Source organism: Cornus florida, unplaced genomic scaffold (genome assembly GCF_030987335.1).
Source record: "Cornus florida cultivar Cherokee Brave unplaced genomic scaffold, ASM3098733v1 CherokeeBrave_3.0.0_Hap2_Chr05, whole genome shotgun sequence".
Classification (NCBI taxonomy): Eukaryota; Viridiplantae; Streptophyta; class Magnoliopsida; order Cornales; family Cornaceae; genus Cornus; species Cornus florida.
Genome location: NW_026775575.1, coordinates 110,563,020 through 110,689,464, shown reverse-complemented (window position 1 = coordinate 110,689,464; position 126,445 = coordinate 110,563,020). Strand labels below are relative to the sequence as shown.

The window sequence follows — 126,445 nt, the reverse complement described above, 5'->3', positions numbered from 1 at the left end:
TAACCGTTTTTTTAACAAAGATACCCCTTAGATTTAATAAAGTTAACAAAGACACCCCAATGGTCGTGAATTGACATTATTGTCCTTTGACACATTCAATTACCAATTTACCCAATACAACTATTTTTTATTGACTAAAATACCCTATAAACTATACTCATACTAGTTCACACCCTCCACCACCATTTCACAGCCCTACCATAGCCGCCACTACCTCTACCACCATGGTGCTCGAAATAAAGCTATCAAGTATCACAAAATACAAAATAGAAAGTGCAAAGATCAACTCCTAATCTCTCTATATAATATACAAACATATATGTGTATTTATAACTCGTAATCCATCTTCTTTACAAAATTCACTTCCCCCAAATTCCTATAATCTATCTTCTTCCTACGTGTATATAAATTGTGATTAATCAAACCACCACTACCATCATTGTTCTTCTCGTCGGAATAATGGAGCCTCGGCATCGGGTCGTTGTCGGGAATTTCTTTAGCCGTCAACGTTGTCTAGTATGATGGTCACCCTAGTTGAAGCTTCCACTGGTCGTCGACGTTGTCAGGAATCACGGTTGGATCACAAGCGATAGTGGTGGTTGTGGATGAGACATAGTGGCGGCGGCTGTGGTTACTGGGGAGAGGCGACGGCTGTTGTTAGCGTTGGAGATACGGCGGCTGTTGTTGGCGTCGAAGAGACGATGGCTGTTGAGAAGGGCAGCGACGGCTGTGGTTGAGAAGGGTAGCGACGGTTGTTGTTGATCATGAAGCGGTGACGACGGCTGTTGTTGAGAACGACGATGACGGTTATTATTAATCATAAAGCGGCGACGGTGGCGGATCAAGACGCAAAGGCGACGGTGGCGACGACGGTGGATCAAGACGCAGAGGAGATGACGAATCAAGATGGTGACGGTGGCGGATCTCGATGGGCGGTGGCGGATCTGGATGAAGGAAGCTTTGAGATTGGTTATATGTATATATATATTTATATATGAGATGTATATATATTTATACATATGATGGTACTGATGTAATAGTGAATGTATATATGGGCAAATTTGACTTTTCATGAGTTATGATATTTTACCATAAAAATAATTAAACATTGAAGGGCAATTTCGTCTTTTCAAATATTTTAAGGGCCTGTTTGGATAACAGGGGATATCTTTGTTCAAAAAATGACTAAGTTGTACATGGCTGTCAATATGGCAAATGTCAGGGGATGTCGTTGTAATTAACCCTTAATTTTGTTAAGGACAAGGCTTGCCTCGGGCGAGTAGGACCGAGTTGGTCCAATCAAAAATGCATAAATAATCTCAATTATAAAATCTTAAAAATGATAAATAAATAAATTAGTGATACAAACTAAATTTATTTTCAAAAAAAATTATTATTCTTATTTATTATTTTTTTTTTTAATTTTATAATTACAAACTATGTATGTATTTGTAATTGGACTACATTAGAGACCAATAGGATGAGTTACTCATCGGTGAGTAGGCAAGACTTGTCCATTATCAAATGTTAATGAGAGGTAGATTGGTCCAATACACGAAGGGCATGTTTGGTGTGGTGGAATGAATTGGAATTGAATGAGAATGGAGGTGGGAATAGAATGAGAATGGAATGGAACGACAATAATGATTCTTATTCCACCGTTTGGTTGTAAACATGGAATGTGTAAAAATGAAATCTTATTCTCATTCCTATGTTTTGTAAGAAAGTTGGAATAGAATGAATTTATATTATTTCTTTAAATTACATTTTATTATTAGTAAAAAAAAATTAATTTGCAGAAATAAAAGGAAAAGAGATAATAGAGAGAGAAAAATAAACCAGATAGAGAGAGGGGGAACAAACAGCATATAGATACATATTATATATATATATATATATATATATATATATATAATTTTATATAGTGTGTGTATGCGTGAATTATCTCTTTAAATTATTTTATTACTTTATTAATTCTTAGTGGGAATGGAATGGTCATTTCACCTCTCAAGAAGTGGAATGGGCATTCCCTATGAATGGCCATTCCACTTTTAATGTTACACACCAAACAAGAGAATGGAAACAAATGCATTCCATTCCACCTTCATTTGATTCCATTCACTCACACCAAACATAGCCTAAGTTGTAAAGTTAAAAAGGTACACTAAATAGTTAAATGGTAAATTGGTCAATTTCTCAAATGATATGGCATATGGTTTTAGGAGTGTTTTTGTCCACATTTTCAAACTTCAAAAGTGTCAATTGAATTGAAATTTTTTTTTTTTTTAAATTATACAAAATTAGGGAAGTGATAAATATGAAAATCAGAGAGGTTGACTGAATTTATTAAAAAAAAAAAAAATTATACAAAATTAGTGATAAATAAGGAAATTAAATAGGGTAGGTGACTGAATTTATCCCAAAGGAAAATGATATTATTGACTACTTTAATACCCCGCCTTAAAATCGACTGAGATAAAATATGACGTGGTTTTCAACTTAAATATGTATTATTACTACTCTTATTTATTTCCATAAAATAAGTCTCTCTCTCCTTTCATATTTTTCTGTTTTTCATTACACCTTTCCTTTCCTTTCCTTTTTCGTTTTCCATTTGTGGTTGAATCAATTATTTTTTTCATTTTCACATCAAGTTTCATGGTGCTCAAATATAAAAATTTGATTTGTACAAAATTTACAACAAAAATTACAATGTTTTTTAACAATTTTTCAATACTTTGCAATTTTTTTTTTTTTTTTATTCCTCACCTTTTTTTTTTTTTTTTTTGTTTATGGGGTCAAATAAATCATTAGAACAATTAATAAATGCCTATAAAATAATTGATGTATATTAATAATCAAAGAGATAGTATGTTATTTCAAGAGTTCTAAAGAGATGCAATACAATGTATATATATAATAGATATAAAATTTGATATATATGGTGATTAAAACTTTAATTACAAAAATATATATATATATATATATATTAAATTAAGATGAAATCTAAAAAAGACTACAACTTTCTAAATACGTAATTACGTTATATTTTAACATGGGTCTCATAATATTTAACACATAAATAGCTACATAAACTCAATGAAGTAGTAGGTTTTTATTTGTCGGGCTAAATAGCAGAACTCTATTACAAAAAAAAAATTTATTGTCTCTTATTTTTTTTTATCACTTTCCTGATTTTGTAATTACATATATCAAGAAAGTGATAAATAAGAATAATATATATATATATTTTTAATAAATTGTGCATATGTGATTCGACCATCAACGTTAGTAGGGATGGGCAAGTCTTGTCCACTACATATTATTTGTACATTTATGATTGGATCACATCAACGATTAGTAAGAATGATTTACTCATTAGTGATTAGTCAAGTCTTCTCATATTTTTTTTATTGAGATAGATTAATTATGAATAGTACAATAAATAAATAAAAGTAAAATAGGAAACACTTGCAACACGTGCTTCAAAGCGCGTGAATTTGAAAATCACTCTTATCTTTTTGTGCTGTTTTGCTCAACGAAGGTCGTTAGGTTTTCCTTAGCTTTATAGTCCTTCCTCCATAAATTTGTTAGGTGAAACAATTACCCTATCTTACTCACTGGCATAGTTGGAAAGGATGATCTTGTGGTGGGTCCCATTTTGTAAGGTGATAGGAGGAGTAATTAGTGTTTGATTTTTAAAACATTTTTTAGTGTCATGATCAAGTACCAAAACTGCAATAACAATTAGTTTAAGAAAAAGACTAGGTCATTGGAGCCAAACCGAATTCTTCCGCCGAAGGTAAGGAATTGATATTTATTATTGAAAATTGTTTTATTAAATTATATATGTATATATCTATTGATCGGTCCATGAAATTGCATCGTGATATTCATATTTATAATTGAAAATTATTTTTATTAATGCATTATCATAAATTGTTTATGTTGGTGATAAAGAATCAATTTTTTATCGATATATAAATTAATTGAAAGAGGTATGGACTATTTTGTTAATTGATATTTGCTTTGTTTTATATGGTAGGCCTATCATCTAATAGCAGTTACTTTGGGTTAGGGGTGACTCGATCCCAGCTTGATTTTTTACGAGTTTGTGCAATTATTTTTACAATTAGGATTTGACTTAGGTTAAAAAATATAAACCCGAATTTAATTAGGTTTGAGTTTAGATTAAAGTGTTATAAATCCAAGCCAATCCGAACCTAAATTTTAATATTATTTTCATATATCTTTTTAAGTTAAAATGCATTATATATAATATTTAAATTATGATTACCTTTTTCTTTTCAATTTCTTTTGTTAAATCTCAACTTATTGTATGTTAACATTTAGGAGAAATAATTTTCTAAAAATTTGTTTGCAATTTATTAAAAATCTACAAAACGTCTTTAAGCTTTTTCTTGTTTAAGAGTAATTTATTTTAAAACTAATTCAAGATCATATTAAATTTTTGGTGTAAGGATTAGCTATATGAGTAACCCGAATTAACTCGAAATTTTTACCCGGAATCCAAACCTAGGTTGCAAGCTCGAATTTAAAAGTAGAATGATAGGTTGGGCTTAGGTTGAGTAGTTAAGGCCGACGACATGGTTAGGTTTGGGTTTAACATTTCATATGGGTAGGTTGGGCTCAAATTATACCTCAAATCCGCCTAAGTTACAGGCCTACTTTGGGTAGTTATTGATTAATGGCATTAGGACATCCTCCAAATAACCTTCTTAAAATATATTTTGTGCATGATATCCTGAATTATCATATTTTGTTGCAAAATGTCCCAATGCTTAGATTATATTTTATTAAATAACTACAATATTATTTCTTATTGAATTACACTTAATATATTTTTCTTAGTAAAATAAATTATGAAAAAAAAATCATATTATATTGATAACATATTCTCCATTAAATTTACATAAAATTACCTTTAATTTTAAAATTAACTATTTAAATAAAAATCTTAAGTATAAAATTTTAAAACAATTTAAATAATTTCTTATTTTATCGTGAATATATTGACTGAAAAAAATGCATTTTTTAGTTAAGTAATTTATTAAATTTTCATAAATATATTGTATGAAAGAGAAAATATTTTTTTATGCTAAAAATGTTTAAACAGACCATAATAAGATTTATTATAAATAGCAAAGTTGTAATAATAAGTTAATCATATTAGAAGGTGGTAATTACAAATCTTTTTTTTTTCTTCATTTTTATGATAAATTGATACTAATAATAAAACTAAGGTAAATGGTATAATTAATATTTAAATAAGAGAAAATATAATAAAAATACTTTAATAAGAATGACAAATTTTATAAGAAAGGGTAAAATAGTATTTTGTGTTAGACTTGTCCTTAATTAGAACAAATTAATAGTTCAGGGAGGTTATTTGCAAAAGAGTAATAGTTCGGTTTTTTTTTTTCACTTTACCATATTATTTATTTTGACTTAATTAGTTTGATCACATAAATTATAGGGCCTTGGTGTTTTGATAAAACTAATATATATATTGTGTGTGTGTGTATATATTTATTTATAAATACATTACTTTTGTCATATAAAGTTTTATGTGATTAAACAGAAAAATAATTAAGAAGTCAAAGTAAATGATCAATTAATAAGTAACTGGATTGATGACTTTACTTATTGTGGCTAATTAAGCGTAGAGGGATCACGTCATAAAATTGACTTTGTGGTTTAACCGTTCTCTATTTGGAGTGCACCTATTCTTATACAGTACTAGAGGTGATTTTGATTAACGGGCTAATTAAATTGGGTCATGTGGTTTGCTTAAATCAATTATTACTCTATTAGAGTCACATGGTGAATGAGCCTAATAGAGCTTCACTTCTGGCCAAGTTTGAATAATAGGCTAATGAGAAGTGAAAAAAACCAGTATAGATGAGAGAGTGCAATGGGCACTCTGAGAGAGTGTAGATTACCACACCCTTGGGTCTCCTATATGTGTGTGTGTTATGCATATTTCTCTTATTAGGCTTTTCTTACGTACTCTCTTAAGAGTTCCCACAAGCCATAGCCTATGGAGTTCAAGGAAGAGGTCATAGAGGTGATTCTATAAAGGCAAGGAGAGGAAGAAGATGAAGTAATGAAAAGAGAAAGCTTAAAGAAAATCAAAGGTGGTCTGCAAAAATGGGTTTGGGTTTATACCACATCCCAAGAGGTATATGGGTTTTGAATTTCTACAATTCATCTCATACATGTTATTTATTTTTATTTTTTTATGTTTTAATGGTCAGATGAGTTTTAAGCAAGAGATTACTGAAATAAACAATACTATACAAGCCAAGTTTACTCTTCCACAAGACAATGAGTCCCGCAGTTCCTTGTGAGAATCAATTTTTTAAAAAAAATTTAGTTCAAACAAATTTGATTATCTTTCTTTCATGTTACTCCTTGATTAGGTCAAGTAGAGTAAACAAAGAACATGAATTGACAAAAAAAAAAAATGTATTATTGTTATAAACCAATTTCTCCAATAAAGAGGGAGCTGGAAGGCTGTGACAAACCACAATTATATAATGTTTTTAATTAACTGCAAAGTTTGTATTGATTCTGCAATTAACCATGTGCCTTCTGAAATCTTTGAGTTATTTCATTGTTTTGAATAAAACAAAAGTCCCATTGCTGAATAATGGTTTTGAGTAATTTTTTGTGAGTTCAGTTGGCCTTCTATTTGAGTTCAAATGGGCTTGTCCTTTTCTTTTTCTTTTTTTTTTTTTTAATAGTTAAAATAACAATAATAATAATAATACTCAAAACCATTATTGAGCTGGGGGCTTTGTAAGAGAGTGCGGACGATCAAAGTTAATACAGAATGAAATAATTATAAATAATTTTGGAATATTAAAAATTAAAAGAGAGATTGTGCATAATAGAATGGAATGAAAAAAATATATATATCTTTATTTGACGACCAATTCATTTTTAAAAAATAAAAAATAAACAAGATAATGTGTGCGTGTGTGTATATATATATATTAATTGCGTGTTCACAATACTCAAATTCTACTCATTTAAATAAAGGAGTTCATAGTCAAGGTCTGGTCTGAATCATTTACTCTGAATACATCTGGATTAAGAGAGTTGGATTGAAAGGAAGAGAAAGAAGGGTTGGTTTATGTTTAATTTTAAAATGAGGAGGTAAGTGAAAGGAATAATAGGAGGGTTTCATAACTTCTAAAATAATAATTTTACTATTCTTTTATATGTGACGTGATTTAGATTGTGACTTAATAATATCTTGTCTTCATTTGAAGTGAAATATATGGCAATTAAGTTTCTCTAAAGCATTATGAGAATTATTTGTCAATAAAAAAGTAAATAAAGTTGATTTTGAAAGAATGATGAGAAAGAAAATAGCCATACCTGTTCATGCATGTTTTTTTGACCCACAAAATAATTTATATTGTATCACTCCATTCACATAATTAAATATTTATTTATTTTCAATAGCATCCCTTCATTTCCCAATCTTAATCAAATACAATGACGAATTAGTGCCTCTACTTTTTCTTTTTCTTTTTTTGTCCTCTTCGTACGTTTTACCATAGAAAATATTACTAGTAATTTTTAATAATGTAGAAAAATACGAGTTGAGTATTTAATTTTTTTATTAATTAAAAATTTACTGTTGTATAACTTAATCTTGTTGCAACATACCATCTGCATTTATAACCCAACACAAGCTAGCTGTCCATGTCCGTAGAATTCATTATAAAACAATGGGGGACAAGTTATTCATGGAAACCATACATGCCATTAACTTTTATTGCATGCCCTCTTCATTTGAAACACCAAGCGAGTGAATAGGACCCACTCAGTGGTTCTTGGTAGGCACCTTCTTTTTGGCCCGCCCGCAAATCTGTGGTCCCACGTAAACCAACCTTTGGGAAACCTCCTCGTGACCATAGTTAGACTTTTTAGCTTGTATCTTCCTCATCGTTTTTATTTTAGGAATCACATAAATTAATCTGCATACACGAGAGGCCTAAATGCCTGATGAATAATACTATAAGGCAAAATGTTAAAAAATAATAATAATTCTCGAACTATCATAGTTTTGCAATTTAAGAAATTTTTTTTTTTGATGAAAATATCGGTATTATTTCAGTCTAATATGTTTGTCATTGTTTTGAATATTTAAAAAGGAGAGAGCCATTTTTTTTTTTCTTTTTTCTTTTTTTAACACTAATTTTAAGTCTTTGGACATTAATGATTGGAATGGCAAATAAAATCGATCGGTACTTAAAACTCCCCACACAAAATAAATAATTTATTTACATTTCTTACTTATAATTTTGATTAACAAAGTATTTGATAAAAATCACTATATTTAAACACGTATCTACTAAGTTTTGAGACTTTAAACTCACCCGTAATTATTGACAACATAAACTTAGTTCTTTTTTATTTTTTCTAAAATTATTTTAATTTTTTTTGGTATTTCATGGAGTTTTTTTATTTTTTCTTTTCTTTTTTTTAGTGGTAAAACAAACACTCACACCCTTTTTGTCCACGAATCCCTACCCTCCTTTCTTAGAATGAGTTGATTACTCTGCTAAGCCAAATGCACTTGGTTAGTTTGATTTTGTTATAAGTAAAGAAGTTCGGCATAGGAAACAAAGTGAACTCCGAATAGGAATTCAAGGTTGTGGGTTTTTATTCTTCTTTTTCTATAGTTTTTATGGGTTGGGATTACCGCAAAGAAGTAGTGTTAATGATCCATATTTATCATTTGATGAATTTAAGGTCTCATAATTTTGAAAAAATGAACTTGATCAAAATGTTGACGTGGATATGAAAAAACATTTTTTTTTTTTACATAGAGGTACTATTTTTATGCACATGGGTATCACTTTTTTTGTACGTAGGTACCACTTTTTGTACAATACATGTACTATTTTTTTTTTTTGCAGCACAAAAAGTGATACCTGTGTACCTAAAGTTGATACTTTTTGACAAATGAACTGTATTATTCTCTATCCATATTAGTATTTTGGTCAATTTTATTTTTTTGAAATTATGAGACTTTGACTCTATTAAATAATAAATACGGGTCATTAACACCATTTATATGTAATAATCCCTTTGAAAAATTGGATTGCCATCGTCCAGTTTTGGGATTCATTTTTGGGTTTTGTGATTATATATATATATATACACATGTATTTGTGTATATATATATATTTTTGGTCGGTATTTGTAATTTCCATGGGTGCAATTTTATCTTGAATTAGGTAATTGTTTATTTGTTAACTTTGGCTGCTTTGTGTGTTTTAAAAGTAAAGTTTTTAATATATAAAAAGATCTTAATATGGGAAAGAGATAAAATTAACAAAAGTTATGATTATGGAATCCAAACCCTTTGAGACACTCTTTTGATTAAATCTTTAATTAATTAAGACTATAAGTTATAATTTTTTTTACCATGAATGAGTGATTTTTTTCTCGTAAATAAGAACTTCGTTTTATTAAATCATTAAATAATTAAAATTAGAAGTTACAATATTTTTACCATGAAGGAATGAATGACCTATTTCTCATGAATAAGAATCCTACTTTACATAATTCACTTAAAGTTTTTTATAAATGTATATTGATTTTGTATTTTCTTATTAAAGTTAAATTTGAAAGAGATACCTAACAATCCGGGGCAGGGTCAGGATTTTAATTCAGAGGGGCCGCAATGTAAAAAAAAAATATATAATTTAAATAAAAATAATAATTTTTAAAAATTACATACTGTATACATTATTCTTAAGTGCAAAAAGAAGAATGTTAAAAAGAAGGGGGCCAAATAAAATTAATAAGAAGAAGAAGAAGAAAATTGAGAAATTTGAAAGGAAAAAAAATCAGAGTTTGAGTAAAGAAGGAATTTTTATTTTTATTTATTATTTAAGGAAATCAAATAAGTATTAAGAGCAAAAGAAAAAGGAAAGAAAAATTTATTAGACAATTTTAGAAATTTAAAATTTTAGGGGGGCATTATATAAAATTTTTCTTATAAATGTACAAATTAAAATAAAAATTATTATATTTTATAGTTGGCGGGGCAGACCAGGAGGGGCATGTGCCCCCTCCGGGGCCTCCAGGCACATTGGCTCCGCCCTTGCTAACAATAACTTAAATATATAGAGCGTGCTGAAGAGGATACTATATATACAACTATATATAGTAAAAAACATTAGTAGAGAAAAACAAATTATATATATATATATATATATATACACACACACATATACATATACATATACTTGTATATACAGTAAAAATCATTAGTAGAAAAAAGCAAATTAAGGCAGAGAGAGAAATGTATGGTAATTGTTCGTTTTTTCTTTTTATTTCCAATTGACAATTTCTTTAGTTTGCTAAAATAAGAAACATAAATGTATAAAAGACACAATGTGTGGGATTGAGTTGAGCCTTCCATAATATGTATTAAAATAGAGGATAGTAATGTCTTTTTAATTTTCGACCACATTAGAGTTAAAATAAAATGTCAAATTTTAATTGCTCTTTGGTATTTTGATTCATATTATGGGTTGCTGGAATTGGGGACATGCCTTGCTAATACAAATGTATTTGATTTTCCTTTTTGTTTTTTTAAGGTAAGTTTTTTATGAAATAATATTTAGAAGTGAATTTTTTTTTTTTGTTAATGACAATTTAATATCACGGACTAATATATATATATATACATACATATACATATATATTTGATAATTTAGGAGTTTTATTGTAATATCAAGGAAGTTTTTGCAAAAACTTAATAGTTTATATTTTTTTTTTGCACCCTTCAAAATATTGGAGCATTACAATTTGGTGAGTCTGAGGGGGCATAATGTTCATAAAAGTCACAACATAAATTCTATTACATTTTAAGGAAAATATAACGGCACTGGACATTGCAAATCTTTTAAATAATTCAGTTCTTTTACCAAATTAATAGTTATGATTTATTATTATGATTTTCTAATCTAGAGACTACTAACTATTATAGCTTTATCGAGTGGCATTTCTATAATATTGGTCACTCTACCAAAACTATGATTTCTTGCACCTTCTTGGCGACGGCGACGAATAGATGCTCGTCTTAGATTGAAAATTATTATTTTACTTAGAATAAATAATATTATGCAATTCTTGTGAGAGAGCTGAAATGGTAGGGGAAACTATCATATGATACGCTATTATGTAGTGTCGTCTAATAAAAATTCTCAAATGAAAAAAAGTTGAATTCTAAGAATTTAGTAGAAAAAAAATTCATAAAAAATTAATAAGATCTTATAAATACATATATATGTACTGATACACTTCTTGCCCATGTTTTTCTCAAAGAAGTTTGTCTCGATCATAGTTTGGAATAACTAAGTGTGTGTATATATATATATATAATTAGTTTAAAGTTTGAACTAATATAATTTTCAATTTCAATTTTAAGATATGTATTCCATGCGGCCCGTAAAATAATGGAGTAATGAGACTATTTTTCTAGGGTAAAGACCTCCTTGATGGATTAGCAATGTATAACGGAATAAAATAGAAGATCCAAAAATGGCACTTTGTAATTGAATTGTGTGATTTTCAATTTATCAGCTTCTCTAAATCCCACTTGATTTTCGATTTATTTAATTTTTAGTTATCTAATAGTATATATTTGTATTAATAATTATGTTTATCCTTTTTCAAGGAAATCCAGCCAGTAAAAACAAAATTGAAAAAAAGAAGAAGGTTATTGGTAAGAAATTTTACCAAGAAAGTTTTTGCAATTTGTCCATTAACTATTGAAATATGTTGCAAAAAACCTTCTAAATGAGATGAGTTATAATATTTCCTATAGCTGAGGGAGACAAATTGCATGCAGGGGTAACTCGTAAAAATTTCTATGCTACAGAAACTCAAACGATAACCAATTAAAGAAAAAAAAAAACAGGAAAAATTATTTTTAAAAGAAGATTAGATAAAAAAAATAAAATTTCAAAATACTATAAAATAATTAAGAGAAGAGGTTTAAAACGAACCAGACTCAACTTCCGATAGAGAAACAAATAACTGCAAACAATCTCAATCACAATGCTGCATTTAAACGATAACGAAAGATTCCACAAATCCCAGATTTGTACTGAGAGAATCAGAGACTGGGTTGGAAACTGAGAACACTGACAAAGGTAATCCCAACTTCTTAGAGTTTGATTTTCACGTCTAAATCGTTATTTCTCCCTCGTTCGCGCATTGTTTTTTGAGTTTGATTTTTGGCTCAGGATTTAAATTTCTGAAAACTTTTGCATTGGAATGATAATTAGGGTTCTAGTTCGTGATAGGATTAGAATGTTTCTTGATTTTCCGGGCTAGAAAGTTTCGTGATTATATGAAGTTGAGAATTATCAATAGTGGGTTTTGTGTATAAGGCGATAAAGAATTGGTTTATGGAACTGGTTGTCTAGGGTTTTGAGATCATACTAGTAAAATTTGGGTGAAAATCAATTGTGGGGTTTTAATTTTGTGGATTGATTTGGAGGTGGGTTTTACAATTTTGGATTTAGCTCTGGGAAAGAACTTTTTGTCGTAAATGAAGGGGAATTTAGAAGGGAAAAGAAGAGAATGAAGGGAAAAGTCATGGGCTTAGAGGTACAATGATTGGAGTGTCATCTTGTATACGTACAGGGAGTTATGGATCACTGCAACCACAAGCACAGAATGGTGTGTTGCGGAGTCAGAATTCATTTGGTTCGCGCAAGTCTTCCAAGATGTTACTTTCTGGTTCGAGGGAAAAGGAAAGGTTTTTCTCATTCGTTTGCAGATATTTGTGTCGACGGAGAGTTGGAATGCTGATATTGGTTATCTTTGCTCTTTTGGCTTTTATGTCAGGGTTCTTCACAGTTAATAAAGGTTTGTTTCTCTGTCACTGGTTGATTCTTTTCTTCTTTCTTTCACGTTTCACAATTCCTTCTATGTAAGAGGCAATGTAATGTAACATCTAATCAGTTTTGAGGTGACTGATTAGTTTTGACTGGGAAGTTGCACATTTTTTTTTTGTCTTGAAACTTACATATTTCATCTATTACTTGGTATTCCTACAGGAAGAAAAGAAAATTCCTACACAGTTGGAGGTGTTTGAAACTTAAAAATAAATTTATCACTTTTGAAAACATAGTTGACACTTATAGAACACTCACTGACATGCACTGACATGCACTTAATATATCTTGTATGTATAACTTGAAAAAAAAAAATAATAATAATTGTGAGGAAAATCAAAGGGTTTATAAAATATATATATATATATATATATATATATATATATATTTGACCATATTAGAAACAGAAGCTGTAGAAAAGGCTTGTTAAAGGAGTGCACATGAGAATATGAGAGAGTTAGAGGAATTACATTGTGAACATATACATATGCATGTGCATATGCATATACATGTACAAATCTATGTAACTATATATACAAATACACACACACACACGCACACATGTATATCAGTCCTTGTTTTGAATTTCTCTGTACTACAAGGGTGAATATGAAATTATGATAATATATAATTTTTAAGTTGTCAATTTCATCTGGTCATATGGTAATATATTTAGTTTTCATGGAGTAATATTTATTTATCTATCCAGTAAGTCACAGAGTAATATTTATTGTATACATATTTGAAATACATATTCTATTGTCAGGGTCTTGTCATATCAATGTCCCGCTTTTTGTTGTCGTTTTGGTGTTTACATGTCGTGTCATGTTTGTATCTGTATCCTTGTCGATACTTAATACGTGAGAGCAAAAGGAGTCATCAAGTTATTTGTTATGAATTTCTCCATATGTAAGGGTGTTCATGATTAAAAAATTTATATGCTATAAATTTCATAATATCAAAAGTAGGTGTTATAAAGTAGTGTTGTCTTATATATAGTTTTTCATATGAAAAGTACATATATATATATATATATATATATATATATATAGCCGTTTTCTTCTGTCCATGTCACTCTTAAGATTTATTATTGTGTGCACTTTCCTCAGTATCCTGTGTAAGTGTCCATGGTTCTTAAGCTAGGATTAGCTGGTTGTTAGATTTTTAAACTTCCTGTTGCATGAGATTTTGCCTGATAAAACAATCTTTATCATTAACTTCTTGAGTTAATCTGTATTTTGCTGATCCATGGCAGACATATGTAGCCCGTGATTCATATACTTGTTTCAAAATGTCTATCGGAATTCCGGTTTCATTTTTTATTTTTTTAATTATTATGTGTTCTTATTTAACTATTTACGTATTAACAATTAATGTGTTTGATGGATTTTGGTAACTAGATGATGCTTTGGAAAGCACTAGTTCTAACCCTCGTCAGAGAATTTTAAACACGAGACAGTTTGGTAAGGTGTCATATTATCATATATGCTCTCTGTTCTTCAGACAGAAGGTGAACAGGACAATAATATTTTTTTTTTATACTGAACTCTCTGACAGCATGTGGTGAAAGTATTGGCATTTTTCCTCCTCCTGCTCCCCATGCTTCTGCTGCTAAAGTTATTGCAGGCCCTGGTGCTCTTTTGGGCCATCCATGCAAAAATTTTGTGTTTCCCCCTCCCCCTCCTAGTGATAGAAAACAGATCGGACCACGCCGTAAGTTTGTGTTTTTTATATTTATTTATAAATTGTTTCCATTTCTGGGCCACACTAATTGATCTACCAGTATTATTGTAATTATCAATAGTTATAAAATTCAAAAAACCTTGTCCATATATTTATTTTAATTTGAAAGATATGAAAACCTTTACTTTTAGTTAAAGTAACAATCATGCATGTGTAATGTTCATGCCGCTGCAGTCCTGTTGATTTTGCTCTTGCTTATTTTCCTCAGCATGCCCTGTATGTTACCTTCCTGTGGAGCAGGCTATAGCTAGCATGCCAAAATCCCCATCAGTGTCACCCATGCTTCGTCGTTTAACTTATTTCCATGAAAAAAATCCAATTAAAGATAAACCACATGGAGGGTCTGACTTTGGTGGGCATCCTTCTCTAGATCAGAGGAATGCTTCTTTTAATATAGAAGAGTCAATGACTGTGAACTGTGGGTAAGTTTCGTTTGTACAGTCTTTTGTTTCCTTAGGCTTAGGTACCTCTACAATGGCATACGATGATATTTCATTTTACTTTTTCGATGCATTGCAGTTCCTTGTGATTTATTGCTGGTGAATGTTCTTTTCTTTCAGATTTATCAAAGGATGTCGACCTGGCCACCATACTGGATTTGATATTGATGAAGCTGAGCTTAGAGAATTGCAGCAGTTCCATGAGGTCATTGTTGCATCAGCCATATTTGGTAATGTTAAGCAATAAGATATCTTCAAACTTTCACAACACTTCTTCTTTAATGATATGTGATAATAATTGAACCCCAAGCCTATCCAACTATCCTTTACTTTTAGATACTATGTTAATGCTTCTATCATTGTGCCACTATGGTTTGAAATTGTTCTTTAATGAATGTGGTTTCCTTTTTCTAATCAATATATTTTTCAGGAAATTATGATATAATACAGCAGCCTCAGAACATTAGTAAAACTGCAAGAAAAAATGTTCCCTTTTATATGTTTATTGATGAAAAGACAGAGGCAGATATGAAGAATTCTAGTGTCTTGGACAACAGCAAGAGGGTTGGATTGTGGAGGATTATTGTTGTCCGCAATACTCCTTACACTGATGCAAGACGCAATGGAAAGGTCGGTTCTTTATCTATCGATTTGCTTTTCCCTTCTGTTTCAGAATGTGCTTCAGGTGACTTGTGCTTGTTCAAAATTATACAGGTTTTTGATAGACTACTACTCTGTTTTACTTGCTTTTGGTGCAGAGGATATTATATTAAAATTACTATCTAAAAGGAGTAGAAGATGATAATAAGTTTGTAACTAAATCAGCAAAACAAAGGGCAAGTTGAAATTGGATGAGATCACATGTTCTTAATAACGGCTTCATGACTTAATGCATAGTCCGATGGAATGGAGTGTTGTGTGCTCTTGAAACCATAGGATCAATAATTTGTTGAGGGTGTTGGTGTTATTATTATGAATTTTATGATGGGTACTAGAGTCTGCATATGGCTAAATCATTGAACTGGTTTCCACATGGTCAGTGGTTGTGCCGGAGTTGTTTCAGGGAACTTGAAAGTTAATGGATTTTAACATGTGGTCAAAGATTACTGCAAAAAGCAAACCTACATGCATATATGACTTTTCATAGTTGGTGTAATTAACTATTTATTTTGTCTTTTTTCTTTTAAAAACTTTCCCTTGTTTGTATAACCAGTTTTTCTGCTTTTGGAGAAAGCATACTTTAATCAAAGAAATCTGAGTTGTAAAATGAATTAAAAATATGATTTATTCTTTAAGAAAATCTGATAGCTAACACATCTTGTTATAAATAGAACTGTCATATATATATTATACATGATTTTTATTTGAAGATTTTTTTAGCTTTTGAACACAAAGATACACAAGCCATGATGGTGAATATTCTCAATATTTTTTATTTCTTCTTTCTTGCTTCCTAAGCTTTTGAGTTCTGATGGCCATATCTTCCCCAGTAGGAAACAAGGAGGATTTTTCTCCACTGTTTACTCTAGTAACAGTAAATCTTCAATAATAGGAAACAACATCAATTAGAGGATTTTCCTCCATTGATTCCTCTATTAAATTTTATTTTATTTTATTTATTTATTTTTATTATTATTATTATTTTTCTCTTTCTCATTGGCAAGAAATACATGCACACACCCACTTTTGCCCCTATGGGGACTTAAACCCTCGACCTTCTACTACTGTAGAAGGTAAGGAAGTACCATCAGGCTGCAAGGCCCCTGGTCTATTAAATCTTCAATATATGTGGTAAAGAACATAAGAAACAACCAAGAATAAAGTAGAAAAGTCATGAAAGAAACAAGCGGACGACATTTATCTACCAATTTAAGGCTTCTTCATGCATAACTCAGCTTTGGTGTATAATGGACAGATTTATGGAAAAAGAAAAAAGAGTATAATGGTCAGATTTAATTTGCCAACCAGTGATAGGTTTTTGTTTTCTAAATCCTAGGATATTTATGAATACAATAAGTGGTATGATAGTAGTTTTTATTTATTTATTTTATCTAAATGAAAATTTTTAGGTCTCCTATTCAATTTTTGGCCTGAATTTGTGCCTAAAATTCTGTTTTTCTCCTATGACAAAAATATGGGTTCTAACATATCATTAGCTCCTCTTTTCCGCTAAAAAGAAAGTAGAAAATACCAAGCTACCTATGTCATTTTCAAACATTCACGCCAAGCCTATTATTAAAAAGTTACTCAATTTTAAGTAGGAATTGTTATCGTTCAGAGAAATTTTTACTTTTTTTTTGGTTTTAGGGTTTCTTGAGGGTGAACAGAATCTATACATATAACATGGAAAATAAGAGTGATCCTGGGTGGACTGGCTAGTTCATGGAAGACGAGGTTGACTTACAACAATAGAGAGATTCACAGTCAAGACTCGAGAGCACTGGACTTCTCAAAGTGTTGTTAAAGTTAAACTTAGTATCTAGAGGAAAAGTTGGTCTTAAGAACTCTTAGGGTCTCAAATATGCAAGTGTCTTGGGCAATTCTCTTTTGTTGTTCTCTAGTTTTTATTTTTCAGGGACGGGTGCTTTAGTGACAAAAAAAAAAGTATTTGGCTTAATAGCGTGCTTTTAGCCAAAGCTAAAAATTTATGTTTTTTTTCCAAGCAGAGGCAAATGATATATAGAAAGAGTCTATATATAGAAAAGAATAATTATAAAGTGCTCACAAACTACATTGCCAAATACTGTGTGATTTTTCAGAGACCTCGCTCTTTTGACGATTTACATAAAAAAGTGCTTGTTATAAGTTAAACAATGCCAAGCAGACCCTACATATAACGTTGCTGATGCTGACATTGTGGCCCTACTGAATCATGATGCTTACCCCTTTATTCCAATGAGATGCCTGCATGCGTGCTGGAGTTCTCTAATTAAGACATGGTAGTGGGGGCACTGGTGTCATACGAGGTGAGTAATCAGATCCCTTGTGTATCAATGAAGCAGTCCTCTATTTAGTATAACAATAGAAAGGGAGCGTAGGAAGGATGAACGAAGCATCCCTAAGGAAGGGAAGGTATCATTCGCCCTTTTTGTTTGGTTGAGTAGAAGGACAGAGAAGGAGGTGACAGATTCCATATATTTTTTATTATTATACCCACATTATATAATTTGACAAAAATTAATGAAGGGTACAATGTCACTCATAATAGACAATATTTATCCTTGTCTTCTCACATCTCTTCAGTCCAATTTTGGAGGGATATAAAGTGGCGGGTTAGGAGGGACGCGTCATTTATCAAATTATCATCCTTCTCTTCCCTTCCATTTGACTCTTGCTTGTACCAAACAATGAGACTTGCTCCATCCATCCTCTCTTCCCTCCCTCCCTACCTTCTTTCCTAACAAATGCAGCATTAGGTGGGGCTGCATAGGCTATATGTGGTATGTTATATAGTTGCCTTGCTATGGACCTATGGAAGCATGTCATCCAAGACTTCAAGTGATTTTTCCTCTATTCCAGCCATGTCAAGATCCGTGTAGGCCTAAAGGAGGATTACCTTGACAAACCATAGACTTTATTCACCAAGCCAAGTGCTTGTACTGCCTACGATCCTAGTGGGTTGTAACATATCTGCATACCTTGGGTCGGGTTATGACGATGATCGTGCAGAGTTATGATATATCTGCGTATCTCGATTTGGTCAATGATTACAGCCGCTTGTCAAGTTATAGGTGCCTCTTGAGTCCTGCTCCCAACTAAGGTAGTGCATGAGGCACATCGGGACACTTTTTCCCCCCTTGAGTGAGGCTTCGTTTAAGGATGAGAGGTCCTAGCAGTAAGGCTTATGAGGTGAAGAGATCCTTTCCATCTATATTCTGGTGTCAAGACTTAAAAGAGAAGGTTCTTACAATAACAAATGCCTTCCAGAGGGTAGGAGCCCCATTGGAGTCACAAGTGCTAGTGGATAAGATATGGAGATCTAGCTGCAACCAGACCCACACAAAGAAGAAAATGAGGAACTGTTTGTAGTGTGAAATGGATTGGATGGCAGAAAGAGTGTGTAATCTAGTTGTACTGGAGGACAGTAGTGCCAAATTCTTCAAAAGAAGTTATATATGTGAAAATTAAACTGAGAAAGTAGTATCCTTACTGGACGCTAACCCTGAACTGAGGTATTAGATTGTAGTGGTGAATAACTAGGCCAGAACCTCGAATAATATTAGGAGTAGTCTTTACTTTGGGTTAGTGATAGTAGATAAGCTAATCAAGAGCTGTTTTCTACATATAGTAATCCCAGCGTTAATCATAAAGATGCTAAAGAGTAATTCTGTCGAAGTATTCATTAACTCAATCCTATGAATCATTAGCAATAAGTTGGGGTATTAATTCCACATAAGCTGGCACCTGTTAATAACACATGTTGATGCAAGTGCCACTGGCTGCCACTTATTGGCAAATATGTGACGAAGCAAGTCTTGCCACTTTGGTGCCATGTGCAGAGTGGGAATCATGTCCCTGCAATTTGAAGTTACTGCTGTGGCCTTAAATAGAGTGGAATGGAAACATGGGATTCATGTAGCCGACCCAAAGTAATTGGGAGAAGGCTTGGTGGTGGTTGTTTTTGTTAGTTGAAGTTACTGTTGTCTCCTATTTAGAATAAAGAATAATAAGAAAGTGAAATTGGGATGTTAAGCCATCAACTCAGCTTTCCTTTGTTTACTGTTAGATATGTTTTCTTTATGGTGCAAGTTTTTTTTGTTGTACGATATGGGCGGTGTTCCAGTGATCTAATTCGACTCTGGAACCCTCATTCATTTGTAAAATCTTTAAAAAAATCTAAATAAGGCATTAAGATTGTTAGATTTTGTATGACCCATGTTGACTTGTTTCAGGTTCCAAAGCTTCTACTACATCGTCTCTTTCCCAAAGTCCGTTATTCTATATGGATTGATGGAAAGCTTCAGCTTATCGTGGATCCATATCAAATTCTTGAGAGGTACATCATGCAATTTTTGTGTCAACTTTTCATGCACTTGATATGCTAAGAGAGGATGTTTTATACTAATCAGTTCTGCTTGTTACTGCTGCTGATGTGCTGAGAAGTGCATTGTGTGAGATCCTACACTTTCTTTATTGTGATATTTGTAGCTTGATTGATGGAGAATTCAGTGTGTCATCATAGTTTAAATGGCTATTGCTTTATCTAGTTAGTGTCTCACATTTGGATGAAAGGGTGTTATTTATTGCAACTATTAGAAATTTAACTATTTGGTGAGCAATCACTTTACTTGCTTTATCAATTGTTCCTGTTAGTAACATGTAAGTAGTGACATAGGGGGTGCATCTGAATTTTCTTACAACATTCGAATGTGTTGGCCTAAAGGTTTCCCAACCAAGAATATCTTATGACACAATCATTGTATTCTTAACTCTTATTCTGAGTTACTTGTAAAAGGTTGGTGCAACCCTGAAGAAGTCTAGGTGAGGTATTCACTGAGCAGCTTCAGAAGCTGCATAAGGTTTACTCTTTACCTTTAACAAAAGATTTGCAAGGGGGTTTGCTTTTCACCCGAAGAAAGGCAGTTGAGTGAAATCTCAAGAGGTCCTCTTGAGTTGTGGATGTAGGCACGAGGGGCCTGCCCTTCCCCCCCAAATCTAGGGTCCTTGATTGGGCAACAAAATGCATTACTAATTTGGGAGTTGCATGGTGAACTGTCATAGTGAGTTATTTTCCATGCTTAATTTTGCACTACGGCACAAAAACATTTTTTTATCCATTTGATATTGTGGTCATGAATCAGAGTTATAGTCCTGACTGAAATTTTACATATACCATCGTTTCATTGTATCCTATCTTGTAACATCAAAATGGCATTTGCGAAATTATTGGCTCTGTATGTGTTCCTGTTATTTTAGTGTCTGGATTATGAAGATTGTATACAATTGCGAATTTTATTATGGTCTAGTGCATGCTCCATAGCCACTTGAAAATTATGTAAAATGTGCCTTTCTTAGATGTTCTTCGGGTTCAATTTTGACATTTATGGTTTGTTCCGACTTCTGATCATTATTGTGCTTTTATTTTTTTTCTTTTGAATGTACGCAACTCAACAAGAAATTTCCTTATGTCCAAATACCACACTCTTTGCCAGTTCAAGTTTGTGTAAGAAGTGAAAATCATTTTCATTTTTAAGCATCTGCTGCAATTAATGCATCATGATACGCTCATGTGGTGCCTTAACTGTTTTGTTGTTTAGGTTCTTGTGGCGACAAAATGCTACCTTTGCTATTTCAAGACACTATAGACGCTTCGATGTTTTTGTAGAAGCTGAAGCAAATAAAGCTGCAGGGAAATATGACAATGCCTCCATTGATTACCAGATTGATTTTTACAAAAAGGAGGGTTTAACACCATATTCTGAGGCTAAGCTTCCTTTAACTAGTGGTAGGTCCATGATGTTTATGTATGTGTGCTTATGGTCGTTTTTCTATCTCATATGGATTTTTAGCTTATGAATGAGTTTCTGCAGATGTCCCTGAAGGGTGTGTGATTATAAGGGAGCACATTCCTATAACAAATCTGTTCACTTGTCTATGGTTCAATGAAGTCGATCGTTTTACTTCCAGGGATCAATTAAGCTTCTCCACTGTAAGGGATAGAATTATGGCAAAAGTTAACTGGAGCGTCAGTATGTTTATGGATTGTGAAAGGCGGAATTTTGTGATACAGGTACTAATATATATACACTTAATGTGGGATTGGAAAATCAGTTCAAAAGCATAATCTGTAAGTGATTTGTCCATTTTTAATCTGCACAATAATGCTATCAATATTATTTTGATTAAATAATTTATTCGTAATATTTTGGAATTCTGAAAGACATTTTTCACGAAAGGGCATTACATTCCCACATTTTCTGAGTAGAAGTTTTAAAAAATAGTGTATATCTATACTTTTCAGCATTTTGAATTTGCTATAACCCTAAATTGCAGAATGCAGTCCTTATAAAAGATCTTTTGTATTTGATTGGATGTATGATCTCTTGAAATAATTTGTTTAATACCAACTACTAGTCTAGGGTCACTTAAATTTAATCTTCATTTCCTGAGCGTAAAAGTCTGTAATATCTGAGTGAGTTGCTTTTCTTATTAACCTTTTGTTATTATTGTATTGTATTATTAACCTTTTGTATGATCTCTACTTCATTTTTGTATTATTGTAGAGGCATTTTTTAAGGCAGGTAGTAATTTTAGATAATAACATATATATGGGAAATTAACATTAAATAACGTATTTTTACCCAATTAAAAAGCTGTGCAACTCCAAGAGAGTTGGCTCTTTATTGTTTTTTGTTTAGGAAATTTTTACTCCTTTTTTCAGTAATCTAGTAGAATTTTGCAATAGGGGCAGTTATTTAAATACTAACAAACACATGGGATTGGAAAACCAGTTCAACAACAAAATTATAAAGGTTTCTTTTAGAGGTCATTTTCTTTTGGAAATACATATTGGAATTAATATTCGGCTTATAAGTGATCACACTTTTCACACGCACACACACATACAGCGAATCTGATAAATACACTGACCTATTCAACCTTTTGAAATGGCGGCTCTTGCATGAATTTTGGGTAGTAGGTCACTGTCTCATAATCGAACTCTAGAGGAATATTATCCTTAATGCTTGCTCCCTCATTTTCTTACTATTTGGGAGTTAAGTGGGCTAGTAAGGTGTACCTCACTCTCTTGCTCATATAAATATGCTCTTAGATCATTTATCATCTAAAGTTGGTCAAACAAAGAAGGTTTGTTTGGATGCTTTGGGGAAATTTAATTATCTATTTTCTCATCCATAGCCTTTAAGGTAAAATATTATTTAACCTAAAAAGCAGATAGTGTATACTTGAAATGGAGCTTTCACCTGAGATGATGTAAAAGCATTCATTTTTTTTTAATCAAAATTTGGCAGTTCATGCTCTTAACATTTTGTAATGAATTGGAAATACATTGCTATCAATGTCATATGAAACAAATGAATTAATTGGAAAACTGTGGGATGTCTTAAAACTGCATTTAGTGGATAGCACTTGCATGACTGAACTGTTGAAATTTGTTTTTGAACCTTGATTTTTACTAATAATAATTTATTTATTTTCTTTAAGCATCCTAGACACTGATATATTTGTTTTTAAGTACAGGCCTACCACATAATAATTGTTTTTTTTAAGCGTCATAGACAGTGATAAATTGGTTTTTACTTACAGGCATACCACAAAGGTCAGCGTCGCAAGGCTCCTCCAGTTCGTCCCATAATTCGTCCTCCAACAGCATTCATAAAGAAGAAACCCGCTAAACCCGCTAAACCCACTAAACCTGCTAAACGTGGAAGAGGAAGTAGAAAATCTGGTTCAAAGCATCATCGCAAAGTTGTTGCTGGTAATAGGGGCGACATTTCAATTTGATTCTTTTTGGGGAATATATAATATAGTTTTTCCCTTTTCATTCCGTTTCATGAGGAGATGGGATGATTCCGGCTGGTGTGTGGTTAAAAGAGAAAAATGGTTTCTAATTTTTGCTCTGAAATGGGCAAAATATATTTTCATTTTAGCTGTAAAATGGACAAAATATATTTTCATTTTAGTTGTAAATACCTTAACTCCAAATAATTTTGATTCAAGTTCTTGCCCATTTTCTTTTCACCCACACTTCCATTTCAGTAATGCTAGATTGGATTCATGTTACAGGCAATGTTGAAATTGTCAGTTTCAAGATTCTGACAAATTTGATCTCTTTGGTCATTTATCTTTCTGGAATTTCTTATTTAGTGATTGCTATTACACCATTGAAAGATTTGATTGAGATAGTAGGCATACATGATTCATTAACGAAGCCTGGCATATGGTAGGTTTATCATTTTGGTCCACCACTGCCAGTATGGCTTCAGAGCATTATTCTTGAATACAATCCCTATAGAAGAGTGTGTGTTTATGTTTGTAGAAATATATATATATATATATTAAATAAATGTTTTATTTTATGATGTTGTATTCCAATGAGGTCATTGTTTTTGGGTATGGAAAAGTAAGCTTTCGGGATCAGCTCTTGATTCAAACATCTGATTGATTTTCTGGGTTGCTTTTGTTTGCTATTGGGTTTCTTCTGTTCATTGTGGCATTTGTTAAGGACAGGGAATTTCTGATCTTCAAGCAAAGGGCGCTGTGCTTCTTCATGTTGCAGTGGTAATTTGGAGAGTTTAGTTTGAGAGGAAGCTTGATCATCTTGCCGGCTGAGGCAGGAGGCTGCTGGAGACATTGCATTGGGGCTTTCGTGGGGTTTTCTTTCTCGCATTCCCTATGATTAATCTCGGCGAGAATTGTGTTTCTTCTGTTATAGAAACAGACCTTAAAACAAGTTAACGACAGGTTGCATTCTGCCTGTCTTGCTGCTTAGCTATATTTTTGGATGCATTAAAGCAAACAGAACTAAAACAGCAATGAATTTGTGGGTTTTTGTCGACTGGTTCTTTTACTCCATTCTATAGAATTTCTATGCAAATGTTGAATGTCAGGACTCGGGGGATTGAAAAAAGTTTAAATCCTGGGTTCATGAGTTTGCTTGAAGACGCTCGCTATACGGAAAAGTATAGTCCATGCGACCAGAATATAGGGTCGAGATGGTTGCTTGAAATTTGATTAGATCATATGAGATATGAGCATAATTTCTCTTCATGTTCTAATACAAAATGTGCTCATGCAGTCATGTTGCCTTTGTACATTAGTCTTCTTGTAAACTCTATCTTCAAAAAAATAATGGAACACGCCGATTTTATTGTTAATTCTGGCTATTTTGTGTACCCTTTGAGTGAATTAGTTGAGTTCACGCACGCACATATTTCCTGAGATCTTTTTATGTTGTCTGTGCCTAGATTGCATTGGTATATTGTGTTAGTTTTGTTGGAAACGTGCAAGTTTTAAAAACTTTTCGAGGGATTTTGATTCATAGATCTTGATTCATCACATAGAAACAAGTTTTATATAAAAATAAAAATATGATGTATCATTCAATTAATGGATTGAATACATCAAAGGTCTGAGTAAACCTTTAAAACTTTCCTTTAAAGTGAATGCTCTCACTTATTGTAGATCCCTTAACAAGATGCCTTCTCCTTGGATCTCCATCTTCTTGGTAATTATTTTGCCTTTAGGAATCACTCATAAGCCTCCATGAATGACCTTGAAAACTAGGCTTGTGGGAGCCTCCATTAGATGAGAACATAAATCCTAATTTTCTAGAGAGAGAATATATATTTCTTTTTCCTTCTACTAAAAATTATTCCTAAAATATACATAGACCATGTATATTTATAGGCAACATAAAGATAAAAAAAAAGAAACAACTAATCATTCTCAATGTCTAATTCACATGTCTTAAATCTAATATGATTCCAATATCAAGTTGGGTTATGAGTGAGAATCCATTGGGCCTGTTATTTTATTGGCTACAAGGAATTAATAATTGGCCCGGTCCATGAACCCAATTCAATTAATTCATAAATTAATTTCTACTCCACTAAAAGAAATTAATTGAACCCCAATTAAATAGTAAATAACCTCGAAGTCAATATTGCACTTTGAACCCTCTATGCATAATTAGTTATCGGATAAATAAAGCCATCAATCCGACTACTTAATTAATATATTTATTTTGGTATCTTTGATTATTTCTGGCTCGATCACAATAAAATATTTGTTTGACAAAAATAATAATTTAAATAAATAAATATATAATAAATTATTTTGTCTAAAAACACACGAAGGCCTTCGAATTTACTTTGTGATCAACTATAATTAATACAAAATAAATATAAGTAGTAATGATGCAAATATTAAAAATATAACCCCCTAACTATTAATTACTCAACTACCTAAAGTGTCGGTCTAAGGATCCCGAAGAATCCGCCGAATAAATCAAAGTAATGCATACGATGGCTCTCGTAATATATCTCAATCTAACGCGGATCCAGTTCAAGTCTTAATTAATTATTAGTCCATCCATAATTACCGACTATGAACTATTTATAATTACTATTTATATTCATGTATTGATCGCCATCACATACATATATAAATATCTCTTGTAATCAAGTGGACACTATCAATTCTATAATGAATCAAAACATAATATATTGAATTCACCAATTTTATAAAGCATAAATATTTCAGAAACGTCAGGAATATATGTCACTCTAATCCAAATAGGAATTTGCTATAAATCCCAACAAGTTTAGTATTGTCTTTAGTTTTAATCTGGATGCACATGCAGCGACCGACCTTGTATGGTCGCATTTTATGTTTCTATCATCTAGCATTGCATACTACAACGAATGCATGCAAATTCAAATTTAATTAAAGTAATTTTCTGTGTGACATATAGAACTTCCTGATACATACATGTAATGCCAAACAACATATGTTACAATAATATTTATAATAAACCAATAATAAGCAAACAAGGTAACTGAATAGAATTCTCAGGCTGGGTATCAACTATCAAGTTCACAAAGCAAAGGATAAAGCATCTGCAAATTCATCATGAATGTAAGCAAAGACGACAACAAAACATCCGCAAACTCATAACAAAATGAAGAATATTTCATCTGAGATTCATTGGAACACCAAAGACGAACATTTTTAAAACCGTCTCTTTCACATCATGAAGACGAACCTAACAAGCAAATAAAAGCGTAAACATCGAGGCTTATCAGACAGAATCCATAACTAAATAAGTTCCTAGTCAAATAAACAGAATCCCAAGTCTTGTTCAGTCTCTTCCTTTGGTTCTTCCTGCAATATTTTAAAAACAAAAGATAATCAGAAATGTGAAACTAACTAGCAAGATTGCGATCCAAACACTTTGGCATTAGAATCTACCTTCTTCTCCTCGACGGCAGGTGCCGCAGCGGCAGGGGCGGCAGCAGCAGCACCACCCGAACCAACATTCATGATTAGATCATTAATGCTCTTCTTGTCCACAAGCTTAGCAAACAAACTCGGCCAGGACGACTCAACTTTCACATCGGCTGCTTCCACCATAATAGCAATCTTCTCAGCCTGATTAACACCAATCACAGAAAACCCCTATATAATCTCCAAAGTATAATAATTTCAACAGCAATTTGATATAAAAAAATAAAGTCCAGCAAAAGATGTACATATAAAAAGCATATTATTAAATTTGTAAGAAAGATTATTATGCCAAACTCTACAGAAAAGGTTCATATAATAAATTTACAATCTACACAAACAAAAAAATTAATAATAATAGAATTTCAACAGAGATTTGATAAAAGCAAAGCAAAAGATATTATATACCATGATGGGAATTCCATCGTCATGAGGGCCAAACAAGCTTAAGTGCAAGCAAGCTGTCCGGCAGACCTCGAATCAGATGAAAATTTTGATATTCTGTAATCACAAACAAACGTTTCATAACACTCCCGTTGGAATATGTCGAACCTACACTCCCAATGAGAGTGAACACTATTCACTATCCTATTAGAAGTAGATGATAAATTTGAAGATGAGGCAGACAAGCGGTTGCTGGAGTGTGAACGCCAGCTAGTTGAAGTTAACCCGGCATTTAGAATAATTGGTGTCTGTTGTGGCCTCGTATGCATTGCAGATGATGTGTCCAGCAGAAGCAACAATGTTAAAATCTTAATTTACATTTATTTGCTATTTTCCACTAGATTGGTAAACATGAGCTTAATATTTCATAACCTCTACAGTAGGTGTATCACTTTCCGAATAGAAGGATTCCAAATAAAGATTTTAACATTGTTCCTTCTGCTGGGCAAATCATCTGCAATGCACACGAGGCCACCGCAGACACCAATTATTCTAAATGCCGGGTTAACTTCACACTCCAGCAACTGCTTGTTTGCCTCATCTTCAAACTTATCATCATCTTCTAATAGGTTAGTGAATAGTGTTCACTTTCATTGGGAGTGTAGGTTCGACGTATACTAACGGGAGTGTTATGGAGAGACAGTTGTTTCCTCATGAAACGTTTGTTTGTGATTACAGAATACCAAAATTTAGATAGGGAGGTACATCTGATTATAGCCTTTACTGTTAGTATGCAGAAAATGTCTTCCGGAATATAATCGATGGAGAAATTATATCGGTCTTCATCTGAAACGTGAAACCCGCATCATCACTAGTAAATTTCTTTTAAACTAAAGATAGACATGACATCAAAATAAAATTTCCAAAACTGTAAAAGGAAAATCCCCAATATTATTTATTCAAGAGTTCAAGATGAAACTAAAGTCGCATCGCTGGTAAGTATCAAACTTAAAGAAAGTAAACTAAGCATAGACCTGAAAAAACACGTACAATTTACATATACAATTACCAAAACTGTAATATAAACCCAAAACCACATGAAGATAGAAAAACGAAAATATTCGCTTTGCCGCCTTTGCGTTCTTCGCCAATTAAGTAACAACAGTAGGGTTTAAGGGCGTTATTTATTTATAAGCGCGTTTGGGAAAGGACTTAGAGATGTCTTTATCTACAAGGCAATTAACTTCGAAACCCTAACTCACAGGAAATGAATGCAACCCTATGAATCAGCCCAAAACAAGGCGAGAAACTTACAACTGGGAGTGAAGACCTTGAGTGTACGGAAGCAGATATCATAGAGAGCCTCATTATCCAGAACCATACACTCATCAGCGCTCTCAACAAGCTGATGCACAGACAGAGTAGCATTGTACGGCTCCACCACCTTATCTGACACCTTCGGCGATGGAAACACCGAGAACGTCAACATCATCCGATCTGCATATTCCTCCCTTATCTTCGATATCAACAGCGTTCCCATCCCCGAGTCCGTAACTCTCCCAGTGAATGACACACCTGAAACCCTAAATCCCAAACAAATAGTCCGAAAATTAAATTCCAAAATAAACAATCTAACATCCTTTCAGATAAAAGAAATCACACACAAGCATGTATGTATATGTGTGTGTGTTTAGCCCTAGTGTGTGTATATATATACCTTGAAGGCAATCACAGTTTTCGGCTTCTTTGAGGACGACGTCGAGGACGGAGTCGATGAGCTTGGCACCTTCGGTGTAGTAGCCGTTGGCCCAGTTGTTGCCGGCACCGGACTGGCCAAAGACGAAGTTGTCGGGGCGGAAGATCTGCCCGTACGGTCCGGATCGGACGCTGTCCATGGTGCCGGGTTCGAGGCCCATGAGAACGGCCCGAGGGACGTATCGTCCACAACTGGCCTCGTTGTAGTTCACGTTCACTCTCTCCAGTTGGAGATCCAAGTCTCCCTGGTATCTTCCCGTATAATCGATCCCGTGCTCTGCGGACACCACCTCCCAGAACTTGGCCCCGATTTGGTTGCCGCATTGGACACCTTGGATGTGGAGTATCTCACGCATTTTCGATTGATTTGTAGAGAGAAAAACTAGAGAGTTGCAGAAGGGAGTAGAGATTCAAAAAAAAGGACGACGAAGAGAAGGTTACAGTGAAATGGGGGGAAATGAGATACGGAGTATTTATTATAGGGATTTTTACGTATAAATGTATTTACAGTATGTAGTTAAAGTACCATAGTTTCAAAAAAATATGTAATTGACCAAATTAATGACATGGACATGAATTTTTACTGTTCATTATATTTTGTTGTTCAAAATGACCCTTCACTTTTTGAACCAAATTACCCTACTGCCCCTGTTTCTTTTCAGGCACTAATACCCTTCACAGTTCACCATCTCTCTCCCGAGAACGAACAAACTAAACCACCACCGTCGACGTATAAACACCAAAAATAATAAGGTCTTTTTTAAGCTGCTCTGTTTTCTATTTCTTTCAAAAAAAATAACCTGAGGACACATCTCGGCCGCCTGTTCATTCCCATCATGGCGGTGATGGGAATGAACACCACCACCACACAGTCAACGATGATACAGAGCCTCACCTATTTCTTATCGGAGCACCCATCCATCGTCAACTTCCATTGGAGCCACTCCCAATCACGGGGCTCCACGTGGTCCTTCCTCTTCACTTCTATCTCCCTCCATATCATCCTTTCCCTCCTCCACCTCTTCCTCATCCTCCGCCGCACCCGACCCGTTCCCCTCGGACCCGTCCCGGCTCTCTACAGCCTCTCCATGGCCATCATCTCCGCCACAACCTTCGCCGACATCCTCCTCTCCGCCGCTGCCGAGATCCGCGGCACCCGGTGGTTTTGGCGCCTCTCCAAGACCTCTTTCCAATGGCTCCTCTGCTTCCCTCTCGGCACCTGCTCCTCAGGTCGGGTCTTCTTCTGGTCTTACATTTTCTACCTTTCCCGGTTCCTCCACACTTTCTGGACCCACTTCACCGTCCTCCGGCGACGGAAACTCTCCTTCTAATTCTTCAGTTAAGCAATTCAGATTTTCATGACCTTTCTCTGGCTCGAATTCTCTCAATCGTTTCAAATTCTGGCGATTCTGGTCACGAGCTCGGTCTATTCGGTGGTTTACGGGTACAGATTCTGGGTGGCGATTGGATTGCTGAACGGAGAGCTTACCGATGGTGGTGGAATTTAGTGATTGGGTATTGGAGTAAATCGGCTATGTTTGATGTGTATTTTTGCTGCTGCAATTAAGGTATATTTTGTGCCGGAAAAGAAATAAGGGGCAATAGGGTTATTTGATTCAAAAAGTGAAAAGGTCATTTTGGGTAACAAATTATTGTGAACAGTGAAAGTTCATGTCCACATCATTAATTGGGTCAACTACATTTTTTTGAAACTATGGTACTTTGACTACATAATACTGTAAATATAGCCCCATAAATACATTTATACGTAAAAATCCCTTTATTATATTAGATGGATGGGTAAAAATTGGGGTTAACGGTTTCCGTTAGCTATTCGATTTAGGGCTGATTTAACGGCAATAGTTCTAACGGGACGTTTTGTTTTAGGTCGGAAATTGAATTTTGAAATGAAAATTTGCTTAAGTGGTGTGCAGATGACCTAATATAACTGGGCGTGTGTACGTGTCAAATAATAGTTGGGAAACATTAATTTAGAAAAGTCAACAAATTTAAATATTTTGGGATTTTTTTATACAATTTTACGATTTTTTTTTTTGGATAGACAAGTAACACAACTTACGTAGGCCCGCAATTTTTACAAACTCTCTTAGGCTATGTTTGGTAGAAAAAAAGGGATCAATCTTTGGCGGTGAAGATGTCTTTCTCAACCATGAAGAATTCTACTCCAGTCATGCTTGGCTAAACGCTTTGCTAGGGTTGTGATGTAGCCTTAGCTTAACACTACTGGTTTGATTGTATTTATTTATTGGAGAACAATTATTATCATGCATGATTGTGTAATTTATTGGATTTTTAATTGACATTTCAATAAGAATCGGTTTTAACGTTTTAATTCAATTACAAATATTTTTCTATCTTGTCTTAAATTTTTGAATCTTGTGGTTGAACACAACTCATTCACTTCTTGCAGTTGTGAATGAGATGATTACACAATGATTTTTCTCTGAATATAATGTTAGAGATTTGATGGATTATGCCTAGAAAAGATAAACCATACTACACCCTAGAGTAAAGTAGTTAGGTAGATGGTTTATGCCAATCGAAGATAGTTCATGCTTAGCTTTAAATTATATTATCTTCTAACTGAATTAATATGTGTTTGTAGTCATGATTAATTCCCTATGCATGTTATATGTTATATCTCCAATAGATTGATACAATTGACAAGTGGTGTGATGTTAGTGGTGAAATCATTCCCCTAATTCTTTCTCTATTTTCTTCATCCTATTTAATTATTGTTCTCATTTTATTTTTTTACTTAGTTAATTTAGAATAAATCATCACAATTTGATTATCCTACTTTCAAGTTAATTTGAAATTTAATAAATCTGTTGACAAACTTAATTTATACAAGTTCATTGGGTACAACACTCTTACAAGTAAGTCATATCTACAAAAATTCGTGCACTTGCAACTGTTACATATAAATCTCACAACAAAGATTTATCTTCAACTTGAATTTAGGGTTTGAATAGGTACCGGTGGCGGACGAGGAAGAGTTTTTTGTAAGACTTTTTGTGAAATGTGAATAATGTAAATACATATTTGTGGGTATGGACCGCGCCTCATATAACGTCTAGCCGTTTGAGCACCGCGAAGCTCCGCTTAGGAACGGGACCCACTATCCTTTAAATGATTTTGGCCAATTATTAATTTTGTGTATATTACAGTAATTATATATATACAGTATTAAATTAAATTGTTTTTTTGGGACAGAGATTACGGATTTAAAATTTACTGTAAAAAACTTCTTTGCTGACTTTGTGATTATGAAGATCACGTGCAATAGACTAGACTTTTACGGTCACACAAATATTGCGCATTAATGACTTATCTTGTAATTTTGAAATCGAAATTCTAATTTTGTAATCTACTGTTGATCTCAGAGAAATAGAAAATGGGAGCATTCATTCAAAGTGTGATTTGTAAAAGATTTTAATTTCAAGTTTTGTGGGATGCCAAAGAGTTACATCACTCGGCTTGGCGTAATGGGTTTGAAAAGGAAACAACTAGCCACATGTGCATGGTCACTTCTTTTATGTAGCACATAAATCAGGTTTCAAGGACAAAAGTGAAACATTTTCATTCATGGCACACAATTGACTCATATAATCCCTTAAATTCCTAGGTTAACTATAATATTGTGCAACTTTTTTCATCTTAGGCTCTGGCTGTTTGAATAAAATATATATATATATATTTGGTTGCGATAAAATATTTATAAAGAAAAAAAAAATATTTATACTCAACAGAAATAACTTAAATCTTTAATTCTCAGTAAATTATTTTACACTCCCCACCACCCTATATACATGACCTATCTTTGTCAAACATTGAAGTCCGGAGTGATTAGAAGGGAAAGGCAAATAAAAAGTACTAAAAGTTGCTAAAATGAGTAATGTGTGTCCAAGAGGTCTGGGCATCAACTAAGAATTGCTCAATTATACCAAAAAAAAAAAATAATAATAAAATCACACACCACGAGGTCTCCTCCTGCATTCCCATCTTCATTGAGCAACTATTAATTAACTACCATAAAAGCAATAGTTTTCACAAGCTTCTATTGTTTTAATAAGCAAACCAACGTGATGAGACTAGAATGAAATCAGTTGATTGAGTAATAATGGATGCCTAATTTCAATGAGACCAACAGATGGCTATTAGATGCTGAATGTTACACATTTTAGTCCATTTACTTGCATATTTTATTCTCTTAACTGTAATTTATTTGTGATTTTACATTGTTTTATTATTTTTATTTATTTCAAAGCTTTAATTATAAAATCAATCAAGGCCAGTGATTTCGAGCTTTAACATATGACATTGGAACCGAGCAATGATAAAGATCCAAGTTTAATTAGACTTAAAAAAGAGTACAAGAGAAGCCACAAAGTTGATGAGAATGGAAAGAAAAAGAAAAGGAAGAATTCTTCTACAATTAGGAAACTTTCTCCAAAATTGGTAACTTGAACCCATTTTGATAATCTGTCTTTATCTCTTTCCTTGAGTGTTAAAATAGCTAAATTCTCACAATAATTGCAAGGAAATTGGAAGAGCTACAATTTTGTATTTCATAAGGATTTCATAAAATAGCTGTTTACCTTGTCAAAACTGGAATGGAAATATGTACGAATTTTGGAATCCTTGTTTGGCAGATTTTCCATATATGTCTTCTATGTGAAAAAAAGAATTTTTGGGCTGATCTTCTCTTATTTAAAAGGAGTTCTCTACATCATTAGAGCATGATATAAAGGAGCTTGAGGCTGAGATTAGAGTAGAAGCATTCAGAAGAAAGAATGGATCAAAACATAGCGGTGAAGATGTCTTCCTCAACCATGAAAAATTCCACTCCAGTCATGTTTGGCTAAACGCTTTGCTAGGGTTGTGATGTAACCCTAACTTAGCACCACTGGTTTGATTATATTTATTTATTGGAAAACAATTATAATCATGCATGATTGTATAATTTATAGGACTTTTAATTGACTTTCCAATAAGAATCGGTTTTAAAGTTTTAATTCAATTACAAATATTTTTCTATCTTGTCTTAAATATCTGAATCTTGTGATTGAACACAACTCATTCATTTCTTGTAGTTGTGAATGAGATGATTATACAATGATTTTTCTCTTAATATAATGTTAGAGATTTGATAGATTATGCCTAAAAAAGATAGACCATACTACACCCTAGAATAAAATAGTTAAGTAGATGGTTTATGCCAATCGAAGATAGTCTATACTTAGCTTTAAATTATATTATCTTCTAACTGAATCAATATGTGCTTGTAATCATGATTAATTTCCTATGCATATTATATGTTATATTTTCAATAAATTAATACAATTGATTGGTGGTGCAAAGTTAGTGGTGAAGTTATGCCTCTAGTGCTCTCTCTATTTTCTTCATCCTATTTAATTATTGTTCTCATTTTATTTTTCTACTTAGTTAATTTAGAATAAATCATCACAATTTGATTATCCTACTTTTAAGTTAATTTGGAATTTAATAAATCTGTTGACAAACTTAATTTACACAAGTCCATTGGGTACAACACTCTTACAAGTAAGCCATATCTATAAAGATTCGTGCACTTGCGAGTGGTACATATAAATCTCACAACAAGTTCTACAATTAATTTCAATTAGGATCTTAGTTTAGGATTTCATGTGTACCACTCATAAGAAGTTCATGTGTACCACTCACAAAAACTTCTTGTGAGATTTATGTGTACCACTCGTAAGTACACAAATCTTTATAGATATGGCTTACTTGTAAGAGTATATATATATATACGAATATATTTGTTAGTGAAGATAATGTAAGCTATATACAATATTTATCCTTAATACATTATTGTCAATGTAAAACAATATTGATCCTTAGTAAACAACTCAGATTGAAGAAAAGAATTGCTCCAAAAATCTTGATGCAAGATGAAAATTTAATCCATTTATTAAATTTGCAAAGACGTACATCTGTACTTTACATATTTGTTAGTATACTTTTTTCATTTTTTCAAATTAACAATTTGCAAAGACATATATGTGGCTCTTCTAGATTTGCCACTTTTCATTGTCGATGACTATATGATCTTTGACCACTGCCATTTTCAATCTTAATATATGTTTTTTCTTCAATTTTTTTCTTGCAAGACTTTGTTTGTCAAAAACAGGAAGAGATCGTTGATAGCTTCTTTCAATATGATATTGGCGCTTGAGACACAAGTACAACATATCAGTGGCAGGTCTCTTTACGAAAAATCAATGATGTCATCACCGTCCACTTCATCTTCTAACACTTCTATAATATACTAGTAAAAACGTATTGTGCTATTACGTAAGTAATAGTCAATATAAAAAAAATTATATTCAATATAAATATAAATATAAAGATAAATTTAATCATTATAAAAGATAAACTTAGAATTAAAAACGTAAATAATTACTATTATGTTTTGATTGTTTTATTGTCAGACAATAGTCTCATACCAAAAAAAAAAATTCATGTCTCACATGGAATTTAATTTAAGATTAAAACATTTTAGACTACAAATAAGTTAAATTTTTGATAAACAACTCGAGTTTAAGTCGTTAAAAATTTGGTTCATGTTCAATTAGTTGATTAGTGGACTGAGCCCAAATTAAAAAATATGTGTGTGAACCAATCTCAAATACTCCTCTACTTGATTATTTAATTTGTGAACATGTTGGTAAACGAGGTCTTTAATCATTGAGCTCGTAATTTTGTATGTGTGTGTAAAATTTATATATATATATATATATATATATATACACACACACACACACTCTGTATACTTGATTATTTAATTTGTGAACATGTTGGTAAATGAGGTCTTTAATCAATGAGCTCGTAATTTTGTATGTGTGTGTAAAATATATATATATATATATATATATATATATATATATATACACTCTGTATATGCGTAATTTCAGGCGCAATTCTTTAGTTTTAACTTATAAATCAAGTCTTTAACTAAAAAAAAAACTTAAAAATCAAGCCCAGCCAATCCAATCCAATCCATTTAAATAAAAGACCAGGCCGGACTTTATATTTTCAACTTAAAACTCAAGCCCATCCAGTCCAATCCATTTAAATATAAGACCAGCCATCTTTAAAAAACAAACAAAAAGTATGGGTAACTCGGAGAACCCTAGGACCATGTATATATTACACTGACCTTGAGGTTTCATCAACTGAACTCCCTTCTTAGTTTTTTATATTACAACGACCTCCCTAGCCAGAGCTCTTGGATGGATGGGATTAACAGTTCTATCAAAATTACTTTTCTACCTTTATTATATCTATATTATATTTTATTGCAAATACAATAAATTTTGAAAAGATAAAAAGGCCCAAAGTGTTTCTTTACACTCTTTCCTCTATCTAACCTTTTGCAAACCCATTTTTGGGACAAGAAGAGAGACCCATTTCAGTTTGAGAGAGGATGACGGTGGTGAAGCTACAGGTTGTGGTGGTGCCGTGGTGCAATCCTTGCCTTCGCTGTTGCTTCGCCGGAGTTTCCCTTCGTTGTTGCTTCGCCTGTAGTTCCTAAAATATTTGACCCTTTTTTATTTCTTTAACTTTTTAATTAATTTATTCATTTCAATGACTTAACTTTTGGTTTCAACTTTCATTTTCTTTGATTTTCCTATTCTGGCGACACCAAATTTCTTTCTATCCTTTTCACATTTGCATCATCAATTGCATTCTCTGAAATATACTTAGAGATAGAAATATTTGGATAGGGAGAGATAATGAGCAAGGATGGCTGAAGAGAATAGCTTCTCGGTGGTTGGGCGGGCGGGCGGTGCACTAAACTTATCGGCAATGACGTGGTGGTGTTGGTGACCCGATCCAGCGACGGTAATTGTGAACAACTTTGGGTCTTGGGTTGGCTTGATGGTAGATTTTTCAGGGATTAGTATGTTGGTGGTGATGGCGATGGAGGGATGACAGTGGTGTCTGGGTTGGGGCTGTGTCAACGTGGTGGTGCCTTGGACTTGTCTCCGTCAACCACACCACCATCATTAGGCAACCATGACGCCGGCAACAAAAACCTTTATTTATTTATTTTTTTTGGAAAAGGAAACAGAATTAAACATGAGAAAATTGAGAAAAAAAAAAAAAAAAAAACATTTTGGATTTGAATTTTGAGTTTTATTGTAGTATTTTAGGCATTTTAATTACTTTATTTACATGTCTCAAGGGTAGAATGGGAATTTACAAATTAAAAATACTGATATTGTTTGACAAACAAGAGGTAGGTTGAAACTTCAGAGGTCATTGTAATTATCCATGTATATTAATGTCTCAAGGGTAGAATGGAAATTTACAAATTAAAAATACTGATATTATTTGACAAACAAGAGGTAGGTTGAAACTTCAGAGGTCATTGTAATTATCCATATATATTAATATATATCCTTTGACCAATTTCTCTCTGTCTCTAACTCGGAACCCTAGCGCCATTTCTCATCTTTTCCATTCCCAACCAGATACACACACACACACACACACACACACACACATACACATACACGCCTCCTTCACTCCTCTGCAAAACCTCAGGCTCCTCTCTTTCTCTGTCGGTGGCGATTTGTTTCAGAAAAGTAGAGGTGATAATCATAAGAAGCAGGGCCTAATTGACTGCCGATTTCATCTGTGTTGGTAAGATGATGAAGGCGGCAGAAATTAAAAGAAGAAATTAGGAGCCATGCGAAGCCATGCCTAGAACGCCATACCTTACCCAACATCTTCTTGTTGAAATACTCTCCAAACTGCCGGTGAAGGCTCTGTTACGATTCAAATGCGTGTCAAAGCGATGGCGCTCTCTGATCTCTGATCCCCACTTCATCAAAGCCCACCTCAATCAATCACTCACCAACATCCAAACACAGCGGATACTAGTAGCCACTCCCTTCTTCCCTCTTCGTGTCTTTACGGTAAGCTTCGGGTCATCAGATAATGACGACATTGATGTTACAGTATCAAAGATTGATTTTTTATTTAAGAACATTATTAATCCTAATCCTAGGTGGGAAATCATTGGTTCCTGTCATGGGTTGATATGCACGGTGAACGAGTTTGGATTGATATGTGTATTCAATCCGTCGACGAGGGAGTCCAAGCAGATACGGGATTGCGGGGATGATGATGATCATCCCCGCGGTGGCGTGGTTGGATTTGTGTATGACCATTGTTCTGATGATTACAAACTGCTGAAAATGAGCCGCGGCAATGGCATGTATGCATATTCCCTGAGAAATTGTTCTTGTTGGAGAAAAGTTCATGACTTTACTAAGTATAGTGTTATATCGAAGGGGACGCAGCTGAATGGAGCCATTCATTGGGTTTGTTTGGAGGGTGGTTCAGACAAGCCGCCAGAGATTGCTGTTTTTCGTTTGGAGGATGAGAAACTTTGGACCATTCCTTTGCCTGCTGCGGCTTCCTTCACCAGATTTAATGATGCAGTGGGACTAGGGGTGTTTGATGGATGCCTTTGTATGGTAGCATGTGGTGGTGATAATGCATTCTGGGCTATGAAGGAATATGGGGTGAACCAATCTTGGGCTAAACTCGACATTAAACTTCCATATTATTTCCATATCTTACCGCCATTGACTACCTTGAGGAGGAGGAATGATGAAGAAGAAGCTATGTGTTTGATAAACTTCGACTTGTTAGTTTTATACAACACAAGTGAGGGAACTTCTAGGGACCTTGTCGTAGTTGACGATGCCCCGTTTGTTAATGTTAATGCAATCACCTATGTAGATACTCTCCTATCACCGCTCATGAACCATGGCATCCTAACATAGCAGTTATTTATGTGTCTCTGGAATGAATGAAAGTTTTTATCACCCATGATGGCATTTTACTCCTTCAAAGTGCATTCCTTTTTTTTTGGCTGTGTGTGTGGGGGGGTTCTAACCTGTTCCACCTCTTTTCCTTTACGGTGATATCAATTTTTACCACTTAAACCATTGCTCACTCTGTATCCTTTCTGCACAGTACCATTAGAACTTTAGCAAGAGTTTCTAGCATCTGCCCTTTTTACCGTGTTTGAAATGACAAAATTTCTCCCTCTGCGCGTAACAGCTAGAAATATAAACACCCCTAGTTTGAGGTTTTACCTTTTACACCAACCTCTGCAATCAAGTTTAAGGCATTCACACGTTCAATCCCAAGTACACTAACATACAACCCGGTGAAAACAGAACCATTAGTTTCAAATTTCCTAATCACATGGTCCAATCATGACGGTTGGCAACCTTATTTTAAAAAACTTAGATTTGGACCAAGATTGGCAACCTTATTTAAAAAAACTTAGATTTGGACCAAGATGTGCAGTATCACTGAACTTTGTAATTGACAAGAAGAAGTCAATAAACTTAATTACTGAAGAACTATAATGTACACCAAGCTTACTTGCCTAATTATGAACAATGTATGACCTCCATCATACTGTTGTTGATATTCTGCCCAATCCTCAACTACAGGTAATGCAGATGGTTTGACTTTATTTTCTTGGATAATAACTTCGCCATGACAAAATGCTGCAACTGGAGGAACTTCGAAATGCTGCATACCCCAAAATGTGATAGAATTTTTTTTTTCAAATCTTAAATTATCCATTTCTCTCAAAGGGCACTTGTTGCAAAATTCTTATATTTCTGAAATTTCTATTTTATAAGCTTTCTGTGCATATATTATTTACAATTTGTGAGATATGTTTTTTAATAATTTGGATGAATTAAGATTTAAATAAAATAGTAATAAGAACATTTTTGTGCAAACATTCATTTTTTTACCCCCATTCCAATAGTTGGAGGGATTTTTTGGTAAAAAATTAGATAAAGAGAGTTGATTAGAAAAGTCCCAAGGAGAGTTAATTGTACTTTGCCTTCTTAATTTGATTAACGTCCTCCTCAATTTGTGTAGTTGCATTTGTAGGGTTTGATTTTCAGCTAACCGACTACGTATATTTTTGTATGAGTTATATAACTATACATTGATTGCATCTGTGCATGTATTCTTACCATTTTTTCTTTCTTAAATATGTGTTACATGATTGAACTGATGGTAAATCTGTTTACGTGGACTGGTCCACAATCAAACTGCGATTTTTCATTAGTTTGTTTTCTTTTTTATATCTCTCCACGCACACATATACTAATAATATGCCTGCATATGCAATTTTGCTTTTATTCTTTTGCCTTGGTCTTTTAAAAAGTACCATGGGTGATTAAATGTTTTTCTTACTTTGTCTATGTAGGTAGATATACCCATAATATTTTGCACGAGTTTTGGTGATCTATGATTCACTATCCGTTGTATTAATATAATAAAAATTACACAAAGAATAAATTTGTCATAAAATTGTTTGAAAATTATATACTTCAACTTATATTTAAAATATAACTAATCTTATATTAATATGTCATAAGATAATTATTAATATATTACAAGATAATTAATTAAATATTTAACTCAATATTTAATTAAACAGATAAATTAAAATAATAAAATAATAATAATAAATAAAAAACTTGGACTGATATGAATATTATTAAATATTATATTCTTAAGGCAATTTAAGCCTTACATGTTGCTGACGGACTCTGTGTCCTTATCTCCCAGTATTGGACCAAGGCTAGTATAGGAATGTTTATACCAACGCTCTCTTTAAAAGCGCTGGTAAGTGCGAAATTTAGTGGGGAAAAAGTTGCCGCCCTAATATTATTTCACTTTTTTATTTCCTTAATTTACCATTTATTTCTATCTTTACCAATCTCACTCATCCGAGCCCTAGGTTTCTTTCAGCCTCCGCATTCGCCTCTATCTCTATTCTCGGTCTCAACTCTGAACTTCCTCCCCTCCCCCTCCTCTCTCTCTGCAACTCCCCAATCGCCTCTATCTCTATGTTCGTTCTCAACATCTCTATTCTCGTTCTTAATTCTGAACTTGCCCCCCCCCCCCCCCCCTCTCTCTCTCTGCAACTCCCGAATCGCCTCCATCTCTATTCTCGGTCTCAACTCTGTAGCCGATTCGAAGTTGGTCTGCGTTGCGAGTGAAGCTCTTCCACTTCTCCAACGAGTCACTGGTGAAATCGCCAGTCAGGTACATCTCTTGGTCTTGTCCTTCGCCCCTATCATCGTCATTAGGCCTGATCACGGTTCAGATCGGTTCGGTTTGGGGATAAAGATCAAGCCGAACCGGTCCCCACGGATTGGTAAAAATTGAAACGGAACCGATCCGTGAGGGCCTTCAATCCGAACCAAACCGATCCGTGAAGTAATGAAAATATCTTTCATCTGGTGGAATGAATTGCAATCCATCTTTTTCGCTTTAATGGTTGCCACATTTTAGTTGTGAATGTATAAGATTGCTAGTAATTCATTGAATTTTCTTGTGCTGAAATTGGGAAAATTTAAAATAAAAATTATATAGATTTATCTTTCTTTTATATAGTATCATGAATAATTCTATGTAATTCCGAATGAGTGTCGTCCTTAAATACGTAACAACTTTACTAAGCAGCTATAGGTTTTATATTTTTTTTCCCCATCAACTCTTGTATCTCTTTGTATATCTTTCCATCCTCCATCCTTCATTCAGGTACGTGACTCTCCTATATCAACCATTGCAGTCACCATCGTTTTCTTCTTCTTGATTGCTTCCCTTAACATTCAATTTTTTGTTTACCCAATTGTTTGTAGAATTAAAAGTTTTGTGTGTGTGTGTGTGTGTGTGTGTGTGTGTGAATGTGTATGTAAGTTCTGTTTCTTTGATTCTATATTGAATTCAAATAGTTCTGTGTAAATTAAAATTGTATTCCATTTTATTCTTTTTCAGTATTTCAGATCGGATTGATTTGACTGGAGTTGGTCATTTATTTAAAATTAACTTTGTTGACTGTGTATTTAGCCCTTTTACACGAATTTATGCCTTCCTGATTTTTATTTTTATGGTTATTTATTTATTTTTTGCGCGCGCGCGCCTATGTGGTTTGCCTGTGTACAGTGTATTATTGATAAAATGCCACAAAAGTTCCGCTGGACCAAGTCCACACCAATGTTTACCACGGGTCAACTGAGCCTTTTTTTTTTTTTTGGAGACATCAATGCAAAATAAAATGATTATTGATCGTCTGTTAATATAAAGATGGAGTTATATACATCTCTGTCTTTTAGTTTCTACTCTATAAATAGAAAATAATTATTTGTGTAGTCTAGTGACTCTAGTCGTTGCCTAGTTTGGCAATAAATGCTTGAACATCGTGACATTGGCGTGAGTTTGAGTCTTAGAGCAACCATTTTGTGAAATAGCAAAGTTGTGTCTTGTGTCCTTCCTCCTCAGGTGCCTGCTGTAACTCTGTTTCTTTGAGAGTTTATTTATTTATTTATTTTTGTTGTCATAATTCCTTTTAGAAACATAATATAAATTTTGGGTTGGGAGATGTTTTATATCATCTATGAATTATGAAACATCATAGAAATTTAAAGAACAAATTCAGAAAATTAAAATGGAACAGAAAAAAACCAAGTTAACAATCCATCAGGCTTGTTTCTTTGGTAATTTAATGAATGGTGTCAAGTTGTAGCTATTATTTTCCATAAACTAAGAACTTAGAAACCAATCAATATTATTCATGAATCATCCTGGATGTTGTCAATAACTGAAGCATTCTGTTCAAGTTATTCTAAGCCCATTGGCATAACAATACATGTACCTATTTGAATTCTTTTCTTTGCATTCACATTTCCTTTTGAAGGATTTTTGCTAGTCGCATTATTTTTAGATTTCTAGTACAGATCTTTACCATCTATTTCAGTTGAGCACCTCTCAGCAAGGAAATTGTCAGCCAAAAAATCGAGTATATGGTAATATAAAAGCCACTCATAAATAACCATGTATGAGCTCAGATTCCTCTACATTGATTGCTGTGATGGTCGGTAGTTTAGATAATTTGGAAAGAGCCACATTAAGAAGGCATCATTTCATATAGTCGTACAGTCCTCGTGATAGATAGATAAGATCTGCAAGTGTATCATAGTTCTTTTAGTGATGGGAAATTGGGCCAATGAAAATAGACTTACTTTCCCTTGTTTTGGTTTTGTTAAGGTTTTAATTGTGTTACTAATCCATGAAGTGTCTTGTCTATACGTTCAACTTGTTATTATGCTGCTTTATATAAATAAATGGTAAGAGTTTAGCTGAACAATAAATCCTTTTAATTTTGTTTAAATTTGTTTTACTTTCAACTTGTTCTTACTTCTGTAAGGGTTTCTTTTTTTAAATTATTTTATTTTCTTATATTTTATAAAGAAACGATACGATGGGAATATGCAAGAACTTGGTTCTGCATGGTTTAACAATGTTAAGATCATTTGGGGACAAAAGAAATTACCAGATGTACATGGTATTATAATGCGTATTAACTTAAATTTTTATTTATTTATTTTGTAATCGAATTAAACTTTGAAGAAAAGGAAGAATAGCCTGCGGAGGTAACCTTGATATATGTTCATTTATGATGTGAAGCTTTTACCCAAAAACTGACTCTCTTAGCAATGCTTTAAGTTAGTATTATTTGATGTGAGTCATGTAAGAGTATGATAATATGCAGGATTTTAGGCTATTCTAAATAACGTGTACTTTTCTTGAGGATGTTTTGTACACTTTTGGTTCTTTGGTGCAAGCAGCTTCTATTAATCTCAGTATATCTTTAGAATTGATTGCCTTTTCTCTAGAAAAAAGATATTTTTTTTACAAACTTTTTTGTTTCATTTGTACCTGCAGCTTCCTTTAATCTCAATATTCTACCGGTACCTGTGATAATGGGTGGGCTGCCAACACAGAACCCTTCTTCCGCCATAACCTTGTCAGTGTCGCAGAAGAACGAAGGATTAACCATGACAGCATCTGGGTCAAATTCAAAGCCAAAGAAGAAGATCTGTTGTGCTTGCCCTGACACCAAGAAGCTGAGGGATGAATGCGTAGTGGAACATGGCGAAGCTGCATGCTCAAAATGGATTGATGCTCACCTTAAATGCCTTCGTTCCGAAGGCTTCAATGTTTGAAATTGATGAAGATAACCAAATTGATAAAATGGAAGATGAAACTATTTTGTAGAACCTGTTTATTTCAGGATTATACATACACTAGATGATCTCTTTCTCGTTGAAAATTCACGAATAAATTATGGAAAGCTTCTGACTGTTGCACACGAATTATATTATATGTTCATTTACTTGTTTATGATTATACATGCACTAGATGAGATCTGTCTCATTGAAAGTTCAGGAATAAATTATGGAAAGCTTCTCTTGGCTCTTACAGGTGAATTATATTGTGGGACTGCTTTTTCAGACTGGACTATTTATCTCTTTCTTATATAAACAACCTGGCCAAATACATTAATGAGTTCAGATGAAAAACCTTCTATAAGTTTCAAGGGTAATTGCTGTATTATATCATTATCATCAGCAACAACAACAATCTGTGGATGTTTCTATATATATATATATATATGCTAGCTTTTGGTGATGGAATGAGCAGAGCGTGGCGTTGTTTCAAATCTTTATGAAACCGTAACGGAGTTCAGAAATTGCTTCCTGGCTACTGGGGGTTGATACTTATTTTGTATTTGATTGATTGCAAGGTTTAGTGAAAATTGTTATTCGCTATTTTTTTTTTTTTTTCCTCTTTTTGCAAGTATTATGATTCTGTATTCATTTGCAATAACTATAGTCATCTAATCAAAACCACTTCCATTATTTGCTGGTGTACCTGGTTTTAAAATTTGAATGAGGTGTGAAATGTGAAAGTACATAGCTATATATATGTGTGTGTGTAATATATGTAGGACACACATACACGGTCGACATTCATATTTCACCCAACAATCACCAGGACAAAGCATTAATACAGGGACGCACAAAGTTATTATTCACTACAATTTTACTTATATAACAGAGCCACACAAGTGAACTCTAATCACATTGCTTTTCAGTGCTCACTGACCGCATGTGCAATTCACACAAGAGCAGCTGGCACCACACTTGCATTTGCCATTGTGCTCGGCTGCTGGAAACTCCATCACCAGAGTCTTGACGTAGCTGCAAGAATAGAACTTCCATGATCATTGTCGTTGCTTATTAGGGCTGCTCTTGGTTATGGAGTCATAAATTTTGCGTACATTCTATTGTTGTGTGCTTTCTTTTGTCTGATATATTATTAAAGAGAACAATGAACACACAAGATTTTGGATGAAGTGGAGATGATTTTGGTCTTATTCCAAACCTCCCTAGTATGAGGTGGAGATGATTTTGGTTCATAATTTTTTTACATTTGTACTAGTCCCCAGTGAACACACAAAAGATTTTGGATTCTACGAGAAAATGATATTTGAACTTCACAAAATAACACTCACATTTCAATTACTTCTATAAAGGAAAAAAAAAAAATGATACAATTATCACTTGAAAACATTCATTTTGTTAAATTGTCCCAAAAAAATATTCTTATTAAAAAGAACAGGTTGAATTGTTGTTGTGTTAATATTTTACGGGCATGAATGATACGTTCCAAGATTGTTATACGTACAAAGGCACAAATGCCGCCATCCAAATGTTAAGCCACCTACTTAATGATAAAATATCAACACCAACAGTTCAGAAAATTTGCATGAATAGCATCAATTCTCTCTATTCACTTTATTCCTTCAATATTTATTTTTCATTTAAAAAAATATATATAGATTGTAAAATTCTTATTCCTTATTCGGATTATAAGGAGCAAACAAAAGTCTCCCTTGGGGATTGTACGGGCAATTGCTTCTCCGTATGGCCAACCGGCCCAACCTTGAAGTCAGCTTGACGAAAATAGCCATACGTTCCACATTTCCATCTTTTTATCTTCTATAAAGCAACTAAATCATGCTTATCAATCTTCATTTTCGCTCCATTTTCTTTTCTAGAAATGTCATAACCAAGACTTTGTTCCGTTACACAAATATAAGACCTTTATCAGCACACAGTTAATGTGACGACTCAACTTGAACGCTGCGGCAACAGAAAAAGACCTATAATAAAGCCAACCGGGAGAAGGAAGCGGGTTTGAGGTTCCATACTTCCAATTCCGAATCCAACTCACGGAAATGAATGAAAGAATTTTTTATTTCAACTGCACCCCAGGGAAATTAATGGCAGGCCAAGGCTCGATCTGGAAACTCCAAAAATAACTCAAGCCAATATAAAGCTCAGGTTCATGTATTGAAATCATTTCATTGGTTTGTTGGCAGCAAGTGCTTCAGCATTCCAAGCTGAGCTAAATCTAATTACAACCCACAATGAAAGAAATTACAAGTTACGTAACAAAGATGAAAATGTTGGATTTAATCAATCATCTCGAAGTCCAAGAGTAACAAATACACACACCATATCCGGCATATTTGTAACTACAAAATTCAGGTTGCGCTCTCAGTAGATGGAATAGTACGGACCAAAAGAAAAAGAAGAATAAAAAGAATACGTACATAAAGCAAATATGCAAAACTGTGGTCTGTATAAACCTTGAGGAGATGTGATCTGAAGTGCACTCCCACGTTAATATCGGACTATGTCCTGAAGGCAATCATAGAAATGAGCAATTTTGATCTTTTCTTTACCAGAGTAGATGGCTTCTGCTCCCCCACCTTCTTCTCCTTGGGCAGCCATTTCAACTACCATATAGAGCTTCTTGATTGGCATCTATAATAACACACCAAATGATAAGAGTGACAAACTGATCGCCTCTGTGTTTCACTAAACTAGCCGATGCACTTTTTATTAGTTGTAACGACTGTTCTTGGTTTTGCATTGCGAATAAAATGAATAATAAGGAAATGAAAAAGAAAAAAGAAAAAAATGACAAACAGGAATAGATGATTTTGAGGGGAGAGAGAGTAGGACTCATTTAAGCTTACATCATTCAGAGCCTCAGCAGCAGCATCAGTATCACCATCAGAGAAAACATTAATCTGTTGTAATACCTATAGGGGAAAAAGGACAAAAATCATGACTCGAGAAGAAGACATCAATCTATGGCATGTCATTTTCCATTTTATTAATTACTTACAGCAGAAAAAGAACATAAGACAAAGAAGTTACTATATTCGAGTAAATTAAATGGTCCTAAGAAAATAAAAATATCATCTGCCCCGGCAGGAAGTATCCTAAAATTCACCGTTCATCCCCACCAAAAAAATTAAACAAGTAAATAATATATAGGGCTAAAAATATTAAATAAAAAATAAAATAAATAAATAAAAACCCTCTTGTTTCCAAACCCCCCACCACCTCAATTATCGAACAACTCTCTGAACTAGCAAAAACTATCACGTTGCCCCCTTTCCGTGATGGAACCGTTAACTTGTTGCGAAATGACAATAATGCCCTTGATAGTATATTAATAATTTATTAAACTAAAATTATAGTGTGAGAAGGGCAATTTCGTCATTATGAATTACAAGGTTATTTTGGTTAGAAAATGATGCAACTGTCACACGTGATTTTCATGTGATACGATCCCATTAGTTTTAGACGGGAAACTGGGGAGGGGGTGATATGATAGATTTTTAGAACATCAAGGGGCAATTTGATAGTTTCTTTAGTTGAGGGGGTCAGTTGATAGTTTTTGAAAACAAGAAGGGGGTTTTATGATTTTAGCCTAATACATATTAGATAATAGCTGTGCTTCTTCAGAAGGGAAAACATAAAAATTCTTTACTTTTTCTTTTTTTGTCAATTGGCATACCCAAAAAGAATATGAAACACAAAGATAAGGGTAAAATTTCTCTACTTCATGCCCATCTTTAAATAGAACATTTAACATCAATTCTGAATAGAATGAAATGACAAAACAGGTTCATTAACATAACATTAAAAAAAGGCAGTCTAGGATGATTATTCCTCCTCCTTTTTTCATGAATTCTAGGATGATTATTTACCTTTCTAGCATCTTCTGTCTTTAATGTTGGAAACTGGGGAGGGGGTGATATGATAGATTTTTAGAACATCAAGGGGCAATTTGATAGTTTCTTTAGTTGAGGGGGTCAGTTGATAGTTTTTGAAAACAAGAGGGGGGTTTTATGATTTTAGCCCTAATACATATTAGATAATAGCTGTGCTTCTTCAGAAGGGAAAACATAAAAATTCTTTACTTTTTCTTTTTTTGTCAATTGGCATACCCAAAAAGAATATGAAACACAAAGATAAGGGTAAAATTTCTCTACTTCATGCCCATCTTTAAATAGAACATTTAACATCAATTCTGAATAGAATGAAATGACAAAACAGGTTCATTAACATAACATTAAAAAAAGGCAGTCTAGGATGATTATTCCTCCTCCTTTTTTCATGAATTCTAGGATGATTATTTACCTTTCTAGCATCTTCTGTCTTTAATGTTGGAACATGGTATGTGACAGAAAAGGAATCAGAAATGCCAACAGAATCCAAGAAAGCCACCTCACTTGTAGTCCCAATCACGAGAACATTTTTCCCCTGAAAAAGTTTTAGCAGTAAAACAAGAAAAGTAGAATCAGAGATATTTTCTAAAGAAGTCAATGCATGATATAAAGATGATCAACTAGCTGTACCAGCCTGAAACTAAGAATTCACATCATATAAAGATGATTTTACTATTATAAGATTACAGCACATCAAATGCACCTATCACTAAGTAGGAGTGAACTATAAATAGTCATTAAGATGACAATGATTCCCGCAAAAAAAGGAAAAAAATCATTGAAGGTAATTCTAAAAGTTTTTTTTTTTTCAAATCAGTTAATAAATGTAGAAAAAAATCAGATCAACACAGATTGGTACGAGGGCATGAGGTTTCAATTGGTGTTGGGAAGGCTGTATATATATTTAGTTCCCTTTAAGAGCTCCAAGTCCAAGGAATTAGATGGCACTTTTTAAAGCATCAAACTCATATCTGTCTTGATGATATATATATATATATATATTAGTTTTAACCATTAGGTACTGGTGATGACCATTTGTGTGTTGCTTTTTTTTTTTTTTTTTTTTTCTGAATTAAATTATCTTTACAAACAAAAAATAGATAGCACAAAGAACATCTTAAGTGGGTGTCGGTTTCTCTAGAATAGGCCAACAGCTGTCCCTTCTTTGCTTCTTTCACACGTGAAGGGTAACAATGTCAATGTTTTTCTGACTTTTTGTTTTTTTGGTTTGTAGGGGAGAACACAGAGATTCCACAGTCCCACAACTTTCTAAAACCCCTTCATAATGCAATTCCACAATATTAGCCAGACAGTGGAGCGAAATGGAGATGAATGAAATGTTACATGATACCATCTGATGCGAAACAGAGCGATCTAACATGATCAGTGACAAACACAACTTAACTAATTATTTAGCCAATGAAGAAAGACGATGAAGGAAAAACCTTGGGAGGAAGCCGTTTGAGGAGGACCAACAATGTCTGAGAAATCAAATTTGAAAAACGAGGTCCAATTGCAACATACTCCAGTAACCTGCACCAACAAACACAAGAAAAACCTATTATTAAGGAAAGCAAAATCTTTAAAATTAGCAGGAGTTACCTTTCAATGTCATCAAGGATGATGATGCTTAGTGGTGACTTGTAAGCATCCTCAAAAACCTTGACAATCTGAGCACATTTACTGCTTTCACTTAGCCCAATCATCGATTCAGATGATATCTGCACATGGTAGAAGAGCAAAAATTAGAAACATGAAAGAGAGAGAAGAGGAACTAACTTTCGACAAGAATAACTGCCACTTGGGCCACTTACTATCTTGACATAGGGAAAGTCACTGTCAATGCCAACAGTAGCTGCCATCGCGCTCTTACCACTGTCCAAGACAATTACAATTTAGGAGAACAATAGTTAACTGATGAAAAAGGAACAACGCATTCATATAACTGATATGAGAATGGTGAGATAAATTATAGGAGTTACTAGAAGTAATAGTGTTCATAATCAACGTATGAGGGAGAAATTAGGGGTGACGCCTAATAAAATAAGAGAAAGTAGACTTAGGCTTTACATGGACATGTCAGACACACAGCACTTGGACAAGGATAAGAGATATGTGTCCAACATATTTGGTTGGATCTGTACCTAAAAAACACGTCCAATAATTCTATCTTTTTAGATTATTGCTTCAAAACGAATTAAATGTCTATTTTGAACACTAAGTAACATAAAAGCGTTAATTTACTCTTGAATATATATATATATATATATATATGTATATATGTAAAATAATATGAATATTTAGCAGTGTCACTGTATTTATCTATTTAGGGAGACATACCTGCATCCGACTCATACTACCAATATAGGACATAGTGGTATGGACATGTAAAATATAGGCCCATAGATGGTAAGAAAAAGAAGATTTGCATGCATAGAATGTAAGAGAAAAAGAAACCGACCAAAAATAAGATAGGACGAAATTATTAGCTTTAAAGAATTAAATATAATAGGAGAAATGACTTGCAATAGAAAAGAATGAAAAAAGAGAACTCAAGTGGCCGACCTTATTCATAATGGGGATAAAGGCAAGGGTTACGATAGGTGGTGATTACAGTTAACAGATGAACACAAGAAAGCAAGACACTTACCTGCCACTTGGGCCTTCCAGAAGACATGTAACAAGTGGGCTTCCTTTGCTCACCCTTACTTGCTCTGCCAGTAACATAGTTCTTTTGTAGATGTGCTGATGTCGTCCACCACAATCCACCATGCCATTGAGTCTGCAAGTCATATTTAGTTGGTGGAAAGTGAATACACTTACAGAATAAGAAATTTGAGTTGCTTTGATGGAGAAAAGGTTGTTTGAGCTATATAATTGTACAAGCACAAATGCCGTTGATATACAGTCACAGCATGTCCAGTGTAGTTGTTTGACACAACGTGATTTGATAAAATATTTCACTACTTAAGCATTAAGTCGTGCATTATCAGTTTTAGTTTCTATTTCTTTTTAAAATATTTTGGTTTTTTAACAGGAATAAAGTGTTAACAAAAATTATATAAACTATGAACTATGAAATTATCCTAGTAACACTGAATAAGATTTTGTTGTAGTTACTCTCTTAATTTGAAAATTTTGGTATCTAACAAAGAATAAGCTGTTAAAAAATATATATAAGTGAAGCGCGAAATATTCTAAGTCGTAGAGACTAAGAATAAGACGTTTCCAACTATCACATCTGCTGTAAATCTTGGTCATGCTAACACATTATCAGTTATGTAAAACTTTTTAATTAGTTTAAGCAAGTAAAATATATTGAACAATGATATATTTCCATTGCCCTTTTTGTATATTTCAAGGGAGACATTGAGGTGGGTAGCTAAACGGCAAAAGGGTAAGGGCTTCAAGGCACATGCAGGTCACGACTGAAAACCAATTTTACGAGTCTAGCAATCTACAATTTTGAAGAGAAATATCCTCAACCACCACAAGAAATCATGTAATCCCCTAGGTCTATAGTCAATTAGGGGGGAAACCAATCTTGTTTGAAGTTTGAACAACAGAACATATTTTTAATATACATAAAGGGATATTAATAATGGCTAGCACATTAAAAAGAAAATATAATTTATCTCCTAAGAACCAGGTGCACTTGAATGTTGGAGTTTGCAGCTTTAGACCACTCTTGGTGCCTTAGTGTCAAATCTTTGGGCCACTTCTGATGCAAGGATGCCACACCCGAGCTACTCCAGACAACCTGACACTCAACGACTAACTAGCTTTGTGCTTTTATCTTAAAGAGAAGTACTCACACACACATTTCACAAAATTGACCACTACAGGGCTCGAACCCCTCACCTCCCCTTTAAGGGAGGAGAGGTTATACCATTGGGCTAATAGCCCATTGGTAACCTTCCACCTGCTTGTTACCAAGATGCCACAACATTCCATTGCAAGATACACCAGGACTAAAGAGACTTCACTAGGTGGTCTGTTGGCACACCTATGGCAAACTTAAATCCGTATCACAAGTGGCTTCTGGACTTGTAGGGCCAATTGGCAACCTTCTCCGACCTTGTGACAGGCTCTAGCTCCCACACGCCAGAATTTCTAAATAAGGGCCACTAGCGTAAATTGAATTAACCATTCTACTTCTCTCAAACAGTGACTACAGGTCTCACCTACTCTCTCAGAGCTCATCTAAAATTTTGACAATTATTTGGCTCGTTTTGAGAGATACTAAACTTTGAACACCCAACTCCCCAATTCAATCCCTCCTATTGGGTGCCATGCCATCACTTTAATACTGCACTACAATAGTCAGTGCCTTCATATCACAATACTCTAAGAATGCTAAAACTAACAAAAGTTTACGATATACTACTAAGAGTCACAACTCGCCCATAATTTGACAAGGCATGAGGTAAGACACTTCCCAAAAAAGGAGAAAAACTTAATTGAGCCAGTTGTAGTGACGACATGGTATCACCAGCTTATTAAATACTGCCATGTAGCGATAGGACCCACTAAAATAAAGCATTTTTATTTATGTGACGTGATACAATTGGTTGATGGCACAGATAACGAAGTATTAAAGGTGCAAGGAAGTTTTCTCCCAAAAAAGGGCATGAGGTAAGACATACAACTTACCAACCTGTATAAGTTAGACTATCCAAAAAGATGAAGTAGAATGCATGAACTGGTACCAGTTACAAGCTATACCAAAGCCCTTCTATACAGACAAAAGATTGTGCTATCATTCATTTTAGCAATAATATTTTCTTTGCACACGTTTTAAAGATATATAACAAATTCACCATACTTGATAACTATGTCTTACCTGCAGCGATCAAGATCATCTGTAGAAGCTCCGAATGCAGGAACAATTTCATGAAGGGCATTCAAAAAATCGTCCATTGTGACTCTTATACTCTCCTCATCAACTGGCTTAGTGAGGTCATCCATGTTTAATTGTCGGTTCAAAGCATACGATACTGCACTTTTTACAACACCTTCAAGCTCTGCTCCACTGTAATTCTTTGTCCGAGCAGCTGCAATAAAAAAATAATAATCATAATAATAATTCAACAGAATTCTGTTAATGAATTTTGTGAAACTGATCGTTTGAAATTCTTTACATCGCATACACCTTCAAATTAGGAAAGAAATTATAGAAAATGCAACTAATATACTCCTCTTGTTGAGCATCCCAACCATTGAATAGGTACATGCTGCACCACATTCAATCAATGCATAAAAAAATGGACAATAGGTTAATTTAACTTTCAAGATATCCATAACAAAGAAATTCTTAAACTAAATATTAAGCAGGAGCTCGTGTGCCAGTGTCATTCACCTGGGTTTAGGGAACAAGTAAGATGTAAATCTGACAGGTCTACAATTTCATGATAAAATCTATAGTTGGAATAGCAGCTGATACAACACGGTATCAAACAACAGATGTGATACGGAAAACATGTTCTGAAAAAAATTCCTTAGAAGTATGTAATAGAAACGACATGGTACCATAAAAATAGGTCAACTGCTTATTGCAAGTAATATGATTCTGAAGTTCACTATGGTAACTGCAATGATTTATCACACTAGGACATGATACATGGGTTTAAGTAATTGCTCATTTCATGTATGGATTAGGCACCAAAGCCTCTGATATATAGCATATCAAAAAATTAAAACAATCCTTGATTGATCATTTTCATTTTGATAAACAATTCTTGATGAATCAATCAATATTCTCTCCAAAATCCTATTTGAAGAAACATTGTTATATGCCAAGCAATCAATACTGACATCACTTAACAGGCTGGGTGCTTCGCGGCCAGACCCAAAAGCTTTAAGCAATTAGGTGAGGCTAACACCCAACCCATATAAATACCCATTTCACTTCTCAGTCGGATCCGATGTGGGATACTTCTAAGATTCTCCCCCACCCGAACTCACAACGCCCTCGTTGCGGGCCACCCTACCTACCCGGGTGGCACACCTGGACACCTTTGGGCCGGGTGCTCGGTATGACATAACGGGCAGGTGCTTCGCGGTCCGACCCAATAGCTTAAGCTATTAGATGGGGCTAACACCCAACCCATTTACTACCCATGTCACTTCCCATCAGGATCCGATGTGGGATACCTCTAACATTCATTTTGTATTGCCACAATGCATATGGCAAAATTCTGCTAGTATCAATGACAATATGACAAAGTTTTCCTATGTATTTGACACATAATTAAAGTCTTTGTCAACAATACAAGTATTAGATTATACTCTCTACCAAGACATGAGACAACAAGGATGTTGATATTTGGTTAACTCCTGAGACATCTTGGTTAGATAGGCCATACATGCAAGATGACTTGTGAGTCATCTGACGTTACACCAATACGTCCTTGCAGAACTGGCCTTTCAAACAAACCCCAGAACCTTTTCTTATTCTCCCTTTTGTTTTCTCATCATAGGCACATTCATTTCCTACACATCCGGGATTCTAAACCTGCACATTCACTTGCCACACATCCGAGATTTTAGAACTTTTTTACTTTCCTCCATAAAAATATCAATTCAGCATTAACATTTCTGGATTTTAAAGTTGAATTTCTTTCTTTAACCATAAAAGGTAATTTTTTTCAAGTGCTTGGTAGTTGATCGTGTATAAACATGGGTTTTGATGTTAGATTATTGAATCATCTATACTTGCAATAAATCAAGGTAAAAATATCTATATTATTGTAGTAGACTAGCCTCAGTGAATCTGTAAGCTATATGTGTTAAACTGTTTTTCCTGTGTGTTTTACAGATCCATTTATTTATTTATGTTAACAGAAAGAAATTTTACAGATCCATTTATTGTTCTTATTCTATCTAAACTTTCATATTCTTTAAGATTTTTTTGGCCTTGGATGCATTGTATGTAGTTTATCGTAGCATATTGCCAATAACACTCACAACCAAGTTGTTTTAGTGCCGGCCAAGTCAATGATCAATACCACGACTTCGACCTTGACCTACAATGACGGGTTTGTTTTCCAACAAAGTGCACCAAGCTCCTTAAGGCACCTATCTGTAAAATGGATCATCAGCTTAAATTCAAAGACCTGCTCCCATTCTAATGTCTTGTCAGTGACATTTTATTATGAAATAACCATCCAATAAATGTGAGAGAAACTATATACAGCTTAGAGATGCATCACAGATTAACTAAATTCAGCATATTTCTTGGAGGTGAAGTTTACCATTGTCAGTAGGGACAACAGAACAGACACAGAAATTGGTCTACGTAATTGCACAAAAGATAAATGTATCTGATATAGTTCCAGATCTGGATACAAGTTTGAGTTGCTTACTTGCTTTATTGCCAAATCTTGAGGTAAAGCTTAAGTTACAAATTACATATGATATATTTCAAACTATCCCTTCCATTAACATATAAATTTCCGTTTTTCCTTCCTATCTCTAATGCTCCGTTCGGTAGTAAGGAAAAAAATTGAATGGAAGGGAGAGAAGAAAGGATGTCTGAGACATCCCTAGGGAAGAGATTAAGCGTTTCCTTCTTTTTGTTCGGTTGGATGGAAGAGAATGGAAAAAACTGACAATTTAATTTCATCGGTAGGATAAAAGGAAAGATAAATTTTTAAGTTGTTTTTACCATAAACCATCCCTTACTTTATTTATGGGATTTATTAAAAATTTATGAAGAGTGATGTAGTAATTTAAAACTTCTATAATAGACTCACTTGTTTCTCTCCTATCTTCCGCCCATATTTGGGCGGATGAAAATTTGTAGAGGAAGGATGACTCATCCTTCCTATTATCCTTTCTTTCCTTATATCATCTCTACCAAACTAAGGAAATTTGTTCCCTCCTTCCTATTTTCCTTCCACCCCTCTTCTTTCCTTCCTACCGAACATAGCATAAAGTTCTGTTTTCCTTTCCCCTCTCTCACTGTCTATGTGGCGCACCAGGAGTTGTGATGGAGAGATTGGCATTGCCAATCACTGGGTTATGGAACATCATAGAGCAGGTTGACAATTCCCCAAAGCAAAAGCTGCATAGATACTGGATTACGAAACAGTTTGTAATTCAGATTTTCTTTGGATAGTATGAAAAGGTACAAATATGATTAAAACATACATAAAAGCCCACTCCCAAGAACATTTGATTTTGGACATTGAGGTGGGAATCTGGACCTAAGCTCACATCACTACTCTTTGCTTCTATGCACACTTCGCGAGCTACCTAAGCTCATTTGATTTGACCTTTTTCTTAGATTGAGAAAGCTCAAGCAAGAAAGGTTGCAGACAGAAAGAATGTTTCTGAATTCAGCACAATAATAAGGATGCCGAAGCAAAGCAAGTGTTGTCTCAGTCAATACGTAGCTCAAACCCTCTGAAGTGGGTGCGGTTATATCAAGGAAGTTAGGGGAGGGGGAGCTACACAGCGCTAGTGGGGAGGCAAAGGTTGGCATTTATAGCCTCAGAGATGAACAGATGAAGGGACTTGAACCTCAAGCACAAGACTCTCCAGAGGAAACCATTAACTGGATTATCAAGAGGGAAAGCCACAGAAACACCAACCAAAATCGTGGTACTTTGCATACGTACTACTACGTAAGACACAGACATCCACGGACAATTGAAAGTAATAAATCTTAGGTGTTTCAATTTGACATTGATTTGTAAATATTTTTCTCCCATTACATTAGAGACACAAAATAAAAGGGACATTGCCCTGTTCTGTTCCCGCTACAACAGGGTCCTGGGAAGGGAGAACTCAAGACAAACCTAACATTTTGTATGTCACAAAGTAGGTGCTGGGCTCTAACTCGCAGTGATGTTCAAGCCTTAAAAACCATTGAACCAGGCAACCCCCCCCCAAAAAAAAAAAAAAAAATGCATGTATTTATCACCTTTCCTACTACTAAAAAAAGCCCATCTCTAATCGATGTTTACAGAATAATAATGTCTGAACTAACAATGCTTGGGTGTAACATTCTACAATTTTTACAGAAAAATACCAGATTCCTTTACCCAGGGAATCATTCCAGGGATAATCTATTTCGGTAACAAAAATAACAAACTCACGGAAGGCATAACTCACATACCGAGCTCTTGCAAGTTCACATCTGGAGCAAGAAAAGAATTTTCTTTCATCTTATTTGTGTGAATTTCAAGAATTTGTAAACGACCATTCTCATCAGGAAGGCTTATCTCCACTTGGACTTCCAGGCGCCCAGGCCTAATAAACACACAATCAGAAACAAAATCAAATTCTTTAATTGGAACACTTCAGAAATTTCTACTTAAAGCGTCCCAGCAGCGAGCAACGCTACATCCAGCTAATGGTAGTAAAATAATTTTATGTGGCACAAGTGGTATGATATAAAAGTTACCTCAAAAGTGCTTCATCAAGCAAATCCTTCCTGTTGGTCATCCCGATAAGCAAAACATTATTCAGAGACTCGACACCATCTATCTAAATAGAAAGTGATTTCCAATCAGTTACCGCCATTTATAAAATATTATATATCCTATCGCACAACTTCAGATCATTAAACCAACCTTTGTAAGGAGCTGGTTAACAATGCTATCGTGAACTCCAGTTCCATCTCTAGTTGAACCTCTTGACTGCAAATGCAAGCCAAACATAATTTATAAAATCAAATAAACATTAATGAATGAATTGCCCACAGGTGGTCATTAAGAACAATAACGAATTATTATTTTTGATAAGAACAATAACAAATTATTGTAGTATATTGAACAACACAAAAGAGAATGCTAATGCATAACAAACACATACGTGCATGTATTAGTAAAGACAAGGTTATCCAAAACACTAATCAATTATAGCATCAAATTCTAGTCGCAAATTGAATGAATCAAGAATTTTTGTGGGGATTAATTTTCAAATTGAGCAATTAAAAGTTAAGAGTAGCTGTCAACAAACAAGAAGTTCTCAGAGTATAAAGGTTGTATAGTTTTTTTGACACTTATCAATGTCCAACAACTTCTCAAGGTAATATGTTACCTGGATTAGTAATATTATAACATAAAGCTATATTGGAGAATTCAATTTATTCTCTCTTGACTTCAATCTGAAACTCAAACCTTCCACTTGAAATAAAAAATAAATAAAAACTTACTTTCACAATCAAAAGTTAACTTCCAGCAAACAACTTTGCTTAAATCAACAGGAGAAGGGAAAGAGTAAAACAAGGCCACTTCATGATGCAATATGAAAAACTCATTCTCAGTGACAACTTAAAAATTATAATGGCCAATGCTTTCACAAACGACAATAGAAGTCCTACCTTACAGATTGCATCAATTTCATCAAAAATTATGACATGCAAGTCACTTTGATCTCCTGAAAAGAAGAAATGAAAGCATTATACACTGGAAGGATGGATCAGAAGCAAATTAGCGAGCACAACCATCTTACCCCGGGTTCTTTGGTCTTGTTCAGCATCAGCAAATAAATCTCTTACATTCTTCTCAGTTTCGCCAACAAATTTGCTCAACACTTCAGGGCCATTGACAATCTAGAGTTCTCAAAATCTTTAGTCAAACTATAGCAAGCATATGAGAACATTTAATGATATAAATTTAAATTAGCCAGAGAGTCGGGTATTAGCACATGTAGTCCCAAATATAATTCAAGATTGTTTAATGATCTTTCATACCATCAACTATAAAGTAGCATTAGCAAGCAGATGAGAAACAAGGACCCCACATACAAGAGAGGCAGGTGTGTTGTGGCATGGCAGAACAAGAAACTCTATACTACCTAGTTGCCAGTTAGCTATAACTCTGAGAACCCAAGTGAGTGGCGGGTTTTCACAACTTAGCTGTCACTCAAAAAAGACTATCCTCGTAATATAAGGAACCATTAACAGTAGGAAAATGGTGCTTGAGTACAAGCCAAAAACCCAGTTCATGAGGCTCCCGCCATTAAGGGGTCTAGGGAGGGTCAGATGTACGCAACCCTACCTCCAAATGTGGACAGGTTGTTTCCTTGTTCCAGGTCACAATGGAGCAACCTTCCGTTGCGCCAAGGCTCACACTCCAAAAACCCAATTTAGGTCACTGCTAGGTTTATCCAGTTCTGCTATACAATTATTGCCTCATTTTGTTGGTTCTCTCTTTCAAAATCATGTGAATTTTTGTTAGATTTGGGGTTTTCTTTGCTCAAAAACCGAATAGTATACTGAGCAAAAAAAATCCCCAAATCTATCAAAAACTTCAAATGATTTTGAAAGGAAGAACCAACAAAATGAGGCAATAATTGTATAGCAGAACTAGATAAACCTAGCAGTGACCTAAATTTGACAATTTCATAGGGTTTCAGAAACCAACACCTAAAAATTGCCCTCGAGCCATTTTGGTGCGTGATCAATCCTATCAAAGTATGGGAGCTACTTATCTTCTTTTCTAAAATTTTGGAAATCAAATCTGAAATTGATCAGACTTCAGATGGTCCGCATTTTCTAATTTGACATTTCTCAACATTTTCTTTTGTTTAGGGTTGTTTCCTTCTCCTTTCTTGTTTGTCTGTATTTAATGATGCCCAAAATTGGCTGATTGGTTTACATCAAAGCACCATCGCACCATGGTTCTTGACATTTTTGCTTGGTACACTGGTAAAAGCTTGGACTGCCAAGAGTGACAATGTGGGTTCCAATGCTGAGAGCAGCAACATTGTGCAATTAATGCCAAAGATTAGGTATGTTTCCCCTCCAATCATCCTTGATTCACAAGGACCACACTGGTATTGGCCTCTTTATCAAATCTCTATTCATATTCAGCAGGCCGTCGTCTAACAAAAAAAAAATTGATTCTTCCATCTATCAATCTGGTTAATAGCATTGATGATTCAATTCAAAATGGAACAGAAACTTATCTCTCTTATGATGATCAAATGCAGGCCTACCTGAACTTCTTCTTGCCATCACTTAAGAATTGCAAACAAAGGCGGAAATATATATATATATATATATATATATATGGCTGAGGAAGTGTTACGTAATAAAATGTCAAGAAGAAAATTGAAAGTTAGATGAATTTTATATAATCCAACCCAAGCTTCAACTGCCAAAGAGCAAGGTGGAAACAAATACAATAACAGTATGTTCTATGGCATAGAAGAAGCCAGGACACCTACGCACCACTAGGTCAATAAGTCATTGGATCCACACTCCTACAATTTTCAGAATGAAGACAAAAGGTGTGGGAAATTGTGGCTGAAGTGGATGCTAAAGGTATTACACTAGGATGGACTAAGATGGAAACCAACACCGTCTTATAAGACAGAAATTCGTCCCAACGAGGTCACCAAGGACTCCCGAGCTCACCTTTATCCTTCAGAATTGGTCCTAGTTAGAAGGGTCATGGCCTGTCTAAATGTTCCCAAGGCCTTTTGAAAATGATTAGCTCTAAAGTGTGCGAGCAGACAGTCTTGTAAAAGTGAGGACGTAAAAGCCAATTTATAGTATATTGATGAAGGCAAAAGGGTGCTCATGCTAAATAAAACTACTTATGAGATATTGCCACATGTCTTAAAGTAGAAATATAAAAAGAAGAGAAAGGAGAGAATTGCGTAAAGGCTTGAATGAGATAATCACTCATTCACAGCTATAGTATCTATAGATAAAAAGAGCATATGCTCATATTACAACAAAAGAAATTAAATTAAATCTAAATCAAATCACAACATATTTTATGGCATATTCTATAGCATAATCAAATCTCTGCCAATACGGGAAGTCATTCCATAAATCGTGGCTATCATATCTGCTAACACTCCCCCTCAAGTTGGTGTGTGGATATCTAAAACACCCAACTTGGACAATGCATTCTCAAACACGATCTTGCTAACACCCTTTGTAAGAATGTCTGCAAACTGCTGAGAGCTTGTGACAAATGGAGTGCAAATCTAACTAGGGAGGATTTTCCCTCAGATGAAGGGCCGATCAACAAATCAAAAATGTCTCTTCAAACTATAAACAATTAACAATGTCTCCTCAGACCATAAACAACCAATCACGTCTCCTCAAACCGTAAACAACCAATAATGTCTCCTCAGACCATTTCCCTTCATACACATGTTTAAAACATGTAGATGGAAAAATCAACAATGTCTCCTCAGACCATTCTCCTTCATACATATGTTTAAACAATGTAGATGAAAGAATCAACAATGTCTCCTCAGACCATAATAAGAAACAACTATGTCTCCTCGGATCATTTCTGAATAGGTGGTGCCAAATTCGCAACGCCTTCATTGAGGTCGGAACACCCTGCCAACCCGACACCTCCCGGATGGGTGATGTCACCTTAGACCATTCCCGAATGGGTGGCGCCAAACTCGCAATGCCCTCATTGCAATCGGACCACCCTGGCTCTGATACCAAGTAGAAATATAAAAAGAAGAGAAATGAGAGAATTGCGTAAAGGCTTGAATGAGATAATCACTCATTCACAGCTCTAGTATCTATAGATAAAAAGAGCACATGCTCATATTACAAGAAAAGAAATTAAATTAAATCTAAATCAAATCACAACATATTCTATTGCATATTCTATAGCACATTCTATAGCATAATCAAATCTCTGCTAACACGGGAAGTCATTCCATAAATCGTGGCTATCATATCTGCTAACACTTAACTTGGATGCCATTAGTGCAATGGTGGTGTTCCAATAAGAAGCAATAGGGTGGGCAGTATTACAGCACTAGAGTGGCAGTGTGATGTCAGTGCAATGCAAGACATTACAAGGCAGTGAGACGCCATAAAAAGACACTGCTTTGATCCAAATGGTGCCACCATGTGGAAGTGTAGCAGTTTGCTAGAGGCAGTCGTGTATAGATAAAGTGACTCATATAGGATGCTGCCACCATAAGTCGGGTGATGTCTTGCTCTCTCAAAGACAGGTCAAGGTATTAACCTTGAGGGGATATCTGTAAACTCTAGACTTCAACCAATAAACCAATTACACTTAGAACCCAATGTTGACCATGGCAAACCGTGAGGTGAGTCCAAAGCACACACCAAGCTGTAAGAGCCCCTGGGTCCTACTCCAGTCCAACCAGCACACAAGTTGCATAACAGTACAGTCTGTGCTGAGCTGACTTTTATTGAAGAGGTTTGTCTATGGAAGATTGACTGCAACCAAAGAAGGAAAAAAATCGAACATCATGAAGATGTAGTCTCGTCTAAATGTCCAGCCATAGACTGCGGAGCAAGTTGATTAGGAAAGCCAGTCGTGCGGCCAATAAAATTTTGATTTGGTGTAGGGTGAGTGGGGGTGGAGATAACCTTCTATGAATGTGCATTGTGCCAACCTCCAGTGCATTCGACCATAGGCTTTGACATGTTACTATGTTAGGATTTCTACAAAGACACAATACCCATATTCAGAGAGGACTGTGTGCCTAATGGAGTCGTTCCACGTATCAACTGGAGATTGGAGACTAGTAACACTTATACAATCACACGTCTTGCTGAAAGAGCGATAACCCATAAGAAAATGTCACACAACTGGCTAAGGATGCCACATTGGTTGCCTCTTCGGTAATACACAGCGATGGAGTGCTAATGCCAGACACCCACAAGAGCAAAGCAGCCCCATATTCACCAAGTCAAGGTAGATGGTGGAGGCAATGAAAAGAATTATTCAAAGTTTAACCTATCAGTCTAATAAGGCTGCATATTGGCAGGGTCCAGATAGGAGTTATACTCCAACAAAGGACAAAGTTCCAATGATGTCTCAAACAAGTCAGCGTGCTTAAATTAATCAACAGGAACTTCAAGTAAAGCACAAAGTGTTTGGTTCTGCAGAATGGATAGAAACGCAATTTAAGAATCAAAATGATAATAACAGATGATAACAACTTCAGTCTGGATTCTGTGAGAGATATGTGGCATTGGCAGATAGATAAGATGAGCACATCAGTTGAAGTTTGATAACCTAAGCTCCTATTTGGTGATTGCAAAAAAAAAAAAAAAAAAAGGCAACAACTTCACCTGAAGTTTATAACTGTTATTTTTTTTTGCAAAACAAATCAATAGAATCTTCAATGTTAAGTTCTAAGTCACATAAAGCGGGAGCGGGAGCGGGAGCATGAAAGCATCGAAGTTCAAAATTACTTGAGAGTGAGAGCGTCTCGAGAGCGGTGTGTGATTATATTATATGCGTGTGTTATATGAAATATGATTATATTAATTATTATTTTTTGATGTATTTTCTTTAATTAATATAAAATGCATTTGATGATATATTTAGAAATGTATAATTTAGTGAACATTCTTCGTAATTAAATAAAATAGTTTTTTTTTCCCGAAAAGTTTAAGCAATTTATATTGAAAATATTATTGTACATCAAGGGCCTTGGTCCAAAACAAACCCATATTAAGGGCAGCAAAGCTTACACAGAGCCTAATAGAATTACTTGAGCCAAAGGCCCACCCAAAAGGACAAACAAATAGGCCCAAAAAAGGAACAGTACGGTTCCTTAGTTAGACTACTTGAGAACATTCCGGTGAACAAGCCGGTAAACGCCATGCCAGAGCTATAAGCTCTCCAATATTAGTCTGGAGGTCGCAGGAGTGGTCTGCAACAAGGACGAGGAAGATTCCACTCCACAAGGATGTTTCTAGAGGCAGCACAGTCCTTAAGAACTCCTAACTTGAGAATCAAAGAGATGGTTTCACATACCCTTGCTGCAACTGATCTCTGTGAATAAAAAGACCTGCAAATTATGTGGTTTTGTGTGGATTCGCGAATTCTTAAAGTGAGTTTGCGAATTTATGCCCTTTTCGCTCCCAAATCGCAAATACGCGTGCAGAGCTCTGACTCGTCACCCAGTTGAACGAATCCTGTGACTTAGGTTAAGTTTAAGAAGCTAGGCAGGGAAAACACAATCACTCAAATCATCCTGACACCTACTTTAAGAAGTGAGACGGTTAAATGTGCATATTATTTCTCTATTGAATGGAACCATTTCAGATCTTCAGGTAAGTATGCGTCGATTTCCACAATGAGAAACAATTTTGATGTGATGGAAAATCATAAATACTGCAGCATAGAAAGTAACAACTTGCAACACATTTCCCTAAAATGATAAAAGAAGCTCAATGAGTGCTTAACTTGTATACCTTTGGGTCCTTTCCATTCAACATTTTTCCAATCTGGCGAGCCATTAAAGTCTTTCCAGTGCCAGGAGGACCATAAAGCAGCATTCCTTTCACATGTTTGATTCCCAACCTGAAACATACACATTATTGCATCCCAAAGCATAAGTGAATTAAGAATTTAAATTTGACAACCACCAGTATAATAATGAAAATTTGCAAGACAATAACACTACTTATTCGTCACATGTGGAGGAAACACTCTGGATGCAAAAGCTCTTCGAAATATATCTGCAAACTCCGCACCTAAGCCACCTATACCCAATGTCTGAAGATTAAACTCTTTGTGCTTGAAGATATTGCTGCTAGCAGATTCACGCTGGTTGACAATCTGCATAGGACAATATGATTCAATTGAAAATTATGGACCAGTAATTTTCTCTGGCAAGGATGATTAAAGCTTACATTTGTGGACGATAAAGCAGCAATATAAATTTAAAAATAATAAAGAGACAAGCAAGCAAGAATACATGGGAGTTCAAGAGATGCATAAACCATTGAAAGCTAACTATTATTTGGGGGAAAAGGGACAACTAGTAAATGAAAATATCAGTAAGCCTAATGCAAAGACAACAAAGATTTACCTTTATTCCACTGGAATTTGATGCTTCAAAAACAACGTATGTATCAGCAGAAATAATCCCTCTTTCAGGACTGATTGGTTCTTCTTGCCCCTCTACAGCAGCCCGATTGACTGTAAAGATGTAGCCATTGCCATGATACTCAAAAGTAACCCTCTGTCCTGATGTCATGACCTGCATATCATGATAATTCCAAAAAATGTAAGATATACCAACAAAAAAGGATAAACATAGCATGTGGATCAATTGCCAAAACTTGATTAGTCATTTCCTGGTCTCTTCACTTTGATTGTTTAAAAAATCTGATGACTCAATGTCTGATCCAATGCATCTTTTACTAATGCAGCATTGCTATATTAAACAACATTTGTTCCAGTTGCCATTCAGCGGTTGAAGAAACAACTTCGTTTGAAAAATAATGGATTAGATGTAGTTCTCCCTATCCCAAACCCCTCCACCCCAACCAAAAAAGAAAAAAAGACAAGTGAATGCATTGACAGAGCCAGGAATTTATTTCAAGGGGGCACATTGAACATGATAAAATAAAATAAAATTGTTCCCAAATCCCAACTACTACTGCAGCAAGCCGAAAAATAGAAGTGCAGTAATGGTGCAATAATCAAGGTTCAAAGAGTATGTCATATTCGGAAAATTAATGCAGTAAAGAATAAATCAGAACCACAGAGTATCATATTCGCAAAAAAAAAAAAATGCAGTACAGAAAAATTCAGAAACAGAAAATACAAACATAAAGTTCATAAAATTGAAATAATAAATTAAAGAAGAAGAAGAGAAGGGAAAAGAATTTAAAGAGAGAAAAAAAGGTAGCTGCACATACATCACACGAGTGCAAGAAGAAGGAGAAAGAAAAGAAGAATGAGAGAACTTTGAAAGGGAAAGAAGTAGGGTTTGATTGACGGAGGAGGGGAATGCACATTTTTTTGAATAATCAAATAAGTTTGAAAAGAATGAAAAAAACAAGGAAGAAATAGAGATATTTTTACAAAAGGAAAATTCTAAGGGGGGCATTTTGTAAAATATCACAAAATTACATACAGACATATGGTGGCTTCCTTTTGAGTGAAAGGAAACATAGTATTGAATATATTGGCAGAAATGCTAACTTGAAACCCCAAAAAGATAACAAATATGGTTTTTTTTCAAGGATAAAAAGGAGAAGTGGAAATTTTATTGACCAAGTTGTTAAACTAATACCCAAATATAATGATAACCAAAAAAATAAAAATAAAAAACCTTTCTTATAAAGTTGCAAATGACCAGCCTCAAAAACAAAATGACAGTTATTCTCTAGACTTTATTCATCTTTGCTCTAAGATTCCACACAATATTCCATTTAGTTTGTATAATTAACACACTAAAAGACCACGCATCTATTTTATTATTAGGTTTACAACTGCAATTCACGAACATTTTGAGCTCGACTTCTTATAACTTGACTCGCGTTTCTTCATCAATTAAACAAATTGAGCTCAAGACTCTACTATGAACGCGGTTATTAAACAAGTCAATGCTTGGTTAGTATAGGCTCTTGAACATATTCTAATAGGTTATTTATTTGAAAAGTTTCATAAATATTTATTAATGAAGCAATGTAATTTTATACAAAATAAAAAATAAAAAATAAAACAATATGTATCATGAGCTCACAAGCTGAACCAAGCTAGCTCGTGAAAAACCTGAGCCAAGCTCGACTTCAACTTTCTGAGCTCATCACAAACCCAAGGCAACCCCAAGATGAGCCTGCAAAAGAATGAGCCAAGTCCGAGCAATCTTGGGTTTTGCTCGACTCGCTTCATTTGTACCTACTTGTGACATATAATTTGCAAACCATGAATTAAATTATATCAATGTTCCCTGAAAAATAATGATGGTGTGAGATAAAACAAAACTAGTTTGCTAATCCCCTACCCCAGGAACAAAAATAACATCTGCATCCAGAAATTTATCTACACAAGGAGGTCACTTACCCTTTATGTACTTATAACAGCACCAGTATTCATATATGACAAGTAAGAGAAACCTGTTACCTGGTTCATAAATCTCTTCCGCATCTGCTGAGACAAAAGAACGGCATCTACCTGCCAAGAAAGAATATATTTCAGTGACGACCATGGATCAAAAAAGAAGCTCCTAATCAAATTGCACCACAAAAGGTTTCGTGAAGCTTATGGATCAGAAGGCAATTCAAGCAATCCATGTTAAAGGCATCAGAAAAGGCAAAAAATGGGGGGAAAAAACTTTAAAAGTCACACCTGTTCATCTTTAGTCCCCTTTTTCACAAACTCCAACTCAAGAGTAAGTAATGCTAAGTTGAAATCATCAGGTGGAACAAATCTAAAAAAACATCCACCATAAAAGAATTAAAGAATTGGTAAAACCATATTAACAACCACTAAAAAATACTCAAAAGAGTTACGATCACCAACCTGATGACAGACACCGTGTCCCCAGTAGAAACTCTTGCATGGCGACGTTGGATAGCATTGAGACCAACATGGCCAATAGGTATGCCTTCATGGGCAGTGTGCTTTAGTTAAGGCAACAATGAACTCATCCAATTCAAGAGACATTCTAAAGACAGCATAGGATATTAACCTATGTACAAGTTGCCAAGTCGTGGAGCAGACTATTCCGAAGACTCACCCGCTAACCCTTCTATTCCCCACCCAAGATGCTAAACAGCTGTGTAAAGGCTTTAGCGGGTGGAGAAGGCATTGCTTTAATAATTGTATCCATGGGGCGTTATCCGCCCCCCTACTGTTGATTCCATTAATAAGGCCAAACAAGCATGATTTAATTGCTCTATTCACCTGAGATCTGATATTATGTCATACCTCCTTGTACAGCAAGTAACACTGCATAAAATGCAGCTACAATCCTAACACACCAGGCAAGGCAATGTACATATTACCAATTTGAAGCTCAAAAAGAAACAGTGATGATTACTACACCACTGGAAGTTCTGATATTGAGTTGTAACACTTTGCATCAATTAGCACAATATAAAACTGCAACAACAACCATGCACCTAAAAACTTGGAAAATTCCAAGAAATTGCAAAAGAAATCCATGGGAAACAATTACTTCAAGAATGTATCCAATATGAGTAAACTCAATTGCATTCCTAAACCACTCAGCTGTTGCCCAAGCAAGATATGCTATAATGTTAACATTTGACAATTCCAGGAGAAGCATACAGCACTGTAAATTTGAAATTGAGTTAAACCTCCATTCACCAATCAGCATTATGTGAAACTACAGTAACCAACATGCTACTGGAATTTGTAGGTTCGAAGAAAATTATGAGAAAATCTAAGGAAAGCAATTAGGCAAGCAAATGATGATAAGTTTATTCTAAAGCAAGTGTAGACTCAAGAAGGAATAAGCAAGAGAAGAGAGTGTCTGCCTAAACCAATCAGTCATCTATGGTCCATGGATCAATTGATAATCAATTGCTCATTTTCATTGATCACTTGGTGTAGTAGCTTCTTTAGTAAATTCAATTTTCTGTTATACCTAACTCAATGTATAATGAACTGAGTTGAGTACGGAAACTGTAAAAAATCCAACATTACTACACTCAGAGATGGAGAATATCCAAATTATCAACATATAGGAACATTCGAGTGGATTTTGATCAAACAGATTTGTTTATTACAGAAAAAAAAGGAGGGAATTTATTAAAGTCCATTCAGTCAGTGTTTTTAGCATCCAACAAAACCGGGCCACTACATTGTTCATTTCCTCAAAACCAAATAACCCATGATTTTCAGTAGGTGGACAAGGGAAAATAACAATGTTGGTATAATTATTTTACTGAATTGAATTCGGCTCAAAATTTTGAAATTATTTTATTCCCATCCCTCATTTCTCAGCCCCCAACCACGGGTTAATTACTAACTAATTGATGACCAAAGCAACATTAAATCTGATCTAAGCATTCACCGAACTATTAAAAATAACACAAAAAAATAAATAAATAACCGATCAAATACTATTACTAAAACAACACATTTAACATGTACATACAAAAAATTAAAATTAGTTTTCATTTTCTTCCTCATTTCTTACACCACCAATGACGGTTAATAATCAACCAATTCATCATCAAAACAAAACAATCACCTAAATAGTAAAAAGTAAACACAGAACAAACTAATATTCACACCGATCAAAACACTATACTAAAATCACACATATAATAAGCATACGTGAATGAGTGTGTGTGAAAATAAATAAAGCAAAAAAGGATATGCTAAAGACAAGACAAAGGTATCGCCTACGAGGGCAAAACAGAGTTTCGATCCAGCTACAGAGAAGTTCCTGAAATCGGTGGGCGAGCAATAGGCGAAATTGGTGTAAGCGAGATCTTTAGCCGGCGTGTTGGTGACGATCATGGTCGTTGGGCCAAACCCTGATCTCGCTGCCATTGTGTGTGAGAGACAGAGAGATCAAACAATCAGAAATGTTGTTGCTTTTGTTTTGCTTTTGTTACCAAGGAATGGTGAGAGCCTGCGAGAACAATGAGAACACAGTCGATGGGGGTTCGTTCGACGGTTTATGGACTCTTCTTGCCCTACGCATTCGAGCTGCGGCTCAACCAGTGAATGGTCGGATCGAACCGGAACCGGTTCAAACGGTTGCTTTTCTAATAACGGTTTTGGATTGTCAACTAAAAATTCAGTCAAATTAAAGGACTTGATCCTCTGAGTAATTCGCTGATATTAAAAACTTATTTATTATTAGTGTTAAATCACGTCTATTAATTTTAATCAAAATTTAAAATTATATCGATTTGAATTAAGAAATTTACCATACTCTAACTATGTTTAACATCGTTATCTTTCTCACAGTTTTTTTTTTTTTAAATTCCTCCCTTGTAAAGATTATATAATGAGATTTTATTTTTGTTGGTTTGATTGATGTAGGTTGTATTTGATCAACCTGCATCTTACATGTCTACTAAACTAATACCACCCAACCAATAATTAAAGATAAAAGCCATTTCCATTATGTCATTGTAAAATGATAACAAACTCCAAAATTTAACTGCATTATCGGTTAAAATTATCTTCAAAACATCATCTACACTTTTAGTTTAAGTAATAGAAATAAGTACATTACATGGTTTAAATCTTTTTTCAACAAATTTTTTTTTAATACAATACGTAGAATGGTGACAATACAAATGCATAATATCTTGACCTATGTTAGTGTTCCAAAATACTATTTATAGTGATATTAACGTACCTATGGTTGAGTTGAATTATGCTTTAACGGATCCATTATCTTTTTATTGTATTATCCAAATCAAAAAATATAATGATAAAATAATCTAAAATTTAAAAATTTTGTGCAAACAATCATTTCGAACAGGGGTTGTATGAGTACCAACTAGGAAAAACGAGACTTGTTTTAGATTTGAATAAAGATGAGAGAGATGGAGGATATTTTTTTGGAAAAGATAAGAGAGAGATAACGATGTTAAAAGTTGTTAAAGTATAGTGAATTTTTCTTAATTTAAAAAGGTGCAGTTTTTTAAATTTGGTAAACGTGATTTTACACAAGCAGTGAATAGGTCACGTATCATTCTGTAATGAATTCAATTTAGGATAACTTATAAAATATTTAACTTAGAGGATCCAAGTTCCAAATAAAATAGTTGTTATTATCATATACTCCTTTCTTCACATTTGCCTCGATAGTTCAGTTGACGAGTACTGCCTCTCAATTTTGGAGTGTTAAATTTCAACATCATTTGTTTTTTTTTCTTTTTTGTTTCATTTGGCTAATTCAGGATTAGATAATTACGAAAATAAATGAAGGGATGGTATTTTTTGTTAGAAAAAGGTGAAAGAAATTTTAAAAATGATACTACTATTTTAACTAAATTATTATCATATTTTTTTATATTTATATCAGAAATTAGAAAACTAATGCTCCATTTTGGTACAAACCGGTTAAAACATTTACTTTATTTTGGGACAAATTGATAATAAGGGTTCAAAGTACAAATTAAATAAAACAGCGTACCCACAAATAATACCACTTCCATATTAGCAATATACTCAATATTATTCCTTTTTTTTTTTTTTAAATTGATATACTCAAAATTTAACAATTCCTTACTATGATATTTTATCCGTTTTAATTTTATTTTGGGTCTCACTTTATTGAATTGTCGTGACTGGACAGGACTACATCTAATCTCAGTTGCTTGTGCCAGCTGATAGAAAATTTATATGGGTAAAATTATAAAATTAAGATCAGTCTCAAATGTCATATCGTTTTTTTTTTTTTTATTATTAATTTTTAAAAAAATTTTAAGGCATTTTCGGTGTATGAAATTTTACTTAACTTGCTTTTATCATTCTTTTTCAAAATTAACTTGCTTTTATCCTTCTTTTTCAAAATCTTCTCAATTTTAAAAGAATAACAACTGAGACATTTGAAACGATAAGTTATCCATTCAAATATTTTTAAATATTTTTAAGAAAATATTTAATATCTACTATATATTTGGTTAGCATTAAATATTTTTAAGAAAATTATAAAAAAATATTATTTCATTAATTTGGATAAGAGTGAGAATAAAATAATTTTCCATATCAAAACTGTCCTTACAAGTTCGATATAAAGTAATATACACGGAATAGGCATAAATAGAATAAAATAACGTATACAATTGGATTTATGAATAAATAAATAAATATATATATGTCCAAATACAAACCTGGTAATTGGCTAGATATTTTCTTTTGTTTTTCTTAAGTTTGCATTTTATATTAGGACTCTACTGCTATATTAGCTCACATCTTTTGCGGGTATGTAGAAGAGTCACAATTTAAAAAGTCATAAAGTTGTAATCTAATAGCATAGTTCTAAGAAAATTCACTATTCTCTTGGGTTTGTTTGGTTAGCGTGAAGGAAAAGAAACGGAATATTTTTTTAATTTTTTGAAGTTTGGTTACCTAAAAAGAAAAAATTTTGGAGAAAGTCAATTCCCGTATCGGATAAATTTTCCTAAAATATTTCCTCGCATAAAACATAAGAAAGTTTCTCGCTCGAAACTGTCCTTTAATATCTAAATTTCCTATTATGCCCGGATTGAATTGTTTCTCTAATTTTTTTCAAAGTGGTTATTAAGTTACGCCATCTATTTACTAGTACACATATTTGGATTCATCATATCATATCTATTTACTATTTACCAATCTTGTTAATTGCATAAATATTATGCCCCTTAAGTCTTTCCAAATATCAAGTATGTCATTTGAATAACAAAAGTCCACAATACCCTATAGATATATGAGAAGACATGAATTAGAGTCATATGGATGGAAATCAAAATAATATTTATTTTTAATTATCTATACGGTTTTGAAACTTAATAGAGCTTTATATTCTAATAATATGTGATTTTTGTATAAAAAAATTTGCATGGTTCATAGTCATAAAATATGGAAGTGAACCGATAAATTATGCATGAACAAATAAATCATTATGCATTAACTATAAAATGTTACTTTTGCATGACCAATTTTATCCTAGAGTATTGTCATTTAGTGTTTCTTCGAGGGGCTTGCAAAAAATATTATATTTAATATTCCAATAAAAACACGAGTATGTTATGATAAATGAACTACATTCTACATATGAATATAAATAATTATTATTTAAAACACAAAATAAAAAGAATTTGATAACTAAAATCCAGTCCTCCTTAGTTTGTTCTAATTTAAATATGAATATAAATAATAATAATTATTATTAATAATCCATCATTTTACTATTTATTTGTTAAAAATTAATATAAATAATTAAGTATAAAGAGGATTCATCTAACACAAAATTAGTTTATTTTTAAGTATTTGAAATCATGAGGGTAGTTTTGGTAAGTAAATCATTTTCTTTTCTTTTTCATGCTATCAAAACTAGCAAAATAATATTTTCCCACAACTTTCATGAAAAAATTTCCTGCTAACCAAATGCATGCTGGAAACTTGATTTTCCTTTATTTCACTTTCACTTTCCATCATACATTTCTGTCTAACCAAACAGATCCTTAAGTCTTGAATCTTGAGAGCGAATATAAACAACTAACAAGGGCATAATGGGGAGAAAATTTTAATTATGCCGGTTGTAGCGATGACATAGTACCAGGCTATTAAATATTGTCATATAGTGATAAGATCCATTAAAGCATAACACTTTTTCTTATGTGACATAATACAATTGATTCAATGATGACGAAGTATTAAATGTACATAAAAGTAATAGGAACTATAATTTTCTCGACGAAACATTCTCAGAAAAATCAACAAGTTGTGTGAATCTTATTTTCCTGAAAACTTTTATTTTCATGGTAACAAAACTCAAAAAAAAAAAAAAAAAAAAAAAAAAAAAATTCGTTTCTTTGCATGTTAGTTAACGCTAACCACACCAAGCCTTAATGACAAACCAAACATCAAAATCACTATCCCTCCTTTACTTTTATTTTATTTTCTTTTCAAATACCTCAATCCAGGCAAAGCGTTCATCATCTCACTTATTGGAGAAGATTTAAACATGTACTTTCATTTCTTTTTTTGTTTTAAACTATAAGATTGTATTTTCTTTTATTTTCGTCTAATCTCTTCAATCCAAACACATTCTAGTGTCTCGGATTTAATTTCATGTTTTGAAGGGGGGAAAATTTTCACTTATTCAAAACTTCCAAATGAATAGTTAAGGCTCCACTCATGTACTCGGAGAGTCAAATTTCGAAAACATATTATAGTTGTTTCCAAACTATTATCAGATTTATAATATGTTGTTTATTTCTTCCTTTCATCATCTCACTTGTGGGATAAGATTTAATCGTGTTATTTCATTTCTCTCCTCACTTTAAACTAAAAGAGTGTATTCATCAAATCTCTTCAATTCAAACGCATTATAGTGTCTCGAAGTTAATTTGGTGTTTTGAGGGAAAAAAAAAAACGTCACTTGTTCAAAATTTCAAAATGAAAAGACTTGTTTATGAAGAGATAGGGTTTGACTCATTTAAAGTTTGGTTTGAACTTGCATATTCAACAAATAAGTCAGTTCTTGATTTATAGTCATTCACAAACAGTATTGAACTCGACTTATGTACGTGAACTCATGTACAATTGTATACATTTCTGAACATATGCTCGTATATGTTCAAGAACTTAGATTCTTATCAATACATTTTTCATCTATAAAATAACTTCACTCGAAGAAAAAAACTTACGACCTAATATGCTACAATTTTTAGTTGATTAGTACTGTATTTATTGTATTTTGAATGATCAATGAGAAGTTTTAGCCAAAAATAAAAAAAAAATAAAAAAAGAAAAACTACAATACGAGATAATCTGCTAAGGTTTGTAGCCGAGGAATCTTGACCTGTTTAAAAGACCGGCATTTGGATAGTAGTTTACTTTATTCACACTACACATTGGAGTGTATATATAAATTAGTAATTTTTTGATTGACAGATCTTGACCTTTAACAAATTTCTGGTTGAGCTCTAGGTTTAGTTTGGTTAGCGCTAATTAGCGAGAAAGAAAAAGAAATAATTTTTTTTTAACATTTTTAGCCGTTTGGTTAGCGTGAAAAGAAAATTTTGAGGATAGTAATATTCCCGCAACTGCTTGATTTTCCTCAAAATATTTTCTCTATAAAACACGCGAAAATTTTAGTTTCACGTGAAAATTATGTCATTATATATTAATTTCCTCTTATACCCTTGTGTAAAATGTTTCTTTTTGTTTCTTCATATTCACAAAAGAAGGGTTTTCTTACCCAAATTAATACTCCTAAATTGATTACAACTCTTTTACTCTTGAAATTAAAAATCTTCGCTACACCTATAAAACAAAGTAAACTAATCTAATAGCAGAGTCCTATTATAAAATGAAAACTTCCAAAAAAAAAAAAAAAAACTATATAAAGAGACACATAAATATCTAGACATATATATTTATTTATAAATCCAATTATATATATTATTTTATCACTATTATTATTATTATTAAATTCATAAGGGTACTTTAATTGTATATATTATTTTACTAATAATATTATTATTTAATTGATATATTATTATTATTTTACTATTAAATTCATAAGGGTAATTTTGACATATAAAATCATTTTCCTTTTATTCTCTTGCTATCCAAACTAATTAAACAACATTTTCTCACAAGTTTCTTTAAAAAAATTCCTGCTAACCAAATGCATAATAGAAAACTAATTTTCTTTTCTTTCACTTCACTTTCCTTTCTTTTACTTTCCATCATCAATTTCTAACTAACCCCTAAGGAATTCATTATAAGGCAAGTCGCGGTTGCTAAGAAATTGTATTTGAGACCTCGTAAAATATAGAGGGAATTGTATGGAGAATGTAAATAAGGGGAAAAAAATGGAAGAGTGAGCAGTAGCATAGTCAGGAATTTATTTAAGTGGGGGCAAATATTAACAATAATGTCATAAAAAAATTTGAACCAAAATAATAAATAGAAAATGAGGGGTCTTTTTGAAATTTAACAGCTTTTAAATGTTTTGTGAATTTTTTATAAGTTTAGTGGGGACAATTTTAAAATTATCAAAATTTGTATATACAAATTATATATAACTACAAATTCCAGTGGGGCAACTGCCCCCACTAGTCCCACCATGGCTACGCCACTATGTTTGGTTGGAGGGAAGGATTGAGGGGGGATGTATGAGAAGAGGGATAAATAAATATTTTCGTGTTTGGTTGGAGGGAAGGGAAGAGAGGGAGGAAACAAAGAGGGATGCTTTATCCCTCCTTCTTATATGTTTTTCTATCCGCCCACTTTTGGGGGGAAGAGGGAGAGAAAGAAGGCATAACTATCAATGAATTGGTAATTTACAATTTTAACTTTTTCAAAAATTTTGAAATAAATATCTACCTTTTATAATTTTATATAAAATGGTATATTAGTAAAAATAATATAAGAACTCTCCTTTCCTTCCTTTCAACCAAATAAGAAAAAAGTACCACTCCATTCATCAATTCTACTATCCATTCAATTCAACCAAACGTAAAATGGGAAAGACACCCTCCTTTCCCTAAGGATATCTCATCCATCTCTCCTTCTATCTCTTCCATCCATTTTTTCATCCCTCCAACCAAACGAAGCATAAGAGTGAGTGAGGAGAGAAGATATATGTCCAAAAATAGGTTGCACAAAGAATCAGTAGAATCGAATCAAACTGGTGCTTCAGTTTTTGTTCTTAACAGTTCCAGTTTCGATTCTGGTTCCAATTTTTAGGTTCGGTTTCGGTTCCGATTCTTGGAACCGGAATAGGAACTTAAACCGTATAATAATTATAAATATTATGTTTTTAATTATATAATTACTAATACATATGTTTATTGATTCATACAAGGAGATATATATATATACACATAAAATAAAAGTACGTTTTCATATACAATATTATATATCAAAATGCACTATGAATGGTTTAGAGTCATTAATTTTTTTTATAAAAAAAATAAACACGTAGTTCGGTTCTGGTTCCATGTCCCAATGGTTTCGATTCCGATTATGATTTTAGTTCTAATTTCTATGAACCGTTGGGACTGCTTCCGATTTTGATTCCACCAGAAACTATACGCACCCCTACTAAAAAGAGCGGGTGGGCATTCTCTACCCTGTATTTTATCTCACGTGGACATAACCCTAGTTTTAACCCCTTAAAATATCGATTGTTGTAAGTTATTACAAGTTGGTTGTTTGTTTTGTAATTATATTGTGTGTTTTGTTTGTTCTGTGATTGGATTTCCATGCCTGTGATGTTGCTTTAGATAGGCCGAACGAAGAAGGGGTATAAATACCAACAAGAAGTATAGAAGGAAAATGTAATTCTTATGAACTTTAGCTCAGTTGGTTTTAGATTATTAGATTATACACGTTTTACATTATACGAGTTTGAGGAACTTGAAAATGACCTTTAGCTCAATTCATTTATTAAAAACTTTATCCCAATATGAATTGAAATGTTCTATAAGCCACTTTTTGAGGTTTTTCATTATATATATAAAAAATTGATTGTAATTATAATCCAAAATAATTTTAGCAATATTTTGACTATAATCTAATCCAAAATAATGTTAGCAATATTTTGACTATAATCTAATCCAAAATAATGTTAGCAATATTTTGACTATAATCTAATCCAAAACTTAATACAAATGGGACGAATTAAAGAAATATTTTATTTTGCAAGTGGCAAATAGCGTAATACAAATTAAATACATTTTCTCTCTCCTCTTCTTATTATTTCTTTAAATTATTATTTTTTTATTGATTTCTATACCAAATACGCTTGGTGTTCATTCAGAAAATCAATTCACTTTATTTCATTGGGTACTTTTTAATTTGTTTGGTACAATATTGTTTAAAGTACTCTTTTTACTAATTTTACAATAATGTCATTTAATATAGTGTTACTATATTTGATAATGTCATGACTTTATAAAAAGGAAATAAGGTTATTTTTATAAAAAAACAAAAAAGAAATAAAATTATCTAATAAAAAACACATCTAAAATTATACTTCTAAAAATTCTACCCAAAACGTAGTTGTCATGCTCTGCCTTTTAGGGAAATGCAATTGATGCAATTTTTGTTTGAAAACTCACTCTTTAATTAAAGTACATTCATTGCTAATTTAATAAAATTTTCAAACTTCTCTGCATTGACTTTTTAAATAAAACTCCTTATTTTGAAACACATCAAAGCAAACACTTATTTGGGAAGGAGTACAATTTGTTAGAACTCAGCCAAATCTTTTAGGGTCCACAATTTGTTTACCAGATAAGTGATTTGATTCCATTCAGTGGACTAGCAAGGCAAGTTTCCCATTTAAGTTAGTCATATTGACGGATTGTGCCATTCTTTCTCCCATACATGTACTAGCAGTCTAGCACAAACATGTTGGTACTTTTGTTTTCTTTTTATGGTACGTGTGGTCGTATAAGGAAAATATTTTATTGGTTGTTGGATAACATCAATCAGAATACGCGTATAACCAAAAATAAAAATCAATCATAATTATCGGTCACATCAACCAAAATAAGAAAAAAAGATCGTAATGAAATGGCGATTTCCCCTTCAAAATTTTTATACCTTGACAAATTAATTGACCAAAGGACATTTTAAACTATGTAATTAAAATTGTAGGTGGTTAGGAACCACATAATTCAGATTAGGCTATACCATCAAACGTGTCACTGTTGATAAATGATTTTTGTACTGAATAATTGTGCTGAATTGTTAAATATAGGGTTAGAGTAGGAATGTCAATTTTTACCGTCCCGCCGGGACCCCGCCCCGTTAATAACGGATATGGGAACACTTATTATACCGTTGGGGCCGACATGGATACAAATTTTGTACCCGTCGAGGGTCACGGGGTGGGTAAGGGTTCAATATACATATCCTAGGGGCCCCGCCCCGCCCCGCCCCGCATATAATTATATTTAATATATATATATTAATAAGTTATTTTAGCGGCTTACCCAACCCATCTCTTACAATCCTAATTTGGGATGTAAACTTGGTATTAAATTTGCTTTTGTTTTGGTTATGGTGGAAGTTGGAGATTAGAACTTCTTGTGATTTGGTTGTATTAAATTTTTATTTTTGTTTATTATGTTCTTTGAATTATGCTATGTGCATGTTATTTTTTTTATTTTTGTTAGAATACATAATTTTATTTATGTTGTGTCATTCCTAGGCTTTGCACATTTAAATAGCAGGAGTTTAAGTTCCAAAAAGTGGGAGAAAAAAATTTGTTAGTGGGGCGGGCACGGGGCACAGTATTTCCTAACGGGGCGGGGTTGGATATGAAAATTCAACCCATCGCGGGTCTCGGGGCGAGCATGGACTTGACAAAAATTAAAAGGGGCGGGGCGGGATTTAGGGAAACCCTCTCCAAACCCGCCCCGTTGCCATCCCTAGGTTAGAGTTAGGATTTTAGTTTAGAGGCAAGAGTGTTAAAGAAAAAAAAAAAATTAAAATAAAAGGGAAAAAAATAGGAAAAAAATAAAAAATGTAAAAAAAATGCAACTTAAAAAAGAAAATATTAAAATTATATTTAACAAGGAAATTTTAACTTTTTTTTTTAAAGAAATTAGAAAAAAATAGAAAAATAAGAAATAATTTTTAAAATTAATATTTTTAGGATAGCCCGTCACCACATTGCATTAAAAACTCTTGAGACACTTCGTACATAATATAAATTATTTAAGTAATTGTTAATAATATAATTTTTTATTTTTAATTAATTATTTATATAATAAATAAGACAGTTGGTCATTCAGTTACTTATATTTAACATAAATAATCAATAAAAATTTAGGGCAAAGTACATAAAACACCTGTTGACTTGTAATCTTTTCCAGTAAACCCCTTGTCTATTTTTTTACTAAAAAACCCCATCAACTTGTAACTTTTTTTCAATAAATCCTCCTTGTCTAATTTTTTACCAAAAAACCTCCTTCAACTATCTGAATGGGGTAAAAGAGTTGATATTTGAACAAAAATGCCCTTTTATTTTAATTTTAATTATTCCGAATTTTAAAAATTCACATCTCACAAACTGTACATTTAAAAATTATAAATAATATATGTACGAAAAGCTTATGAAATAAGGATTGCAATAATATAATATTTGTACAATAAACCTTCATAACCAGAGAGAAATAGACAACCTAAAAATTTACTCCAACAATCTTATTATTATTATTATTTTTTAAATAGTAGAGATATTTACAAGAATATTGTCAAAACTATTCATTTGCATATAGAGCCTAATAGATAAAAAAATTAGCCCCAATAGAGATTGATTTCATCATATATCATAAATATTTTTAGTTAAAAATCATATATCATATTTTGCGTCAAAAACATTTTCATTCTTTTATAGACTCACCATTTAAAAAAATAATAAAAATGAATATTCGGTCTCTATTGGGGCTAATTTTTTTGTATGTTATGATCCATACGAAAATGAAAAATGAAAAATTTTTCTTGCAAATAATCCAAGTATTTTATAAAAAATAAAATAAAATAAGATTGTTACAGTAGATTTTTAAATTATCTATTTTTCTCTAGTTATGAAGTTTTGTTAAACAAATCTTATATTTCTGTAATCCTTATTTTATAAGCTTTTCGTGCATATATTATTTGTAATATTTAGATGTACAGTTTGTGAGATGTTAATTTTTGAAATTCGAAAAAATTAAAATATAAATAAAAGGACATTTTGGTCCAAATATCAATTCTACGGAGTTCTTTGATAAAAAATTAGTCAAGAAAAATTTATTGAAAAAACTTACAAGTCGAGAGAGATTTACTGAAAAAGACTATAAATGGAAAGAATTTTTCTATCCTTTACCCAAAAATTTATTTGAGTAACAATTCAATGCACGTCCCATGAGTATCACTATTAGTCTTCTAGTACAAATTAATACTTCGATTCAATAATATTTGACCAAAGGACATGTCAGACGACTACCATGTCTAATCCAATATAAACCATCGATTTTTTTTTTTTATTTTTAAAACTTTAGCTCATAGTTAGTAAAATACGATACGAAAAAAATGCGAGTACGAAAACGTATGAATATAATTCGATATTTTTTTTAAAATACGTTTAAAAAATTCAGCAAAAAAATACGAAAATATAAAAATACAAATATAAATACGTACGTATATAATACGTTATATAATCTAAAAATTTGGGATAAAAAATTCGGTTATACACATCTTATTATTTTCTTATTTATATATATATATATATATATATATATATATATATATATATATATTTGTAAGGACAATAAAGAATATGTAACAAATAATGGAACAAATATATTACAATTAACACTATCACAATAATTATAAAAAAAAAAATTTATAAGTATGTAATATTCTACTAAAACATCTAGTTATAAGGATGTAATATTCTACTAAAACATCTAGGGAGTGTGGTGATCTACAAACTTCTAAAATGATAATAATAAAAAAAATATTACCTAAATTTAAAAAGATCTCACAACAAAACAAAAAATCTATAAATATCTACAAATATCAATAAAAATTTATGATTCTTCAAGATTATAGTGTTCCACAAATATATATATATATATATATATCTTTCATTGCTTTGATTAAAGATCATAATTGAAGTGACAACAATAAAAGATTGCACAACAAATAACATTATTTTGGTGGCTTGAAAAATAGTGGTCATACCAAGCAAAAAAGGGTAGAAAACACAATAGTTTGCACAACAAATAACATTATTGTGATGGTTTTAAAAATAATGGCTATACCAAGTACAGGAGGATAGAAAAGATAATATTTTTGTGTTTTAGAAAAATACACTATGAATTTCGTAAACAAAAAAAATAATAATTAGGTTACGAATTAAACGGAGCAACCTAAACGAATAAACGCGTTAGATACGGAATGATGAAAAAAATGCGTATCCGTTTAATTCACGTATGATCGTATCATACGTGAATTACCTAACTAATTAGCTTAGTTACTTATTTATATATTTTTAGGTTCATAGAACTACAATTTGTTGAGTCGGCTTTGGCGATGAGATGATGTCAAACCTCTTTTTAGTTTTTTTTTTCCATAATAAAATCGCCCCTTTTTTTTTTTTTGAATGGGTAAAAGCTAAAATCGGCCTTCTTGCTGCCACGCCAAGAAAAGGATTCTCCCTCTATGTTAAATAGCACAGAAATTTATCCGCTTCTTTACGTGGTATACGTGCAGAGTGGGACCCACCACAACATAACACTTCTACTGTTTTAACGAAATTAGGTCTCTTCAAATACTGTGGCCCACACAATACCATATCATCACCGTCGATGTTTCTACACAACGTCGAAAAAAATCATCTAACGGCGGAGAAACACAACTAAATGATAACTTGCAAGGTACAGTGGTGCTACCGTAATTTATTAGAAAAGCAGGGGCGTTGAGTTGATTCCTCGTCTTCGATGATCTCTCTACTTAGCAAGGCGCGAAGTGAGAAAGGGGAAAAATTCTGTGTATATCGATCTATAGATTTTCTCTTTCTAAACATACTAGGACTCTCGCACTCAAACAGTCTCTTTATATCCATTTTTAGATGGAGACGTGAACAAAACAATCTCCGAATTGAGCCCGTCGATGAAACCGATCGTCGACGAGCCCTAAGCGTTTCTTTTTCTATTTTTCTTTCGATCGATGGAATCGTCGCCACTCGCCAGATATATTCCTCATAAATCGAAGTAAGTCTTCTTTTTCTTTCTGTACAGATATATATATTTATGTATAAAAATATTTATATGCATATGCTGATAGTTTTAATCGGCGATCGGAGCAGGAAACGAGTGTTCCCGGGTAGTAGTTCTTCGTGTATGGACCCGGAGGTGGTCGAAATCTCTCCGCCGATTACTCGGAGTTCAAAATCTAGGTCGCAAAAACAAAAAGAGGTAAAATCGATTCTTAGAATATAACTAGCACATTATGTACTTGTTTTATTTGATTGATGATACGTATTTCGAAGCAAAAAATTGCATGGCACGAATTGCATTCAGTTGGGTAAGGACACTCCCTTTTTTAAATTAATTAATTCCAACAAATTATGTTACTTGAGCAAAATTTGATTGCTTTACATCATTGAAGATACTTAGAAGCACTCTATTGGTTCATTGGCATTGGGTAGATGTTGTTAAATAACACAAGAGTTGCTTTATAGAGAAGGGATTTTCAGAAGCTTAACGGCTTATTGTCTGCATTGATGTGGAGGGTTCTGGGTTTTGAAGACTGGATGACTGTGTATCATTAGGGCTAGATTACTAATTTTCTGCTTTCTATTTTTTTTTTTTTAAAATTATTTTTATATATAAACTAAGACAAAATTGGGACTTCGAGTTTGCAGACACCCTCCAAGTCAATTGAGCCCTGATTCCAACTGGTTATAGATTGAAAACTCGAAAGGATTTTAGGTCCTTCACAAGTTGCGATTATGAAAATAAATGAGCCGTATACTTCATGTAAGTCTCCAAAAGAAGGGTTTTGCCTTCACATGGATTTTACCTCTTCATATGTCTCAAAGACAAGACAAGTCAAGGGGATAGAAAGAGTTAAAAAAATTATTTGAGATTTAGATAGTTGAACATGCCTCCATGATTATTACATAGATATAAATAGATGTAAACTGCACTATTGTCAATATGATGAATTTGGGAGTTGCCCTATATCTTGCCTACGTGAATAAATTAATGGTGTGGTCTGATATCAAAATGATGTTGTACTTAGTTGAATGTTAAGAGTTAAGACTATAGATTAAGGTTTGTGAAAGGGATTGAGAATAGGTGGTTATTAGTTTTCAAGAAAGAAGATCCCCTTGTGACTTTTGAGAGAGCTTATTTAAATGTTCTCAAAAGGATTTTTGATTCCTCTCCCTCCAAATGCTCGATCAAAGGCCTAATAAGATTATCAACCATACTACTTTCACTCTCCCCCCCACTTAACAACCCATCTAACTAGTGAGCACATCTCAAGCAGGTTTTGGTATCACCTAATGAAGGCAACAGAAATAACAAGAGGGCCCACATTCCATGTTGTTTGGACAATATGACAACGTGTAACGACGCTCACCCTACCCGACACACTATTATCTGCTTTTGGCTCTCCCAAACTAGAAACTTCCCAGAAGGTTACCATCCTGGTATTACTTCAGGTTAAACACACATAACTCCGGAATTCAATAGGTTTATGGCCATCATAGCTTTAAAACGTGCTGTGTAATAGAAGGGTGATGAACCTACACATAACACTTCACTCTTCCACACCCAGGCAATGTGGGAATTGTGAGCACATGTAACTCGCACCAGAGCCTTGCTTCTCACAGGCTTGCTCTCGCCTACCGAGCCTCACAATTTCACCTCCTTGGGAGCTTGACGTCCCTTTCGGCACACTTCCAGTTGGGTCAAGCTCTGATACCATTTGTAACGGTTCTCACCCCACCCGATACAATATTGTCTACTTTTGGCTCTGCAAAACCAGAGACTTCCCAGGAGTCACCCATATTGGTACTACCCATATTGGTACTACTCCAGGTTAAACACACTTAACTCTGGAGTTCTAATATGTTCACGGCCATCACGGTTTTAAAACACATTTTGTCATAGAAGGGTGATCGACCTACGAATAGCATTTCACTCTTCCACACCCAGACAATGTGGGAATTGTGAGTACACGTAGCTCGCACCAGAGCCTTGCCTCTCATAGCCTACTCCCACCCACTGAGCCTCACACAACGAGTGAAAATTTATTCTTCATCCCTGTTACAAAAAAAATTCAACTCACTATGAGCTATTTCATTTTCCAGAGGTTATTATTGCCAATGTTTTTCTTAGGATTGTGGTCCAACCAAAAAATGCAACTTTAGGAGGAACTTAGTGTGAGGCACCACCCTTTAAGGAATTCTTAAGTGCCCATTCCCTTGAAGTTCCTTGAAGAAAGATTTTGCCTCGGATCCCCTTTGATGTCATATATTTTATATGATTCTTCCTATTTAGAAAAACTCGGGCTACAAATGAAGAAAGGTGACTCGAGCTTTGTGTTATTTGGGCTTGGCTCACTAAGGCCCACTTGGGCTCGGGTCGTGTGTGGACACGCTTGGCCTAGCTGGCTCAGTGACATTTAACGAAACTTGGGGTGGGTTTTGCTCATGGTCGTTTGTGTATATAAAATATATATTACAAACAAAATTCATTTACGTAAATTAAGATTTGTATTAGGGCTGTAAATGAGCTGAGCTATGCTTTGGGTTGTTCGGGCTCGACTTGTCATCTACATAAAGGTGTTCGTTCTCAGCTTGGGCTCGGGCGAGCTTGGCCTAGCCAAGCTCGGGCTCGGCTCGGTAAAGTTTGATAAGCTCGGGCTCAGCTAGGTTACATACCCAAGTATCACCAAATCAAGAAATCACAGCGATCTTTGTCATGAAATCTGATATCCATCTTCGACAACAAATACAGACAAGATGAAATCAAACATTTCAAGATTCTATGGACTCAATACAGAGCAAAAATTCAAAATGAAATCAATCATAGAAAACAATTTCAAGATGAAATCAAACCTTAACAAGGTTTTATTGACTTAATACAGAAAATTTAAAGATGAAATCAAATCTTACGACGTCTTATTGACACAATACATAAGAAAGTTTCAAGATGAAATCAAACGATTCAAACCTTACAAGGGTGTTTTTTATTTATTTATTTATTTTTAAAACTAGATTTACATATATGTTGCACTGCTTGAACTTAATATCCATGAGAGAGAGAGAGAGAGAGAGAGAGAGCCGTGTCGTGGAGGAGTTGCTGGTGGGATCATGCGGTGGAGCTGAAGAGGACAATTGCAGTAGACTTTAGTTCTAGGGGTTTATATTCTTTATCTTTAATTCTAGCAAACCAACGGCTGAGATGTGCTAAAATTTAATGGCTGAGATGAAAACTTATTTGGATGATGGGCAAATGAATTAATAAGTGTTTGGGCCTTACTAATAAAATGATGTAGGTTGGGCCATGCTTGTACTCATATGGGCGAAGCCTTTTAAATATAGAATGGTTACAAATGGGCCTATGTGTTAACGAGCCTAATGAGCCGAGCTTAGTGTTGCTCAAGCTTGGCTCATTTTCTGAACGAGCTTGAAATCCAAGCTCGGGCTCGGCTCGTTTACTAAACGAACGAGCTTGAGCCGAGCTTTTAACAAACTGAACCCGAGCTGTTCATGAATAGATTGGTTCATTTGCAGCCCTAATTCCACACATCTTCAAATATATAAACGCACATATTTACATATAAAACACAATTCATATGGATTCATAAATGTAGATATATATGTATATATGCCCACAACTGATTGAGAATAGCCAATGACTGTCCTTTGAGATTTCAGATCTGAAATGAGATACGTAAAAAAAAACCATCTGGATTTTCAGATTTGAGTTTATCGTGAAGGGTTAGCACTTTTTGGTGTTAGGGCTGTGGTTAGCTATTAGCAGCCAGATGCTAAAGAGTGAGAGCTAAGATCTTTTTGTCCTCACCAGTCACCACTTTCATTGACTGAGATGTGAGATAATATAGATTTGAAAGAGGTGCTGAAATTTGTTACTAGAGATACGAGAGATTAGGAGCTGAGACTTGAGAGACATAAGGGCAAATGAGTCGAGAGATAATAGAGTCATTAGAAATGAGAAGAGGTTAATTTCTCTAGATCTTGAAACTTCTGATTTCCTTTCTCAAGCACACGTTGATTCTGTTGTAATTGCCTCTGATTATTTGTGATTCCATGGTTTCCACCTGATTTGTGCTATTATTTTCTTTTGTGCCTGGATTGATGTCTCTGGATGCTAAAATTGTTGAAGTAACCAATTTTTTGTAGGTTATGCACCATGAAATTATCGATATTGACATGGATGAAGATTCTGTTGATGTTATGCTCATTGATGAGAAAGTTGATACAAAAAACAAAGGGAAGGTAATAAAACATATGTCTGATAGCTACTTTAGTGATCAAGTCATTTGTTTAAAATTAAATGTCCTAGCCTGGTTATCAAAAAAAAAAAAAAAAATTAAATGTCCTAGCTGATAACTGGTTTCCTTATTACTCGTTGTTGTTCCTACTGGATTTGTGCTCTAACATTAAACATGATGAATAACATTTGTCTTTCTTTTCTTTTAGGAAGCTTTGGCCAATTTTTCAAATGGTCATGGTGGTGCAGCAAACCCTATATCAGTGGAAGGGGTTCAGTTTTCTAAGAAAAGTTGTGACTCAGGACTGCGTAATTCCAATAATCTAGAAGGTTTCAGTTCTGATTTGTCTTATGGTGATGATGAGTATTTGGATATATATTATGATGATTTAATGTATGACGATGACTACACAACTCTGCAAGCACATTTTGATAATATAGATATTCCTCCTGGAGTTGAGGCTCCCATTCCTTGGTTGTCTGATAGTGCCCAAAATAAGAAGCTGCCAGCTACTGCAAGTAATTTATCCCATTCAAATTTGCAACCGGCTTCTGTGGGTACTCCTTCTGGAACATATTCGTCCCCCTCTTTGTGGTTTCCTGAACAGGCCCAGATTAAGAAAAAACCAAGTCCAATGAGAAGTTCGAGGCGAACTCAAGTAGGGGCATTGAGTCACTCTCGTGGGGTGGAGCCATCGCCATCTTGGTCATTTCCAGAATCTTTGCAAAGTAAAAAGATTAGTGCTTCATCTAGTTCAGCTTATTCGAGTTCGCAAACCCAAAAGGATGCTTTGAATCTTCCTCCGGGGGTAGAACACCCAAGATTTGTTTCAAAATCATCCCATGGTAGAAAGAAGCTTCCTGTTTCTTTCAGTGCAGCTCATCATAATTCGCATAAACAATTGGGCACTGTGAAGTTATCTCCTAATTTTGAGCCATCTTCTGGTGGGTATGTTTCCTCCAACAACCTGAAAAATCAAGTCGGTAATGGAAGTCTAACTCATTCAGGTTTATTTTTGAATCTTCCTCCTGGGGTGGATGCATCCAAAACCATATGGCAGGATCCTCCCTTTATTTCAGATTTTTTTGTGCCATCAGATGGTGTACATACCTTTCCTGAGGGAGAATCATATGTTCCGTGGGTCCATGATCCGAGTCAAATAAATGATGCTGCTGGAGGCAGTGCAACAGTTCCATTTGAATCAACCTCTAGCAGGGAAAAATGTGGGAGTGAAAAAGACATTCTGAATAAGTTCCAGCTTTTTAAACAATTTGATACTGTCCAAGATTCCTCAGATCATCATTATTCTCGCAACGGTTCTTCAACAAAGCAGGTAAATGTAGTTTTCGAAGATGATTTGCATGTATTTATTTTCTTTATTTTTATATGAATATTATTGTTTACTGTTTTTTGACAGCCATCAAAGACTTGGGCAAAGAAAATACAGGAAGAGTGGAGGATTCTGGAGAAGGATTTGCCAGGTAAGTTACTTTTCCCAAATTATAGTCGTAGTAATAATTTTCTTCACCTGATGTTTGGACTAATTTTTTTTTGTCCTCCTGTGAAGTCCTTGTCCCTGGATGGTAAAGGTTTTTTGGTAGAAAAGTGTAGAGATTTCTTTAAGATGTCAATTCATGGAATAATAGATGGAGATCTACTATTACTTAAGACCTATTGACCTAACCCCCCTCCCTCCCGTTTTCCTCCAACCCTGCCTTTTGCTGAAATTCATCACCTTTTAACTCTTTAGTGGAGATCTGTGGGTTCAAACTCGTCTCTCACATTTTGTTCCTCTTGTTATCTCGTCAACAGATACAATATTTGTTAGAGTTTATGAATCAAGGATGGACCTATTGAGGGCTGTAATTGTAGGAGCTGATGGCACTCCCTATCATGACGGTCTCTTCTTCTTTGATGTTTTTTTCCCATCCAACTACCCCAACGTCCCACCGGTATGTGACTAAGCTTTTTAGTATTGTGCATCTGGTGATGATTTCATATGTTTTTTTTCCTGACAATATGGTACCTATTCTAACAGCATGTGTACTACCATTCTGGCGGCCTTCGAATTAATCCAAATTTGTACAACTGCGGAAAAGTATGCCTGAGCTTACTTAACACTTGGAGTGGCAACCAGAATGAAAAGTGGATACCTGGGGTATCAACCATGCTACAAGTTTTGGTGTCTATACAAGGGCTGATTTTGAACGCCAAGCCCTACTTTAATGAGCCTGGATATGCAAGAATGAGTGGCTCGGAAAGTGGAGAAAAGAGCTCTGGACAGTACAATGAGAATACATTTATTCTATCTTTGAAAACAATGGTGTACAGTATGAGGAGGCCACCAAAGGTAAGATAACAACAATTTTCACTCCTGTACATTGTAAATAATTTGAGCCTTGTTGTGAATCCTTTGGATGTGGCAATTGATATTTGATTTTAAAGTAGTTTCAAGTTTCTATCAATATGCGCCACCAAAATAGAGTTAGCTTACTATACAAATCTCTTTATTCTTGTTGAATGATCTATCTAACTTATGTTGTCGAGGAGACAAAATTTTAGAGAATCGTTTTTGAATCAATAAGTACATGATTTTCATATGTGCAAAGTGGACAATGCTCTTGAAAGTTTTGTGAAATTATATAGCATATTTTTGTATGGTATGCACTTATAGGAAAGAGAATTGGTTGACAATTCGTGCATGTGCTACCAGGTTTTAAGCTGCAGCCGCTGACGTAGTAACTGGGATAATGTAACGTTTTTCCATTGCTTTGTGAAGTTTTTTTTCACATTAATAAACTTGTTCCAAACGATTAAAATGCTAGGACATTTGCAAAGAACACTACTAACTCCACCATTTAAGAAGAGTGACATGGTCACATTGAGGGTAATGCTAGGGGCTGGGGAAGACCAAAGTGGCATTGGTATAATTAGCAAGGAAAAATATTATAACATTTGGTTCGAATGAGATGTGACCTTTGATAGAGTAGATTGAAAAACACAGGATCATGTGGCTGTCCCCAAGTAGTTGGAAAGGCTTTGTTGAGTTGAGTTGAGAATAAACTTGTTCGAATGAAAAAATAGGATCATGTGGCTGACCCCAAGTAGTTGGAAAAAGGCTTTGATGGGTTGAGTTTGAGAATAAACTTGTGCAAAATTTTAAGGGTGCTGCCAGCAATTATAACTGTACTAATTTGTTCTTTGCAGTATATTTATGGCCACAAATGCATGTTAAAATAAGAGATCAACATACTATATCCTCAAAAATCATATACACTAGTAACTTACAAGTTCAAAATTAGTATTCTGTTTGTTATAAGTGTGTTGAGTGATATGTGTGCAGTATCAAGAATTTATTTGTTTATGATATTTTTTTTGTAATTTTTATTTATTTATTAATCTAGTGCAATTTCAAGTGTACTACTCCCTCCGTCCTAATTTACTTGCCCATCTTTCCTTTTTAAACTGTCCCAAAATACTTGTCCACTTACTTAAGTTCAAACAAAATATCTCATATCTTTCCGTAAATATTCTTGAAGTTTTAAAAATTTTAAAACTTGATGATATATATATATATTCACACTTAAAAGGATAATATAGTAATTTAATCTGTCTGATCTACCTAACCTTAGATTATTTTTATTTTCTTCAGGATTTTTGTATTAAACCTAACTTTTCAAATAGACAAACTTTAGATGAGAGTATTAGGTAGCATTTGGCAAGACTTCCAGATATGGTTTACAGCCCTAAAAGTTCTTTGAAAATATAAGTACTCTTCTGTGATTTGATGGAGTTTAGAGGAAGTCCTAACGGTATTTTATCAGAGGAGGTTAAGAATACTTCTTATGTAATAAATAAGATTTCTAATATAGTCCCCAATAACTGGCGTAGAATGTCTTACCTCGCTCTAGTTTTATGTTATAATGACAAAGCAATCCTATGTTTCGAAGAAGATGGATTGTGAATCCATAAAGAAACATAGTGGCAGAACGTGAAAGGCAATCTTAGTACCGTCTTCCTACATTTTTTCGTTCCCTATTTTCTTTTTCCTAATTTTCATGCCTTATCGGTTCTTTTTGTTTTCCGCTAAGTTCGTTCCTCTTCTTCAATCAAACTGTTCTCTTCCCCCTCTCTCTCTCCACATATATGTATATATATATATATATATATATATATATGTCTGTCTGTCTAGCTGTCTATCTATCTATTTGTTTGTGGTGTACAAGTAAAGGGCTATTTTTTGACACTAAAAAAAAGTAATTTTAACTTGCAACGCCCCCATATACATGTGCGTGCATGTTTTATCAGTCTTCTCCTTTCTTTAAGGTAGTTTATGTGACAATTTCTCCTGGTTTTTGTAAGCTCGAGTTTATGATATCTCTATTATAAGACAATGCAGGACTCTGTCTCTCTCTTCTTTTGTCTCTCTTCGATCTTTCTGTCCTTTTCTCCCCCTCTGATTTTTCTCTGTTCTCAATTAGGGGTGGCAATTTGTGTTGGCGTGTTGTGTTCGTGTCGACACAATTACCACACAAACACGACACAATTATTAATCGTGCCTAAGACCCCTGACACGAACACGACATGATTATTACACGTGTAACACGACACGACACGCGTAACCTGTTTAATAAATGGATCAAGACTTGATATGACACGTTTAAGTCATTTTTTACACGAACACGATATGTTTATTCTACATATTTAGCTAAATGGGTCATTTTTGGCACGAACATGACACATTTATCTAATACGTTTAGTTAATCGGGTTAATCGTGTCATAATCGTGTTTACAGGGTCAAACACGACACGTTTATTTAGCAGGTCAATCCGTGTCGATACGATTACGACACGAACATGATTAGCCCAAACCCAAACCCTCTTATCTTGTGTCAAATATTGCCTCCCCTATTCTCAATTATTGTACTTAAATCCATTCATATATGACTTGTATTTTTATTTATATTTATTTTTATATAATTCAAGCCCAGAATCGCTTTTTGTGTCGCTTCAGGGTTGACTTTGTCTCTGGTCAAGCCCTGCCACATAAAATTATATCCGTGGAACATCTAGAGGTGTTGTGTTCCAAGTTATTTTTGGACATGCATGTTCGCATCTGTGTTATAGGGTTTTGTTTAGGTGCCTGGGCTCCTTTTTAATTATTTATTAAATTTTTTTGTGCTTTGGGCATTTAGCATCTAATCATCTGAAATTATTTTGGCTGCAGTATTTTGAGGACTTCGTTGTGGGGCATTTTTTCAAACGGGCTCATGATATTCTGGTTGCTTGTAAAGCATATATGGATGGTGCTCAAGTAGGATGTCTTACCAATGGGGGAGTTCAAGATGTTGATGCTGGTGACAGGAGCTGCTCACAGTATTTCAAACAAAATTTGTCCGGGTTTATTAAGACGCTTGTGCAAGCATTCACACAAATTGGGGTAAAGGACTGCGAGAAATTCGTCCCTCCTGCAGAAAAGGGAAACAGAATAGTGCCTCCTGCAGCAAAGGGTAACAGGCTACTATTGCCTCCTGCAGCAAACGCTGCAAATTTTTATTTTTCTTGATGAAAATGCAATTTTGAGAATTGACTTGACAATCTGCATGCAAGACAGACATGCAACCTAGATTTCTGTTTTTCTACAGAATAATTTTGTCTTAAATTACGCACCTTGGTTACTTAGGTTGCTTCAACGTATTTGGGTATGTATATAGGTGTAGATACGAATGGTGGATTACAGACTACATCTAATTTTATAAATTATTGATGGTATGATGGAAGGGAATTTACCCTTTTATGTTTGCGTGTGTATATAGGGCTGGCAGCTTCATATTTGTAATTTCTTTCATTGTGTTGGGGGTAGGTATTTGATTGCTTTAGTTATCAAATCTAAGATTTGAATACATTCAAGCGTCATTAATGTGGTGGCGGTGGATAAGCAGAGCTAGTGCCAGCTAATGCATGGCGATAGCCGTGCTTTGATTTGATGGAAATGGGAAACGAGAACTTCATATTAGTTTACGGTGTACCTATTTGTACGGTATTCTGGATTTAACTTCAGTTGCCATCCATTTTTATTATTGAAATCAAAATTGTAAATCTCATCTCAGTTCTGATAGGGGGTTCAGCGATTGTGTGATGCTCCGACCAACATTTGTTGAGGTACTGATTTTTGTAGGTTACATGATTGGTTTTGGTAGATGATGCATCAAATCTACTCTTGCATTCTACTACCTAATTGTTGTTGTTCCATAAATTTTGGTTAACATAATATTCAAAGTGTCATCCACTATTGACAAGTTAACTTACAATTGATGGCTTTCTTAGTTTTTTCCATGGGTTCTATGTTGTTGTAGATTGGTCTAAAAATAGGACCACCACACAAAATTGACATGAGGGTCTGTGTTCAACAAGACGTGGAAACCCGACTTTGTTATTCTCTCAATTTGTGTGTGGGACAGAAATGCAAAGTCTCATCTTGTATCTTTCGGTCTTTTGTGTAACCCCCTTTGTCATTGTTGGAAATAACATTTTTCCCTCACAACCACCTCACTCAAAAGAAATCCTTTTATACAAATAACAACATGGATTTGTGAAGATTGAGGGTTTAATTCTCATAGGACAATGTGTCATGAAAGTAGAAGTTTAAGGTTTAAATCTATGTAAGGACAAAGTGAGTGCGAGTTTCTTGTTAAAAAATAAAAAAATGGTTCCTCATATACACGGGTATAAGTTGAAGACTTGGTGTGGATTGCTAAGTTGCCAACTTCTTCTTCTTATTCTTCATAATTTCTATCTCAAATATTAACAAAATCAAGCTTGGAAACTTGGTCTCAATTTCTGGACGGCGAATACTTACACCTACCTTTACTTAAATATGGGCTTGTAAACACCAAATTATGTTTCTGATTAGAAAATGTTATGATATTGTTCCTCTGATAGGTATTTAAATATGGACCCACATATTTGTTATTGATTTGAAACAGTGTCTATCAGATTTTTGGACCAAACACATATTAAGTATGTTTCAAGGTTATTCAATCTTAATAAACACGTGATAAAAAATAAAATAAAAATTCTTCATAAAACATCAATTCCATTCAATTTTTTTCCTTACTATAGACACGGATTTAAGGATTTTATTTCCAAACCACCAAAGGCTGTGTGGCCTCTTGATGCTTTCTGCTTTCCAAATTAGAAGGTCAATAATTCCATAGTTGGTTTTTTTTTTTTTGGGTCATTGGCAAAAATTCACACACACCCAACTCCCTTGATATTTCAATAGGTGCAAATAAGTCTATAGTAAACGCCAATATGGGATATGGCGCCACTCGTTTTTTAATTGAAAAAATTAGGTAAAAGTGTTAAAAAAATTCTTGAACTATCACCAAAAGCGAAAAATATTCCTTGAACCATTGGGGTTGCAAATCGAACCTTCTTTTAAACCAACGTTGCAAAGAGGACCCTCCTGGTTACCGGACCACATTTTTTGAAACCCGGAGGGTCAAAATTACAAAAATACCTCCACTTATTAATTTATATAAAATTATAAAATATCATAAATATACAATACCTTTCAAGGGCCATATTGCAACTAATCAAATAGTTTAGAAGTTTTTTTTTGTAACTAATAATATTAGTAGTAGTAATACTAATAATAATTATAATAGTAGTAGTAGTAATAATAATAATAATAATAATAATAATAATAATAGTAATGAGGAGGAGGATTCCAAATTGAAGTTGAAGTACGGTGCAAGTTTTGAAGCGGCTGGAGCTACTGTTATATGCAGAAAAGTTGGGAGTATTGTCATTGCATGTAGCCTTTGCCTTTGAATTTCACATCCCCACGTTTGTAGGACACATATTAGTTTGGATTCCTCCAACTCGGCATTGGCGAACTTCTTCAATGTCGTCATGGTTGTGGCTTTGATATGAGAACCACAACATATACCAACAAGGAAGGCAGGTAATTAATGAGGCCAGCCGGTGGCTAGAACTATGATGAGCCCTAGAATGTAGTGAATTATTGTTATGGTAGTGAGAGGTGCTCCATTTGATATTGTTTGCACGTGGTGATATATTCTATCAATTTAGCTAATTTGCTTGGATTTTCCCTTTATCACAGAAGAACATTAAAGCAAAAGTCAAAAAACAAAATACAATTATTACGCATTGAATGAATTATCATAGGGCCTACGACAAATCGGACACGAAAGGGCCTTGCTTGTTTGAAACCATTGACAAATACAATGAGAATGGAAAGCATGGTTGCACAGTGGAAGAACTTGACACGTCTCGTCATCTTTAAAGTCCTCCAAACATATGGCACAATCATTATTAGATTTCCACGAGGAGCAACTTTTGTAATTCATCTCCGGGAGGCCATCCACTCTTGTCAAAACCTTCTCCTGCTCCACTTCATCATCATCATCATCATCATCACCACCACCGCCGCCATAAACACGATCAATAATTATCGCAATCCTGTGGATTGGGGGATTAACTCCTCCTCTTCTCAGTTGTCCTTCAATATCCACAATATTAATGGCATAGTTTCCAGCAGATTCCTCCCCAACCACTTCGTTTTCGGCTTGCCTACTGCAACATGCGTGGATCAAATAGAAAGAGACCGTAACAAGAATACCGATTACAAATACAAATATGTCGATCGTCATGTATATTTTAATATATATACATATGCACGAAAAGAGAGAGAAAGAGAGTGGTTGTGAATGACTGAATCCTGGGTTGTCAATATTGGAGAGGCAATGACGAACATTAATGTTATTATGGGCCACTATTGCTTCTACAAGAATGACAATATATAGATTGATATAAGGTTTCCAAATAAAGTTCTGTGCATATGTAGTTGGTTTATGATTAGGATGCAGTAGGAGTTACTTTCAGAGTTTAAACCCAACTTCCCATATGTAGTTGGTTTATTATCAGGATTTAGTAGGGGTCACTTTCAGAGTTTAGACCCAACTTTTCAAGGATTGTAAAATAATGATATCCAAAGGACTCACGCATTTAGGTGTCGTCATGTTTCAATTATTAATATACCACTTCTTTATAAATTTTATTTATTTTTATTTTTTGCATCCTTTTTTATATAACAGATAATTTTTTTATTTATTTTTATTTTTTGCATCCTTTTTTATATAACAGATAATTTTACTGATGTTTGGCCAAATGTCAATCTAAGAAAATAGCTATTAATTAGATTCATTTTTACTTTTCTGTTACAGTTTCCGTTAAAAGTATAAAAAAAGACAACTTTGCCCCTATTTGTTAATAACATTTATTTTAAAATATTAGATTAATTAAAGGAAAAATTACATATAAATGGAATTAAAGTTCCATATTTACTTAGAAACTGAGTCAAAGTTCCATATTTCTCTAAAATGGATTGCTGAGGTGACACATGGTTTAGAAAATTGTGGTGCCTAAAATGCCCTTTCCTAACAAAAAAGTAGTACCTTCAGTTCAAAAAAGTAGTACCTTCAGTTCAAAAAAGTAGTACCTCCGGAGAAAAAGTAGTACCTTCGCGGGTGTTTAAAAAATATGGTACCTGAACGCAAAAAAAGTAGTACCTTCAGTTCAAAAAAGTAGTACCTTCATGGAAAGGTATTTTAGGCACCACAATTTATAAACAGTAAAAAATCATGTGCCACCTCAGCAATTCATTTTAGAGAAATATGGAACTTTGACTCCGCCTCTAAGTAAATATGGAACTTTGACTCCATTTATATGTAATTTTCCCTTAATTAAAAGACAATTAGGCACAAATAAAATTCGTACTTCATCATCTCTCCGATGTCAACGCAATTGCAGAGAGATGATCAGTGCAGCAGTGGTTGTGGGGTGAGCGGTGGTTGTGCAGCGGGAACCATGGTGGTTATGGGACTGGTGGTTGCGATGTCGAAATCATGCGAACCATTCACAATTTCGATGACTGACGTCGTCGACTTTGGTGCCGGAGGCGATGAAGACGACGAGGGCTTGGAGGTTTCTCTGTAAACCCTTCCCATGCCCATACACAATCAACGAATCTAACGCTTTAATTTTTCCAGAATTATCCACACCAATTCGGTATTGGAATTGGATGGTGCTTGGAATTGAATGAATCAATGTCAATTGAGATCAGATCTAGGATTCATAAGCGAAATTGAAACGAATTGGATTGGTTTGGACTTCGAATTAGGTGATGCTTTATCTGAGAAACGAAATAGCTGCCGTTCAGAGAAAATCAAGGGTTACTGTTAACGAAGCTTCTGCAAATTCTGGAAGATGGAGCTTCAATGTGTTTGATTGAAACTAATTCTGGAAGTTGAAGCTTCAGGGTTACTGTTAACGAAGCTTCAATGTGTTTGATTGAACCCATTTTTTTTTTTTTTTTTTTTTTTTTTTTTTTTTTTTTCACTAATTGAACCTAATTTCACAAAACAAAGTCGGCGGCTGTGATGGCATCTTCCTATTTTAATTTTCGTGGTTGGGTTATAGAATTGGTGGTTGTGGTGGTGGTAGGGAGAGAGGAACGGTGTTGTGGTAGTGGACAGAGAGGAACGGTGCTGCTGGTGGTGGTGGTAGTTGTGGCGGTGGAGAGAGAGGAACGGTGGCGGTGGCGGTGGCGGTGGCGGTGGCGGTGGAGAGAGACCGAACATGATGCCGAACTTCAGACGGATCAACGTCATAGAAAATGGGCAAAATCAGTTGTCTTGAAGTTCCCTTGCACTCCACCATCTTGGCGAGCTCACGAAGGCACCATTTACTGAACGCATAGTTTTTGGAAAAAATTGGGATGCAGATCCTTGACTCTGTGATGGCTTTGAGGAGCTCTGATCCGATCTCTTCTCCTTTGCGAAGCTCGTTATTGTCTCAAAAGGTCCGAACTCCTACACAATCCAGATGGGTGTAAAGGAAATCAGTGAAGGTGAGGCGAGTGTCTGTACCTCTGAAACTCAAAAATACTTCGTATTCACCTCCGGGAGGGACGCTGACGGTGAGTTGAAAGCAGTGTTTGCACTTGCTTGAGAATCCATTTCGAAAGCAAAAGGAGAAGCCCGGATCTGTATCTCTTTCTAGGAGAAAGAAAAAAAAAAAAATCAAAACTATTAGATCAACATTCTGTCTGAATCAGCATCCAATTTGTTCTTTTTGTTATATAATAAATCCATCACTTACGAAACAAATAAATCATGACCATGTCTGAAACCCAACATATGAAACATGTTTGACAGAAGGGTTGCTCAAGCTAGATTCGTCCAAACAAAAAATATAGTTGGGCACATTCAAACAAACATGCTTGCAGAAATGGTAAGGTAATGAGCACGAGCATACAGGTTTTCCGTGTATATATATATATATATATACACGTCTGTGTGTGTATACAGGAGAATCTTGTAAGGGCCATATTGTCTTTTAATATCAATATTTTGGAAAAAAATAAATTACAAAAATGAGGCAGACCAAAGTCAAAGGGTCAAATCAAAGTCAAAAGGTAAGAATATCTTTTTACATGTAAAAAGTGATCTGACACACCTGTAAATTAACTTTTGGGGTGTGAGTGAAAAACGGATCAAACGTTTGTAATGTTAGTGATAGTTATTTTCGAAAGATGTTTTATACTGATATTTGGCCAAACCTCAGGAGGTGTCAGTGAAATTATCCATTATATAAATATTAAGGATATGTTTTCAGCTTTATATATATATTTTAATTATTTTTAATTAAAATCCCATTATTATTATTTTATTTATTTATAAGCAAGCCATTTATAAAACAATTAAAAACCATTGTTTGTTAAAAACAATACGAGAAAAAAATGTATCTAAAATGTATTTGTTTTTTTAAATGGAACGTCGTTTTTTTAAATGCACATGAATAAACACCCATCTGCAAAGCAGGTCGTTTTTTTAAAAATTAAAAATCATCTATATATAAAAATTAAGGATATGTTTTCAGCTTTATATATATATATATTTTATTATTTTAAATTAAAATCCCATTATCTTTATTTATTTACACCACTACCGCCAGGGTTAAAAAAAAAAAAAAAAACTACACCACTATCGATTGGTCCTGCCGTATAAAAAAGTAGAGGACATATAATTTTTTTACAATATATCTCTCTCTGGAATTTTTTTTTTTTTTTATATATTATAGGGTTCAAAAGAAGCCCAATTGGTTGAAGACACAGTTATTTCTTATGAAGTTTATCTTATTCGGAGTCTTAATACAATACTTATCCTTTGGTTGATTTATTATTTTTATCATCATAACAGAAGTTTAATATATTCTCTATATAAATAGTTCAATAAACCAAATTCCTTTCCGCATGATTTTCGATACAAGGATGAACGCCCGATATTTCAAAACTATCACAAAAAGTTTACGCATAAGAAAGAATAATTATCAAAATTTTGGTTGATTTATTTGGTCAACGTACACTGCATTTCATGAAGTAGATTGAAAAGAAAAAAAACAAAATTTTTTTAAATTTATTAAGAGTTTGGTTAGCATGAAAGAGGAAATTTTTAGGAAAGTAAATTTCTTGCAACCGCTTAATTTTCCTCAAAATGTTTCTACTTTTCCGTAAAAGTGGTTTCTTCATATCTTAGTTTCCTATTATGCTCATGTCACTTTTTCCACAAACTTCATTAATATGTCAGTTCCCTTCTATTGTAAATTGCTTATATAATAATGTAATAATAATTTAATTGTATATAGTTTTATACGTGCATACAAAATTAAAATTTTATTATAATTTCTTTCTTCCATAATTAATAATGATTTAGAGTGATATATATATATATATATATATATATATATATAAATCTGAATATTTAGGAACAGAGCGTTGGGTGAAAAACTAAGATTAGTATCTCTACTTATACAATTTACAATTTAATTGGTACATGTACTTTTTTATATATAGACTTCTCTCAATTTTAGGACTTTAGGTAAATTAGATGTACCAAACCAATTTAGTTTTAATTCTACATATATTAGATGTTTCAAATTAATTTAGTTGAAGCACTTTATTTCATTTAGGCTCAACTTTTTTTTTTTTTTTTCTATGACTAAAAGTATATATATTAACTTCAATCTTTTTTCTTAAATATTATTTGGAACAAAAATTTTTATTAATTAAACTTGTACCTATAATCACATATATCAACTTATTAAATATCATAAATCTTATAACTAAAAGGGTAGTTTTGACAACTACAATCACTTTCTTTTCACTTTCATGCTTTCAAAACTCACAAAATAATGTTTTCTTACAACTTCTTGAAAACCAAATGCATAATGAAAACTTAATTTTCTTTTCCTTTCTTTCACTTTCTTTTACTTTCACTTTCCTTCATAATTTTCCGTCTAACCAAAGGGTCTATGAGAGTTTGCTCATTTGATGTGATTTTATCTATTGATATGCCATTTTTTGTAAGTTTTTAAAGGCCTGCTTTTGCTTTATTAAAAAAAAAAATAATAAATAAATAAATAAATCAAGAAATGCATCTATCATGTGCTACGCATGTTGATTCTACTAGTCCCTTATAAAAGTGTTTATATACAATTTCAAACAACTATTTAAATTAAAAATATTATGTGACTTTCCCTTTTTAAAAACGAGTTCATATTTTCAGAGAGTTGTTTCTATTAACTTTTTTTTTTTTTTTAAAAGACAGACAAAATAAGGTGGGTTTATTAAACTAAAGGTCGATAGCCTAAGCGGTAAAGACTTTCACCTCACATATTGAAGGTCGGGAGTTCAAATCCATTAAAACAGGAACGAAGCCAGGATCCCATGGTCGGGGGGCCAAAGTTTAAGCCAAACGTATTGCAATAATGATTATGCATGCAAAAACTCATTTGTTTATCAGAATTTGTTTTTTCAAATATGACATAGATAAAATAAACTCAATGATTTTGAATTTATCAACGATTCTGAATTTATCTAAAGAAAAAAGACAAATATAAACTAACTAAGGCTTTAAAATCAAAATCCCATTAATCAAATATACCAATAGAATCTAAACTGATTCAAGCTACCATATTAGGATAAACCCATTTATTAGAGACACTATTGATTGTGTATGTATATATAAAACTCTAGTTTTTTATTTTTATTTTTCAATACTCTTGTATATTGATATAGATACTTATATATATTGAATACACATTTACATATACATAATGACAAATAAATACAATATACGTGTGTGCATGTAATCCTTATGCTAGCATTTATGTCTTTGGTGATTTTTTAATTAGGAAAAAATACATAGAGAGTGCGAGAGAGGTGAATAGAAGAGAGAGTGAAGCTTATGTAATTTTTTAGTGTAATGTTATTGCGCCGTAAAAAGTCTAAAGAGTTCCTACTTATAAATCACACTATTCTTATAATTTGTCTTTTTTCTCTCTTGGTTATTGTCTTTTCTCTTTTTTTCTTTCTTGGTTAACACCCTCAACCAATCTTTTCTCTTTTTCTCTCTCATATTTTTTAGCTTTGGAATAACCTCATCCTAAAATTTTTAGGTGTTCATATTTGATAGTTATGGGAGACACTAAAAAAACTATTTAGAACTTCTAGTCGTGCAAGATAAACTATCCCAATAGTTATAATACAATTTTAAGAGTAAGACTGATTTTTTTTTAGGATGAGGCTATTCCAAAGGTCAGAAACATGAACAAAAAGAGAAAAGAAAATATCAAAATATAATAAAAAAATATAAAAAAATTTGTGATGAGGTTATTCCAAAGCTCAAAAACGCGAACAAAAAATAAGAAAAATCTCAAATAGAGTTACGAACATGATAGATGAAGTTCAACTTACAGCAGCGAGGAAGAATGCGGGTAGAGAGAAACCAAGACAAAGGGTTAACTAGAGAGAGAAACCAATGATAGAATGTAGGTGGAGAAACTCTTTGACCGAAAGACACAGGGTTAACTATGAGAGAGAAAGAGACAGATTCTTTGAGGGTTAACCAAAAGAGAAAAAGAGACGATTGGTTGAGGGTGTTAACCAAGAGAGAGAAAACGTGGAGAGAAGAGAAAAAAAAAAAGGAGATTATTTATTTCCTTATTACAAACTATTCTTTCTTAATTAATTCTCTCTCCCAAATCCCTAAAAATAGGAATCATGTGGCATATAAGCCGAAGCTCTTTAGACTTTTTGTGAGAGCACTCTCGCAATAGCATTACTCAATCTCTATTTTTTTTTTGAAAGTTAAAGTAATCTTTTATCTTGTTACTTGTAAGTTTATAACTGCTACTATTTCACTTTTGGGTAAGACAAAAGTAAAGTTTAAGTGTGTAGATATAAATGTGTATATCTATATATACCCTATAAAAGTATATTCAATTTATAATATTTATATACATTTTAAAACACTTAATTTTTATTATTACTTTTCAAGTTTCTAATCTAATTTACGTTGTTATATATATCTTTTGATTTCTAATGGTTGCCCCGTTTAGGATTTCAACACAAATATTATTAGTCAGGTTTCCAATTTACATGGTTAGACACCTTTTTATTTCTAAAGGTTGCATTGTTCAGGAATTCAACGTTTTTTTATATTCCTTGTCAATACACTTTTTTCTAATAAGAAAAATATTTTTTTTTTTTAAAATAACCTTCTTAACTGCTAGCACCTGTTTGCAAAAGAAAGAAAAAGAAAGGAAAAAAAAAAAAAAACTCCAGACACCCCTTCTGTTTTATATACTTTGCTTAGCAAGTGTCTTATTTTATAAAGAATTTCTTTCAAATTTAAACACTTTTTATATTACAAACATTTTCTTTCATAAAGAATTACTGTCCAGTTAAAATATACTCCTATCAACTCTCAATTTAAATTATTTTATGTATAATAAATTTTTTGTGAAATAAGATATGCACTGTTGAAAGTATATACCGATTCAATCATATAAAAAAGGTAGATGGATATTTCAACTTCCTAAATTACTCTCTTGCGCTCTCTCTCTTTCCATCTTTCTATGTAAAAATTTATGTGCAAAAAATTATTAAATTGGAGACACATCTTTGATTAGTGTGCATCAAATTGGTTTTCAAGAAATTTAAGGCAAGAACTTTTTATAGTTGAACAGATATATCCTTTCATGAATATGTGTATAATATTCTATAAATATGATAGTAATTCAATGAATAAAATATAATTTTTACATTTTCCTCTTTGTTTATTTTCTAAGCATCCCTCCTTAATTACTATCGATAAACTATCTCATTATATATATATATCTTGAATTTATGGGCGACATGATAATGGAAGACTTGGTAAATGTTCTTCAGTGAACGTGACAATCTTGAAACCTTTCATAGTCATGACTCTCCAACACGTCAGAAGTTTCTTACTCTCTTTTATGTTAATATGCTTTTATTGGACTGTTATTATTTTATAATGCTTTATTTGTATTATTTATATTCTGCTATGACTAAGTGTTTTGTTCCAACTACATTATGATCAAGTTTAATTGAAATTTTTGCATTCTTTGCGTATATAATGTGTTTATTGTTATGTGTTCCTTTACTACATAATTGTGTTCCTTTTCTGTTTAACCTTTTAAGAAATATTGTTCTTTTATTGTTATATTCTAATACAACATATGATTTGATATAATAAATCTCTTGTATTATTGATTCATTAGCCTTTTTCATTGCTTGGTGAAATAAAATTATATTCTTTAATTCTTCGACTATAAATATTACTGTAAGAATATTAAGGTTTTATAAGGTTTTGCATAAAAGGACTTTGAAAATGATGAAAAGTGACAAAAGGATTGACTTAGTGACGGATGAATTATAACTTAAAGCTTTGAACTTATTTTGCTATGAAATTTTAAATAAATAAATAAAATTAATTTAGCACTTATATTTGCAAGTTACCATTATTTTAATTTTATTTTAAAATTTTCTTTCTCCATTTGGTTTCCAATTTTTTATTTTTTATTTTTATTTTTATTTTTTTTTCTCTCATCTAAACTATTTTACTATCTCAAAATATAACTATGTTACAATCATGGGCATCGCACGTGGTTCTATCTAGTATATATATATATTTATGTATGATATATTATATTATTAATTTGTTATTGAATTTGGGTTTAAAAACATTTTATATATTAGTATTGGGTTTAAAATTGCTCAAGGACCATCGAAGAATTTTATTTGGGGGTCAGGACTTGCCCATATTTTATTTTGCTAGGTTGTATGGTAATAATTTTTTTTCAAAAAATTTGTGAGGGTGGCCATGCCCCTGCTCATGGGGATAGGAAGTACGGATACTTCTATTAAGTTGTTATGGCGATATCGAATACTTTGATATTTTCTAAATATATGGATACGGTTCGAACATATGTCGGGTACGGCTAGAAATATCCTGAATAGTACGTTTTGGATACTTTTAGGATACGTCAGGGTGAATTTGTACTTATTTTTTTTAAAAAATAGGGTTAATTTAACTGACACTTCCTTAAATTTGGCCAAATATCACATTGAAATATCTTTCGAAAATAACTATCACTCATATTATAAACATTTGTTCCGTTTTTCACTTATACCACAAAAGTTACTTTTCAAGTGTGTCAGATACCTTTTTGTATGTAAAATGACATTAGTACCCTTATAAGTATATGTTAACTTAAAAAAGTGTTGAAATGACTTGAATGCCCTTTCACCTTTATTATATAAATTTATAATTATTCTTTATATATATATAAAGAATAATTTTAAAAAAATAATTATAATTTGATTGGCGTACATAATAAGAAATATATATATATATATAAAGAATAATTTTAAAAAAATAATTATAATTTGATTGGTGTACATAATAAGAAATATATATATATATATATATATATATATATCTCATCATGTACAACACCAGTTTTCTCCACCTTTTCTATATCTTTTTATTTTCTAATTTCCTTCTTCTTCATTACTGCTGGCAAATAATTTTTCTTTTTCTTTTTTATTTTCTTCTTTACTGTCAGCAAAGAAGAGAGACAGAGAGGCCATGGACGAAAATAACAGCAAGCGTCCTGCTCCTTATCACCAACGAACACTTTGGTCGCTTCTTCTCTCTCGATGCCGGAACGTCGATAACAGCGAGCACCAGTTTAAGCCCTTCGGAAGACGAAGCCAATCTATATTAGCAAATCCAACTAAAAGCAAACAGAGGGCTGGGGGCATTGACTCAGTTCTCTCCTCAGCTCTAAAGTGTCAACACTAAAGCGCCCAATTCACTAGTTGCCTCACCTGCTCTTATATTCTTTGAAGAGGAAGATCTGAAACTCATTTTTGATCTTCTATTTCCTTTAATATATATGGCTAGAAACAACGCATAATTGGACTTCAAAATCAACTGCTATTTGACCTTTTTCAAAGGTCTCATCTCGGAGTTGTTCATGAACTGACTGAGATAATTAGAGTTTGTAGTGAGAGAAAGGGGGAGTGTGAAATTTGGGGTAATACTACTTTAGTCCTTTCAATTTTTTAATATTTTATAATAAAAGTCATTAAACAAATTTGGAAAATAATAGTCTTTTCAAACATTTTTAACGGTGTTAATGACGAAAAAGTTATTTGGGGTCTGAATGATAGTAATTTTCAAAAGACGAAGGCCTTTTTATGTGATATTTGGCCAAATCTAAAAAGGGTGTCAATGAAATTATCCCAAAAAAATAAGATTCAATGCAATATAAAAATATATTGTGAGTTAATTAGAAAAATACTATAAAATCTAAAAAAAACAAAAATAACAAACATCTAATTCTAAACTCAAAATTAATAATTTATTTTTGATTATATGAATAAAATGATAAAAAATATATTATTAATATATATATAATGTATTATATTATAATTTTGTTTGACGTAACCATGAAGTGTCCTATTATTATTTTATATAGTGTCATATTGTTACAGGGCTAAATTACACCACGAATTTTTGCCTCTATAATGGCACTTGGGGCTACCAAGTCTCAGCCAACACAACAACACAATACGCACAGTATAGAAATGTAAAGAAGGCACACACAGTTTATAGGGACAAACCCCAACCTTTGCTCATATTAAACATATTACAAAGGAACATGAGTTCGTACAAGGAACAACCAAGGCTCACACCCTCTTCTCTGTCCCCTCTACAAAGCCCACCTTAGCATTATATAGGTCACTCTCAAAACCGCCCATAACTGCCCACTAAGATGATGGATGACACCCCCATCCACCTAGGGTCGTGCTGACACCTTCTAAATGTGCCAGCACTATAATGCAGTTGACAAGCCCAACTGCTAGACTTGTTGGCATGTTCTGCTCATGCCACATAACCACAAGAAGTTACATTCTGCATAGTGGAGGAAACCACCCCTAACCGCCTGTGTGTTGGTCCTCTCAGAATTGTGCCACATGCTTGGGAGGTTACTCAGCACTCCCCCACTTCCCATGATGAGTGGGAAGTGCTAGTAACTCCCCCCAACCGACCGAGCCCACTAAGCCACCACCTCTTGTAACCGCAAGCCATGACTTTGTGTTGTCCATGCTCTAGCCACATCTGAGTCAACCTTGTGAACCTAGCCCAAGTCCACCAATCTGCACCCACATATATATGTCTTTGAGTGCACGGCGTGCCAAGCCATGCACGTCCGTGCGCACGCTCGGGTGCACACCAAAGTGCACGTCGGCGCACACACTACTGCCCTTCTTCGCGCGCCATGTTTGAACCCTCATGCGCCCGTGGCTGTACACCCACCTGGACGCCCATGCACACGGCGAGCTAGACGTTCGCGCACACTAGGTTGGACGCCAGCCCGCACGCCCACCTACATGCCCGCACGCGCGCTGCTGCACACCAGCGCGCGTGTCGGTGCCCACTTATTTGCCCTTCAATATCTTGGATGCTCCCCACTTGTGCAACTATCTTGGAGTGGTGCAACACGTGCCCATGCACGTTGGCTAAGCCCTCTAAGCAAGCCATGCCATAGCCCAACCGATGTGCTCAACAGACCTCCCCTAGTATAGTCTTAAGGAAATCCAGCACTCTGACAGGAGTAAACATCACCCATGCTTGAGGAGTCATAATGGCCTTTCAGGCCTTTCCTGACATCCAAATTGAGTGCTGTCTGCGCCAACCAGCTTCTATGGACTCAAGGTACCTCCCATAAAGATCCCGAGTCAAAACTCCAAGTTTCACTTTTCGCCATATTTACGAAAGTGCCACTGAACACCCCCAGTGCACGCCGAGCATCCTTTTAAGCATCTTGTGTGCACGCTGAGCATCTTGTGCACGCTGATAACCCCTTGAGCAATCCTCATGGCTGTCTAACCAAAGCCAAAGTATTCCCAAGACATGGCATGGCCTTGAAATGCCCATGTCTTCCCTTGGACAACCGTCAAGGGGCTAACAAACCACCCCCACCAGAAGAAGTCGACGCCCTCGTCGACTTGTCCAAGTGCTCCCTTACCTGTTTCTCAAACTGCCATAATGTCACATCCCTTTCCCAACTCGACTCTACTTCACTGCATCCTTTCCATTGCACCAAGTAATCATTTCTGCGATTTTTCTTACTCTGACCCTGGGTCCGGTGAGACAAAATCTTCTCCACCTCCTTGTTAAACTGCAACCGAATAACAGGTGGCGCTCTCTTAGCCTGCTGTCTTGATGTATCTGCAGTGTCCTCATGAAAAGGCTTGAGAAAACTCACATGAAAAGTAGGATGGATCTTCAGTCTCTCAGGTAACTGTAATCTGTAAGCAACATTCCCCACTTTCTTCACAACTTCAAATGGACCATCATAAATCTGAATCAGCCCTCTATGAACAGTCTTGCTGCTTATCTTCTTCCAAATCTGTGGAGTTAACTTCAACAGAACCTTGTCTCCCACTTGGAACTCTAATGGCCTTCTTCCTTTATCTGCATACTTTTTCATCCTTCTCGCAGCCTTGGCAAGGCTGTCCTGTGCCTCCTCCACCATCTCTTGCATGGAACGGGCATATCGGTATGCTGCAGGGCATCTTTCACCAGTCCTCTGCACTGCCACCTCCTGTGGTGTGCGAGGTTGTTGCCCTATTGCCAACTCAAAGGGACTCATTCCTGTTGCTGAAGACCTGTGCAAATTATAAAAGAATTGTGCAGTGTCTAGCAACTCCAGCTAATTTTTCTGACTTGCAGTGACATAGTGCCTCAGATATTCTTCCAATAACTGGTTCATCCTTTCAGTCTGTCCGTCAGTCTGAGGATGGTTTACTGTGGAGAACTTCAGTTCAGAACCCATCAAGCCAAATAGCACTGTCCAGAACCTTCCCGTAAATCTGGTGTCACGATCACTAACAATATCTTCGGGCAAGCCAAAATATTTCACCACAAACTTATGAAATAAACCAGCAGCAACTTCCGCTGGGCATGCATGTGGTGCAGCAATAAAAATTGCATACTTAGAGAATCTATCTACAACCACAAAAATAGATCTCATACCTTCCACCTTAGGAAAACCAGAAATGAAGTCCATTGAAACTGATTGCCATAGACGCTCTGGTATAGGCAAGGGTTGCAGTAGCCCTGCCTCCTTCTTCCTCTCATGCTTGTCTTTCGGACAGACCAAGCAAGTCTTGATATATAACCCTATGTCATCCTCCATCTTGGGCCAGTAATATAATCTGGATATCAACGCCAACATTCTATCCACCCTTGGATGTCCAGCCCACTGAGGATCATGCATTTCCCGCATTAGTTCCCGTCTCAAACCTCCAACAAGAACATATAATCTACCTCCTCTGGCGTAGAGTAGATTATCTTCAATCCAGTACTTTCTGACTTCACCATCAGTAACCTGTTGCTTTAGTTTCTGATAGGCATTGTCGGACTGAGATTGCTCTTTGATTCTGTCAAGGATATCAGTATACACCGTTGTCAACGACGCCACATACTCTTGCACTTCTTTCATACTCAAGGCATCAACAACCTGATTCTGCTTTCCAGGTCTGTGAACCCATACAAAATTGAACTCCCCAAGAAACTCTTGCCAACGAGCTTGCTTTGGAGTAAGCTTTTTCTGTGTCTTGAAGTAGGTATTGGCTACATTATCAGTCACCACTGTAAAATTGGTACCTAACAGATAGTGTTTCCATGCGTCAAGACAATGTATCACTGCAGTCATCTCCTTCTCGTGAGTTGTATATCTCTGTTCAGCATCCTTAAGCTTCCTGCTTTCAAATGCACATGGGTGTCCTTCTTAGACTAGGACCCCACCAATTGCTCTATCAGAGGCATCAGTATGCACTTCGAATGGCAAACCAAAGTCAGGCAGTCTCAAGACCAGTTCTGTAGACACTGCCTGCTTAAGCATCTCAAAAGCATTTTGGCACTCCTCAGACCAAACCCACTGTTTGTCCTTCTTCAGCAAGTCCGTTAAAGGACTAACCTTTTTGGAATACCCCTTTATAAACTTTCTGTAGTAGTTTGCCAACCCTAGAATAGATCTCAACTCTGTCACTTTGGTAGGTGCAGACTAATCAAGGATGGCTTTCACTTTTCTCTCATCCATTCTGACATGGCCCTTACTGATCCAATGCCCCAAAAACATCATTTCTTGGCGACAAAACTCACACTTCTCCTTTTTGACAAATAACTGAAACTCCTTCAGTTTTGAGAAAACCTGTAATACCCCGTATTTTATTTCAGAGTTTAGTTTATTTAAAAAAATTCATTTATGTGAGGATTTCTTTACTTATTATTGTGCATGCTACATTATTATATTAAGTTCATTTAAATGTGCATGTAAATTAATTGTGTATGTTAAAAATAATAAATTTATTCATTTAATTATGCATGTATTATTATTAATAATTTTATTTGTTGGTTATGCTTATATTAATCATTATTAGTTAATTAAAGTATTATATTTGTGTTATAAAGTATTATAATGTTATAATGTATTCTTATGTAATAATAATAATAATAATATTAATAGTTTAATAATATAATAATAATATTAATATAATAATAATAATTATAAAGGTTTTATTAATAATAATATTAGTAATAATAATATTAGTATTAAATCAATGTAATGATGGAAAATTAAATATTAGGATAGAATTTCATTTACTATGGTAGAATGGTGGATCAAATAACTTGACTATGATTTGCATTGCCTTAAAGCCATATAGGTAGGAATGTTGGAAGTTAATGAAAATTTAGATATTTGTATTATATATATTATATAAATTGTATATATATATTAGTTAGCCATCTTACCTTAAGGCAACTCACTTAAGTTAGAAAGCTTAGAAATTTCAGAAAGCTATTTTATAAGAGTGAAAGGAAGAGAGAGAAAGAAAGGAGCTTGGACCGGTGTAGGGAATTTACCCGACTACGCGCAACCGGCGGATTTATTTTAAATCCAAAAAAGCAAGTTATTATTTACTTTTCCCCTTTGAATCCATAAATTATTCATTTAATTTATTTCGGGTTTTTAGAGACTAGAAACCATGCTAGGAGTTTCAATAAATTATTTTTAGTTTATTAAAATAATGTGTTTTAATTATTAAAGAGGTTAGTTATTTATTTATTAGCCTATGTAATTAAAATATAGCTGAAAATAATTAAATAAGGCTTTAGGGATTTTTCTAGAATTTTCTAGATTTTTTCGGGGCTTTTCTGCAATTTCTGGCGAGCCTCCGGCAAGGATTCCGGCCACCGGCAGTGAAGAAGATGACCGGAGTGATCCGGTGTGCTGCGGCGCATGGTAGGTTAGTGCGCGCGTGCATCCTGGCTATTGGTAGAGTCTGATTGATCCGGTACATTGCAGTCCATGATACTGCAGTACACCCGGATCAAGAACCTTTGGATTAAGTAGATTAATCCAATGCAGCATGCCCACGGAGAATCGGTACAACCGACCAACCAGCACACGCCACGTCAGCAGGAACCATTAGTGCGCGCGTGGCAGCGCGCGCGCGCGTGGCTGATGCCAGACGCGCGTGGAGGCTCGTGGGAGGTTCTAGACGCGCGTGAAGGCGCGTGTAAGCGCGTGCGCGTGTGAGAAAAGTGGCGGCGCGTGTGGGGAGGCTCTGGGAGGCGCGTGAGGGCGCGTATGGGGTCTCTACAGCTACTGAAAAAGTCCAGAATACCCCTAGGGACTGTTTTGTAAATTCCAGAACCTTAACCTTGGATTTTTAGGTACTGTGTTGGTATTTACGGGTTTAACGGGCCACGAAATTATTATTTTAACACCCGTTACTTATTCTTATGACCAATTAATCTTTTCTAAGCATTTATTGGCTCGTTCACAGTACGGATACTAATGTGATTTATTTAACGACATTGTTAAATATAAATAGTGTTATTATCGTATTAAATGGTATCAAACATTACTGTTAAATTAAATAAGGCCATGGTTTTAGTCAGATAAATTATCCATGATATCTTATGGGATGTTTATACTGTTAATTGATATATAAACTATGATTATTATGCTGTGTGCATTTCAGGAAATAAATGGACTGTTTAATTATGTCGCATTTATATTATATGGATGTATTGCCATATAGAACCATATGAGCTGGCTAATAAGTTTAGACTCATTTATACCTTATGCATTCGTTGCTATAGACAGATGTGTGGCTGTCGGGGTATGTGGTTTAATATTATTGGCATGTGTTGCCTAATTGACATACTCGGTATATTTATTAATATTGTTGGCATGTGTTGCCTAATTTATATGCTCAATATATTCATCAGTACTTTGCGAGGTGTTATCACTGTGTAGTTCGTTATAGTCTGTGTTGTCAGTACCGTGCACCATGTATAACAGCTGATTTCCCGGGTAGGGAAAGGCGACACTTAACCACCTAGTGTGAGTCTAAGTGATCACCGTCTATTCTGGTTGAGGTCATGTTATACATTGGATGGTTCCCTTAGGATGTATACAGATATAGTACTCATCCGGATATAAATGATTAATTTATTTGATTCTCTGATTTGGGTCATAGTAGAGAGGACTTGCTCGTGGGGTTGACCCACCATTATTGTTATTTCAGAATACGGTCAGTACTCGTTCCAAGGTTGAGGTTAGCAGTGTGGGACCACCATCCGAACTCATCTACTCTTACGATCCAGTTCAGGGTAGAAGTTTTATGTATTACTTCAGTTTCAGTTTTTATTTACTTTTGACGTTGAACTCTCAAGGTTATATTTAGGGATCATTGACATAGGATTTCCAAGTTGTAATGAAGTACGGTATTAAATAAAGGATGGATGGATGTTGTATTATTTAGTGTTCCTTTCCTGTCTAAATTCTTTTATTATCATCATTTTGTATTCCATGTTTGTATATTGCCAATTGTTTTTGATATCCCTCGTTTTTCGTGTATAAGCCTGATCAACTTATGCGTGGAAAATGTGGGGGTGTTACAGTTGGTATCAGAGCATTCCAGGTTCGAGTGTCTTAGGGATCTGTGATTACTATACTTCCGCGTTGTGTATTATGATAATTAGAGCCTAAGTATTAGGGTTCTTTGTATTCTTTTAGTCGGTCCATTATAATGTACTGACGTTAGATTTTTTTTTGAATTTAAAAGAAGGATGTCTCGGCGTGGGACAAGGAATGCGAACCATCATCGCAGTATTTCCCCAACTCAAAATGAGAATCAGGAATTTTCCCCTCAAGTTGCTGATATCATTGCACGAGCTGTAGCAGCAGGAGTAGCATCTGCTCTACGAAACCAGCAACCTCCTCCGATAGTACCTATTCCTGAACCAGTGGCACAGCCAATGTCATGGGACAAAACTCGTCACTCGTTTATCAGGGGGAATCCACCGACATTTGCAGGGTCCACAGATGTCCTGTTAGCATATCAGTGGAAACAGGAGAGCGAGCGTCATCTTCGGATGGTAATCTGTACCGAAGTGCAGAAACAGATGCTAGCTACGTTTATGCTGATAGGCAATGCATTGCAGTGGTGGGAGTCTATTACTACTGTCGAAGAGAGGACCAGATTGACGTATGCTGAATTTCAGACTCGCTTTGACGACAAGTATTTTCCTATGTTAGTAAGATCAGCGATGAAGACTGAATTTCTGGATCTGCAACAGGAGGATATGACTGTGGCTGAGTATGAACAGAAGTTCATTAATTTGTCATTATTTGCACCAGAGGAGGTCAATACGGAAGAAAAGAAGAGAGACCGCTTTGTGAAAGGGTTGATATGGCCGATTAAAGTGGTGATCATAGGTAGTCCTGCATATACTACTTATATCCAGGTGGTTAATGCAGTCTTACAGCACTGCCAGATGAGGAGTGATTACCGGAAGTCCAAGGGAGATAAGCGGACTAACCGAGACTACCAGACAGTGGAGAAAGGAAGCAGCAGTGGTGCCAAGTCCAATGATCGGGGCAGATTTCAAGGACATCAACCTTGGAAGAAAAACAAAGGAAACCTAGATGTGCAGAGGGATGGAGTCCCTAATCAGGGTAGACAAGGTGGGATACCTCAGACCGGACAGGAACAGTGGTCGGGAAGTCAACAGAGGAGGCAGGCAGGTCCTTTTACGGGACGTTGTTATCACTGTAGAGAGATTGGGCATCCGGCCAAGATGTGTCCCAAAGCTAAGCAGGGACAGTATGGGCAGCCGAGACCTAATCAGCTGTTACCTCTACCGGCCCCACCGATGCCACGTGGGCAAGTTCAAAATGTTCCGGCACTTCCAGCACCACTATTTCCTCCGGGACAACCTCCACAGCAGTTGCATCATGGCAGAGTTTATAACTTCATGCCACATAATGCGCAGGCTCCTCAGGCTATTGAGGGTATGTTTTCTATACATGGTAGAACTGCTCGTATACTGTTTGACACTGGTGCATCACATTCTTTTGTGTCTAGATCTTTTGTTATCTTATCTGGTATGACGACTCAGTTATGTGACCAACCTCTTAATATTTATACACCATTGGGAGTTGGCGCAATTTTACGAGAGTGTAGCGGTGATATCCTTATAGATATGGGCCGGCTTCGATTTCTTGCAAATTTGTTAATGTTAGATATGCATTCGTATGATGTTATACTTGGGATGGACTGGTTATCTCAGTACCATGCTCAGGTTAACTGTTACGAAAAGTCTATTGTATTTTCTATACCAGGACAGGAGATGTATCTTCTTGTTGTACCACAACCTGATAGAGGGCCTAGCACTTATTTATTCGTTCTTGAGGAGGACTCACAGGAAGCGACTGCGGTATCTCTTGACAGCATCCCGGTAGTACAGGGATTTCAGGATGTATTCCAGGAAATTCCAGGCTTGCCACCGAGTCGAGAGATAAACTTCGTCATTGATTTAGCTCCAGGCACTACGCCTATTGCTAAGGCGCCGTACAGAATGGCACCAGTGGAGATGCGAGAGTTGAAGGATCAAATTCAGCAGTTGCTCATCCAGGGATTTATTCGTAGGAGTACTTCACCATGGGGAGCACCAGTACTGTTTGTCAAGAAGAAGGATGGATCTCTTCGTCTTTGTATTGATTACAGAGAACTGAACAAGGTCACTGTTCGCAACAAGTACCCGTTGCCCAGAATTGATGACCTGTTTGATCAGTTGAAGGGAGCTACTTACTTCTCAAAGATCGATTTGAGGTCTGGTTATCATCAGCTACGAGTCAGAGAACAAGATGTTCCAAAGACAGCATTTCTCACAAGGTACGGATCTTATGAGTTTCGTGTTATGCCCTTCGGTTTAACGAACGCTCCAGCTGTCTTTATGGACTTGATGAATAGAGTATTCAGAGAATACTTAGATCAGTTTGTCATTGTTTTCATTGATGATATTCTGGTTTACTCTAAGTCGGAGAAGGACCATGCCAGACATTTACGCACAGTATTGCAGACACTTCGAGAACATCAGTTGTTTGCGAAGTTTGAGAAATGTGAATTTTGGCAAAAAGAGGTCAAATTTCTGGGACATGTAGTGTCAGAAGAAGGGTTAGCAGTAGATCCAGCCAAGGTTGCGGCCGTTATGGAGTGGGGACAGCCTACCTCACCGACAGAGATTCGCAGTTTTCTGGGATTGGCGGGGTATTATCGCAGGTTCATCCAGGGATTTTCCAAAATTGCGGGTCCACTTACTCATCTGACTAAGAATGTACCATTTGTATGGGATGATTCTTGTCAGACTGCTTTTGCTGAATTGAAGAGTAAGTTAACTTCTGCACCTGTCTTAGCCACACCTCAGAGTGGAATCGAGTATTTAGTATTTACCGACGCTTCTCTGAAGGGTTTGGGTTGTGTGTTGATGCAAGAAGAGCGACCAGTTTCTTATGGGTCTAGGAAGCTTAAGCCTCATGAGCTTAATTACCCGACTCACGATCTAGAGCTCGCAGCAGTGGTTTTTGCCTTGCGTATTTGGAGACATTATCTTTTGGGGGAGACTTTTCGATTGTTTAGCGATCATAAAAGTCTACAGTATTTGTTCACACAGAGGGAACTGAATATGAGACAGCGCAGATGGTTGGAGTTCGTGAAAGACTATCACTTCTCTATACAGTATCATCCAGGGAAAGCGAATGTTGTAGCAGACGCACTCAGCCGCCGACCCTATGTCAGCCTTTCAGCTTTGTTTGCAACAGAGTGGGATGCTTTGAAGACTGTTGATGAGTTAGCAGACGCTTTTATGGCTTGTGTGGTAGTAACTCCTTCTATCATTCATCAGGTCATTCAAGCGCAACTCTCAGATCAACAGTGTATTGATCGGGTTTCGGAGTTAGCCTCCGGAGATGTTCCTTTTTATTCTATAGGGACTGATGGAGGATTGAGGTACAAAGGACGTTTAATTGTGCCTTCAGCTGACAATTTGAGAAATGTTGTGATGAGAGAGACACACATTTCTCAGTTCTCTGTACATCCAGGGGGAGACAAGATGTATCAGGACATGAAACGCCAGTTTTGGTGGGCCGGCATGAAAATAGATATAGCTATCTTTGTCTCTAAATGTAGCACCTGTCAGATGATTAAGATTGATCATCAGAGACCGCCAGGATCGTTACAGCCACTTCCCATACCAGAGTGGAAATGGGAGAGTATTTCCATGGACTTCATAGAGGGATTACCTGCTTCACAGCATAATCACAACTCTATTTGGGTCATTGTTGATAGATTGACCAAGTCCGCTCATTTTCTGCCTGTTCGGTCAAACTTTACGTCAGATTAGTATGCTAAGCTGTATATTGCAGAAATGGTGAAAATTCATGGCGTACCATTGTCCATCGTATCAGATAGAGATCCGAAGTTTGTATCAGGATTTTGGAGGAACTTTCAGCAGGCTTTGGGTACAGAACTTTATCTTAGCACTGCTTATCATCCTCAAACAGATGGACAGACTGAGCGAGTTAATCAGATTTTAGAAGACATGTTGCGGGCATGTGTTCTTGATTTTAAGGGCAATTGGGAGGAATATTTGCCGCTTTCAGAGTTTGCTTATAACAATAGTTATCAGAAAACTATTGGTATGGCACCATTTGAGGCTTTGTACGGTAGACCGTGTAGGTCTCCTGTCTGTTGGCTTGGAGTTGGTGAGAACAGCTTTTTGGGTCCTGAATTTATTAAGGACACGTCAGAAAAGATCGCTATCATTAGGGATCGGATGCGTACAGCTCAAAGCAGACAGAAAAGTTATGCTGACCGTCGAACTCGTGCTTTGGAGTTTAAGGTTGGTGATCAGGTTTTGCTTAAGGTTTCTCCTATGAAGGGAGTAATGCGGTTTGGGTCAAAGGGTAAGTTATCGCCTCGTTTTGTGGGTCCTTTTATGATTACAGATCGGATTGGGGCAGTAGCTTATCGTCTGGCTCTACCAGATAATCTTCATAGAGTACATAATGTTTTTCATGTATCTATGCTGCGAAAATTTCTACGGGAAGAAGATCGATATCAACACATTGATGTGGGTGAAATTGAGTTGCAACCCGATGCAACCTATTTGGAACAACCTTACTGTATTCTCGATCGTAGGAATCAGATACTGCGCACGAAGACTATTCCATTAGTACGTGTACAGTGGAGTCATCATAATGCTACAGAGTCTACTTGGGAACGGGAAGATATTATCCGTGCCAAGTATCCAGAGCTTTTTAATACAGGTATGTAGTGAATTTTGGGGACGAAATTCCGTTATTAGGGGGGGAGAATGTAATACCCCGTATTTTATTTCAGAGTTTAGTTTATTTAAAAAAATTCATTTATGTGAGGATTTCTTTACTTATTATTGCGCATGCTACATTATTATATTAAGTTCATTTAAATGTGCATGTAAATTAATTGTGTATGTTAAAAATAGTAAATTTATTCATTTAATTATGCATGTATTATTATTAATAATTTTATTTGTTGGTTATGCTTATATTAATCATTATTAGTTAATTAAAGTATTATATTTGTGTTATAAAGTATTATAATGTTATAATGTATTCTTATGTAATAATAATAATAATAATATTAATAATAATAATAGTTTAATAATATAATAATAATATTAATATAATAATAATAATTATAAAGGTTTTATTAATAATAATATTAGTAATAATAATATTAGTATTAAATCAATGTAATGATGGAAAATTAAATATTAGGATAGAATTTCATTTACTATGGTAGAATGGTGGATCAAATAACTTGACTATGATTTGCATTGCCTTAAAGCCATATAGGTGGGAATGTTGGAAGTTAATGAAAATTTAGATATTTGTATTATATATATTATATAAATTGTATATATATATTAGTTAGCCATCTTACCTTAAGGCAACTCACTTAAGTTAGAAAGCTTAGAAATTTCAGAAAGCTATTTTATAAGAGTGAAAGGAAGAGAGAGAAAGAAAGGAGCTTGGACCGGTGTAGGGAATTTACCCGATTACGCGCAACCGGCGGATTTATTTTAAATCCAAAAAGGCAAGTTATTATTTACTTTTCCCCTTTGAATCCATAAATTATTCATTTAATTTATTTCGGGTTTTTAGAGACTAGAAACCATGCTAGGAGTTTCAATAAATTATTTTTAGTTTATTAAAATAATGTGTTTTAATTATTAAAGAGGTTAGTTATTTATTTATTAGCCTATGTAATTAAAATATAGCTGAAAATAATTAAATAAGGCTTTAGGGATTTTTCTAGAATATTCTAGATTTTTCCGGGGCTTTTCTGCAATTTCCGGCGAGCCTCTGGCGAGGATTCTGGCCACCGGCAGTGAAGAAGATGACCGGAGTGATCCGGTGTGCTGCGGCGCATGGTAGGTTAGTGCGCGCGTGCATCCTGGCCATTGGTAGAGTCTGATTGATCCGGTACATTGCAGTCCATGATACTGCAGTACATCCGGATCAAGAACCTTTGGATTAAGTAGATTAATCCAATGCAGCATGCCCACGGAGAATCGGTACAACCGACCAACCAGCACACGCCACGTCAGCAGGAACCATTAGTGCTCGCGTGGCAGCGCGTGCGCGCGCGTGGCTGATGCCAGACGCGCGTGGAGGCTCGTGGGAGGTTCTAGACGCGCGTGAAGGCGCGTGTAAGCGCGTGCGCGTGTGAGAAAAGTGGCGGCGCGTGTGGGGAGGCTCTGGGAGGCGCGTGAGGGCGCGTGTGGGGTCTCTACAGCTACTGGAAAAGTCCAGAATACCCCTAGGGACTGTTTTGTAAATTCCAGAACCTTAACCTTGGATTTTTAGGTACTGTGTTGGTATTTACGGGTTTAACGGGCCACGAAATTATTATTTTAACACCCGTTATTTATTCTTATGACCGATTAATCTTTTCTAAGCATTTATTGGCTCGTTCACAGTACGGATACTAATGTGATTTATTTAACGACATTGTTAAATATAAATAGTGTTATTATCGTATTAAATGGTATCAAACATTACTGTTAAATTAAATAAGGCCATGGTTTTAGTCAGATAAATTATCCATAATATCTTATGGGATGTTTATACTGTTAATTGATATATAAACCATGATTATTATGCTGTGTGCATTTCAGGAAATAAATGGACTATTTAATTATGTCGCATTTATATTATATGGATGTGTTGCCATATAGAACCATATGAGCTGGCTAATAAGTTTAGACTCATTTATACCTTATGCATTCGTTGCTATAGACAGATGTGTGGCTGTCGGGGTATGTGGTTTAATATTATTGGCATGTGTTGCCTAATTGACATACTCGGTATATTTATTAATATTGTTGGCATGTGTTGCCTAATTTATATGCTCAATATATTCATCAGTACTTTGCGAGGTGTTATCACTGTGTAGTTCGTTATAGTCTGTGTTGTCAGTACCGTGCACCATGTATAATAACTGATTTCCCGGGTAGGGAAAGGCGACACTTAACCACCTAGTGTGAGTCTAAGTGATCACCGTCTATTCTGGTTGAGGTCATGTTATACATTGGATGGTTCCCTTAGGATGTATACAGATATAGTACTCATTCGGATATAAATGATTAATTTATTTGATTCTCTGATTTGGGTCATAATAGAGAGGACTTGCTCGTGGGGTTGACCCACCATTGTTGTTATTTCAGGATACGGTCAGTACTCGTTCCAAGGTTGAGGTTAGCAGTGTGGGACCACCATCCGAACTCATCTACTCTTACGATCCAGTTCAGGGTAGAAGTTTTATGTATTACTTCAGTTTCAGTTTTTATTTACTTTTGACGTTGAACTCTCAAGGTTATATTTAGGGATCCTTGACATAGGATTTCCAAGTTGTAATGAAGTACGGTATTAAATAAAGGATGGATGGATGTTGTATTATTTAGTGTTTCTTTCCTGTCTAAATTCTTTTATTATCATCATTTTGTATTCCATGCTTGTATATTGCCAATTGTTTTTGATATCCCTCGTTTTTCGTGTATAAGCCTGATCAACTTATGCGTGGAAAATGTGGGGGTGTTACAAAACCAATCTCAAGTGTTTTAAGTGATCTTTCAATGACTCACTATAGACTACAATGTCATCCAAGTAAACAACAACAAAGCGATCGATGTAGTCATAAAACACATTATTCATTAAGTTGCAGAAGGTTGCCGGGGCATTAGTTAGCCCAAACGGCATTACAAGAAATTCATAAGACCCATAACGAGTTACACATGCAGTTTTGGGTTCATCTCCTTCTGCTATACGCACCTGCCAGTAGCCTGCATGTAAATCCAACTTAGTAAAGTAGGATGCCCCTGACAACCTATCAAATAAATCAGCGGCACTGGGCACTGGGTACTTGTTCTTCACAGTCACCTTATTCAGAGCCCTATAGTCCACACACATCCGCATTGAGCCATCTTGCTTCTTCTGGAACAACACTGGCGCGCCATACGGTGCATTGGATGGTTGAATATAGCCAGACTCCAGCAACTCATCCAACTGTCTACGCAGTTCAGCCAGTTCTGAAGGCACCATCCGGTATGGGGCCTGAGCAGGAGCCCTTGCACCCGGCTCCAACTCTATCTTGTGATCAACAGCACGTCGAGGTGGCAATTTCTTGGGTAGTTCTGGTGGCATCACTTCTGCAAATTCCTCTAGAATTTCAGCAACAGAATCCGGAACTTCAACAAGCTGGTCCGGTTTGATCTCTATCATAGCTACAAGAAAGGTAGAGTCTCCCCTCTTCAAACCTGTTTTCACTTGCAATGCAGAGATTATTTCGATGCAGCCATATTTACGATCTTCCTTCTTTTAGTGCCCATAAAGAGCCACTGATGGAATAAAACATGGACAACTCCTGTCCCAAATAAAAACTCCTCCCAAATATGGCACAACTACCACTCTGGCTTTCGTAAGGAACTCAATTCCAAGAATTAGATCAAAATCATCTAAGGGTACAGCCATAAGACTAACTACGCCCTCCCAACAACCAACTTTCATAGAAGTGGTGGCCATGCCTAAGACAGGCTTGGCTTTAGAATTCACAGCTTTCATCTTATTAGCATGTGGAATTAACTTTAAATTAAAGTTACTTACTTCCCTCTGCGCAATGAAGTTATGAGTGGCCCCCGTGTCCACCATTGCCAAAACTTCCTTGCCGTTCAGCGTCACCTGAATGAACATGAGCCCTTTCAACTCCATGGACTGTTCTTCAGTAAGAGCATTCAGCATTTGCAGAGGATTAACTGGGGTTGGACCAGATTCCGAGTCTGAGTCTCCTTTTGAATCAGCGACAATAACACTCAGCTTCTCCCTCTTGGGACAGTCCCTAACACGATGGGGACCATTGCAGATGAAACAACCGTAGTTGGGCTTAGTCCCACTACTACTCCCTTTGTTATTGTAATCTGTCTTGGCCTTGACAAAGCCACCGCCTTTATCCTTCTTTTGATTCTTGTCCTTCTTCTTGTCCTTGAACCTGAAGGACTGGCCTTTGTCTTTCTTCCCCTCCTTGGACTTCTTCTTGTCTTGTGTAGTAGACCCAGTTATCTTGAAATCTACAAGACAATTTGCCGCTGTCATGGCAGTAGGAAGGTCCCTCACACCTTGCCTACGGAGTTCTGTCTGAGCCCATGGTTGCAATCCGGACATGAAATTGAACAGCTTGTCCTCCTTTGACATATTTCGAATGTCCAGCATCAAGGAACTAAAGTCCTTCACATAGTCACGAACGGTACCTGTGTGCTTCAATTTCTTCAGAGATTCCCTTGCAATCCATGCAGTGTTCTGAGGCAAGAACTGGTCCTTCAATTACTTCTTAAGGGTCTCCCAAACTTCAATCCGAGGCCTACCCGCAGAAGCATCGTCCTCTGTCCGTGTGCACCACCATAGCTTTGCATCACCAGACAGATACATACTTGTAATGGTCACATTCTCGCCATCAGGGATCCGAGCAGCCTTGAAGTATTGCTCCATGTCCCATAGGAAATTCTCCAACTATTTGGCATTTCGGGTACCACTGAAAGACTTGGGATCCGGCACCTTGATCTTCTGTGAAAGAGGATCACCACCGCCTCTGGAACTCCCATGAATGGCCCTCTTCACCAAGGACATTTCATCTTCAAGGTCTTTCAGGTTCTTCTTGAAGACATCAGTTAATGACTCAACATCTTCAGAGATACGGGTCAAGTACTCTTTGGTGGCCTGCATGAAGTCACCAAACCCATCAGGATCAGTCTTCAAGATCTTCATTTTAGAAGCCAAGTTTTCAATTCGAACAACAAAGCTCTCTGCACCATCTTGTACCTCTGTTTCTGTAGGAAAACCCACGAACTCTTCCAAATGGGAAACTCTCTCACGAGTATTACCTCCAGCCATCGTAGAACGGGGCTCTGATACCAATTGTTACAGGGCTAAATTACACTACGAATTTTTGCCTCTGTAATGGCACTTGGGGCCACCAAGTCTCAGCCAACACAACAACACAATACACACAGTATAGAAATGTAAAGAAGGCACACACAGTTTACAGGGACAAGTCCCAACCTTTGCTCATATTAAACATATTACAAAGGAACATGAGTTCGTACAAGGAACAATCAAGGCTCACACCCTCTTCTCTGTCCCCTCTACAAAGCCCACCTTAGCATTATATAGGCCACCATCAAAACCGCCCATAACTGCCCACTAAGATGATGGATGACACCCCCATCCACCTAGGGTCGTGCTGGCACCCTCTAAATGTGCCAGCACTATAATGCAGTTGACAAGTCCAACTGCTAGACTTGTTGGCATGTTCTGCTTATGCCACATAACCACAAGAAGTTACATTCTGCATAGTGGAGGAAACCACCCTTAACCGCCTGTGTGTTGGTCTTCTCAGAATTGTGCCACATGCTTGGGAGGTTACTCAGCACTCCCCCACTTCCCATGATGAGTGGGAAGTGCTAGTAACTCCCCCCAACCGACCGAGCCCACTAAGCCACCACCTCTTGTAACCGTAAGCCATGACTTTGTGTTGTCCATACTCTAGCTACATCTGAGTCAACCTTGTGAACCTAGCCCAAGTCCACCAATCTGCACCCACATATATATGTCTCTGAGTGCACGGCGTGCCAAGCCATGCACGCCCGTGCGCACGCTCGAGTGCACACCAAAGTGCACGCCGGTGCACACACTAGTGCCCTTCTTCGCACGCCATGTTTGAACCCTCATGCGCCCGTGGCTGTACACCCACCTGGACGCCTATGCACACGCCGAGCTAGACGCTCGCGCACACTAGGACGCCAGCCCGCGCGCCCACCTGCACTCCCGCACGCGCGCCGCTGCACACCAGCGAGCGTGTCGGTGCCACTTGTTTGCCCTTCAATATCTTGGATGCTCCCCACTTGTGCAACCATCTTGGAGTGGTGCAACACATGCCCATGCACGTTGGCTAAGTCCTCTAAGCAAGCCATGCCATAGCCCAACCGAATGTGCTCAACAGACCCCCCCTAGTATAGTCTTAAGGAAATCCAGCACCCTGACAGGAGTAAACATCACCCATGCTTGAGGAATCATAATGGCCTTTCAGGCCTTTCTTGACATCCAAATTGAGTGCCGTCTGCGCCAACCAGCTTCTATGGACTCAAGGTACCTCCCATAAAGATCCTGAGTCAAAACTCCAAGTTTCATTTTTCGCCATATTTACGAAAGTGCCACTGAGCACCCCCAGTGCACGCCGAGCATCCTTTTAAGCATCTTGTGTGCACACTGACAACCCCTTGAGCAATCCTCATGGCTGTCTAACCAAAGCCAAAGTATTCCCAAAACATGACATGGCCTTGAAATGCCCATGTCTTCCCTTGGACAACCGTCAAGGGGCTAACACATATTCAGTATCCTTTATTTGTGCTTCCTAGTCTTGGTTACTCACAAGAATGGTTTTAGATTGCCCAATGTATATGAGATGGGAGACTGTATGTGTTGGGTAATGTATCATTGAGTATTCTGAAGAAATCCGACACCACAATTATTAAAATAAACAAAAAATAAAGTAATTTAGTTGACTCTCAATAGCGCTCTCTCTTCGTCTGAGTCGGAATAGATCAGCCCGAAGGACGCAAACCCTAAACTCTGGTTCGATTAGGAAAATTGGAATTTATCCAAATTGTATTCATAATTTCAGATCGCAAATGATGCCGGAACCAAAAGACCGATCCACGAGGTCCACCGATGTTTCTGTGATGGTTTTTCGACATGGAATTGGTGGTATTTTGGTGGATGATCCGGAGATGGGGTCGACTGAGGGGAGTGGCCGTTCCAGGTTGTGGTGGCCTTCGGAGAGGTAGCTTGGGTACACGAACAGATACCAGATCTCCTCTCCAGAATATCACTGCCTTTGTGCGGGTAATGATTTTTTTGAAGTATTTTTGTTTGAACATCTTTATGCTTAATTAGAGACCAATTTTTGCATTTCTAAAAACTGGTTGACAATCCCACAAGATTTACAACTAGTGTTTGCCAAATATTCAAATATTCATTGCATAAAATTGTTTCTCAATTTTAAACGGGAAGCAGAAATCATTGAGAGGTAACCTCATACTGAGGATGCGATACGGATTCACTTCCTCAAGCCATGGGGTTTGAGAAAAATAGTTTTGAGCAGTTGTTAATGAAATGTCAATTTCTGATATTAGTGTTTGGCCGTGAATTTAGTTTAGAATTATCTTCCCAGAAGTGGATTCAAATTAAGTTGTACTCATAAATTTCTTTTCATTTACTAATCACTTCTGTTTTCCCAGTTAATTTAGATCTTTTTTTTCATTATAGCTATGTGTTCTTCAAGTAGTTTTAATGAACTTTCCGCTTTTTTGAAGTTTGGATTAGAGCAGATTTGATGTTATTTAAACACATTTTTCAGTGTTAGAATCTGATTGAGGAGCTATGTGTTCTTCAAGTAGTTTTAATGTTTTGAGGTTTGGTTAAGAGCAGATTTGATGTTATTTAAACACATTTTCAGTGTAAGAATCTGATTGAGGAAAGTTAATTTCATAGGGTTTTGAAAGAAAAAGAGAACGTGAAAGCTTGAGAGAAATAGAAGGACTCGAGAAATAGAAGCACTTGAAAGATAGATATTAAAGAAAGCAGGGACAGGAAGAAAAGCACCATCTGGGGACAGAGAAAGAGAAAGAGGGACAGGAAGAAAAAGCACCATCTGGGCACAGAGAAAGAGGGACAGGAAAAAAAACACCATATGGGCACAGAGCAGAAACTAGGCAACATTTCATAGTTGAGAATAATAGCCACTTAGAAACCTAAGTTTCAATTAAATGGTCCTTATCAGCCAGTTACTAAAGTAACGAAACATATAGTAATCCTAACTATTGCTGTGAGATCAAATATTGACAGTTGCCGAGAATCAACTCAGAAAACCCTCAACGCATTGACATTAATGTTCACACTCTTTTCTCAGCGTCTTCCTTCTTTGCACTCGATGAGTTCTTTAATTTTTGCAATTCGGCCATGATAACATTCCCCACCGTCTCTAAAGAGTTGAAAAGTTGCGGGTTTATCATGGCGGAATTGCAAAAATTAAAGAACTCATCAGTGCAAAGAAAGAAGAGGCTGAGAAAAGAGTGTGAACATTAATGTCAATGTGTTGAGGGTTTTCTGAGTTGATTCTCGGCAACTGTCAATATTTTTGATCTCACAGCAATAGTTAGGATTACTATATGTACAGTTACTTAGAAACTGGCTGATAAGGACCATTTAATTGAAACTTAGGTTTCTACATGGGTATTATAAATGTTGCCTAGTTTCTGCTCTGTACCTTGATGGTGCTTTATCTTCCTGTCCCTCTTTTCTTTACATTTCAAGTTGATCTTCCTTGGCAGATAGACTACTGGAGCATCTAATCGAGTTGGAGCAGAAATGCTGAGGCCAGTATTGGGCTCTCAGCTACTAGCAGTACAATTTTCTAGAGGTGAGAATTGAAATGCATTCCTTTTATGTATTGCATTTTGTTTCTTTTAGAGATTGATTTTTCTTTTTTTTTTTTCTTTTTTTTTTTTTTTTTTTTTTTTTTTCTCCCTCCTAAGGGGTCCAAACTGGTGTTTTGAGCAAATTGAAGGAGCTCCATTCGATCACCCTCCTTCAATACCACACCAGGATCTCTTCTATTTTCTTGCACCCTGAAAACTTGGCAGTTATTTTGCTCCAACTTCTCGTGTTGGGTCATTTAAGCCACTCCAAGGCCCAGAAAGCGCAGGGAATTCCTCTTGTAGGAGGGTTGGGCATCAACCACCAGTTCAAGAACGACCAACACCACTTATTGTTTTGACTTGCCCCTTGAGAGGAGTTAAATCGTGAGTTTTTGTAGCCCAGTGGCTTTTACAAGACTTTCTTAGTGGCGACACATTCTACAAGAAGACAAGTCCCTCAAGGATAAACCCAAAAGCATTTCTTGACCTCCCTTCAAGGGGATCCTAGGGAGGTGTAGGAAGAGTTGGTGGAAGACCCGAGGCGACAGAGAAAGTGACATCAAAATGGAAGTGGGATTGGCCAGCGGCAGGTGTAGTTGCACCCTGCCATTCCTGATGTGACTGGCTATTCGGAAAGAAAGAATTGAATAGAGGGTATTCCACGTTTTTTTTTAACTAGTATAGGTTTTTTTTAACTAGTTATTAGATATGTGTGTGTGTATATATATATATATCTTTTGATAACCAGAATTCTTGATAAGACCATCTTCAATGCAAAATGTCATTTAGGGCTGTCAAATTTATATTTTGAGAAGAGCTACAGCGTCAAAATGTTATATTTTAA

The 126,445-nt window shown here is 34.8% G+C and overlaps 7 protein-coding genes, 1 long non-coding RNA gene and 1 pseudogene across 14 annotated transcripts; 6 read left to right on the top strand and 3 right to left on the bottom strand.

Annotated features, from left to right (window-relative positions):
* The first annotated feature begins 11,937 nt into the window (after positions 1 to 11,937).
* LOC132308553 (probable hexosyltransferase MUCI70) lies at positions 11,938 to 23,956 on the top strand. 5 transcript variants are annotated; one of them, XM_059806666.1, is made up of 11 exons: positions 11,938 to 12,930; positions 14,360 to 14,422; positions 14,517 to 14,672; positions 14,911 to 15,124; positions 15,263 to 15,372; positions 15,573 to 15,772; positions 20,035 to 20,138; positions 21,400 to 21,587; positions 21,673 to 21,791; positions 21,873 to 21,929; positions 23,408 to 23,528. In XM_059806666.1, exons 1-10 carry the CDS (start codon positions 12,675 to 12,677, stop codon positions 21,924 to 21,926), a joined length of 1,464 nt encoding a protein of 487 aa, XP_059662649.1. In that variant the 5' UTR covers positions 11,938 to 12,674; the 3' UTR covers positions 21,927 to 21,929; positions 23,408 to 23,528. The 5 variants fall into 5 exon arrangements, with proteins under 5 accessions (XP_059662649.1, XP_059662648.1, XP_059662646.1 ...); XM_059806663.1 differs by lacking the exon at positions 21,873 to 21,929 and having other exon boundaries at positions 11,942 to 12,209; positions 12,303 to 12,930; positions 21,673 to 21,872; positions 23,408 to 23,956; XM_059806664.1 differs by lacking the exon at positions 21,873 to 21,929 and having other exon boundaries at positions 11,944 to 12,209; positions 12,706 to 12,930; positions 21,673 to 21,872; positions 23,408 to 23,956.
* A 3,166-nt stretch (positions 23,957 to 27,122) lies between these two features.
* LOC132308552 (tubulin beta-8 chain-like) lies at positions 27,123 to 29,697 on the bottom strand (annotated as a pseudogene).
* Positions 29,698 to 30,117: 420 nt separating this feature from the next.
* Positions 30,118 to 30,753, top strand: LOC132309968 (elongation of fatty acids protein 3-like). The gene is given in 1 exon segment (XM_059808216.1): positions 30,118 to 30,753. A coding segment is annotated over 1 exon segment (630 nt). The 5' UTR covers positions 30,118 to 30,123.
* A 7,263-nt stretch (positions 30,754 to 38,016) lies between these two features.
* LOC132309967 (F-box/kelch-repeat protein At3g06240-like) lies at positions 38,017 to 39,111 on the top strand. The gene has a single exon (XM_059808215.1). It carries the CDS (start codon positions 38,017 to 38,019, stop codon positions 39,109 to 39,111), a length of 1,095 nt encoding a protein of 364 aa, XP_059664198.1.
* A 1,952-nt stretch (positions 39,112 to 41,063) lies between these two features.
* Positions 41,064 to 44,632, top strand: LOC132308551 (cytochrome c oxidase copper chaperone 2-like). The gene is made up of 2 exons (XM_059806661.1): positions 41,064 to 41,413; positions 44,096 to 44,632. Exon 2 carries the CDS (start codon positions 44,134 to 44,136, stop codon positions 44,374 to 44,376), a length of 243 nt encoding a protein of 80 aa, XP_059662644.1. The 5' UTR covers positions 41,064 to 41,413; positions 44,096 to 44,133; the 3' UTR covers positions 44,377 to 44,632.
* A 2,031-nt stretch (positions 44,633 to 46,663) lies between these two features.
* Positions 46,664 to 69,692, bottom strand: LOC132308550 (vesicle-fusing ATPase-like). The gene is made up of 20 exons (XM_059806659.1): positions 69,373 to 69,692; positions 67,544 to 67,640; positions 67,370 to 67,451; positions 67,145 to 67,195; positions 65,100 to 65,270; positions 64,692 to 64,846; positions 64,480 to 64,588; positions 58,767 to 58,866; positions 58,636 to 58,691; positions 57,884 to 57,949; positions 57,715 to 57,797; positions 57,427 to 57,560; positions 53,149 to 53,359; positions 50,956 to 51,087; positions 50,120 to 50,180; positions 49,908 to 50,026; positions 49,751 to 49,838; positions 48,718 to 48,840; positions 47,262 to 47,327; positions 46,664 to 47,046 (listed from the first exon to the last, which is right to left on the bottom strand). Exons 1-20 carry the CDS (start codon positions 69,545 to 69,547, stop codon positions 46,903 to 46,905), a joined length of 2,223 nt encoding a protein of 740 aa, XP_059662642.1. The 5' UTR covers positions 69,548 to 69,692; the 3' UTR covers positions 46,664 to 46,902.
* A 12,494-nt stretch (positions 69,693 to 82,186) lies between these two features.
* On the top strand, positions 82,187 to 92,505 carry LOC132308549 (probable ubiquitin-conjugating enzyme E2 26). 3 transcript variants are annotated; one of them, XM_059806658.1, is made up of 9 exons: positions 82,187 to 82,446; positions 82,542 to 82,650; positions 86,613 to 86,708; positions 86,913 to 87,687; positions 87,802 to 88,037; positions 88,122 to 88,185; positions 88,517 to 88,656; positions 88,743 to 89,054; positions 91,932 to 92,505. In XM_059806658.1, the coding sequence occupies exons 1-9, from the start codon at positions 82,403 to 82,405 to the stop codon at positions 92,268 to 92,270; spliced, it is 2,115 nt and encodes a 704-aa protein (XP_059662641.1). In that variant the 5' UTR covers positions 82,187 to 82,402; the 3' UTR covers positions 92,271 to 92,505. The 3 variants fall into 3 exon arrangements, with proteins under 3 accessions (XP_059662641.1, XP_059662640.1, XP_059662639.1); XM_059806657.1 differs by having other exon boundaries at positions 86,913 to 87,711; XM_059806656.1 differs by having other exon boundaries at positions 86,913 to 88,037.
* A 2,367-nt stretch (positions 92,506 to 94,872) lies between these two features.
* Positions 94,873 to 95,382, bottom strand: LOC132309966 (RING-H2 finger protein ATL51-like). Its single transcript, XM_059808214.1, has one exon. The coding sequence runs from the start codon at positions 95,380 to 95,382 to the stop codon at positions 94,873 to 94,875; it is 510 nt and encodes a 169-aa protein (XP_059664197.1).
* Positions 95,383 to 123,495: 28,113 nt separating this feature from the next.
* On the top strand, positions 123,496 to 126,422 carry LOC132308548 (uncharacterized). Its single transcript, XR_009482443.1, has 3 exons — positions 123,496 to 124,027; positions 124,676 to 125,603; positions 125,719 to 126,422. It is a non-coding gene; the product is annotated as an uncharacterized LOC132308548 (long non-coding RNA).
* The last annotated feature ends 23 nt before the right edge of the window (positions 126,423 to 126,445 follow it).

Bases quoted from the DNA above. Each gene is read 5' to 3' on its own strand.
- LOC132308551 (XM_059806661.1), top strand. From the start codon at position 44,134: ATGGGTGGGCTGCCAACACAGAACCCTTCTTCCGCCATAACCTTGTCA.
- LOC132309967 (XM_059808215.1), top strand. From the start codon at position 38,017: ATGCCTAGAACGCCATACCTTACCCAACATCTTCTTGTTGAAATACTC.
- LOC132308553 (XM_059806663.1), top strand. From the start codon at position 12,675: ATGATTGGAGTGTCATCTTGTATACGTACAGGGAGTTATGGATCACTG. The intron at 15,125-15,262 runs GTAAGTTTCGTT...CTTTTCTTTCAG, and splicing joins TCAATGACTGTGAACTGTGG to ATTTATCAAAGGATGTCGAC. The intron at 20,139-21,399 runs GTACATCATGCA...TTTGTTGTTTAG, and splicing joins CCATATCAAATTCTTGAGAG to GTTCTTGTGGCGACAAAATG.
- LOC132308550 (XM_059806659.1), bottom strand. From the start codon at position 69,547: ATGGCAGCGAGATCAGGGTTTGGCCCAACGACCATGATCGTCACCAAC. The intron at 58,692-58,766 runs GTAAGATGGTTG...TCTTCTTTTCAG, and splicing joins ACAAGACCAAAGAACCCGGG to GAGATCAAAGTGACTTGCAT. The intron at 47,328-48,717 runs GTAAATAATCAT...TTTCCCCTATAG, and splicing joins AGACAGAAGATGCTAGAAAG to GTATTACAACAGATTAATGT.
- LOC132309966 (XM_059808214.1), bottom strand. From the start codon at position 95,382: ATGACGATCGACATATTTGTATTTGTAATCGGTATTCTTGTTACGGTC.
- LOC132308549 (XM_059806656.1), top strand. From the start codon at position 82,403: ATGGAATCGTCGCCACTCGCCAGATATATTCCTCATAAATCGAA. The intron at 86,709-86,912 runs GTAATAAAACAT...CTTTTCTTTTAG, and splicing joins ATACAAAAAACAAAGGGAAG to GAAGCTTTGGCCAATTTTTC. The intron at 88,186-88,516 runs GTAAGTTACTTT...TCTCGTCAACAG, and splicing joins TCTGGAGAAGGATTTGCCAG to ATACAATATTTGTTAGAGTT.